The sequence below is a fragment of the Eulemur rufifrons genome, chromosome 7 (genome assembly GCF_041146395.1).
Source record: "Eulemur rufifrons isolate Redbay chromosome 7, OSU_ERuf_1, whole genome shotgun sequence".
Taxonomy (NCBI): domain Eukaryota; kingdom Metazoa; phylum Chordata; class Mammalia; order Primates; family Lemuridae; genus Eulemur; species Eulemur rufifrons.
The window spans coordinates 62,473,413-62,617,591 of NC_090989.1; the positions used below are offsets into that span (position 1 = coordinate 62,473,413).

Genomic DNA, 144,179 nt, shown 5'->3' on the forward strand with positions numbered 1-144,179 from the left:
CAACTTGTTCTCACCTCAAGGCACTGTCCTTGCTGCCACAGTAAGAGGGAATTCTCCCCAAAGCTATTTGTATGACTCTTGCTTTGTCTGATCTTTACTCAAAAATCATCTCCTCATAGATGACTTACAGCAGTGTCAATCCTACCTCTTTGTTTTCTTGTCATGATTTATTTTCTATTTACTGTACTTATCACTTCTACCAGGAAACTTTATATTATACATAAATTTATTTATTGCATGTTCTGCACCACCTGCGCGCCCCCACCCCCCCCCCACACTGTAAGCTGTGTGTGGGTAGGACCTTTGCATTTCTTAGTCACTGCTATATCCTCAGTGCCTAATATAGTGCCTGGTGGTCAATATATATTTGCTGAATGGTTGAATAGATTCAGACTGAATGCTGAATAATTTAACTTTTTAAAAAAATGTATACACATCAAAATATTTAAGAAAACAATGGTTAATATAAACTTAAAAGTGGTCGGTCACCTTATGTAGGTACATACACACCTACACCTCATAATGCTTCCTTTGCTGAAAACCTTTTGGGAGCTCTTCTGCAAGAACTGTTTTCAGAGCCAGTTTATAAACTACGTGACTGGTCTTTGAACTTCGTAACTCATATTTTGTCTCACCACAAGTTTCACAGCGTAAAAAACCAAACCCAGCATAAAAAACATATCACAATATATTTTAGGCTCTCCAAGACAAGGCCTTGGAAGTTTATATGATTAGTGACATCAATGGACCAAGTATATCATCTCCCAAGAATGATAACTTAAAGGAGTAATGCTCATAAACATGAAGATTCTGGAATATGAAATTTAAAACACACATTTTGGATATAGATTAAATTCTCTGAAGGAAGACAAGGTGATAAACTCTTACATTTTACTTCTCATAACTCCAAACATGATGCATTTGTAGGCAGGTTGCAGTTATACTACATCTAAGAATGTTTAGCTGAGGACTTGCCCATTCTCCCAGTTGCTCGGTATTATCAACCTGCCTATATTCTCCAGACCACATGGCATTTCCACTCAGCTTCTCCCACTAATCCAGCCACACACCATCTCCTTCATGAGTGTGGGCACGCCAAAGACTTTCTGTCTTACGAAGTATTACTTCAAATAACTAAGAGTAAAAGGAAAATCTCTGGAGATGAAAAAAGTGAAAGAAAAGGAAAACTGACAGCAAAACCCTGAGTCTGAGAATAGGAGCTTATGCAAGAGTATATTTACAGGTCACAGGGTAGAAGAGACCAGCTGAGTCCATATCTCAGAAATGCTTCCTCCTAGGCAATAAAGAGAACCTCATTCAGGACTTCAACCAACTCTTTTCTCTATGTATTTTAACACTACTAGCCTGCTGAATAAAAAGAGAATGGGTGCTAGCAGGCAACTCCACTGATCTGCCTTTCTGGAGCAATAATTACTGGCCAGCTGAGGCCTGCTAAGATCATGAGAAGAACTGGAAGGAAAGCAGATACACCAAAGGTACTGTGTCAAGTAATACATGAGATGTGTTCATAAAGGAATGAGTTATTCCAGAGCCATACAAACAAATTAATCTCTTTGCTGGAGAGGCATACCTCTCATATGTATATTATTCAAATATACTAACACATGAAAGATCACATCACTTTGTTTATGGATACATTTAATATCCCTTACCCTTCCCGACTTTCAAAACATAATAGTATACAAAATATAAAATATCTTAAATATTTATAAAAATCGCAAGAAAAAAATAGAACGTATGAAAATATTTTTATCTGAGTTCTCCCTCATTGTTGAGAGGCAGCTTAGTTTGCCTTCAGTTCGTAACTGTTGAGTGGGTAGGAGTATGCCCTGCCTAATACTATTCTGTCCCGGAGGAGCTTAAATAAAACATAGTAGTTGCAGAAGAGGATGAGAGCCATGGAAAGTGTGTGGTTCCACTTCTCCGACCGCAGCAGGGAATATAGCTGGTAGAAGACGACACTGCCCTCAATAAGGATAAGCAGATTTAACAGCCTTAATGGTCGATGAAATAGAAACTGTAAGGAAGTTAAAAAGCAAGACATTATTTTGTAGAAAAGACTGTAGTTATTCTTGCATTCATTTTCTTACAATAATTTCATATTTACAGGTTCCTACATGCAATAACAAGTAGATCTGCTCGTTGAGTATCAAGCAGGCTATTTCTTTCTGTAGAGATCCAAACTTTTTCCTTTTTGCTAAAGGAATGATGAAATAAATTTTATTTCAATGTCCCTGAGACATAAAAAGAGATTATGCCCAAAAGAACACTACCTAGAAAGATTTTTCTTAGATTATATCTTAGATATGTATTTTATTTAAGATAACCAAAAGCATATTTATCTAAGACAGAGGTTGGATAAAAGACCAAATGGGAAATATTTTAGCCTTTGCAAGAGGCAAAACTTGAGGATATTATGTAGGTACATACATAAGCACTTAAAATGTAACCATTTAAAACTGTAAAAACCATTCTTAGCTTGCGGGTTAAGACATAAACGCCAACATTGGACAAGTTTGGGGAAAAAGGGAAGTTACAAGGTGACTATCAATAAAATAGTTTCTTAATTTGTCCTTAAACTCTTTACCCACCATGGTCACTGACCGAAATCCTCTACACCACATACTTCTGCTGTTTATTTATTTATTTTTTTCTGGATATTGAGAAGTAGGGTGCACAAACACAGGATAAGGAGAAAGGAAGGAAAAATGAATCAGAATTAGACTTAGGCCAAAAACAGGGCTTACTATTTTCACTCCCACCAAATTCTTCATTCTAAGAGGCTAAATCCTAGTTTACTAATAAAAAGGTATTATGAATATAAGATATAGGCCATAGGTTGCAAAGGTACATTACCTAACAATTCAGCTTAACCAGTGTAGTACTAAATTTAGATGACGAGAGACTGCAATAGTGGTAGTGTTTCTAATCTAAAAGAATTAATTTAGATGGAATTTAGATCTCAGAGCTTACATCTGAGAATGAAGCCAAATTATCATGACAGCCCTGAAAGGTACCCCGGTTCAGGAGGAAGAAAATGTTTACCCCAGAGTCTAATAGCTATGGGTAACAGGCACATTTTAAATGAGTGTTCTCAAATTTCAGTGTGCCTAAGAATCATTTCAAATATGCAAATGCTGAAAATTCCTGGGATCATATAGAGATTCTGGTTCAGAAGGCTGGGATGGGAGCCCTAAATCATGGTTTTTAAACAGTGGACCAGGTGATTTATATGCAGGTGGCCCAAGGACCACCTTGAAAAGCACTTATTTAACTATCTATCTGGTCATACAAAATCACTAATAAGTTAATTGCCTAATCTTTCTTCTATAGTTTTCACCTGATTCTTTGGCTGTCCAAAGCTAGCAGGGAAAATACTTATTTTTCAAGCAGAAAATCCTAATGAAATATCTGGCTATGACAGGTTTCAAGGGACTGCAAGGACCAACAGAAGTTATTCATGATCTAGAGAATTCAGCTGGCTGAATTAAATATTCTATGTAGAAATAAAATGCTTGTGTAGTTGTGACTTAAGTCCACTCCCATCTTAAGGCAATTCCACTGGAGTCAAGGAGATGCTTGTAGCTTTCTCATTCAAGAGCCTTTCCCTCTCATGTTCTTCCCAACCCCCAACCTGCCCCCTCTTCCCCCACCATGGTATGTACAAGCATCAGCAAGTTCCAGTATTTAATTGAAAGGTCCCTTAGTAACAAACACCTGCAGAACCAGGACCCCTCACAAATGAACTGGGAGGGATAGAGAGAGAAAAGGATGCAAGTATCTCAAAAAAAAAAAAAAAAAAAAAGTCCAATTGTAAGAATATGATCTCCATTTAAAGGCAAGGTAATGCACTATGGGCATTTTTACTAAGAACAGGTCTCTAGATGCACCTTCTCTTCCCCTCTCCCATTGGTCTGCTGGCCTTTCCCTTTTTAAGTAAGTATTTCTGCCTCCTACAGCCAGAATTTCTGGAAAACTGAAAGACCAAATAGAATATAACACAAGGCATGAGTTCAAATGGGAAAGAAGCTGGATTTAGTAGGTATCTGTTGCTTTTTCCTTTTTTAACTTTCAAGCCTTTTTCCTTTTAATCCAGGTAAAAGTTAGGCCACAGATCATGGCATTTGACTGTCTTCCAAAGGGGAAGTTAAGATATTTTGAGGAGATAATTATATAACAAATACCAAAAAGTAAAGTCACACTATTACTACATCAAATATCACTTATGGACACACAGATACCATATACTTTAAAGATACCACTAAACCAAACCATTACAAAATAAAAATTGTAAGATAAAAAAGGAAGTGTTAGATAATTGCCTACTTGTTTCATGTAATACTAGATTCAACAAATTCCAATATAACTAAATAAATCAGCCAAGCTATTGTAACTGGAAATAATAATATATGACCTTCCCACAGCCTTTCTGAAGACACTTCCAAAGGACAAGGGCCACTGTTAACAGTAGTAGCAATAATGACCATGTATTAATTTCCTAATATGTGCTACGCACTGTGCTAGGTGCTTACACATAGAGTGGCCTCCTAACACTTACCCCTACGCTTATGTTTGAAAACAAATAAGCGGTACTTGCATAAAAGCGGGCATGGGATACATCTGAAGGCACTGCCACGTTGTAAGGCCCCATGGCTCTATATAAACATCTGCTGTGCCGCACCAGCACCCCTTGAGGCCATATTGTATTTTCTGACCAACTAAGGGAAAAAGAAATGCAATGTTAGCATATTGGCAATTACAGACAAGATAGTGTCTGGCAAGGCCAGCTATATTTCTATGGAAGGGATTAAGTATTCAAGGCTTCATCTGTCTGAATTCTGAAAATATAGTAATTCCATGGTCAAACTGGAAATAGTTAGAAAGGATTCGTTATTATAACTTTACTGCTATATAGTACAGAGTGATACAGTTAACTTAGTGTTGAAGACTTAAGAGACTTAGAAGAATGAGCGGATATAAATGCGTAAGTAAGGCACCTAAGGAGCCAGAAAACAGAGTATAAGCAGGTGGACTGTCATCGTCACCCCAAGTAAGCAGAGTCCACCGGCGGAAATGCAAGAGGGAACAAACAAGAAGAGAAAGCTAATGGCAATAAGAGTAACGGAGAAATTAACACACTGTCAAACTAGCAGAATTATACCCCCCAAAGCGACAGAAAATCAGTTTGCTTAATAATTCAAATACCTCACAAATGTGAGAAGGTATACAACAGAACACAGAGAAACACAACATATACACAGAGTTTTCTTTTTACCGCTTTCTTGGTTTATTTTTACAGAGGTTTCTCTAGGGAAAAGAAGTTAAGGAAGAAGCAGCTTCATTCTTTCCAGCATCAACGTAATGGAGTTGGGGTGGGGTTGGGGATCTTCAGGTTAAGCTTTTAAAAAAAATCTAAGTTAATTCATCTCTTCCTCATTTTGGAAAGGTTAGTTTCCTAGGGTAAGAACTGGGACAGCAGTTTAGACATGTTAAAAAAAAAAATTCTAGCACCCTGAAGCTTTCCCAGTTCAGAAAATGTTCCACCGGCCTTGCTCACACTTACCAGCATTAAAGTGATGATACACCTCATGGCCATGTGCCATCAGTAGCCTGAAGATGTACAGTACTAGTACTGTGGATTGTATTTTCAATTTTTATTGAAATCTGTCCTTTGCCCACAGTCGGGTTTCTTTTCAGCCTGGCCCAATCTCTTTCAGTTCCTGGGCTTGAAGGCCTGTGCTAATCTGTATCAGACATCAAGGCAGATAATTGAAGGGAGAACTCTGAGGGGGAGAGGGGAAGGGAAGGTCACCTCAATCTGTCCCACTTAATTAGGAAAGAATTTCTAGGGGATGAAATTTGTGAAATGTGCAAATTATAAAAGGGGGGAAGATGAAGATGGTCCAGGTCTGAGAGAAAGGTATGATGACAGGCTCAGAAGTGAGAGAACAAAAGGGTTCTAAAGTTAGCTCTTTCGGATAATGGGCCATGCAGAGAAATTACTGATAAGGGGGATATGAAAGGAATACTTAGAACTCACAGTCAGAGACAGTTTTCATTTAAATATGGGAGGAGCAGGGAAATATTCAGTAAAGAGTTTAGAAAGAAAAGGGAAAAAAACAGTAAAAAGTATAGGCAAGAAAAATTACTAAAATAAACCTGCATGTATTAGAAAAAAAAACGAGGGAAGCAAATTCCAGCTGTCTAAGTGTGAGATGAGTTGCTAGCAACTACGTAGCTGTGGAAAAGAAGATGAGAAAACAAATATTAAAGTGTTCTAAAAAGAATTAAAAATATATCATGACTCTTTGAATTTGGGCAAAGGGGTAAGACTTAAAGAGAATTCCAAGGGTACAGCCTGGGAGATAAATTACATTCGCTAAAGTGACTGGGCAGCTGAAAAGTAGAAGGCATTTAAGGAAGGGCTGGGGATGGTGGTGGAAATGAGTTAATATCCCCTGTGTTTGGTTTAGCATGATGACAAGCATCCACGTAGACAAAAACTAAAAATTAAATGTTCAAAGCCAAGAATGACATAAAGAGCAAATAAACATGATCAGCGGCATGTAGAAAAGTGTTACATGGTTTTACCCTCTATCCTACTCACATGTGCTGTGGAGCATTGCTGTAGGACCCATGTTCAAGCTTCTGCCACTTGCCCAGGTGAGCAGCTGATTTATGTAGCAAATCACAGTATTTGGATGGCAGCAGTTGCGTGGTGAGCATGACAAAAGCATTGATCCACACCATAATGAGGTGCTCACATGACCAGCGCATGTCATAGTACTGGGTACTCTGGAAGAGACCAGAAGAGAGAGAAATGATCCATGCACTGGCAAACAGAGGCAGGAATGGGTGCGTGTACATATGCCCTGCAGACAAATGCCACACTGAGTCACACATGCACTGGTTGTCCTGCTGTCCGTGCAGAAAGTTCAAGAGCAGAGTCCTCCAAAATCCTTCAACCTGACTCTCTGGCTGTATGAGTTAGGACTGGGAGGGAGAGGCAATTATATTTTAAGTGTTTCCTTTCTAGAAGAACTGAGTGCTCTCTGAAGGACCACTCCGGCTGCAGAAGTGCTTCTGAATGGGTGAAAGAAGGGCACTAAAATGTCCCAAAAGATTTTGGGCCCAAGTGACATCCAGATCATTTTTCTTTTCTATTGAAGTAAATTGAAGTTTAGATAAAGGTTAGTTTAAATTCAAGGAAACTCCTGATAACCATGTTAATGTCAAACACAGTAGGCTAAATTCTGTTGAAACCTTGGTCCTTTTAAGCTACTACATACTGATTCTATTACAAGGACATTTTAATTATCCCCAGAAACTAAAAAATACTTTTAAAAAAAAAGGAGAAAAGAAAAAGAAAGAAAAGAAAAAATGGAGGGACCACTACGGGTGCATCACATATATAGAAATACCTATCCGCCAACCAGGAGCGTATTAGTGCACTCCAGATGCAGCCGAACTCCACCATCCAGGCTGCCAAAGGGGAGACAGAGAAAAGGGGGATTAAACAAGAAATACCCAGTTTATATAATTCACACACAAATCCAGGAAGCACATAAAAGCAAGATAACCACTTACCTTCACAAAACACAGGGGGAGAAATGCAACATAGTAGGCACTGAAGAGGGAGTTGAAGAGAACTTCTTTGATTCTGTGGTTGAAATCAGCTTTTAGACATTCTACTTCATTGCGAATGAGGTCTGGAGATAAGGGGCAGCTGTGAGTGGGGATGGGCGTGGCATTATTAAATTGTTCTTTTAGAGACTCCAGCAATAAGGAGAGAAAGTCTTTGGATTTGGCCAAGCCACCCACAGTTGAGGCACTTTCCTCTACCACCTGGTGCTGAACCACATAGTTATAGTCTGTGAGAAGAAGATGAGCTCTGCTATCTTGATGAAAACAGCAGAGGGGAACATAAACACCAAACCTGTAAAACAAGTTGAATATGAAAATGAGTCCCTAGATACCACCTAAGATCAAATCTTACAACAATGTCAATAAAATAGTCCACTAGAATAAACATAACTCAAGAAGGATTTTGCTGATGGTAAATTCATTATTTGGGAAGCTCTTTTTTTCCACAAAAGCAGTATACACTCATTGTAGAATAATAGAAAACTACAGGAAACCATAATAACAAAATATAAATCACCTTAGAAATAATCATTTTTATAACCCCGGTGCACATTTTCTAACTTGTAAACTTTATATATATATATAGTTACCTATACTTTTTTCCTTTTATATGCTTGGCCTCATACAGTATAAACTGTTCTAACTTTGTGCGTGTGTATGTATGTGTGTGTGTGTAGTGAGTATTTTCTCATGTCTAAATATTTTTCTATAACAATTTTTAAAAACAGCATAGTGTTCTCATATAGATGTACCATAATTTACCCATTTGTCTCTTGTTGGAAACAGGCTGTTTCTTATTTTCCACTACCATAAGTAACAGCAGGATAAGGATTTTCCTAACACACACCTTTGTGAACATCTGGTAGTTTTCACATGCTTGCCCTTCACCTCAAATGTCCCCTTCTTCATGAGGGGCCCTCCTGTCTCCCTAATATACCACTCACCCCAATACCACAGGCACCCCTAGTTCTCCTTTCCTGGTTATTTTTCTCCACAAATCTTACCACTCCACATAGTTTACATGTTTATTAGGTTTTCAATTTGGGGTTGTTTTTTTTTTTCTTAGTCTTTCTTCCCCTCACTACAAGTTAAGTTCTATGAACCAGAGATTTCAGTGTGCTTAATTCACTGCTATATCCTTGGTACCTGAAATAGTGGCTGAAACATAGTAAGAACCCTATAAATATTTCATGAATTATTGAAAAAATTCTAGAAGTAAAAATAAATTCCTAGAAGTAAAATTATTGGTTAAAAGACTGAATATATTTGAGACTTTTGATAATTTCTTATAGTTATTCCACATGTTGGTTCACTAAATTTTTTTAAATACTTCCCCAAGTCCTCATTAAGTAACTTCCATATTATGATTAGGTATTGTAAATAAAATGGTCATATCACTGACATAAAGTCAGATACGAAAACCGCAAGTAAAAAGATATCTTATTTAGTTATAAATTTTATTTTAAAATGATATGATACTTGTTCACAGTTTTCTACAAAGGGAGAAAGGATGAGCTTGTTACTGATTAAGAAGATGGTTAGCAGCAGCTCTGAGATCCACCATGAATATTCCCTTGGGAGGATGAAAGGGGACAGAGGTAAAAGTACTAGGCAGAAAAACTCACACATGTACAAAATTGTGATAGCCACAGAAGGCTGTAAGAAGTTCAGTAGTGCTGAAGTAAGAAGTTCAGCGCTGCCAAAACACAAGCTGCACATGCAGGTTTAGGGCTGCAGGTAAGAGGCTGGAGTGTGTCATTAATGCAATGATGGCCCGGATTCTTTACCCTTCCTTCCTTCTTTGTAGTCTTGCTCTTTGCCATGTAACCACACAGCCCTCATTCTATGGGTAAGGTGACCTGCCCTACCCCCATACTAGGCTCAACAATGTTACTTGTTTTGCCAATGAGATGTCAACAGACATGCTGCAAAAGCTTGAAATGGATTTGTACACTGGGGCTTGCTCTCTTGATACTCTTGACAATTTCATGGGACCATAAGCAGGCTAGTATGCCAGAGGATGAGGGTGATATGGAGAAGAGCTGAGTTGTCCCTGTTTCAGGTATGTGGTTGAACCCAGCTAAGATCAGGAGAGCCTCCTGACTTCCAGCTGACCCCACCACTTGCACAATAAATACCTACTGAGGTATGCTACTATGATTTTGTGTGTTTTACAGCATTACTGTGGCAATAGATAACTGATACAGGGTAGAATGAAACTGGAAAGATAGTACCAAAAGCTCAGACCACGGAAGGTTTTGTAAGGTAAAGGAAATGATTCATTAAAGGATTTTAGACAGCGTTAATAACATGATCAAATTTCCCATTTTGAAAATCATTCTAGCTACAATGAAAAATAAAATGAGGGGAACAAGAATGGATTATCAGGCTGGGCACAGAGGCTTACGACTATAATCCTAGTACTCTGGGAAGCCAAAGTGGGAGGATTGCTTGAGGTCAAGAGTTCGAGACCAGCCTAAGGAACAGTGAGACCCCATCTCTACCAAAAACAGAAAAAATTAGTCAAGCGTGGTGGCACTGGTCTGTAGTCCCAGCTACTCAGGAGGCTGAGGCAGGAGGATCGCTTGAGCCCAGGAGTTTGAGGTTACAGTGCACTATGATGACACCACTGCACTGTAGCCGGGGTGACAGAGTGAGATTCTTGTCTCAAAAAGAAAAAAAAGAATGGATTATCAGAAGACCACATGGAGGTTTAGAATGTAATAGTAGAAACTATGGAGAACAGTGGATTGATTCAAAATATATTTAGGAACCACTAAACTCTAAACTGTTAGAGTTTAGACTAATTTACCCTAAACTGAGAAGCTATTTGAGAACTGAAGAAAAAAAAGAGGCAGAAAAGAGCCTCTTTCTTATTTTAACCTATGAATAAACAGGAAAAGATATAGTTATTGTCATATCTAGTATTTTAAATTTCTCACACTTTTAAATTGAGATAAAAGGTAGATTACACAACTTTTAAAAAAATAAAGAAGGCAAACATAGGCATACCTCATTTTATTGGACTGTTTTATTATGTTTTGAGATATTGCAGTTTTTTTTTTTTAAATCTTTACAAACTAAAGGTTTGTGGCAATCCTGTGTCAAGTACGTCTATCAGCGCCATTTTTCCAACAGTATGTGCCCACTTCATGTCTGTGTCACATTATGATAATTCTTATAATATTTCAAATATTTTCATTATTGTTATATCTGCTATGGTGATCTATGATGAGTGATCTTTGATGTTACTATTGAAATTATTTTGGGGCACCATGAACCATGTCCCAAAATAAATTAAGAGAGCAAACTTAATGGATATCGTATGTTCTGACTGCTCCACTAACCAGTCATTCCCCTGTCTCTCTCCCTCTCCTCGGGCCTCCCTATTCCCTGAGACACAACAATATTGAAATTAGGCCAATTAATAACCTTAAATGGCCTCTAAGTGTTCAAGAGAGAGTTGAACATCTCTCACTTTAAATCAAAAGCTAGACACGATTAAGTCTGGTGAGGAAGGCATGTCCAAAGCCCAGGCAAGCCAAAAGCTAGGCTTCTTGTGCCAAACAGTTAGCCAAGTTGTGAAGGCAAAGGAAATGTTCTTGAAGGAAATTAAAAGTGCTACTCCAGTGTACACATGAATGAAAAGAAAGGAAAACAGCCTTATTGCTGATATGCAGAAAGTTTGAGTGGTCTGGATAGAAGACCAAACCATCTACAACATTCCCTTAAGCCAAAGCCTAATCCAGAGCAGGACCCTAATTCTCTTCAATTCTGTGAGGGCTAAGAGAGGTAAGAAAACTGCAGAAGAAAAGTCTGAAGGTGGCAGAGGTTGGTTCATGAGATTTAAGGAATGAAGCTGTCCCAAAACATCAAAGTACAAGGTGAAGCAGCAAGTGCTGATGGAGAAACTGCAGCAAGTTACCCAGAAGATCTAGCTAAGATCATTGATTAAGGCACATACACTCAACAACAGATTTTCAATGGATACAAAACAACCTTATATTATACTGGAAGAAGATGCCATCTAGGACTTTCATAGCTAGAGAGGAAAAGTCAATGCCTAGCTTCAAAGATTCAAATCATTGGCTGACTCTCTTGTTAGGGGTTAATGAGGCTGATGACTTTCAGTGGAATCCACAGCTCATTTACCATTCTGAAACTCCTAGGCCCCTTAAGAATTATGCTAAATCTACTTTGCCTGTGCTCTATAAAAGGAACAACAAAGCCCTGGTGACAATACATCTGTTTACAGCATGGTTTACTGAACATGACCAACTGCTGACACCTACTGCTCAGGAAAAAAGATTCCTTTCAAAATATTACTCATTGACAATGCAACTAGTCACCCAAAGGCTCTGATGGGGATATACAAGATTAATGTTGTTTTCATGCCTGTTAACACAACATCCATTTTGCAGCCCATGGATCAAGGACTAATTTTGACTTTGAAGTCATATTATTTAAGAAATACATATTGTAAGGCTATCGCTGCCATAGATAGTAATTACTCTGTGGATCTGGAAAAAGTCAACTGAAAACCGTTTGGGAAGAATTCACCGCTCTAGATGCCATTAAGAACATTTGTGACTCATGAAAGGAGGTCAAAATATCAACATGAATAGGAATTTGGAAGAAGTTGATTCCAACTCTCATGGATGACTCTGATGGGTTCAAGACTTCAGTGGATCAGGTGCACACATACACTCACACAGCCTCACACACAATATGTCATACTGTGTAACTTGCATTTATACTTAAATTTATATGATTGACATCCTTTAATTTAAATAAATTCTCCTACTTAAAAAAAAAAAAAGACTTCAGTGGAGGCAGTAAGAGCAGCTGTGGTGGAAATTGCAAGAGAAATAGAAGTGGAACCTGAAGATGTGACTGAATTGCTGCAATCTCGTGATAAAACTTGAATGGATAAGGAGTTGCTTCTTATGAATGAGCAAAGAAAGTGGTTTATTGAGATGGAATCTACTCCAGGTGAAGATGCTGTGAATATTGTTGAAATGACAATAAGGGATTTAGAATATTATATAAACTTAACAGATAAAGCAACCACAGGGTTTTAGAGGACTGACTCCAATTTTGAAAGAAGTTCCACTGTGGGTAAAATGCTATCGAACAGCATCACATGCTACAGACAAATCCTTCATGAAAGGAAGAGTCAATCAATGTGGCAAACTTCACTGCTATCTTATTCTAAGAAATTGCCACAGCCATCCCAACCTTCAGCAACCGCCACCCTAATCAGTCAGCAGCCATCAACATCAAGGCAAGATCCACCATCAGCAAAACAATTACAACTCACTGAAGGCTCAGATGATCATTAGCATTTTTTATTTTAAAAAATAAAGTATTTTTAAATTAAGATACATATAATTTTCATATAATTTATATAATACTACTATTGCACACTGACCAGGCTGCAGTATAATGTAAACATAACTTTTATATGCACTAGGAAACAAAAAATTTGTGTGACTCACTTTACTGCAATATTCACTTTATTGCAGCAGTCTGGAACCAAACCCACATCTCTGAGGTATGCTTGTATACCGAAACCTAAAATTTGTTTAAATTGCATTCTTATTTCCTGTGAAAAGCCTTTAAGAATAGGCTTCTTTATATACCCAAATTGAAATAGAAAACTTTGCTAGTCACTTTGATGATGGTAATCCTCTTAAACCTGGCCAAAACATTCCTTGATATAGCCGTACGTAGCCTTTTAAATCAGATAGGTTAATCTTCTGGTTCAACCAGGTAAGGAGAATGACTAAATAATTTATTTTCAACCCAAACAGCTAAGATATTAATCTACAAATGCAGAAGCAATTGATATAAAGTGTACATACCTTATACAAAATCTAAGTCATGAAAAAATGTTTATAACATTTTGTAGGGAAAAGGGTAATATTAATGAATTCAGCTGATAAGTACCTTACATAATTGTTTAAACAATATAATTAGACCTACAAAGTACAACCAAATAGAAAGATTCTTCCTGCTATCCTTGTCGGCACAATCTCTGATTATGCCTTGATTTTATACTATGTGATCACCCATATAAATTCATGCTAACACTTCAACACCATAACTGGCATAAAGCAATAATTCTCAAACTTGACCAAGCATCAGAATCACCTGGAGGGCTTGTTAAAATAAAACTTGGTGGGCACTGTTTTCCAGTTTCTGTTTCAGTAGGTTTGGGACAGATTCTGAGATTTCTATTTCTAACACACTTCTAGATGATGCTCACACTGCTCTTCTGGGAACCACATTTTGAGAACTATTGATTACAGAGTAATGGTTAAGACAAGGGCTCTGGAATCAAAAAGATCTTAGTCTCTCACTATTTGTCTAACCATGAGAAAGTTTTACAATGTCTTAACTTGTCTTTGCCTATGGCAAAGACTGCTAATTTTCTGCCAACAGCCATTGTTCTCCTGTTTCTGTACAGCAACAGAATTTCTAGTTGTAATAGGGCTGCCCTACTAAAGATTTAATTGTTCAGCCTCTCGTGTACCTATCAATAATTAAGTTCTGGCCACTGGGAGGAGGGATGAAGTGATAAGTGGGTAACTGGATCATGCCCTCCCCCTCCCGATCTATCCTGCTAGGGAGGATGGAGCAAAAAGAGAACAGAAGCCTGGGTCCCAACACTATGGGGCTGCCACAGTTAACTAAGGTGACTTACACCCATACTATACATGAGAGAGGAATAAACTTGTAACTTTTTAAAGCCACTAGTATTTTGGATCTCTGTTACAGCAGATTAAACATACTACCTCCTGGATTATGGTGAAGATTTCCTCAGGTGATGTTTATAAGCACCAAGCACATAATGACAGCTCAGTAAATAGCAGCTATCTATTCATCTCCAATGAAGAAAGTATGTGCAATATGTCAATATGTACAGTACATTCCCACCAGATACCGTGTACTCCCACCAGAATGGCTAAAATTTTAAAGACAGAAAACCTCAAATGTTGACAAAGATGCAGAGCAACCAGAACTCTCACAGAATAGGTGGGAGGACAAAAACGATACAAACTCTTTGCAAAAAGGCCTGGTAGATTCTTATAAACATAGTCCTATCCAATGACACAGCAAAGCCATTCTAGATATTTCTCCCAAAAGAATGAAAACATCTTCATAAAAAAGACTTGTTTAAGTATGTTCTTAACAGTTTTATTTATAATGGCCAAAAACTAGAAACAGCCCAGGTATCCATAATAGAAGAATAAACAAACTATGGTATATTCATATAATAAAAGATTACTGATACATGCACCCATATGGATGAATCTCAAAAACATTATGCTGAGTAAAAGAAGCCTTACATAAAAGGTTGTACATACTGTATGATTCCATTTACAAGACATTTTAGAACAGGCAAACTAATCTGTGGTAGAAAATAATCAAAACGGTGGTCTTCTCTGGGGACATAAACGTGGGGGTTTGACCAAAAAGTGGCATGAAGAACCTTTTGAAGTAGTAGTAATGTTCTATATCTTGACAGGGGTTTGAGTTAAATAGATGCGTTTACATTTATCAAAATTCAATAAATATATACAAGATTTGTGAATTTTATTAAGAATTCAACATCAAAAGAAAAAACTGTAGACAAACAGCAAGCTCTAATTAATGATATGCATATGCTGAAGTATTTGGGGGAAGTAAACTGAGGTTTGAACTTTAACTTTGAAATGCACCAAAAATAAGATGGACTGATGGATAGATGGACAGGTATGTATTACACAATTATAGTAAAATATGAGTAGGAAGAATCTAGGTGGGGGTTACACTGATGTTTGCCATAAAATTCTTTCAACATTGTTGAGTGTTTACAAGTTTTCATAATTAAATGTTGATTAAAAAAATAATAATATATATATGTCTACAGGGCTTGAATAGGGCACACAGTAGCCCCCCTTTATCCTCAGGGGATATATTCCAAGACCCCCAGTAAATGCCTGAAACCATGGATAGTACCAAACCCTACATACACTATGCCTTTGCCTATATTGTATATACACACCTATGATAAAGTTTAATTTATAGATTAGTTACAGTAAGGGATTAACTAATAATAAAATACAATAGTTGTAACAATATACTTTTCACAATTTCATGGATAGAATTTGTTCTTACCATAAATCTTAGCCACATCAGCATGATTTTTTGTCTTTACTTATTAAGTTGAGGTCTTTTACCCTTTCATTTAAAGGTAGCACTTTACACCTCCTCTTTGGCATATGTGAATTACCAGCATCATTAATCTTGCACTTGGGGTGAGATTAAGTAAAATAACGGTCACTTCAACACAAGCACTGCTATATGGTGACAGATAATCTGATAACCAAGTTGGCTACTAAGTGACTAATGGGCAGGGAGCGTGTATAGCATGGATACGCTTGACAAAGAGATAATTCACATACTGGGTGGGACAAAGTGCGATGACAAGAGATTTCATCATGCTACTCAGAACAACATACAATTTAAAACATATAAATTGTATAATTTGGAATTTTCCATTTACTATTTTCAGACCTTGGCTGACTGTGGGTAACTGAAACCACGGAAAGCAAAACTATAGAAAGCAAAACAGTGGATAAGCGAGGGTTACTGTACTGTACTTCTGTTACATGATCTCAAAGATCAAAGTAATATGACCAATCAAATTACCATCCAAGGGTTAGGACTGATTAAGCCAGTTCATTCAACTAAAATTAACCACCATTTCCCTAGTACAGGTAGTACCACGGGTCTTTACTTGGTGAACAGAGATAATTAAAATATTCTCCCTGGTAAAACAGCCATATAAACACCTGGGACAGTCCTGGTTTACGCCTGTTGTCCCAACTGTACCCTAGTTTAGAAAACAAAATATATGGTCACTATACCCACAGATTTTCCAATTTTCTAAACTCTTGGCTTATATTTGAAGAATTTCATTTTCTCCTCTTTTACAGAATCATTTGCACAACCCAAATAACTTCTAAAGATTTACTAATAAAATGGTAAAACTCGAGTACTCACGGGTAGCCAAGGAAAAGGAGATTGAGGACTGAATGGCTTCGAAAGAGATTGACGAGGGTCCAACAAAGTACCCATCCACACAAAGTGAGTAGTACCAAGCGAGCTGATATCAGAACCATGTAGTGAATCAATGATGCTGCACCTGCCTTAGTAGCCTGAAAGTTTGGAAGCATCAAAAGGAACATTTTATAAATGATCTTATTCAAAAGTAATGCAACTCAAGGAAGGACTTAGTAGCTTTAGTGGAAGCTAAAATGTGTCTAAGAAAATGAAAAGAAAAACTGCCGATTGCATGTTATCTCCCTAATAATAACTTCTCTAGCCACGGCTCATCAATTCCTCCTTGTACCCCCACAGTCCCTTATACAGACCTCCTTTAAGTTCTTATGGTATCATCTCATTTATTTACGTGGGGGCATTGAGACATACTTTGAGAAGTATGGTCCATGGACCACATTCATCAGAATCACTTGGGCTGCTTATTGAACATGTAAATGCCTAATGACCTCCTTCTCCAGAGGTGGGGAACAAAATGAGTCAAGGAACTTGTATTTTAACAACCTATCAAGTGGTTTTTATGTACCTAAACATGGAGAGCCACTAATTTATTTGTCTTACTTCCCACTAGACTATAAGGGCCTCAATAGCAGCGATAATATTTCTATTTTTATTTGAATCCTCACCTCTAATCTGTTTGCTAAATTAGTGTTTAATAAGTTACTGAAGTTTCAAAAAATAATTGGATCTTCTTGGACACACACCTTATGTTTCTTCTTTAACTTCTGCAAACATGGAAATAATGCATAATCACTTCCAATTCTTTATATTACAGCTGTTCAAATATTCTTCTTTAATCTCAAATCTTTAAAACTGACTAAATATAGTAAGTACTTCTCAAAACATGAAGCTGAGCAATGTCATTTTCTTTCAAAATGTACTAGGAAGGATAGAATGACCAAAATGTAGGGGAAAATGGTAGATACCCATAACTTCTAAAACAGTAGTATTGGAACTCATAAAGGGGAAAAAAGTCATCTGGAATCAACAGTACATGGGAGGGGCTAAGTTGATTTTCAGGGCCCTCCTATATATCCACTTCTTAGTTTACAGATAATATTACACAACATATATAATATATTTGCAATGTATTGTACATACTACATATATAGTAATATACACAGTATAAATAGTTACTTAAAATGCAAAGAGGCAATTAAATTAATAACGAAATGAACTGCTTACGCCTCAAACTGTGGAGAAGGCTCAAACTGTTCTCAGCCATAGCAGGGCACATAGTTTCCTATCACTCCCCTGATCCATACTCACGCCAATATACCTCACATGTCAAAGCCTAAGGAAGTTATTTCAGTCACTGGAGTTACTCCATTGCCTCCCATCTCAAAACTTTAGGGTTAGAAATAAAAAAGACTGCTTCTGCCTAATGTCACCAGAGCAGCAGAGCTTGGATTTATTATTAATTTTGTCTTATTCCTGAACCCAAGCCTTATTCTTAACCACTGTGCTAACCACTCTTTCCCAGGTTCTGGGGTCACAGTGGTAACCAAGACAAACAAAACCCTTGACTTTATGAAGCTGCCCAACCATGAAAAGCAAATAATCTAAGCAAACTTAGATTTGGACAATTATCTTTATAATTATGATGAGAGCTAAGGAAAAGAGTAAGCTGCTATGGAAAGCAATAGCAACAGACCCTAACCTAGAGATGGCTTCCTTTAGGAAGTTATATGTAAGCTGAGATCTAAAGGATAAGCAAGAGTTAGCCAGGTATGGAAAAGAACAATATTCGTAACACTATGTTAAGTGAAAAGTATAGATATAAAACTATATACAGATAATGTCTCAAATATATTAAAATAAATATATATCTTTATATGCAAATAAAGATTAGAAGGGAATATATCAAAATGTGGTCCTCAATGAGACTGTAATTTTTAAATTTTCTCCTTTAAATTTTAGCATTTTCCATTTTTTTTTTTTTTTTAAGCAAAATGTACTACTTTTCTATTTAAAAAAATAATTGTAAAAAGAGTTGTTTCAGGGTAGTGAACAAACAGTTGCATTTATTTCTGGTCTCATGGAGCAAGTACAGAAGCAGAGCTAGCCTGGAGGTGAACAGAGTCTATGTAGGTAGAGAGGTAGTCCTCTCTGAATAGTATTTAGCTTTCTGAATTAAAAACCTCCACCCTTTCCTTAAATATGATAGGTCCTTCTTAGGGTAGGGATCCTTTCTGTGAAATAAGCAAAAAAAAGAAGGCAAATTTATTTAATGGAAGGAAGAAAAGATGATTTATAATGGATTTTACTCATCTACTTTAGATATTTTAGGGAGAGAATCACTACACAGCTTTTTAAAATTTTTCAGTAGGCAATATGTTCACATCACTCAAAATACAAAAGTGTTAACAGTGTTTGTAGTGAAAAGCTTCCCACCTGCTGTTCCCATCTCCTACCACCAACTAGGCAGCCTGTTATTACAATAGTTTGCATGTCCTTCTAGATACAATTTATTTATATAAAAGCAAATATATTTTGTTCCCTCCATCTGTCTTAAACACTGTTCTGCACCTTGTTTTTTCCACTTAACATCTTGGAGGTTAATACATAAACACTTTTTCATCTTTTTAAAGACTACATGCTATTCCATTATGTAGATGTACCATAATTATTTAAACATTCCCTTACTGATGCACATTAAGGTATAAGTTTAAGTCTTTGATTAAAAATATGTTTAAATTTAGCTTAAATATTTTGTTCCCAGTAAGAATTGCAAGCTTCTTTAGAAAATAGCTAATATACTCTCCAACTACGGCTGTGCAAAGGCTGCTAAACTATTTTTAGGCCTTTTTTCAGTTGCCTTTGCAGCAACAGGGTAGAAACCCCAGTTATGCAGGGTTTACACACTACCTGGACATATTAATTTGACATATGCAAGTAGCATTTCTAAGTAACTAAAGGGATGCAACAAAATCATTCCCTGCCTATTTTAAGAGATGTAAACATAAAACTCCACCGAGATCCTCTAAAGAAAGAACACACTTTCTCAATATATCCAAAAGTAAGCTTCTATTTTCTTCATCTAAATAAAGAACCTGAAAGAAGAGGTTATAAAAACAGCGTTTCCCCCTGTGAAAAATAATCCTACTACCAGTATTTTTCAGTTAACTTCAAATGGCTTTCAGATCATGACTTAACATTTCTAATTACTGTGCTCACAGAAATAAGATTCCTGAAAATCAGAGCTTATACACAAGAAGACTTTCCATGTATGTTATGCAAGAAATAAGTTGACTTTCAATAATCTGATTATAAAATTATACATAAGATATACGTGATTTTAAAAAAATCTGGCCAGGCGCGGTGGCTCACACCTGTAATCCTAGCACTCTGGGAGGCCAAGGCGGGTGGATGGTTTGAGCTCAGGAGTTTGAGACCAGCCTGAGCAAAAGCAAGAGCGAGACCTCGTCTCTACTAAAAAAATTGAAAGAAATTATCTGGACAACTAAAAATATATAGAAAAAATTAGCCAGGCATGGTGGCACATGCCTGTAGTCCCAGCTACTCAGGAGGCTGAGGCAGAAGGATTGCCTGAGCCCCGTAGTTTGAGGTTGCTGTGAGCTAGGCTGACGCCATGGCATTGTAGCCCTGGCAACAGAGTGAGACTCTGTCTCAAAAAGAAAAAAAAAAAAATCTAAGATATGACCATTTAAAATTTCACACTGAATCATAAATTCCAATATTAAAATTATTAGCCACTTTAGCTAAGTTAACATTTTTTGGTTTTGTAATCATTTATAGCCTACAAGATAATAAAATCTTAAGAAAGCACATTTTTCTTCCTCATTGGGGTTTACACATATATGAAAAATGATACCAGTGGCCAACTCCAACACCAACTTTTAATTTAATAAAGACCATTTTGAGCTGGGTGTGGTGCTATGCACCTGTAATCCCAGCTACTCTAAAGGCTGAGGTGGGAGGATTGCTTGAGCCTAGGAGTTTGAGACCAGCCTGGACAGCATAATGAAACCCTGTCTCTAAAATAAAAATAAACAAATAAATAAGTGATCGTTTTAATGTTCCAGTTCTTTCCTCTTCTGCCCACTAAACTTAGATGCTAATCTTCAGATTAATCCTGTGCAAATTTTGACATTGCCTTTTCTAAAATTCTAAGTTTTAAATAAACTCAAACAAATGTTTCTTGCTAGCTAACTCTACAAATAGTATATAAACAATATCAAAAGAAAGTTACCTGAAACTGGATGTTTTAGATGCAACTGTATATATACAGATGACTCTCATAGTAATAGTTAACTGACACTCATCCTATTTTTACTGAACTATTAAAATTTTGAAAACTGTACTGAAAAACTTGGAAGCTGACAATAAGCTCCTGCCTGACAAATGAGATTTCTAACAGTTCTCTTGAGTTATTTCAGACTTGAATTTTAAATATATTGCAGGAAAACCTTTTTTAAAGTAATGGCAGAACTCACATGGGAGTAAAGAAATTAATTTATAGTTTTATTAAAGTTATATTTGGACATTTCACATTTTCAACCTGAACCCAATCTAGTAACTAATTCTAGCTACAAGTGATAGAATATAGTGAATGAACTGTTACCTCTGAGATGAGGGCCCATACAAGCCTCCTTGCAAGCATCACTGTGATGAATGCTGCCAGGTGATAATCAATGAGATGAAAATTCTATAAGAGAAACAAATAACTACATCAGAAAGAAATATGATGTGTATCCAGCTGGGACTCCTACACCAAAAGAGGTTTACCCCTCAAAAGATCTTCCTTAGACCACCTTACCCTTACAGACTACGGGAATTTCACAGATCTTGAAGAGACCACCTACCTTCTCCTTCTCCTTTCATGACAAATTGCTTTAACTTTCCAAACACTATTTTAAACTATCTGGAATGTATTCTCCTTTTTTGAAAGTTTACTGTATTAAAAGGAAAATATTGTGGCTTTGGATTAATAAGCGGTAACCTGCAGAATTATGGCAAGAATAATTCATATAAAATGATATATTTATAATAGTCAAATTTAATAGATCAGTTGGGATTCTCAGACTTCAGAAGTTACTGTTGGTCTCTTTATGCAAGCTTATGTTAACCTAACTGGGCGTCTACTTAACTCTCTACACAGTTGGCACATCAATTATATTCATTTAGTCTTTCTTCCTAACTTGAATTAGAATTATGCCTTATATCTCATCTTTTCTTCTGTAAAATAATAGCATTACCTAAATGCTGTCTATGGTTTCTTCTAGTCCCAAAGCTGTCAATATAACTGTGATAATAAGCAAAATGAAAAGTCTTAAGCAACTATTTTGCAGGAACCAAGGAACTTAGTATGTATTTTCATTTTGATGGTCAAAAGGTCTGTAGGTTTCCACAATTCCTTCCAAAATGGAAAGTTGACTTTCTCAATAAATTAATTCAATAAATATGTATGTAGCACCCACAACATGCCAGGTACTATTCTTGACACTAAGGATATAGTGCTAAAGATGACAGCTAAGGTTCCTGCTCTTCTGGATCTTCCTTTCTACTGTGGCATGAGAGGGAAAGGGAATGGCAGAGATTACTAGCTGTTTCTTCTACCATTTAAAATTTAACTGGGCACTGACTCCCAGCCAACTAAAGGTTCATTTTCCAGCCTTCCTTGCAAAAACTACTTCTAGCCAAGGGATGTGTGGAAAAGTGATTTGCCTAACTTCCAAACCATGCCCTTAAAGAAGAACTGTATCTTTTTCCTTTCCTCCTCCTTCCTACTGGCCAGATGTGATGATAGAGGTTGCAGCAACTGCCTTGGACCACAGTTTGGAAAAAGCATATTGGGGATAGCAAAGCAATAAATAAAAAGAATTGCTACACTACCATTATATCATTCACCTAAACCTTTCATTCAATAGGGAAACAAGCTTTTGTTATGTTTTAGTCATCCTGTTACAACAGCAAGAAGGGTGAGATTAGGTAATGAGTGATAAATGAGTTCAGATTTTTTTCTAATGGGAAGTCACAGTAGTATTTTAGGAAAAGAGTGCCACAGTTCTATTTGTATTGTAAAATGATCATTCTGGCTGCTGCATGGAGCATATATCGTAGAGGGACAAGATTAGTTAAGAAATTATAGCTTTTAATTCAGGTGAGAAATGATGATGGATTGATCAGGGTTAGTAGCAATGGAGATGGAATGAAGTGGCCAAATTTTAAATACATTTTAGAGGTAGAACAGCCACAATATCAAGAGAGTAACTTACCACTCCTTAGATCATTTCCTTTTCTCTCTCTAAGTATTTTGCATTGTAACAATACTTATCCTCTTCAAGTTTTGGGACTCCTCCCTACTCATCCCACTCCTCCAAAGTAATACATGCAGATTCACCAACCCCCTAGCTAATGTCTGGGTCTTATTAATGCATCACCAGTCCATCTAAGACACTTTTTAAATCAAAAGATTTAAGTGCCTAATATCTCTTTTTGTTAGCAAATTTTTTTATATTTTAAATCAATGAAAACTGGTAGTTTATGATTAACTCCTTATATATTAGGATATTTGATTAATCAGAGCCCTCTACTCCTGACTATTCTGAATAATTTACTACTTATAGCTTTTATATTTCTTAAGGTTAAGACTCATTAGCTTATTATCTGAGAGCTAAAACGATACTTCACATATCCAGGTGTCTATATTTTCTTTTTGATAATTATTAAGATCTTGAAATGGAAAAAGGAAAAACCTAATGTATAAATCTTATAAATTTCCAGGTCAGACACTCATAATAGAAGAAAACTTAAAAGACAAACCATGTATTTGGGACATAAGTCCCTTCTACAGCATCCCAGTCAAGTAACCAACCACTGTCCAGGCTCAAACACCTTTAGTGATAGGAAATAACTAGGTCTCTGGCAGTCCATTCTATCTTGGAACAGCTCACTGATTCAGACTTCTTTCAGATTCATGGCCTAAAATCTTATTTACTATTTTACATATGTTACTCTTGGCTTCATAACTGAATTTTAAGCTTAGTGTTACCAAAGATCATCTACAGCAAATAAGTGAGCCAATCCACACTATATGCTCCTTTAAGTGTGTTTTCCTCTAAAAATGACATTTCCAGACTTTCTTGCAACTAAGGTTTGAGATATGATTTAGATTCTGCCAAGCACAGGGATTACATAAAACTTGAATTCAGAACTGAGTGAAGTGGGGAGGGGGGTTGTGGTAAAAGGCATCCATTTTTGATGGTGTGGGTCAGAGCAAAGGAAGCATAATTCTGGAGTCAGCAGCTGTAGCAGCAGGTGGACAGGTACATGGCTCCCTTTGTTTCAAGGAAACGTCTGTAGGTGATTTTTTTAAAGAACTCTAGTCAGAAATGGTATGCTGGGAGAAAGTTCTTTGATTAGTCTAAAAATTTAACAAATGAGAATTTTCCAGAGGGATGTCAAACAACTGAAAATTTTATAATGAACTACCCAACAAGCACTTATAGACTAAATACAGAACAAATACAGAAAGAAAGCATAGTAGGTTAGTCTGCAATTGAGTACTCATTTTGCTACTATGTGATTTTCGAGATAGTTTATAGGTCTCACATCCTTATTTATAAAATGGGAGTCAAACAGTAGTACCTATCTACTTTTATAAATAGTAAATGAGATAATACTTATAAAGAACATACTAAATGTTTTAATAAGTGTTTGCCATTGACACTGTTAAGGTAGTAAAGTACTTACAGAGCTACACAACTGGAAGTCTTAAAGATTATTTAATTTAACCCTTCCCTTTCACAACACATGGCCAAAGAAGGTTGAAGTATAGTTCCTATGCTCAATAAACTTATAATCCAGGTAAGAAAAAAGACTATTTAAAAGAAAAAAAAACAGAAAATTTGGCATTAAATTGTTACAATCCTTAAATAAAGAAACCGACATTCTCATTACATGATATTAAGTAGATGCATGGTCAATATAGTAAGAAAATTCTTACCAGTTAATTTCAGGAACAACCAAGTTATAGAAATATTTTTTAAAAATTTTTTATTCCCTTCCCATACTATCTTGAGGATTTTGGTCCACATTTCCTTTTTATGTTCACCAGGCCAGGGAAGTTTGCTAATCTTTTGTTAGCCTCAAACACATATATAAACTACCCAGGATAATAGTTGTCTTTCCCCTAGAACTTATCTCTCTCACCCATCCAAATCTGCCATGCCAATGACATATCTGTCAAGTCATCTGACTAGCCTTACTGATATTTTATATACCCATCTACAGTGAACCTTCTCTGCAACAAGATTAACATGGCCCTCTAAAAATACTGGGAAAAAAACCTCAATATATTTTTATGTACTTCAACAGAGACAGCTAGTTCCTGTTTCAATTTCATTTTTGTAACAGAACCCAATTTTATTCAGGTTACCAATGTACCCAGCTAAAGGACTATATTTTCTAGCCACCCCTGCAGTTAGGAGTGTACATGTGTAGAAATGATGTGACCCTAACCCATAAGAAATTCTCCTTTATATTTCCCTAAGCTCTTACCCCTTTCTGGCTGACCATGGACCATGTTGGAAGACAACAGTATCTCCCTCAGCCTGAATGCCAACCTGAAAGAATGCCTGCCAGCCAAGACAACCGCCTCAGACTGTTATGTGTTTGAAGCATTATATAATTTGGCGTTTATTTGTTACAGAAGCTACCATCATCCTAATCCGGCCATTAAAAGGATAGAGTTGCTAGAATTTAATCATACTGACACCTTATATTTACAACAAACTTAACATGGTACAGAGAAAGCTAAATATCAAAAACTTTCTGTGATACTATAATAAATTATTTAAATGTTTTCTAAATTTTCATTTATATTTTTACTTCCTCTGCTAGTATTTATACCTTAACAATCTTACCATGAAATTTTATTTCTGAAAGTAATCTGTGGTCTAGTGGAAAAACATTTTATTAGAAGAAAAACTATTAAGAAAAATAATTTCTACATATAGACTTTCCAGCTAGCTTCTTGGCTGACATGAAGATGTTAAAGGCCTAGTAAAACTTACCAGTGAAGTACAAGAAGCAGGATGATTGTAAGGATACCACCACACCGTTTTATAGATATTGATGTACTGGATGAACAGAGCAACCAATAGGTAGATGAAAAAAAGAAATTCAAAGAGTAGGCTCCCATCCACAGGCAAGTCAGGAATTTGGCAATGACGAACAGGACCCGGGGTAATTAAGGCTGTGATAGGTGGGACTGGAAGGCCAACAGCACTACCATTCCTGAAAGAGAAAACTATAGTTAACTCAATTGGTGATACCCTTCCGTGTCACAGAGCACAAAGGGCCCCTGCTGCCTCATCCACCTACCCCTTAACTGTCGGCTTTCCCCCAAGACTCCCATCCTGGCATCCTCTTCTCTTCTCCCTTTACACACTCTCTCAGTGATCTAAGATATAGCCATGGCTTCCATTATATCCTACATGCTGAAGACTACAATTTCTTTCTACAGAGCTCACTGTTGCGTTTTAGTCCCATGTTATCTAACTCCCTTCTGGACCTCTTTGTGTTCCTCCTCCTATAATCCTGACATAGTTCGTGGCCCACCCAACCAGCTGCCCAAATCAGAAACTTCGGAATCACACCAGAACTTTTCTTCTGCCTCTCCATATCCAATCACTCTAAATCTTATAGATTCCACTTTATAAAACTTTGTCCAAACTGTACCTTCCCCTTTAAATTCATTGCCTTAGTTCAAACATTCACCATTTTGCACCTAAACTATTACAGTAATTCTTCTAAATTCAACTTTATTTTCACCAAACCTCCAACGTGCCTTCAGGGGTCTAAGGGGAAACTCTGATAGTATTACTCTCTTACCTAAAACCCTTAAAAGCTCTCCACTGCCAATGGGATAATATTCAAAAATTTTTAGTATATCCTATGAGGCCTCACCTCTTTTCACTCTTCCACATGCACCCTATACAATACCCATGCTATTTGCTGTCTGGAATATACATGCTATTCTTTTGTGCACATTATTCCCTTTACATGTATAATAATACCCTTCCTTAACTTCTCACGTATTTACTGACAAGATATTTTAAGACTTTTAAAACTCATTCTTCAAGACTTTTAAGATGCTCAAACATATCGTCTGTAAAGCTTATTCTGACTCAATCAAAATTGATTCATCTCTTCTCTGTGCCACCATTATACCTAAATTATACCTTAATTACAGTACTTTTTATACTCTTACATAATTTTGTGTATACATCTATATCTTGTCTACCAGACCGTAATCTTAAGGACAGAGACTGTACTTTTCTTAGTTCACTGCAAATATTTATCTTTAAGTTGAAAGGGCAGCAGACTGATACAGTCAGGAGAGAGAGCTCTTAAAACACAAATATAAATAGAGATTTGAATCTCGATCTTATTCTTCTTTCTTCCAAGTTCTTTTATAGATCAGACATAGCTGGGCTATCTAAAATGATAAGAAAGAGATAGGGATAAAATTTCCTATTGTTTAACACCTAGGAATAGTCACAGAGATCTCAGGGCCTGCTACTGTTTACAGAACAAGGAAAGTTTGGATATCCAAGGCTTGGTTTGGATACTTCCAAAGAAAATTCAAGAGAAGGAATAATATTAGTATTACCATTCTACTCTAAAATTTCCAAATACAGAATACCAACATTGGTATGTGGCATTTACAGTACTTTAAGTGACTCATGGGAACATGAACTCTATTCATAGTTAAGAATATTATGGGAAAAACTCAGAAGAGCTAGAAGGTAAGAACAGGACTACAGGGGGTAGGGAGGATGGAAAAAAATTATAAAAGTCTTTTCCTCTCATTCTCAGAGTATACTCCAATAAAGAAGGCCTACCAAGTAATAAACTGTGACCTATCAGTAGGTCTCAGAACCATAGCTGCTCAATCATAAAGTAGTCTTTACATCCCACAGTTTCTGATCTGTTCTGGGAGGTGTGCCACAGCACTGTAAAACTCTAGGAGGCATCATTCCATAAAATACAACATGAATGGCAGCCTCTGGATTGTACAAGTCAACAGACCTGAATGGAGAGGATTAAGGCCAGCAGCCAATCTACTCTCTCACTCCAGTTAATCATAAGACATTGAAATAAAAAAATTCTGATGAGAAGTTACAAGGTTAGGAGCCTCTATTCTAGAACAAACTAAAAATTCTTATTCCTCTTCAGTAAAGAATACACTACAGTGGAAAACATGCTAAGCTATTTGTTATAACGTAAGGGTTACAAAGGTACTTAAAGGATTTTCCCAAGTACAGCAGACTAATATGCTTCTGCCATTAACAAAGTCAATAAAATGCTGGGCTTCAAAAAAGATGTACAAAAGATCTACACCTGTGATACTCTATACTGCCTTAGCTATTAAACTTCAAGACAGAAGACAAAGAGACAAAGGTCAAATAAAATGATCCACAGCATCAGTGGGGAAAAAAGAAAAGCATCTTTATATAAAAAGAATCTATGAGATTAAGTCTTTTTCATCAGAACTAAAAAGTTGAAAGCTTGAAAGCAGATATGACCGAAGTTCTTAAAACCAAAAAATTTATAATCAAATAAACAGACTTGGTCAATACACCTCAGAAAATTAGTTAAAGAGGTATTATTTAGGAAAAACAAGAGAATTATTCCCCTAACAGGATGTAAAAATAGATTTAAGAATTTATTCAGGACTCACTTATTTCCCACAGCAGCAAGTTATGAAAACACATATAAAGTGTTGTCTACCAGGAAAGTTCATTAGAAACTCAATGTGGGCCAGGGCGGTGGCTCACGCCTGTAATCCTAAGCATTCCGCCTGTAATCCTAAGCATTCTGGGAGGCCAAGGCGGGAGGATCGTTCGAGGTCAGGAGTTCGAGACCAGCCTGAGCAAGAGCGAGACCCTGTCTCTACTAAATAAAAAAAAAAAAAAGAAAGAAATTAACCGAACAACTAAAAATATATAGAAAAAATTAGCCAGGCATGGTGGTGCATGCCTGTAGTCACAGCTACTCGGGAGGCTGAGGCAGTAGGATTGCTCGAGCCCAGCAGTTTGAGGTTGCTCTGAGCTAGGCTGATGCCACAGCACTCTAGCCTGGGCAACAGAGAGAGACTCTGTCTCAAAAAAAAAAAAAAAAAAAATACAATGTGCAAGGTTTTTATCGGGGGCTAGCCACATAGGCACCCTCTTCCTAGCAGTACAAAATTCCAGACTCTCAAAAGGAAAGCAGGTATTCAGCATAGCTACCCTTAGAAAGACCTGCTTATAAGGCTTACATCTGGGAACTTGACTGGCAAACAGTCCCCTCCACTGATATAAAACTTTCCCTAAATAATAAGAATGGCTCCCTGTGCCTAGAACTGTTTGTATAAACAATGTGATTTATGCTGAATACCTGTGCTTTGCCCTTGCATATAAAGTTTGAGCGCAGAAAAGGATTAGCATAGCAAGCCTGATACTGGCTCTTATGGAGCCAGCAAACAGCACAACTTGGGTAAGCAAATGGATAAACCAAGAAAGAGTCAAAGGGAAGAAGAGGAATTAGAAGAGTTAGAGAAAACAGTAATCATCTGCACATGTTCAGGTGATATTATTAACAAAGTATATGCAAGAAATAAACAAAGGAAAAAAAACACACTTAGTTCTTCTCAAATAAGATTCTCCCTCAATCTGGAGCTAAGAAACTCAGAAATACACGGTATATCTTCCTTTTTTAAAGGGACAATCATCTAAATGCATTGTTGCAAGAACAAATCCCTGTTCCCCGAAGGTAGAAAGTGGGACAGAGAACTATGGATTTCAATCTTGACTGTGTCACCAAACTAGCTCTTTGACATTCTCAAATTTAACTTAACCAATCAGGCCACAAACACCTATCAAACAGGTGCAAATGCTCTCTTCTCCAGTCAACCTATGTCTTGCAGACATCCAAAATCATACCATACTTAAGCAATTATCTATTTCTCTCTTCAATACTCTACAGACATTCCAGAAGTAAGCTCTCCTCACTTGGACACTGTCTTTCTTCACATACATCCTTCTTAAAACCATATTCTAAGCCATCCACCATTGCTTTTATCTATATTTTTTATACCTCTTTCCCAGGCCTCATAAAACAAACTATTCCATCTGCTTCCTTCTCATCAAGAAGCAAATATAGAGCCTTTTTTTTCCCAAAATAACCTCTCTAGGTAAATATGTCACAAAAGAATCATTCAGTAATAGTCTCAGGGACTTTTCAAACCATGACCAATTATTTCTTTCACTTTATTCTAATCTGTTGGAAAACACATTCTTCTACCCACTCCCATAATCAATTATCAAAGAAATATATGTTAAAGGAGAGAGGGTAGAGAATGGTAAATCAAGGCAACCATAGTTGGAACCCTGAAAAGCCAGGACAGAAGAGCTACAATGAAGGGCAGAGAAAAGAATACAAGACTACAGCCAAATCCAGTAAAAAGCAGAGGTATTTCCCAAATGTTCCGATTTCTTCCCAGTATACTATCTACAGACTCCAAGTGCAGGCGGAAACATCTAGGAATGAGGCTTTCAGCTCTTCTTAACAGCAGAACACTTCATTATCCTTCCCCCAAGAGATATTTTACATGATATCTCAATATTTAAAACTCATAGGAAAGGGAGTTAATATGATTAAGAGGAACAGAAAACCTGAAGCCTAGACTACTAGAGCTGCCCATCCCCTTTTCCTTTTTTTTTCCTTAGGGTCTCACTCTGTCACTTCAGCTAGAGTGCAGTAGCATCATCCTAGCTCACTACAACCTCAAACTCCTGGGCTCAAATGATCCTCTGCCTCAGCCTCCTGAGTAGCTGTGACTACAGGCCATGCCACCATGCTTTGCTAATTTTTCTATTTTTTTTTTTTTTTTTTTGTAGAGACAGGGTCTTGTTCATGCTCAGGCTGGTCTTGAACTCTTGACCTCAAACAATCCTCCCTCCTCCACCTCCCAAAGTGCTGGGATTACAGATGTCAACCACCGCACCTGGCCCCCTTTTCCCTTCTGAGCCCTCCTACAGCAGCCCCTATGACTCTGAAGAGGGATTCGATGGGACAGTTTGAGAACATGATTATCTAGGGAAATTCTCAAAGCCAAAGTAGAAGGGAATGAACACAGAACTGCTGGAGTTAAGACAGAGGCAAAGCTAGAATTTTGTAGTTAGCTAGAACCCCAGCTAGGCATAGGTAGGATTTTCTATCACAATTTGAAAGTGCTGAATCAGTAAGTTTATAGTATATCTTAGTAAAATTAAGGCAAGTACTTCAAATTGCAAACAACTTTCATCTCTGTACCTTTCTTCTAAAGCATTTTCACATATTCTCATTCTTTTTATTTCTTTATTTTAACAAATATAAAACAATACATGTTATTTGTAGAAATTTTGAAAAAAATCAGTAGTTTTAAAAAATTTTTGCTACTACTTCATTTATTTTCAACATCTTGCTATGAGGCAAACAGTATCACTATTTTTAAAATGAAGAAATCCAAAGAGCAGCAGAGTAAAAAATAATACTGTTGAATAAACTACAGTTACCCTGTATAAATGTATAAACAAGAAATTTGGATTGAAAATTAGTATAATGAGAATCAAAGACTGGAAAAACATTTCTTCAAACTGGAATTTCAGGGAGAGCTCCACTGAAATGACAAGATCAGAACTAATTTTGAAGATTGGGTAGAACTTGAGTTGGAAAGTCAGAAAGAAAGAGGGAGGTCAGGCCAAGAAAGGAAAAGTGCATAAATACTATACAGGCCTGAAAAGACAAGAGTGGTACTGATTGCTAGCTTTGAAAATTAAAATCAAGGCAAGGGAAAAACTATATTCAGGGAAGAAGCAGAAATTAACTGGCAAAAATTATCTTGACCAAACAGTTGATTGGATAGAAGCATTTCTTTGCACTGTTACATGAGCAAACCTCTTGATGATGTTAGTTACTGTAGATTAGAAATAATTCATCGTAACTTTTGAAAATTAGAAACATAAATTTCCATTAAAAAAGATCAAATTCTTTATTCTCATACAACATGACACAAACTTAAGATGTCTACGCTATAGCTGACAGTTTATTATTATCGAACAATTTTTTGACAAAAAAATTTTTAAAACCTTTGATGGAATGTGACATAATTTTAGAACCACATGTGAGCTGTCAGTTTTAATTTGCTCTCCAAAAAAAAGAAAAAAGGAATGCCAGTAAGCAGATAAACAATTGCATTTGCCTTGTATTTTCATTCACTTCTTCCTTCTACTAATAGCTAAAAAGGGGATGACTAGAATTTGGATTATCAGCCTAAAGTAAGAGTTGGGCTATTTTCACTTTATAGGCCCCATATCACATCTTTCTACCTCCAAAATATTCTGAAATATTGAGCTTTCAGTCTTCAAGGACAGGATTTCTACCTCAGTATCAAGATAAGCAAATATCTGGATGGCATGATGACTTTTATGTTAGTCTTACTGATCACAGGACATTACAAATTATGCATACCCTTATTTCTTCTTTACCTGTTTCTCAAGCCTGTTCCATTGCCACAGCTCCCACCAACCAACGTCTGTAAAGAAGGTAAAGCTGAACGGCTTAGCTGTTGCCGACTGGGGCCCCTCCTTCCACCGGGCATGTCCAGGAACCAGTCTGCTTCCAGTGCCGCCTGTAGTTGCAACCCAGGTTAATGGCTGTCAACCTGTTTCAACTCTGAACAACAACAAAAGAAAACATTTAAATATCAGTGGACTATTTTTAAAGTAGGCAACATAATAAAACAACCAGAAAAACTGAGTGAGCAGGCCTTGCAAAACCAGATTTTCAAACAAATGCTTCCAGTGTCTCTGAGCTACTTTATTCTAATTAAAGGACAATTCAGACTCTAATGGGTCAGAAGCCTAAGTTCTGATCTAAGCTCTCTCTGTTCAGTTTAGGCAAGTCACAATTTTTGTCTTTTGTCAGTTGACTTGTCTCATATGAAAGATACTACAATCAGATGTTAGTTTACAAGAAACATCACAATTTATATATTTCCAATTCAAATCTCATGCTATACCACTTGAAATGCAGGAGCAAAAGCACTGTCCAAAATGTTAGGTTTTGTTATCAAGGGATCTGGGCTCTGAGATCAGATGTGTCATATTATCTAACCTTACCTGAGTCATTTAGCCTCTGAGTTTGTTTCTTCATGAGGGGAAAAACAAGTGTCCTCTGTTCTACAGAGGTCGACATCAGAACTGATGAAGATAAATGAAAGGGCACCAGTAGGCCTTTTAACTCTTTAAAAGTGAAACTGTTCAAATGGTATCTCCATATGTTAGGTGAAAATACAGAAAGGAACTCAAGTGGATTCCCACTCCAGAAAAACTGATGTAAAATCATTTAGAATTACTGAAACTGCAAGATTAAAAGGCAAGTAACAGAGATCCTCACTGAAAAGAAGCTGTGTTTTCATCAATTTAGGGCAAAAATCATAGTTCCGCCAATATGGATATCAAATGTTTCCTAACGAGACAACCAAAAACCAAAGGATGTCACGCTGGAAAAACCCTGTTTTTCAAAACGTTCCTGCAGACTGATCCGATGTTCCCTATTCCTAACAGCCTTACTGTTAGATTAGCAAACGCCAAGTGAGACAAAGCATTCAAACGGTTGGATGTAGGGGCTGCTGGTCCTTGCTCAATTAGTGAGCAAAGAGAAAGAAACGTCAGGGGCAAAAAACTGGGACGGAAGAGGCGAGAGTATGGGGTTGGGGGAGGTAGCCGGCTAAAGATCACAAACTTCAATAGACTGGTCCCTAAGAGAAGTGGACAAAGCGGTCCCCGCCACACACCCCGGAGGGCCAAAACAGGCCCAGGACAGTCGGACAGTGAGGCAGCTCAGTAATACTCACGCATGGAAGAGGCCCGGCCGGTGGGGCAGGATCCCTAGGAGGAGGCGGCGGCTTTACAGACTGGACCCCAGGCAACAGAACTCCCTCCCCGCGCTGAAGCACTCCAAACCAGCTGCCTTTACGCAGGCCGTCCCCGCCCGGAGAGTCGAGAAAAGGTATCCAGGCTTTGGGGTGCCACACCCGAGTCAGTGCCAGAGCCAGAGCTAAAACTAGAGCCAGAGCTCGGCCAGGTCAGCACTCATCCCCAACCTCCATTACCACGGAGCTGAGCAGACGTGGCAGCGCACGGTGATGACGTCAGTTCCGCGACGGCTGGCCGCCCCAACTGCGAGCTGGCCCCCGGAACCCTACAAGCAGCCACGGGAGTCCGCATGTCAACCCCTCCCGCGTGCACCTGCGCAGTGGAACTCGCCTTCTCCTTCGGGTTCGTGGTCCCGCCTTCCCCGCCAGCGCTGGCCAACGTGTTTCCTCCGTCAGCTAGCCCCTACGAGGTGCAGGGTACTTCTTGTCATCGCATGGACTCCAGGCCACAACGATGTACAAGTTGTCGCCCCCAGTTTACAGATGAGAGGAGATTGGGAGGCGTCACCTAGGGTCACGTCACTGCTAAGTGAAGGAACCCAAATCGTGAAGACTTCAGCATCCAACCCTGCACTTACTGTATTTTAAGTAAAGGACTAGATAGATGTTGGGGTTACAAAGTGAATGCCACAAAACCTTAGGGTCTAGTGGAAAAGACAAGACACCAGGAAAACGCAGTAATTACAATTTTATTACACTGCGTGCAACATTAAATGTATGTCCAAGGACCAGAGATAGCATGCAAGGCAGTGTAAGGAACTCTATGGGATGGGGGTGGTGCCGATACTAAGAAAAACTTCACAGAGAGCTTGGGGTTTAAGCCAAGACTTCACGAATGAGTAGGGAGTTCGTGGGAGAATGGCTCTTCTCTTGGAGAGGAAGTGGTAGATAAAAAGGTAAGGAGGCAGGCAACGTCATGATGAGTTCAGGAACTGCCAATAATTTAGTACCAGAAGAGTAAGAGTGTTGAAAGGAGCGGTTCTATGAGATCTTTCACTCCAGAGAGTTTAAGCCCCTTAATAGAAAGTTCTCTGTATTGATTATATGATTAGTTAACCGTTATTGAGAGTTTTGTTTTTGTTGTTGTGCCAGACACTGGACTACTACCTTTACACATTTCCTTTAAATCTCACAATGCTTTGATAGATACTACCATGGTTCCTGTTTGCAGAGGAAACTGAAGTTAATAGAAGTTAAGTAATAACCTAGCTAATAAGTGGCAGAGCAAAAATGACTTATACCAAAACTGCTAAAGTTAGTAATTTTCCCCAAAGTCCTAGTGTCCTGAGGTACCCAGAGACTTCATTCATGAATACAGATGGGCGTCAATTTAGGATGGTTTGACTTACAATTTTTTGACTTTACAATGGTGCAAAAATGATACCCATTCAGTAGAAATCATACTTCCAGTACTCATACAGCCATTCTGGGTTTTTATATTTTGAAGTATAGTCATACATCCCATAATGATCTTTCAGTCAACGTTGAACCACATATACAACAGTGGTCCCATAAGATTATAATGGACCTGGGAAATTCCTATTGCCTAGTAATGTCATAACTGTTGTTATGTGGCAGTGCAACACATTACTCATGTATTTGTGGTGATGCTGATGTAAATCTATTGCGCTGCCACTTATATAAAAGTATAACACATAAAATTATGTACAGTACATAACACTTGATAATGATAATAAATGACTAGTAATGGGTTATGTATTTACTATGCTTTTTTCATTATTTTAGAGTGTACTCCTTATACTTATTTTAAAAAAGAAAAAGTTAACTGTAAAACAGCCTCAGGCAGGTCTTTCAGGAGGAATTCCAAAAGAAGGCATTGTTGTCATAGGAGATGATAGCTCCATGCATGTTATTGCCCCTGAAGACCTTCAAATGGGACAAGATGTGGAGGTAGAAGACAGTGATATTGATAATCCTGACCTTGTGTAAGCCCAGGCTAATATGTGTGTTTGTGTATTTGTTTTTAACAAAAAAGTTGAAAAAGTAAAAAACAAATTAAAAATTTTACAAATAGAAAAAAGCTTTTAGAATAAGGATATAAAGAAAAAATATTTTTGTGCAGCTATACAATGTGTTTGTGTTTTAAGCTAAAGGTTATGAAAGAGTCAAAAAGTTAAAAAAATTTAAACATTTATAAAGTAAAAAAATCTATAGTAAGCTAAGATTAATTTATTATTGAAGAAAAAATTTTTTATAAGTTTTGTGTAGCCTAAGTTCACAGTGTTTATAAAATCTACAGTAGTGTACAGTAATGTCCTAGGCCTTCACATTCACTCACCACTCACTACCTGACTCACCTAGAGCAATTTCCAATTTTGCAAGCTCCATTTATGATAAGTGCCCTATAAAGATGTACTTTTAAAATCTTTTATAACATAGTTTTACTGTAGCTTTTCTATGTTTAGATAACCAAATACTTGCCATTGTGTTACAGTAGCCTCCAGTATTCCATACAGTAAAATGCTACACAAGTTTGTAGCCTAGGAGTAATAGGCTACATCATATAGCTTAGTTTTGTAGTGAGCTATACCATCTAGGTTTGTATACGTATGATGTTTGCACACCACTGAAATCACCTAATGAGTCATTTCTCAGGATGTATCGCCATTGTTAAATGACATATAACTATACTGCACACCTTCCTGGAAGTAGAGAAAATTCTGACTCAAGTTTTATTTAGATTCCTGAAGAAGTCTAGTATGGTACAGTGTTGGGAGTCTATTTTTGCCTCCTGCCTATTCACCTAAAGTAAGCATCACTCACACAAAAATTGGATGGTCCTACCCTCATGGAATGTTGTCCAAATGCCTCTTCTGACTGACATGGCCCATTCCTAGCTAATCAACATTATTTTATCTTCTACCATTCTTCAACATGCATCCAAAACCCACCACTACCATCAACCTAGATTCTACCCCCACCTTCTGCAAATTATGGCTCCCACATTTTCAGTGTTTCCAGCACAGTATTCCTTAACTGCAACATTTCCTTTTCTTCAGCCTGGAATATACTCCTCCCACCCCTTTCTCCAGATTTCTACTTCATATTGATTTTTTTCCTCCACTGAAACCAGTAACATTTAACTATTGCCTTAAAATTGTAAATTATCTCTGGGGAAGCACATATGTCTCCCCTACTAGTTCTGAACTTGGGAACACAGATTTGATCTTGTACTTCCGTGTAGTTCCACAAAGCCTAGGATGTTATTATGCACATTTTAGGCAATGGATAAATAATTGTACTTGTATGATTACCATATATACCTACACTTAACTATATACACCTATATATATTAATAGATATATACCTATACTATGATATGTACCTATACTGTCTAGTATTATGTTGCTCACTGTCAAAAAACAAAATTTCAACAAATTTAGTTTAAAGATCTAATTGGCTTTTATTAGTGATTCATATATCAGGTAGCATCCCATCTATGAAATAGAAAGGCAGACCAATGAGCTGAGCAGAGGGGGTTGGCTTTATAGGCAGAAAAGAGCTAAAGAAAGCAGAAATAAGGGACAAAAAGCAGACTTATCATTTTGAATTTACTTTCCTTAGAGGGTTAAAACAGAAGGGACTTATTTATTATGCCAGCTAAGGGAGACTGGGCACCTTCTGACTGATTGCTGTGAATCTCCTAGTTTTTTTTTTTTTTTTTAATGGCCCATTTTAAAGTTCAGTTTGATTATGTGGCACCCAGGATGAATGACTCCATTCTGGTTTGGTCTAGTCTTTTGGGACCTAGTGTAGGAGCTCAGTCCAAAACAATTGATCTTCCATAAATTTTATTTAACAACACTGACCTTTTTCCCCTCATGCCAAAGTCCCCTAAACTGTTGTAAATTCCTATCATAGAGGGACCTGTGCTATGCATTTACAACCCTTGGGGTGTAACAGTGCTGTACACATGCACATGTTCAACATATCTATGCTATTTAATAAGAGGCAGTTTGATGTTATGGAAAGAACTGTCTAGCCTCGGTTCTATGACAAGGCAGTTAGTGGTTGTGCCACTAACCGTGGAGCTGTTGGGCAAGAAACATATCCTCTCTGACGTACAGTTTTCTGGCTGCAGAGAAATAATATGTTTTCAATGTCATAGAATGTAAGGAATTATCATTAGTAGACTTATTTTCCCAGAGGATGACAGGGAAGGAGGATAGTCAGCTGGTCCATTTGTACATTCTCCCCAGCTTCCTGGCGCTGCACTCCGGGGAGACTCCTCTTCAGGCCTGGGGACTGGAGGAGGGGGTGCGGGGCAGCGCGGCCATCTTTGTGCGGGGCCCACCGCCCTTGTGCCGCGGTGGCCACCGCCATCTTTGTGCGGGGCAGCCCTTCCGCCGGCGTCGCGGCGGGGAATCCGTAGTGGGTCGGCTGGCGATGGAGTGGTGGGCGAGCTCGCCGCTTCGGCTCTGGCTGCTGTTGCTACTCCTGCCGCCAGCGCAGGGCCGCCAGAAGGAGTCGGGTGGGTTCCCGGCAGGGCCGAGCCTGCCGCTCGGGCTCGGGGTCTGGCCGGGCTACGGAGGCGCTCCCCGCCCCCTCGCTCCCCGGCGCCTGGAGGATGCTGTGGCCGCTGTAGCGCAAGCTGGGCAGAGGGCGCGGGGCGCCTTGGAGAGGACAGTGAGGGTGTCTGGGTCCCTGCTCTTGCGCAGGACCCTGGTCCTCCAGAATTCGCAGCGCTAGGGAGGAGTGGGAATTGCCCTGCTCACCCGCAGGCAGTATCGCCCGCGCTCGGCTACTTTGTACCTCCCTAAACACTCTGGGGGAGGACGGGCAACTACATGTGTGTGCGCGCGCGGTGTTTATATATATATGTTGTCAGAACAGATGAAGGGAGGATTTAGTGTTTCTAGCTTTTAATTGATCCATTATATGTGGCTCAATTTGAGTAGTAGAAGGCGAGAATCCATGTCACTATCCAGTTTATCCATAGTCTTCTGAGGGCTGGGCATTAAACTTGGGATGTTGATGGCCCAGGTAGAGGAGCAGACGACGTGAGCGCTGGAGAGTTACAGGAAAAAAATGTTTCCAGACGTTTCGTTTCTACCCGTGGGATAGGAAGGGGATTTCTGAAAGTTTTGGTCTCTGTTGGTTCTGTCTGCTGCTGCTAGCAAATACGAATGCTCAGGGGTACTTGATTAACTTTCATTTATTTAACTATTTGAAGGTTCAAAATGGAAAGTATTTATTGACCAAATTAACAGGTCTTTGGAGAATTATGAACCGTGTTCAAGTCAAAACTGCAGCTGCTACCATGGGTAAGTTCTCTTCTTTGATGTGTCTTTGAGAGTTTAGTTCTTGTAGCAGAAGTACCCTAATATCCAAGAAATACCTTGGTTGCAGTGGTAAGAGAGCCAACCTGTTTTGAGAGCAGAAAGGGCCTCATGTGGTTTTCTTACTTCTAGGGAATAAAAATGCTCTAGAATAGGAGAGGCTCAAGTGGTCTCAGCATTACTGATGACTACCTGTGGGATTTAGTGCATGTGTTTGTCTGTTTCTCCCACTGGACTGAAAGTTTCTTGAGATCAGGATCTATGTCTTATTTGCTGTTGTATCCCAGGTGCTGGCCCTCAGTAAGTGCTCAATAAATACTGTTGAAGGAGTAAACCTATTTATCAATTAATCTAATCCTAAATTTCCTGTTGGTTTTCTTTGAAGAATGCACATCAGGGCTGGGATATGGTATGTAGAAAGATAACTTTGAAAGCAGACTTGGGTTTTTGTCCCTGTACTCCACTAATTACCCCTGTGACAAACCACTTAACTTCTCAGTTCTCAGATTCCTCATCAGCTAAATAACAGGGTTCTTTTGGTTCCTTTGCTATGTTACTCTGACTCCTCAAAAATTCATCTGATGTTTATGATACTTGTTGAAAACTCACTATGTAGTCAACTTTAAAAGAGATGCAAAATAGTGTCCTTTTCTGATTACTGCTGTCAGGCTGCCAGAGTATGTGGGGGTGGGTATGGGCCAGAAAGACCAGAACAAGTGAGTCAAACAGTATTAGACTACAAGGCATAACCTGTACCTTCTCTGGGATTCGGAAAGGGGGATGTCAGTAGAACGGCAGTGACTGGGAGGACATGGGTAACAAAGGAGGAATTTGGAACTGGCAAGGGAGGGACAATCCAGATAGAGGGAGGAAAGAGAAACATTGACCTACTTTTTATTTTTTGTGGCTTTATTGCATTTGATGTTTCAAGTTATCTATGGTGTTTCTGGGAGAGAGTTGCTCATTCCTGCCCTCTATTCTTTCCCTCAGCTTACTGTGTTCTCTAATACTAAACCTAAATGCACTTAGGAATTAGGTGGAACTGTATCCCTCTCTTGGCCTGCTTTCCCTGACAGTTCCCATTCTTTCCCAGTGTCATAGAAGAGGATCTGACGCCTTTCCGAGGAGGTATCTCCAGGAAGATGATGGCAGAGGTAGTTAGACGGAAGCTAGGGACCCACTATCAGATCATTAAGAACAAATTATACAGAGAAAATGACTGCATGTTCCCCTCCAGGTAAGAGTTATGAGGTAGATACCTCTTCTGACTTTATTGCATACAAGCTTACTTGATACTGGTCTTAAAGAGAAGCTAATTCAGGGGACTGACAAGTGAATCCTTCCTCACCTTTCAGGGGAACTACAAAATAATGACCAGCTTTTCTCCTTGTCTGGGAATTTTTCTTGCCAGCTCCTCTCCCAAGCCTGTCTCCTCTCTCTTTTAGAGGCTTGGGCACATCACTGGTTGTAGTAGCTATAGCTCTGCCCCATCTTACTTCTCCAGATATCGTAGCTGCGGGACACAGACTGATGAGGCCTGGGAGGAGTGAGCTGGACTGAAGGAGGAGGAGAAGCATAGGTATTTACTGAGTGTCTGCCATGGGCCAAGACTGTTCTAGATAGTGAGTATTTGAGGAGAGATGACAGAGTCAAGAGCAGTAACTGGGGCTGCAGACTATACCAGCCAGGACTTCAGGTGTGAGAGTTGAGGTGACATCAGTGGGCTGAGGGCCGAGGGGAGCAGGCAGGGTCATGGACTGAGTCTGGCAGTTGGGTTTAGGCAGCATTACATATACCAAATGATAAACCTTCTTTTTGTAGTCTTTTTTTTTTTTCATTTTTGTTTTTGTTTTTGTTTTTTGAGACAAAGTCTCGCTCTGTCGCTCAGGTTAACCTGAGTACAATGGGTGTCATGATAGCTCACTGCAACCTCAAACCCCTGGGCTCAAGAGGTCCTCCTGCCTTAGCCTCCTGAGCAAGTGGGACTTTCTTTTTGAGAGACGGGGGTTTCACCCTTGCTCAGGCTGATCTCGCACTCTTGAGCTCAAGGGATCCTCCCACTTCGGCCTCCCTGGAGTCTTTTATTTTTTTAACTCAAATCTTTATGAAAATTAGAAGGTGTAAAACGCAGAGGGTATAATATTCCCTTAGCTACAATCCTCTTTCTAAATAATCCCTATTCTGTCATTAAATGTAAAATAAATGTACAGTGTTGCAAAAAAAAAAAAAATGCATCCATTTGGACATAAAAGTTTATAATACTTGTCTTTACAATTTTATTACAAATTAACATTATACCTGCTGTCAAAAATATGTAAAAACAATAAAAAAGAAAGATCACTTAATATCTCACAACCCTAAGGAAATCAGTTACATTTTGGTTGTCAGGTATTAGGGGGAAATAAGGTGGTAGTGGGTAAAGTCCTTGACGTATTTTAAACATTTGTTTCATTATTTGGGATAATAATAGAGACTTTAAGTACAAATTGTGAGCATAGGGGAATTTTTAATTTCCACACATAAGAAATAAAATACAAATGTAGACATTTTTGGACTTTGAAAGCTTACCCAATATTTAATAGTTTGCTGAACAATTTAATTCCCAGATGAAATGAAATGCTTTCAAAGTTTCTGAAAGGCACAATTCTCTTTTTCCTGACCTTAGCATTTTGATTAGAATTATGAGCTTAGAAATATTCTAAAGGGAACACAGGATCTTTAATTAGCAATAAAATAATTTCTATTTCCAATGACACTGCAAATTCCCTTTCTCGGCTACATACACAACTAAGGAAAACAAAGACAGACAAAATACAAGTAGAATGAAATATTCAAACCTACTGTCCTTAATGAAATAGACACAGTCGTACTATATCTCAAAGATTCCCATCTAGCTACAAATAATATCATTCTAGGCCTAGACACTTTTAACTCAGCCAGTTTCAGAAACCTATATGACATTTTAATAATTTAGTTTTGAACAAAATAAAATATAAACTCAGCATTTCAAGGATGAGTGGAGAGATTTTACTGAGGGACCAGAGGTCCATCTAATTAATGCTAGGGAGAAGTCGTTTGAAAGATGAGGAGTTATGATATTTTTTAACAACAGCTTTATTGAGGTGTGGTTGACATAAACTGCACATATTTAACATATACAATTTAAATGTTCTCATAAGAAAAAACAATAAGTGTATGAGGTAGTAGATATATTAGCTTGATTCATCATTCCACAGTATAAACATATATCAAAATGTCACATTATACCACATAAATATATAATTATTTATCAATTAAAAATAAACTGTATATTTTGATAAATTTAAATGTATGTTTATACCAAGATAATGAACATACCCATCACAACTAAAAGTTTCCTTGGGCTTCTTTGCATTTCCTCTCTCCTGCCCCTCCCTGTCATGCCTTTCCCCCCACCCCCACCCCTAAGCATCTACTGATCTGCTTTCTCTCGTTACGGATTATTTTCTAGAGTTTTATATAAATGGAATCATAAGATATATGAGAAAGTGCTCTTTTAAAAGCCAAATTGTGAAAGAAAATACAAGTGTTTTAGCTGTAATGTATAAATTATTCTGCACCAATTTTTTTGATAACTCAAAAAAATGTTCAGTGAAAAGGAAATTTCTCTTGCATCTTAGACACCTCTAGTCCCTGAGATTGCATCTCAAAAGACAGTCAGAATTACAAGTTTCTTATATGTCCCTCTAGAAATAGTCTATGCATACACAAGCATCTAAACTCATCAACAAATTAGAACATGCTTTATCTTCTGTTCTGCAGCTTACACTTCTTTTCAACATAATAGCAGATTTTGAGATTGTTCCATAAAGTACATAGAGAACACCTTACTCTTTTCATGGCTGCATGTTAATCCATTATATGGAATTCTTTATTCAATGCTCTATCAGTGGACACTGCAATTATTCCTCACCACGCCCCTTTAATTTCTGGCTAATGCAAACACTAATGCTGTAGTGAACATTCTTATACATATACCTTTGAACACTCACGTGAACATATATGTAGGCTAAATTTTTAGAAGTAAAATAACTAGGCCAATTAATGTCTTTTTAAAATGTTGACAAATAGAAGCAAATCGTCCTCCAAAGAGGTTGCGCCTATTTACACTGCCGCCACCCTTGTCTCACATACTCTGAATGGACCTCACCCCCTTACCAACACTGTGCATTATCAGACTTTTTGATCTTTGCCAATCTGATTGGCAAAATTGGCATCTAGTTTCATTGGCATCTAGTTTCATTGACATTTCTTTATAATACAGTTGAGCATCTTTTCCTATGTTTATGAACCATTGATATTTTTTGCAGTTATTTCCCCATATATAAAACAATATTTAAATCAGTCATTTCCGTGCTGCCAGAAAATTATGACCAAGCCTTGGAATGCTACCCCTACTATAGTGATGGTCACAACCTCAAAGAATAGGGCAGAAACAAGATAAACTGTCAGTGTATCTTCTCTTTCTTTCAAGAAATACTCTGAGGATTCCCAGGGAGTCTAGTCAGAAAGTTATGTTACAATATTCATCATCATGTACATAACACTTTTTCTGGCTTGCAGAACTGATTTTGATATTGTTCTGTATTCAGGTTGAAGGTAATGAAAGATTTTCTATCTTTTCTCGTAAACTATAAGACTTATAGTGGAAATAAAAATAGTGTCTTTGTAGAAGCAAGTCAAAGGCACACAGTTAGAAAATTAACTTTTCAAGCTCCTGTCAGAATTTGTATCTTACTTACTAATTAAACTATTCCATATAAGGGAAATAAAGAAAAAACTGGAATGAATAGAGGAGAAGTGATAGGAGTAGCAATAATACTTCCTTCAAAGCAATGATGATTTATTTGCAAAATTTTATTAAGTATTGTAAGCTAGAGCAACTTAGCTAGGAACAATAACTTGCACCATATAAAAAAGTGAATAGTTGCTTTAGCAGCACTGCTTTCAGGAAACTTTGTGGTAGACTGATGATCTGAACACTGGCTTGTCTTATTCTAAAGTGTGAATATGACCCTGTCTTATCCTAGAGCCTGCCGGAAATGCTCTGGTGAATTTTTGGTATTTCCATTTGACAGGTGTAGTGGTGTTGAGCACTTTATTTTGGAAGTTATTGGGCGCCTCCCTGACATGGAAATGGTGATCAATGTACGAGATTATCCTCAGGTTCCCAAATGGATGGAGCCTGCCATCCCAGTCTTCTCTTTCAGTAAGGTAAGTATGGGAAGAGCTAGATAGAGGAATGGAGGGTGGCCCTCTAGGGTATGAGCAGAAGGTCATTTTTTCTGTGACAGAGACTGATGGGTAACGGTGAGGATGAGGCCTGAGGTTGAGGAATGGGTCTGTGTCCCTGCTAGCTCCACAGTGGTTGAGTAGTAAGACTAAGGAGATAGAGTTGAGAACCTGTAAGTAATTTGAGTAAGATTGCGTAAGTGTCTACAGTGCTAGGGATGGAGGCTAGGGAGTGAGAGGCCTAAGGAACCTACAAGAAGTTGGAGGTGGGGTTCATAGATCCTACAGAGCATGGGAGAGAGGGGTCGAAGAAAGCTCATGGACTTGGAGTTAGGGAATACCTTCATTCAAATAATGTTTACTGAGCTTCTATAATGTATATATCAGCCATGGTGCTGGGTATCATCTGTCTTCTCTGTCACCAAATCCCAGGGGTGACAGAAAGTGAACATGAAGGTGCCAGATTACTCCACAGGATTTGTGTCCAAGCAGTGCATTGAGAGGATAGGCCACTTACTGTGTACTTACTATGTGCCAGACACTGTTCTAAGCTTTTTACATGTATTAACTCACTTGATATTCAAAATAAGCCTATTAGATAGATCATATTATTGATATTATTATTTCCTCCATTACAACGATAAGGAAACTGAGGCATAGAAAGATTAAGTAAACTTGCCTGGGGCTGTAAAGAGGTAAAGTAAGCATTCAGACTCATGATCTGTCTCAGGAGCCCACACTCTTAAGTATTGCACTGTACTTCCTGGTTCTTGCTCCCAAAAGACCCACTAGGAAGTAAACAAGAACTGATAAGACAGTGTAAATGCCAAGAGTAGTAACAGTTAAATGAGAGAGCTCCATGATTATTCAGAATTGGGTATATTATTTCCTTAAACTAAAAACCCTAACAATGTGTATCCTGTAGAAAAACAGAATTTGGGGAACTGAAGAGGGGTATGTGGGAGGATAATCTTTGGGTCTCACCACAGAGGGTAGGAGTAGCTAGGACGTACCTGTAGGCTTCGTGAACTTGGGACAGTGAATATCTTGTTAGTGCTCATGTTTCTGGACCACCAGTCCATGGCCTGTTAGGAACTGGGCTGCATCACTGCCTGAGCTCCCCCCTACCCCAACTCCAGTCCACAGAAAAATTGACTTCCATGAAACTTACGAGTGATGGTGTGGTGGAGGGAGTTGGGGGAGGGCCTGCACAGGAGGAGTTGAACAGCAGTGGGAGCTAACTAAGCTTCATCTGTATTTACAGCCACTCCCCATCACTCACATCACCACCGGAGCTCTACCTCCTCCCCCAACCACCCTGTGGAAAAATTGTTTACCATGAAACTGGTCCCTGGTGCCAAAAAGGTTGGGGACCATGGATGTAAATAGGGTATTGGCTGGGATGGGCCTTACTTCCCCAGAGACTAAGTATGAAAGCATTAGGAGGCAGGGGTGGGGAAGCTGGAAGAAAGTGGATGGAAGATTCTATGGGGTAAGAGTGAGTTTAGGAAAACTTTATGGACTTTGGGAAAAGGAGTACCATCTCTGATTTGGTTTCTCCAAAGCAGAAGGACCTTTTATCCACACTTTTTTCTTTATCAGTTTACTTTCTCTCTAGATTTGTTTATTTTCTATATTGTAAGTAGGCTGAGGCCACATTTGTTTTGCATTCCCATGGTTTACCTTCATTTCTCAAAAGTGCTTGGTCCCATTGTTTGTCACGAAACTCTCCTAGAACAGATAGAGGCTCCCATGTAAGTCAGTATGGACTTCATGTTTGTTATTTGTCTGTTGTTTCTGTGAACCATAAAGTATGACCATCAGTATGCTAACTTTCCTTTCATCTTTACTTCCCTCCTATTTTTTTTAAATCAGTGACTCCTAGCTTCCAAGGGAGGGATTTTAGTCTGTAAACTTTAGAGTTAATTGTGCAGCTGCTATTGAACAACTGTTAATGTGCTTGATGAATCACATACTTTTTTTTTTTTAAGTATTTGAGAGAAGGCAAACAGCGTACTATGCATGTAATTCCAATGGAAGAAACAGTAGAGTTAGAGGTTTATCAGTAGCCAGATTTTCAACAGAAGTAACCATAAAAAGGGAACAAATGGTTTCACACTTTCTTCAAACGATGTGTAATAACACTCCTCCCACATTCTGCCCACTGGCACTTCTGACTCCATCAATGAATAGGCAAGGATTTACTGACTGGCCAATGTAAGCTCCACAGTGCCACAGTATTAGGTAACACTAGCTAACACTTACTGAGTACTTACTATGTGCCAAATACTGTTCTAAGCTTTTTATATGTATTAACTCATTAAATATTCAAAATAAGCCTATTAGATCATATTATTCATATTATTGTTTTCCCCATTATAATGATAAGGACACTGAGAAATAGAAAGATAAAGTAAACTTGCCTGGAGTCATAAAGAGGTAGAGTAAGCATTCGGACTCACATGATCTGTCTCAAGAGACCATACTAGAGGGCCAGAGTGCAGTAGTGGCATCATTGTAGCTCATTGCGACATCAAACTCCTGGGCTCAAGTGATCCTCCTGCCCTGGCCTCCCAAGTAGCTAGGACTACAGGTGTGCACCACCACACCCGCTAATTTTTTTTATTTCTAGTAGAGATGAGATCTCGCTTTTGCTCAGGCTGGGCTCCAACTCCTTAGCTCAAGTGATCCTCCCGCCTTGGTCTCCCAGAGTGCTAGGATTACAGGCGTGAGCCACCGCGCCCAGCCAGGAGCCCACACTCTTAACCATTGCACTGTATTTCCTGGTTCTTGCTCTCAAAAGACCCACTAGGAAATAACCAAGAACTGCTAAGACAGTGTAAACGCCAGGAGTAATAACAGTTAAACAATGAGAGAGCTCCATGATTATTCAGAATTGGGTATATTATTTCCTTAAATTGAAAATCTTAACAGTGTTTATCTTCTAGAAAGTGGAATTTTGGGGAACTGAAAAAGTTGACCTTTAATGTGATTCTAAATTCTGGAATTTAGTGAGTCCAAGAATTTTAACCCATTGTCACTTTTGCCTTTTAATGTCTAGAATCTAGACTTTGTAAACTTGGTAAAATAGATCTTTTGGCAGTGTGACACAAGACCAGGTCCTTGTCCACATCTTGTGGCATGAATGCAGTTTGCCTCTTCTAACTCTGTTCCAAGACTGATTTAGAATGACTTTTATGTTTTTGTCGAAGACATCAGAGTACCATGATATCATGTATCCTGCTTGGACATTTTGGGAAGGGGGCCCCGCTGTTTGGCCAATTTATCCTACAGGTCTTGGACGGTGGGACCTCTTCAGAGAAGATCTGGTAAGGTAGGTCCTTTAAAGAGGTTTTATTTTTTTTCCTCTTTTTGGGTTTTCTTGAAATGAGCGGTAGAATATAACCAATTATTTACTTTAAAATGACTAACTTAAGTTAAAAATAAAAGAATACTCGTTATAGCATAAGAAATTTTGTACATGTATAAAACTACATATCCATAGGAAAGGGCAGAAAAATCTATCCTAAACTAGCAACAATGCCTGTGTGGGAGGGAGTATAGGAGCCTTTTTTTTTCTTTAAATTTTTCTGTATTGTTAAGATTCTTTAAGAGTGAATTTATAGTGTTCTGTTTCTTTATTGCAAAAAAACAAAGAGTGAATTACTTTTATAATAAGAAAAAGTAAATGATCGTGTTGTAGGGGAGGATAGAAAATTACTTGGAAGAACATAAATGTATTTGATAATTGACAGCCTAGTACTTTAGGCAGGTATGAGGGAGCATAAATGTTCCATCTCTACCTCAAGTACAAGCTGATTCCAGATCCTGTCTGATTCATGACTGAGACATGCCTTGGCCTGCTGACTCCCTCCTGCTATCATTTCAGAATTTAGATTGTGTAGGTCATCCAAACTGTAGGTATTTCTTACCTAGCTACATTTTACATTAAAGATTCAAACAACTTTGGTTACTTAGGGAACTTCTAGAAACACAGTCTTTATAGGTCTTCTCTCAGGTATAAGGAAAACTATAATTTAATTCAACCTTATTTTCACAAATATATATCACCTTTACTAATTGTGGCTGAAGATTCAAAGGGGATTAAGAGAATCTTCCCTTTCTGAGGAAACATAGGACTGCAGTCCTCTGTGGTGGTTAGAGTCCTTTGGTTAAAAAAAAATTCTCTTCTACAGCAGGTGTAATTTGGAAATTTAAAAAACAAAAACAAAGAAAAACTTAGTCTCAGACTTCACAGAACTGGAATTGGAAATTACCTTTATCCAGTCAGTCCTTTATTTCAGGGACAAGGGAATGAATGCCCTGAGAGGTTAAGTGACTTGGTCGAGGTCAGAGGCAAATCCGGGCCTGAAGTCCAGGTTTCCAAGTGCATTACCCTCTCTACTTTACTAGTTAATATTACCTATGTTCTCCCAACACTGAGATCATCATTTCTTGTTTACTTTTTGGTTTTGAACATGAGTTTGTAGGGACGGGACGGAAAGGGCCTGTCTTTAAGCTTTTTTCTTTAAGTTATTCTTGGCTTATCCTTAGTTTTCTAATCCTTTTTTTTTTTTCCAGATACTTGCAAATACCCTTTTCACATTGTTCCTTCTTTTTGTAGCTCTTTTACCACTTGCTATACAACTACTTTGTTTTCAAAATCTTTAAAACCATGTAAGTATATACTCATAAAAATTTACAAATGTGTATAACTCAGGCAAATTTTTCCCTCACTAATTAATATTTCTAAGTAATTTTTCCATATCAGTACCTAAGAATTGACCTCATTATTTTTTACTTTTTTTTTTTTTTTGGAGACAAAGTCTCACTCTTCACAGCAGCCTCAAACTCCTGGGCTGAAGGGATCCTCCTGCCTCAGCCTCCCGAGTAGCTGGGACTACAGGCATGTGCCACCGTGCCCAGATAATTTTCTCTGTATATTTTTAGTTGTCCAGCTAATTTCTTTCTATTTTTAGTAGAGATGGGGTCTCGCTCTTGCTAGATTTGAACTCCTGACCTCAAGCAATCCTTCTGCCTCGGCCTCCCGAAGTGCTAGGATTACAGACGTGAGCCACTGTGCCCAGCCAAACTTCATTATTTTTAACAGTGGCATAGTATTCCATTGCATGGATAATAATTTACTTCATTATTTCCTTTATGGACAGTTAGGCTGAATATGTAATATATATAATTTGTTGTTTTCTGGACTATTCGAGAGTATGTTGCATCCCTTATGACCTTTTATCCCTTAATACTTTAATGTGGATTTTCTAAAAACAAGGATATTGTCTTTCATAACTACACTACAAATAGAAAATTCAGGAAACAATATTGATATAATACTTAATTGTCCCAATAATATCTTAGATAGCATTTCCTCCCTCCAGTACAGGACACATCCAAGATCACAGATTGCATTTAATTGTCATGTCTTTTTTGTTTTCTTTAATCCAGAACAGCTCTTCAGTCTTTCTCTTTGATGGCTTTTTAAAGATGTTCTTTAGTTTTGCTTTGTCTATTCCCTCATGATTGGATTCAGTTTATGTATTGCTGGCCCAATTGCCTAGATAAGTGATTTTGCGTCCATGAACCCCTCATTAGTGATGTTATTCAGTTCCTCCACTGTGTAGTTATTATTTTCTCCCTTGTAAACTCATAAGCAATCTTTAGGGAGATAGAGTATGTCTTAAAATCTAATCTTACACGAACATTTTTTTCCATTTGATACCTTCCCCTTTTGTTCAACTGAATTGATTCACAGGTATAGAATTGCAATTTTTTTAGGCCCTCCATTCAGAATCTCCAGCAATGTGAATTCATTTTGTACTTTGAAACTTTAATAATCTGCTTGTTCATTTATCTGCATTGATTGATGTCTGCCTGCCATTTTTCCGTCTACTTATAATCTTTTGGGGCTTTGTCCCCAATGACTTACATTTACTCTATAGAAGAATTCAGTGTTCTTACAGATTTAAAGATTTCAGTTTTTTATTGTCAGAGAGGGTTTTAAAAAGAGAGAGTGTCAGGTTGTGGTGGTGGCCACTGTTAGCACTCACCTGGAGAAAAAAAGTCCTAACATAGGTCTCTTGAGGAGTGGGTAGGCCACAGAGAGAATGAAGGAAAGAGAAAACAGTTAAAGTCTGTGTATATTAAACACAGCTTTCCCAGGGTCCAGGGAAATGAAGAGAAGTAACTTTGAGTATAAACTGATACATTTTTTTGTTAGGTAGTTTGGCAATAGATATCAAAATTGAAAATGTATACTGTATATTCTTTGACCCAGCCATTCTACATCTAGAATGTATCCTGAGGTTTTAGACAAGTATACAAAGATGTATGTACAGGATGTTCACTGCTCTGTTGTTTCTTAGAGCAAAAAGTTGGAAAGTACCTAAAGGCCCATCAATAAGGGGTGAAGTAAATTATGACATGAGTATAAAATGAAATACTGTGCATAAATGGAAAGGCAAGGTAGAATGGGGCTTAAAAACTGGAATCTGGGTTCAAATCCTGGCTCTTACTATTATAGCTGCATGACTCTGGGCAAGTTGCTTAACCTCTCAAGGACCTCTTCTGTATAAAATAGGTGTAATAAAACTTACTGCATGAGGTTGTGAAAATGATTTGATATATATAAAGCACTTAGAACAGTATCTGGAACATAGTAAGGTACTACATAGGTGTTGGCTATTATTATTATTTGTAATATATTTCCTAAAAAGAATGTTACTTAATAGCATGTATGGCATGATTTCTGTTAAGTAGAGCAAGGTTTCTCCGTTTTGGTACTATTGACATTTTGGGCTAGATAATTCTTCGTTGTGGGGGCTGTCCTATGCATTGTACAATGTTTAGCAGTATCTCTGGCCTCTACTTCCTAAATGCCAGTAGCAATTCCCCAGTAGTGACAATAAAAAAATGTCTACGGATATGGCCAGATGTCACCTGGGTCAGGGGGAAGGGCAAAATTACCCCCATTTGAAAGCCACTAATATAGAAAAATGATTGGAAGGAATTCTTCACTAAAATGTTCCATTGTTACCTGTGGATAGGGAGATTCCATATGATTTTTTACTTTTATCTTTATACTTTTCCATTAGAATTTTATATAATGAGCATGTAACATTTTTTCCACCAGTAACAAAAAAAACCCCAAGAAATGCAGTGCAATAGTGTTTATATTTTGGTAGGAGGAAGTATGGGGGAAAACAAGAGATAGTGCTAGCCTTGGAGTGGAGAATCAGGTAAAGGTGATCCAGCAAGAAAGGGCTAGAGGATGAACCAGGTTAGCTGAGGGTAGAGACTGAGGGCCTGGAAAACATTAAGCAATGCTCTCAGCTGGGTGAAGATGAATAACATGGCACTGTGTGTATCTGAAAAGGACACATACCTCAAGAGTTTATATCCTAAATTCCTCCATTACTGTAATACAGTCCACCAATCCCTCATTAACTCCAGTTCAGCCTTCCCGTCTTTTTTCAGAAGAAGATGCTGCGCAGACTTCTTTGCAGGGAGGGTTCCTATGAAGAAAGTTAAGAATAATGCATCTGTGAGCTAGCAGTTTCAGTAAGGCTGGTCATGGTTATGTGTACTAAGACCTGAGTTTCAGGGGTATAATCTTTATAGAACACTTAGTACAGTTTTAAGAACACTACGGTGCTTTGCAAATATCAGACTAAATCTAATGACACCTACCCATCGAAAACATGAAATTAGACAGTGATTGCCCTTTTATTCAATTTCTGATATTTCTTGTAGTTGTCTTCACATATTAATTTTATCATTAGCACTCTACTTAAAGTAGAGAGGAAATCCTTACTGTACCGAATTAAATAGCCCTATACATGTCATTCAGGGTTTGTGGGCTTTTCTTTCAATGCTGTTAACTTACCAGTGGGGCAACAGATGTATAGATATAACTGGCTAGCACCTCCAGAGCAATGAAACAATAACAACAGGGACCACAGTAGCTTTTAGGACTCTTTCCTTTGAGTAGCCTTCATCAGACTTACTTAAAAATATAAAGCTCTGAACTAATCTTCAGAAATGGTTAAAACACATCCTTATATAGTTGAGAAAAAAACTAATCAAAATCTGTACTTGTAGGTCAGCAGCACAGTGGCCATGGAAAATGAAAAATTCTACAGCATATTTCCGAGGATCAAGGTGAGTCTATTTTCTGATATTTGACAAAGATATTTTTCCAAGTAATGTACAGTGTAAGTAATCTTGAGGGTATGATGAACTCTCTAGGTCAAAGGGAAAGCCAATATAACTAAGAAATAAATGTGGAATCACAATTTTAAACTAGAGAAGAATTCAGATTATTTGCACAAATCACTCTTAATTGAACTGAAATTCAAAGAAGTACAGTTCATCCATCTAGTCATTGAACAGATATTTACATGTTGCCACAAGTGTATTGGGCATTGACTGGATAATTAATGTTTAACAGAACAAGTTGTAGCACCAGCGAATGACTTAAATTCACATACGTGAAATAACAAAAGAATACAGTATAAAAAATAATAATGTTGAACAGAACAGATGGGTGTCTTCTTGTTTATAGCTTCCTGGGAGTAGCTTATGATCATGCCATGGTCACTCTGCTAGTTAATGCAGAGCAGGACTCATCATCAGGTCTCCTCACTGCCTTTCTCATCAGAACAGACCATGTGGCTGCCAAAATGGTTAAGAGCAGAGACTGAGACAGGTGAAAATGGAGAGGGAAGTGGGCAGGAAAGAGAGGAGGGGAATGGAAAGATAGTTATATGGAGCTGTGTCATTCAGCTCAATATTCCCAATGCCAAGAACAGTACATGTTATATATGTAGATATACAATAATTATCTGGGGAACAGATGGATAGAAAAGATTATCAAGGGAGAAGCGTTTTGTGGCTTTTGCAGTGAGTCCTTGCCAGAGATTACACCCTCTATTTGCCCTCCTTTTTGCTTGGGCGGTGAACTTCAGGATGCAGATGGGCCAACCACCCAGCCACTGCTTCCTGTTCCTTACCAACTTCTTTGATTCTTAGACCTTGAGATTACAGATTCTTAACTTGGAGCCCATGTCTGGGCTTCCAGAGTTTTAGAGCCTCCTTGAAATTATATGGGGATGTGTGCATTTTTCTGGGGTGGGTGATTAGTCCATAGTTCTTACCGGATTCTCAAGGGATCCACGACCCCTCACATATCAAAACCCTCTGCTACTTAGACTGTAGCTAGGACTTTTTTCCACATACATTCTTCAGGTTTTTAAGTCCTTTAGTTTTTGAGGTTTGTTTTTAAAGTTAAATATTGTACTAGACTTTACAAAGCATATACATCACAGGTCATGTAGCTGTTTTGGTGAGTGGTGATTACCTACTCACACAGCCGTGAGTACTGGTGATTATAGAAGCTACATGAACTTTCCTAAAAGGGAAATCATTCCCTGGGATACAGCTATAGTGACCAGAACAACATACCCTGCAAGACCAGATGCAAGCATCCCCATCTCTGAGGGTACAGTGGGACCAGCCCTGGACTACCTAGATGCTGCAGTACCCGGTATCCCACTCCTGCGCTATCACAGAACCAGTGAATTGTCCGCCTGGGCGCAGTAATTGCATTGGACCCCAGTACTGCTCACCTTTCAGAGACTGGGAACAGTATTATGGTATAGGCCATACAGTTTTATGTCATGTGTTTCTTTTATAGGACAAGTCCAGAACGAGATCCTCTCATTCTTCTATCTCGGAAAAATCCAAAACTTGTTGATGCAGAATACACCAAAAACCAGGCCTGGAAGTCTATGAAAGTAATTACTAATCATCTGACTAGAACTACAGCAGTGAACATTCTCATTCAAAGAACATTGCCACCTGGGTAGAATTTGAGATTAAGTTTCCACTCAGTGGTGAGATGCATATGGAGAAACTTCCATGAACGAGAATTAGCACACATGTAAATTCTTCTTATTCAAACTCAGATTGCTTTTCTGGCCATATTATGATTAGTATATTATATTACTTTGAAGGTTTAAACCAGAGGTCACAAACCTTTTCTGTAAAGGGCCAGAATGGTAAATATTTTAGGCTTTGCAGGTCATATGGTCTCTGTTGTAGTTTGTAGTTTTTTCCTTTTTTTTTTTTTTTTTTGGAGACACAGTGTCTATCACCCTGGCTAGAGTGCAGTGGCATGATGATAGCTCACTGCAGCCTCAAACTCCTGGGCTCAAGCGATCCTCCTGCCTCAGCCTCCCAAGTAGCTGGGACTACAGGCACATGCCACCACACCCAGCTAATTTTATCTATTTTTAGTAGGGATGGGGTCTCACTCTTGTTCAGGCTGGTCTCAAACTCCTGACCTCAAGCAATCCTCCTGCCTTGGCCTCTCAGAATGCTAGGATTATAGGCGTGAGCTACCACACCCAGCCGTAGTTGTTATTAAACTATGTTATCACAGCACAAAACCAGCCATGAGCAACATGTAAACATTTTGAGCATGGCTGTGTTCTATTAAAAGCTTTATTTATGGGCACTGAAATTGGAATTTCTTGTGGTTTTCACGTGTCATAAAATATTCTTTTGTTTTTTTCCCAGCCATTTGAAAATGTACAAATATTCTTAGTCCATGGATTATACAAAAACAGGCAGTGGGTCATGTTTGGCTTGCGGGCTATCGTTTTCCAACCCCTGGTTTAAACCAGTAGTTTTCAACCCTAGCTATACAATACAACCAGAGAGCTTAAAAAATGAATCACATAAACCAGAATCTCTGGGAATGGGGTCCAGGCATCTTCATTTGTTTAAAACTCCCCAAGTGATTCTAAGGTAAAGTCAGAAATTGGGACCTTTGGTAGAGAGTCCATTTCTGTCCTCTTAACTCTGTGACTTCTTGCCTTAATCCAAGAATTTAAAGCCCTAAATTTCCTCATCTGAAATTTCTATATGCCATATGCGGATGCTATGAGAAAAAGCTTTCAACGTCTTGGAGGAAAACTGAGTAAATCTGAGATGCGTGTATTATTTGATACAGTTTCAATCAAATAGGAGCAAATGAGTTTAAGACACTTTGTTAAATAATAAAAATATTTTAAAGAGTGTATTCATTCAGCACACAAGTAGTTGTCAGCATCTACTGTAGAAAGTTGCAAAAGCAAAGAAGACTTGTTCCCCTCCTCAAGTTGAGTATCTGCTAAGGTGGATAGGATGTACATGGGGGTCTCAAACTCAAATGCCCCCGGGAGCCAGCACATGATGCAAAGGAGTGAGCAAGAGAGAACATTCACAGTTCCTGTTGATTGCTGCCAAATGGGAAGAGGAGCCCAGTTTACCAGATCTTCCTTTTTTGTTTTTCTCCAAGAAAAGTTGGAAATTTGGAGTTTTGCAAGATATATCCTACCACCTATAATGCTTATTGAATACTTATTTTTAAATACTTTGCATGCCCAGCAAAATTTGTGGGCATGGGGGCTACACCTCTAAGCCCACCAGCCAGCACTTGTGACTTTGTGTGTGTGTAATTTACACAGTGAAATGTGCTGCAGGCTGTGACCTCTGAGTTCAAAGGAGGGCAACATGGCTTCAGGTGAGCTTAAACTCTAAAATCAGACAGACCGGGGTTAAAACCCTCGCTCTTCTATTTAGGATCACGTGACCCTGAGCAAGTCTCTCAAATTCTTGAAGCCTTGCCTTGTGCATTTGTATAATGGGGACAATAATGTCTCCTGAGTATGTTTATTATGAGGCTTAAATGTGATAATGTTGATGAAATGTTTAACGAAGCTTGCTGCACAGTGGTCACCAATAAATGCTATTACTACTAATACTAATAACTTTCATTTCACATAAAGGATACCTTGGGAAAGCCAGCTGCTAAGGATGTCCATCTCGTGGATCACTGCAAATACAAGTAAGATTTCTAGGACTCCTGACTCTCTTAGTTTGCATATTGCTTTTGAAGTATAATAGCTTCACTTTGGGTGAGAACTTTAATACAAAGGCCCAGCTAGGGTGTATGAAAGTCACATTAATTCATTTAGCTGGCTTTTCCTGAGGGCCTACTGTGCACTGACCTGAGTTCTATGGGGACTGTAGAGACAAATGGAATATGGTCCCTGCTAAGGGGCTAAGGGTAAAAGCAACTCTGGCTGGAGACGGTATGTGCATGAGAAATGCTGATAAGAAAATGTTGTTCTTTTCTAAGATAGCCTTTTTCTGGGGGCATTTCTGTGAAAATTGATTAGGTTTGCCTTGTTTTCCTCTCCAGACTTCAGGATGATGTCCTGGAAACAGGGGATGCCTTTGACAAGATGGGGCACACTAGAGGAAAAACAAAGGCTTTGGAGAGCCATAGCTAGTTAGAGACATTAGGCCTACATAAGCTTGTGAAGTTTTTTTTTCACTTCTGATTTTTGACATATGTCATTGAACATTCCTGTATTTTCTCAAGTATGTCCCAAATCTACAACGGACCATCATTTCCTTCTGAGCCTTGTATCCTTCCTACCCAGCACCCCACTCCTGACCCTATCTAGCCCTGTCTGGGGAAAGTATCCCCTCTTTCTCTCACCTTGACATTCCTAGAACCTGTAGCCCCAACTCTGGAAAAGCGTAGAGTTTATAGAAACCTCACAGGGACAATGATATGTCCTTAAAAACTGAAATTGGAAGATGGGAGAGGAATCATAAAAGGAGAGAAGGGGAGGAGGGAATAAGCAAAAAAGAGTCATCTTTGTGGCAGCAGGTGTATAGTAGCAAATGTATTTTGCTCTTTTTTCCCTAGGTATCTGTTCAATTTTCGGGGTGTAGCTGCAAGTTTCCGATTCAAACACCTCTTCCTGTGTGGTTCGCTTGTTTTCCATGTTGGGGATGAGTGGCTAGAATTCTTCTATCCACAACTGAAGCCATGGGTTCACTATATCCCAGTCAAAACGGATCTCTCCAATGTCCAGTAAGCAGCTGTCTCCAAATGCAGAGTTTCTAATGACCCTTGTAATCTGCCTTTTACATCCAGCCATTTAGGGCATTTACTCCTGATGATTTTTTCCATTGAAAGCATTTTATTTCTTTTATTTGGTTTGCATATATAATATTGCATTATTATCCAAGTAGGTTATAAATGGTATTTAATTTGAAAAAGTGCTTTAATCCTGGTTTCAAATGAAACATTCAGACACCATGAAGTAAGAAAGCTCTAATCTTTCAAAGACTAAAGATAGGGATATTTGATCTTGTTTTGTCAAAGGGATTTTCAGATATAGCATGAGAATTGATCCCAGTGAAATTTAGGCAGGTTTTCTCTCATGATGAGAGAAGCTAGGAATAGGTATAGAGAAGGGCCAGAAGTGTGAACCCAGTTCCCTTTTCTGGGGGGCCAGAGCAAGAATTTGGAGACAAGATGAAATAGTCTATTCTACAATGGGCTGCCTATAGCCTTTGTGTGGGCTTTTTTGTTTGTTTGTTTTGGTTACTATTTTCTTCTTGCGAGGACCCTGATATCTTTGCTTTAAGGAAATAATCCATCATCCATGTATCTATTAAGATTATCTATTAATCTATTATTATCTATTGTCTATTAAGATTAATCATACACCTTAATCTGTGGTCTTTCTGATTTAGTACCAATGAGCTTGGTCTATTATTTCAGAGTCTAATAATTCTTTTCATTTTAGAGAACTGTTGCAATTTGTAAAAGCAAATGATGATGTAGCTCAAGAAATTGCTGAAAGGTAAGTTATGTTCATTTTCCCTTTTTCACTTTACTTTATCATCCCCATTTTGCCCTAGCTAAAGTTATCTGAGTATTGTTATCATGGTGATATCTATATTTCATCCTCATTATACAGAGATAACTCAGAATTAAATCTGTGCTAGGGGAAAAAATACACAAACATTCACATATGCTCCAAGCTTTATAGAAGTAGACTGAAATTTGTGAGGTAATTAAGTACTTTTTATGATCATTGGCTGTTTATATGTTTGTTTTTAAGGAAAATAATGTTAAGTTCTATTGCTATATGCATGTGTGTAGATATGATGGCTATAGGGTTAGTTCTGAGGTTCAAATTGAATTAATTCATATAAAGTACACCAAATATTACTTGGCACAAGTAAGCACTCAAATGTAGGATATTATTATTATTCAGTTCTGTGCTTTAAAATATTCTTGTTAATCTTGTCTCCAGGGGAAGTCAGTTTATTATGAACCACCTGCAGATGGATGACATCACCTGTTACTGGGACAGCCTCTTAACTGAATACTCCAAGTTCCTGTCCTATAATGTAACAAGAAGGAAAGGCTATGATCAGATTATTCCCAAAATTTTGAAAACTGAACTCTAGTAGTCATCATAGGACCATAGTTCTCTCTGTGGCAGCAGACCGCAGATATCCTATGGTAAGAAGCTTACCATGAGCATGGCACCTGAACCTTGAATACCTTTATGGAGCCAAATATCTGGTTTTCTTTATCGTGCTGCACCCAGAAAAACTCTTGAGAAAGATCCAAAATGTGTATAACACACAGATATGAAGCCACTCAACTCTGACTGAATAAGGACCAGAAATCATGAGATGTGAATTTTGGACCCAATTCTACCTTTCATTTTTTTAGGACCAGTCACAGCCTGTGCCTCAGATCATCTGCTGTGTATGTCCATCACTGTGAAATTGACTTGTGTCCATGTGATGATACCCTTTGTCCCAGTATTTGGAGCAGAAAATTCATCACTTGGAACTAGTACAACTCATTGCTGCAGCACTGAAGTTATTCCAGGCTTGAACTCTGTTGCTTTATTTTTACTGTAGGAAACCCTATGGGATTTGTGAAAAATACTTGGGGATCATTTTGTGAAAGGTCTAAGGAAGCAGTCGTTGTGCCACACAATGATATAGTAGTTCTTTTGTAAAAGCATAAACTGTTCTTACTGAGGAGGTTTCTATAATGCTACATAGAAAGGAGCCAATTCCATGAGTAATTATTGCAGTTGGATTTCAAGTTCCCTTTTTGTGCCTTCATGCCCTTTTTATTGTATCTCTAAAGGAAAAAAAACGACAAAGACTTCTTAATAAACTTAGGAAGTGGTCCTTACTCTTTAAAGGAACAGTACATAAAATGGCAACTCTTCCTTACCCTTTGCACACCCTTAACATTGTTCTTTTTTAAATTGGCCATAGCTGGGTTTGTCCACACTCTGAATGTTTTGCAGGGACTACAGGGAGTCTTCATATGTGAACATGGAATTCAGTTGGTAGCTTAGAACATTCAACTTCAACTTCAAAACAAATAGAGAAGGTATTTGTTTTTGTGCAGATCCATGTTGGAGTGTCTCCTTTGTCCTTTTTTCCCTTTTTGAAAAAGACATTTGGGTAGTTTAATCGCTCAGGGTACTCTCCCTTAGTCAAAATGAAGAAAAATATTTATATTAAAACTCTGTAGTCTGATGACTTAGAACCATCCTTGACCCTTATGCCCAACATTTCCAGAAAGAAATCAGCACTTTTCCTTTACCTTTTAAGAACTGTTCAGTATTAACTGGTTTTAAAATTAGTAAATGTGAGATTCAGACACATAAAATCGGAGATTTTATTCCGTTTGTCACAAATGTATTTGGCCTTTATAACTCCCTTCCACAAAATTTTAAGTCTAAGGACCTTAGAAAAGTTGAACATCCCTTGTAAGGAATAAGGCAGATGTTTAATGTGGGATTGTTTTTGGAGTACTAACAAATCACAGGGACTGTGTCCTTAGGTGCTATAAGTCTAGCCATCCAGATTTCTGAGTTGTACTACAGTTTTTGCCTTGTCACTATGAGGCCCTACTGGGTGTAATCATTCTCTCTGTATTTTAATTTTCCTCTCACCAAAATAGGATCAAAATTTGTTCTCCTTTGGATTGGCAGCTGAAGCTTCATATCCCTGGGAATGTTTCCCATTTAGCTTCAAGTGGCAGCTCAAACATGACCTTCTCTCTGAATCCTTTCTTTCATTTCTCTAGACAGTTAGGGGCTATCATAATACTTTGCTCAGAACTATATTATATGACCTTGCATTGCACTGTAGTTACTTGACTGTTTCTCCTACTGTTCTGTGAGCTTATTGACGGGTGGGGATCATGTTTTGCTCATCTTGATGTCTCCATTATCCAGCACAGTGCCTCACACAGAGTGTATACTAAAGAACTGGTGGTTGGGTGGATGGATAGACGGACACAGTTGGTTTAACTAGATCCTATTTACAGTTTTCCCAGCCACTGGCTCCAAGGGGGATTGGATAAGACCTTAAGAATTGGATCAGTGCATATCCTCACCTGCCCTTTGAAGAGTCAATAAGGGCGTCTTTGTCTTTAAATACAGCAAATGTTATTCAGATTTTATACTTGTTTTTCTGTTTACCTCAGTATAGATGATCTGAGGTTGGTGTATAACAATATGTAAAATGTATGTTTTTGAAAATAATTTGTTTCCCCACAACTTTTAAAGATTTTTCTTATCATAAATATTAGCTTGGTCCCAAACTCATCAAAGAGCTAAGGTCACATTTCTCTTGAAGGAAAGGTAGTGATTTAGTTTATTTGAAAAGTGGTATACTTGGATAACACGAATAATGCTTTTCCTTTCTTTATAGTCTAACTCTTTTAGGTCAGATTCTCTTAGTTGTTAAGACAGACTGCCTCTAGCTAGTTTAAGCAAAAGAATTTATTGAAAGTATATGATGGCATCTCATGGAATCTAAAGAAGTTCCATAGGTTGGAGGAGTAGAAACAAGGGTAACGCCAGGGATCTCAGCAAAAATTTTAACTGTTTCTAGAGTGCTGCTGTACTGCAGTTCCATAGACTGCTAGGCTCTGTCTCTCAGCCCAAAATTCTCAAGAGAAAAAGATTTAATGGGCTCATTTGTCAGTTCCAAAGAGTTCCCTACATTTAACCCTTAGACTAACTACAAACAAGGGCACACACAGATACACAAAAACCTATCTTTACATGCAGGATCATCTTACTGCATCTGGAGGTAAAGGGTTGTGGATGGAACAGAGGGTTAGAATTACAAATCACTCATTTAATATTTATCAGATAATTCTTGAGCCTCTACTCTGCACAAACAGTGGGAGTTAAAAAGTTTACAAAAGGCTCATTAACCTGAAGGAGCCCTGCTGTTGAGTTGATAAAGCAAGTAATATGAGAGGCATCATAGGTAGAAGGTGATTAAGACAGCATGAATGCCAATTATTCGTAAAGACCATGTGGATTTGGAGTTAAGAGAAAGAAGAAATTTTCAACCAGGGCAAATGGGAAATTTTGTGGAGGTAAAAACTGATTTACACTTTAAAGGATGAGGAAATGAAGTGGTCTTTGGAGTTCTCAAACTTCATTCTCCCTACCTGTGGAAATGGTTTATGTCATATATAACAAAATGTGATATATGTAGCAAAGGTAGTACTTGCTGAACCTGGCAGGGAAAGGGCTCACCCAGTACTGTGCTATTGGATTCTATGAGCAGACCTCAGCAACAAAGGCTAAGTGGAAGAATGGTGCTTCCAGATACAGGGTGGTGACTGTACTGAAGACCTTCCCTGATGCAGTTTCTCTGCTGGCAAATACACATCCTGGGGACAGGAGAGCTGTTTGTGAAACACTGGTCCAACTAAACCCCATAACTCCTTTGGCTTAGAGTTGCTCTGAGGCCTTTCAGAAAGAGCAGACCACAAGAGTATTTCCCTAGTGGTAAAAGAAGGTAAACCCTGAGGGCTTAGGGAAGTAGGAAACGCAGTTGCGTGACAGAGTGAGTCTGTGAGGGCTGAGATGGAACAACAGCAACAGTGTGAGCAGTAGCCAAGGCACTGAGGACTTAGGGAAACTTACAGATGAATTTTTAGTTACCCAAAGGAGAAAGCAGTTATGGAGTTAGGGAAATTTGCCTGTTAAAATGATCTCATGTATCTACAGGCTAGTGAATCCTGGGGGCATTAGAGTTGTATATAAATGAGTTCATCAGTATCTGCAGAACACCCACCCAATCCCTCTTCCCCATTCCAAGTCCTCCCTCATGCCAGAATGATTCTGGGGTCATTTTACGCATTTAGCTGTTTCTACAGGTAGGCTAGACAGGCTGTATAGCCATTTTCTTGGGACCTTATCTTGGTGCCCACCTCTACCTAATAAGCAGCAACCTAGAGCCACAAGTCAGGGGATCTGAATTCTTCATTCGACAAGTATTTACTGAACACCTACTACATGCCGGATATGGTGCTAAGTCCTGGAGATACAGAGATGAATACATGTGATCTCTGAACGCAAGGTTAACCTATGGAGACAGATCAACAAACAGGAAATTATGATGTAAATGTAGTAAGTTCTATGATGGGTGCTGAATCTAATCTTGCCTCCCAGAAATCTTCGTGGCACTGTCAGTGCTTCAGCTACTCACTCTAACCAGTCACTTCTCTGGGCCTTATCTATAGAATTTCCAGCTATCAAATTCCAGAAGTCTATTTACTGTATTCTACTAAAGAGTGCCGCAATTTTGAATTACAACTAGAAAGGAATAAAGGGGATAAAAATTTTGGCAAAGAGAATAAGGGAGTATGTTTGGTAACTAACAAGGATTAAATTAAATTACACATACCAGTTTGAGAATATTTTAAATGTGTGCATTTTAATGAAAAGTGTACTGCGAATCATATATTATTAATAGCAGTGGCTGTAGTGATGGGAAACTATTGCAGAAAAAACAGGATAGAAATTCCAGAAATTCTACCTTTCGAGAAGCAGTAGGCATATGAACTAAGGGCAATGCCAAAAGCCAATTCTTCAAAAAAAGTGTTCTGGAAATCTTGGTGTAACTGGCACCAAGACCACCTCCAATGCCTCGGACCTTCCGGAAACCATAACTGACAGGCTATGAAAGGACCCCGCCCAGCCTGGGAGGCGTCTCCAGCTGTGCCAGGGAGGGTTGGGCTTGTTTCTGAGCAATTGCCTTTCCCTGTTTACCTACTCCACTTGCATTGAACATTGCACTTTATGTGAGATTTCTGGCATTTTAGATACGCTAAATCAAGCTGAGTGTAACTGGACCCAAACCCCGTTCGCAGGCGCCCAAGAAGCCGCGAGAAACCTGGCAAAGGCGCGGCCGCACGGCACAGAGCGTAACTACTCGCTGCCAACTCACTTCCGGGGGGCGGGCCTAGCGCGGCTGCGGCCCGGCCCGCTCCAAAGCGGAAATTTTTTCAGCTCCCGCTCCGCCGTCGTTTCGCCCGCTGACCTTTGCTCTGGTGGGGCGGGACTTCCTGTCTCGTGTTTTCAAAGATTCCGTCCGGAGACCTAGGACTGAGAGTAGTGATGTCTAGCATTGTGGTTGCAGAGCTTGCTGGCCGCACATTAGCTTGGGCCTAGTGCACGGGTACTCACTCGTTCGTGCAGCTACCTCACTGTCTCCGACGGCACCTCCCGGCGGCCTTGGGGTCCTAAGCGCCAAGTGTCCCTCAGGTCGGGAGAGGGCCATGGAGGTGCCGCCGCCGGCGCCACGGGGCTTTCTCTACAGGGCACTGTGTCCTTTCCCCCGAGTGTTTGCTGCCGAAACTGTGGCTGCTGACTCGGAGGCCCTTGCGAAGGATCAGAAGCTGCCTTCCTACGTCCCAGAACCCTATTACCCGGAATCCGGATGGGACCGCCTCCGGGAGCTGTTTGTCAAAGAGTAAAAGTGCACAGGGTCAAGAGGTGGGGGTGGCGGGCCGCGAAAGACGGGTCCTGCAGCCTGAGTCAGCCTGGGGCGAAAAACCCCAGGGGTGGTGTGGTTTAAAATGAGATTTGAGGTTCTAATTGTACCCCGAGCTTGTATCCTGACATTGCCATTGGATGGTTCTGTTGGTTGACAGGAAAGTTTTTAAATGGTAAAGGTGGTCAGACTCTCTGAAAGTCTGAGATAATTTAGCGATTATAGTCTTAAGTGTGATCAGCCCTCTGATTTTACAGATTGGAAAAGTTGGGCCAATTTAGTATTAAAATTGGCCCAGAACCCATGTCTACAGAAATCCACTCCAGTGTTCTTTTCATATTTCAGTTGATCCCAAACTTTGGTATTTCATGACTACTAGCGTGATTACCCCGTATACCCTCCCACAGTGGGGACCGGGGAAAGAGTTCATTTTTTATTTTGCCAAATAAAGAATTAAAAATGGTAGCAACTATTGCCTTTATAAAATAAATTAGCTGCATTTTAAAATAAAGATATTATTTTAGAATAAAGGATAACTTTGAATTGATTTGATTTTATCTCATAAAACCTCAGGATATTGAATTCATTAATTTATTTCTTCATTTATTCATTCATTAATTACTGGTGAGAAGTTTGCCCTTACGTTAATTAATCTACACTGTGTTACCAAGTAATTAAATTAAAAGTTTAAGCTTCACTATGTTGCTGAGATAGTTGGAGCTGGCAGACTTGTATTTAATTACTCTAGGTTTCATTATTTTAAATGATGAGACATTTTAAAGATAATGAGACATCTTTACTCAGTGGTCCCTCCACTATTTGAGATATTTGTGAAAGATCCTATGTAGTATATAACTAAGGGGGTTATTTTGATTAACTTTATAAACCACAAAATGTTAGAGCTGAAAGAAACTTGAAAAATAATGTAATTTTCGTGCTCCTCTCCCGGTCATGGATCAGGTCAGGGTTTGGAGAGATTGTGATCTGTGCAGATCAGTTAGCAGTGAGTGATAGAACCGAGACCATAACCTCATTGTTACTTATAGACTAGGTCCATTCCACCAGTGTTTCTCTCTTCTCCACCATTCATTAACTGTTTGGACCAACCATATAACTTCTTAGAGCCTCTATTTTCTTACTGATAAAATGGAGATAAATATCAACTATATCATAAAATTATTCAGAGGATAAAAAGGCAAAACATGTTCATCTCCTGCCTTGTTAAATCTTAAGCTGTTACATTTTATCTTTTCCGAGTTCTACCATAAATCAGTTTTTATGTAGATACTGTTTTTAATCTTGTTCACTATAAAAGATAAAATATAAAGTTCAAATTATAGCAGTTTACTTTTTGACATAAGTATAAGAATTACAGTTTTCTAAGAGATTTTATTGAAATTTCTCTCTTGTAGGAACTATAAAGACTCAGAGATTCTGATTTCAGAAATGTCATGGTTATTGACAATTAGGATTAAACACTTGCGCAGTCTCTGAAGAAAGCAAGTTAGTGATAACATTTCCTAGTTTACTTAGGAGGGTTGTTATTTATAGTAACTTAATACTTACAAACAGCTATTTGTTAGAGCAGTTTCAGGAGGATGTCTTGGAAGCTCCATTAGCAGTTGTAGTTTCTTATGCATTTGAGAGTAATAAATTAAATAGTTTTTCCTTGTTATTTTTGATTGGCATGTGCTGCCCCCTGCCTAGTGAGATTTCACAATACTGTTTATAGTACAGGCCTATCTGAGCATGTCATAAAAATTAAGTAAAGTAGTAAGATAGGGTTTTGATTTATTTATTTTTTGTACATCCAACGTGTGTATGAATGTTTTCATTCATACACTGCCATAAAATCTCCAGGCAGTTTGTGTGGTTTCTAAAAGTTAGCTTAGGCTGGGCGTATGGCTCTCGCCTGTAATCCTAGCACTCTGGGAGGCCGAGGCGGGAGGATTGCTCGAGGTCAGGAGTTCGAGACCAGCCTGAGCAAGAGTGAGACCCCATCTCTACTAAAAATAGAAATTATATGGACGGCTAAAAATATATATAGAAAAAATTAGCCGGGCATGGTGGCGCATGCCTATAGTCCCAGCTACTAGGGAGGCTGAGGCAGGAGGATCACTTGAGCCCAGGAGTTTGAGGTTGCTGTGAGCCAAGCTGACTCCACGGCACTCTAGCCTGGGCAAGAGTGAGACTCTGTCTCAAAAAAAAAAAAAAAACACAAAACATAAAAGTTAGCTTAAAAATCAAAAGGGGAAATAACTGATATCTACATTCAACTCTCAAGTTCTTCTTATTTCCAGGGGTAGGGTATAGGTGTAATAGTCATCAAATAAAAGTACTTTTAAAAAAACTTTTGTTGGAGCATGATATGCATTTAGAAAAATGTACATAAGTATACTGATCAGTGAATTTTCACAAACTGAGCATAGCTGGTTACCTTGTACCTTTCTAGTCACTGCCTTCCCAAGAGTAACCACTATTCTAATTTCTCTCTCTCTCTTTTTTTTTTTTGCTGGAGTGCGGTAGTGCAATCACAGTCCACTGTAACCTCAAACTCCTGGGCTCAAGTGATCCTCCTGCCTCAGCCTCCCTAGTAGCTGGGACTGTAGACACACGCCACCATGCCTGGCTAATTTTTAAATTTTCTGTAGAGGCAGCGTCTCACTGTGTTGCCCAGGCTGGATTCAAACCCCTGGCCTCAAGTGATCCTCCTGCCTTGGCTTCACTATTCTAATTTCTAGCAGCATAGCTTAGTTCTGTCTGAGATTTGTGTTACTTTAAATATAACTACACTGTTTAATTCATTAGAGGATTCTACCCATGATGAAAAATGTTGTGGTATTAAGATTAGGGATAATTCTGATCATAGAGTCTTCTGGAGAGCAATATCCATAAGCTAATCCCAAATAACATTGTCTTTTTGATGTTTTAGTAAACAGCAGAGAATTTCAAAGGAACTTCAGGATATCTATAAGGCGGCAGTTTCAGCAGGCGTCATTGGCTGGGCATATGGGGGAATACCAGCTTTTATTCATGCTAAACAACGCTACATTGAGCAGAGCCAAGCAGAGATTTACCATAACCGGTTTGATGCTGTGGTATGTACTGGTGGTCTGAAGGTATTTGAGGGCACACTGACTTAGCAATTCACTGAATACTTAATCATTCAGTTGTGGGGTTTGGGGGAGAGTTGTAGGATATCAGAGTAAAGAAATGATGTGTATACTTAATAACAGTGGAAGCACTAATGCTAAAGTGCCTACACGTGGCTTGTCAGCCACTGTGGCTCTTCTTTCTGAAATACATTTCTAATCCCCTGCAAAATCATCAAGGCTCAGCTGTAACATAGTTACCTCACTCACAAAGCCTCCACAAATATACTAGCTCACACTAGAAAAGTAATTAACATTTATAACTTTACAGAGTGCTAACTCATTTGTTATATTATTAAATTTATATGTCAATTTTGTTGTATAGATGACAAGATTAAAGCTCAGAGTTTTTTGTTTCTTTTTGTTTTTTGAGACAGAGTCTCACTCTGTTACCCGGGCTAGAGTACCGTGGCGTCAGCCTAGCTCACAGCAACCTGAAGCTCCTGGGCTCAAGCAATCCTCCTACCTCAGCCTCCCGAGTAGCTGGGACTACAGGCTGGTGCCACCATGCCCGGCTAATTTTTTATATATATATATATATATTTTTAGTTGTCCAGCTAATTTCTATTTTTTTAGTAGAGATGGGGTCTCACTCTTGCTCAGGCTGGTCTCAGACTCCTGAGCTCAAAGGATCCACCCACCTCGGCCTCCCAGAGTGCTAGGATTACAGGCGTGAGCCACCGTGCCCGGCCTCAGAGAGTTTTTTTTAACTTTTTATTTTGAAAGTATGTCAGTCTTAAAAGTTGCAAAAATAGTACAAAGGTTTCTTATATACCTTTCACCCAGATTCTCCACATGTTAACAATTTACCATGTTTGCTTTATCACTCTCTCTTTGTGTAATATGAACTATTTTTTTCTGAAGTACTTGAGAGTAAGTTATAGACATGAATACTTAAGTGTGTATTTTCTAAAAACAAGGACATTCTTTTATGTAACCACAATTATTATTATCAAGATCAAGAAATTAACACTGACATAGTACTATTATCTTATCTACAGACCTTATGTAACTTTTGTTAGTTGTCCCACTAATATCACTAATTTAAAAAATAAATAACAAATAGGGCTGGGCACGGTGGTTCATACCTGTAATCCTAGCATTTTGGGAGGCTGAGGCCAGAGGATCACTAGAGCCCAGGAGTTTGAGGTTGTAGTGAGCTGTCATGATGCCACTGCACTCTAGCCCAGGCAATAAAGTAAGACTCTGTCTCAAAAAAAAAAAAAAAAGAGGTATAAGAAATAAATTTTTTTTTTCTGGTCCAGAATCTGATACTGGATCACATAATGAATTTGCCAGTCATGCCTCTTTAGTATCCTTTGGTCTGTCTTTGTCTTTCATGACTTTAATTGTAGGCCATTTATTTTGTAGAATATCCCTCAATTTGGGTTTGTCTGTTAGTTTCTCATGGTTAGATTCAGGCTATGTTTTTTTGGCAGGAATACCCTAGAATTTATGTTGTTTCCTTCCTAGTACATTATATCAGAAGCACATAATATCTCTTTGTCCCTTTATTGGTTATGTTTAGTGACTTGGTTAAGATGGCCTCGTCCAAGTTTATCCACTGTAAAATTACTATTTTTCCCTCTGTAGTTTTTCCCTTTGTATTAATTGCTAAGTATTTTATGAACACTTGTTACATACTTTGACACTATGTACATTTCCTATTTTTCATCAAATTTCCACCCTCTAGTTTTAGCATTTAATGATGATTCTTTCCTGAAACAATTATTACTGCGATGGTTGCCAAATGGCCAGTTTATAAAGTCTGTCATTCTTTCTACATTTTTTTGTCCAGTATTCTGCTCTAAGGAAGTGTTTTCCCTTCCCCCCTATTTATTTATTTATCTATTTATCTGTTTATAATTTTTTATATCAGTATGGACTCACGGATTCTTATTTTATTCTATAGTTTATAATCCATTACAGGTTGAGCATCCCAAAAATCTGAAATGTGAAATGCTCCAAAATTCAAAACTTTTTGAGTACCAATGTGACACTCAAAGGAAATGCTCATTAGAGCATTTTGGATTTGGGGTTTTTGGATTTGGGATGCTCAACCAGTAACTATAATGCCAATATTCCAAAATCCAAAAATATTCTAAATCTAAAACACTTCAGGTCCCAAGCATTTAAGATAAAGGATACTCAACATGTGCAATCATTATTTATTTTGATACTCAAAAATGCCTAAATTTGGACAGTTGGAGCCCTTCAAGCTAGCTCCCACATCCTTTCAATATGTCCCCGTCATTCCTTAAGTGGGCCTTTACTCTTTGGCACAGCAAAATATTTCTGGGTCATCTTTTGCTTTTCAACCACCAGCCCTGGAATTGGCCATTTCTCCAAGGAGCTTCTTTTGGTTAAGAATGGTATTTGGAAACCAAGATCTGTGTGCTAGGTGTGCTCATTGCTACTGGGGTGTCATTGCTTTTAGGCCCTACACAGACAGTGCTAGGCAATGTGTGTTTGTATGTGTGTGTGAGAGAGAGATGTATATGCATATTCGTGTGTATATCTATATCAATGTCTGTCTCCCTATTTATTGAAAGCCATGAGTTCATACTGATACCTCTCAGAGAAGTTTTTGCTTTCCCAAGATTATGTAATAGTTAAGGATCTGCTCAAAGATTCTCTGATTCTTAAAAAATCCACTTTACCCCACGATATTATACCAAACTTGTTCCATGGTGGTCTAGCGAAAATGAGCTGTGGAAACAGACAAAATGTCTTCTAATTCTGACTTTATTCCTTACTGGCTGGGTGATGTTGATTATAAACTTCCTCCTAAGTTTTAGTTAAAACTAAAACACCCTCCTGAAGAGAATGCTACAAAGATTAAATGAAGTAATGAGAGGGTGGTCAGCAAAGTTTAGTTTTTTCTTCCTCTGTTCTTTTCCTGTACATCTGTATTCCTTTATCTAAATATAGCATTTACTCAGTTCCTTATGATTTTCTTTTCCCCAAGTTTTCTTGAATATAAAAGGCATGTCTAATACTGGTTTTATATCCTTCATGGTGGTTGATGCATAGATTCTCAGTAGATACTTAGTCGATAGATTACTTGGTTGACATTAGCAATTCTTCGTTCCTTTCCTCCCTCCTGATGAAATACAGAATCTATGTAAGACTTTTGCTTAAGCCTCATTACTTAAAGAGTGATATTTCTAGAGATTTTCTGTTGTTCCTGTTCAGTATACCTGACTAATCCGTAGCTGAAATTCCTCCACCATAGTTCTACAATAAGGAAAGTATCAAGGTGTCTTGGAACCTCACACCTTTTTTATTAACTTTAGCAATGCGCACACCGTGCTGCCACACGAGGTTTCATTCGGTATGGCTGGCGCTGGAGTTGGAGAACTGCAGTGTTTGTGACTATATTCAAGTAAGTTCTCTCTGAATTATGAGATACTGAATTGTCTTGCTATTCTTTTAGGAGTGTATCTTTTGAGCAAGTAGAATTATAAAAACTGAACACCCACATGAAAATGATTCATAGTGCCTTCTTCTCAAGAACTTTTGTCTGTCTTTGTAAAAGACTGGTCCAGTTGTTCCTCCTCTATGATGGAGATCTGGAACACATTGAAGGGGCCTAGACTAGGACCAGGGATTGATATAGTAGGCTCTTCTAGATATCACTTGAGTGAAAATAGCACTCAAAAAGGTAAATGGGATATGCTTTAAATCTTACATTCCTTTTTCTCCCTTCTTCCCAGCACAGTGAACACTAGTCTAAATGTGTACCGAAATAAAAATGCCCTAAGCCATTTTGTCATTGCAGGAGGTAAGACATTTTTGTTCTTGTTTATATTTTTCAATCTTCTCAAATATGGTTTTGATTTAAATGTACAAGGACTTACAAATCAGAACTACTGAACTCTTTGGTTGGCCTCGCATCACACCTCATTCAACATTAATGCAAAATATATTTATGGAGAGTATTATGCTTGGCCCTTGGTGTAATTAATGAACAAGACAGCAAGGTCCTTACTGTCATTGTAGGTTAAAGTCTAGTATGGATGGGAAAAAACAAGTTGCTGTGATAGAAAGTAACAAATAGATGGGGCAATGGGATCTAATATGGACAAGGTGGTCAGAGAAGGCTTTTTTGAGGAAGTGACATTTAAGCTGATACCTAAAGAATGGGAAGGAGCATCTTTGCAAAGAGGAGTGTCCTAAGCAGAGGAAACATCAAGGGGGAAGGCTCAAAGGCAAGAAAATTTCCTTCAAAGCAGGTTAATATGACTCGAACAGAGTGAGAGGAAGAGTAACTTGAAATGAGACTGCTGAGTTGAGGTAGGAAGTGACCAGAGTTTTCATGGTATGAGCTTGGATTTTATTTTACAGCTCTCTGCTTCTAGTAGATACATCCTCTTTTAAATGAGCATTAAAAATAGAAGGTAGAATGGTGATTACCAGGGGCTGGGGTAGGGAGGGTTGAGGAGATGTTGCTCAAAGGATACAAAATTTCAGTTAGGAAGAATAAGTTCAACAGATGGATTGTACATGGTAACTATGGTTAATAACAATGTATTATATACCTGAAAATTGCTGAAAGAGTAGATTTTAAGTGTGCTCACCAAAAAAAAAAAAAAGATAAGTATGTGAGGTAATGATATGTTAATTAGCTTGATTAGCCATTTCACAATATATACATATTTTAAAACATCATGTTGTATACCATAAATATATATAAATTTTATTTGTCAATTTAAAAAATAAATAATTTTTTTAAATGAGCATTAAAAAAAGAAAAAGCATTTTAGAAAGGTAAATGAAATTAACTGCCATATATATTTAATCACTCACTAACTCATGTACATTCTCTTACATACAGAAACACACACAGATATGCTGAGTATAACATTCTTAAAATGTTTTATTTGGAAATAATCTCAAGCATACAAAAGGTTGCAAAATAAAAAATATTAGAAACAGTCTATACCGTTTACATGGAGATTTAGCCATTGTTACCAGTTACCCCATTTGCTGTATCTTCTTGCTCCTAAGTTTGCTCTCTCTCTTTCTCTACATATGTGTATACACATGTAGGAAAACATATACATATAAATAATTTTAACTTAAAATTTTAATGAAAACGTTTAAAAATATAAATCTAGAAATAGCCGGGCATGGTGGCACCTTCCTGTAGTGTCAGCTACTCGAGAGGCTGAGGCAGGAGAATCACTTGAGCCCAGGAGTTAGAGGCTGTGATGACCTGCACTTTGGCCTGGGTGACACAGCAAGACCTTCTCTCTTGCGGAGGGGTGGGGAGCTGGGAAACTACAAATAGACATTAATAGCATTGGAGCAGCTAGAATTTTGCTGTTTTTAAGTTGCAAACACTTTTGCTCGGTTTTATTTTCCTCCTCCCACTTTCTTACTTGCTCTTGCTATGTTTTCTGGCATATATTCTGTTAAATGCCAAAACCAGAAACCAAGGAATGATATGGTCTTGCTCTTTATTCTATTCTTTCCAAACTTCTAGTCCCATTAACTACACTCCTTAAATATATAGAGAATCCTTCATCTCTTCTTTATTCCCATTGCAATCTCACGTCTTCCCTGTTTCTAATCTTGGTGTGCTCCACTACCTCCACTTCTTACCTAGTTACTTTTTTGAAATATGAATATAGTTTTAACACTTTTATGTTTGAAATTTTTCTGTAGTTTCCCGTCACTTTGATGTCAATTCTTGATCCTCCATGCACCAATCTTTTGCTTCAGCCTTATCATCTTGGATTTCCCAAACCCAGCGTGTTCTTGTTTTACACGAATTGGTCCCTCTTCTTGAATGCAATTTTCCACTCACACAATTAATTTTGTTCAGCTTCTACTCAACATACAGATCATTTGTCAGCCTCAACTTCCCTAGGGAGTCCTCCCTAGCCCCCATTTCCCTATCTTTAGTTCTGCTTAGGTGTCTCTGGCCTGTGTTCTCATAACTCACTATAAATAGTTTTACCAAAGTATTTATAACACTATATTGGAGCTGTTTACTTGTTTTGCTTTCCATTAGACTGACTGACTTGAATTCGGAAAAAGTGTTTACCTTTCATAACACGATTACTTGACACATAGTAGTAGATAGTATAAATGTTTCTTGATTGAATGTAAAAATTATTAGTAAAATAAGAAGTGAAAAATATATCTGATACAATATAAATTTTTATTTCAAACCAGCAACTAACGTCATACTTAGTGGTGTAACACTAATTTCTCCCGAAGTCAGAATAAATGTCGAGGATGTCTCTCCTTACCATGATTATTTGGCATTGGTCTGGACATTCATAAAATATATTCATCAAATATATTCAAAATATATTCTGGAATGGCTGAGTGCAGAGCTTAGCAAATCCTTTCCCCAAAGAGCAGCAATAAAACTGGAAAAAATTCTCAAAAACAACCAATTAAAGATGTTAGAAATTGACCAAAAGCACACAACAAATTGAAAAGCATTTATTCAAGAATATCTGTTGAATCTCGGTAGAACAGTGGGAGTCTGTGGTATTGCAGCCTGAAGGTGCACCCGTCACTTACCTCCCAACTCTGTAGTCCAGATGTTTCACAAAGGCAGGACAGGCTGAGAGGACTGGCAGTTCTGCTGCTTGCGGGGCTGATGTTATTTGGAGCAGAGCACAGAAAATTTCATGCCTAGGAATTTGCTAAAAACAATTGCAAACAATCAGGGAATGATAACATCACAAAGCTAACCTGAGCTTTTCATACTGTTTGGGGCAAGCAATAGACTGGCAGACCAGGCAGAGTTTTAATGGGGCTATCTAGGGAACTAAGATGGTCAAAGAAGGCCTTAATAAGATCCTACTTATCCCTGGTACTCCGGAAGATTGCACACATATATAAAGATTCGCACACACTCAGGAGAGACTGGTGAGGGCCCTAGGAAGCCAGTGCCAATCATATTTCAGAAAGTCACAATCCCAAATGCCATAATCTTGAATGTTGAAATCCTGAAAGATAAAAATTCTCAAAGACTGAAATCCATAAAGTCTAAAATCCCTAACATCTAAAATCCCCCAAATCACAATTCTGAAAGATTAAAATCCCAGATGTTGAAATCCTAAAAGCCAAATACTGAGGAACGGATTAGTACATTTTTGGTTGTATACAGGATACTTGCATCATAGTAGTTTGCATAGTGTTAATTACCTTGTTATTGCCTTTTGGGGAATTAAGTATGGTTTAAGGAGATGCATACAGGTGCCAAATTGACACATTTTTGGAATCAAATTGGTACTAATCTGAGGTAAATTATGATGAATTAAGATGCATATTGTAACCCCTAGAGTGACTAACAAGAAAGCAACTTATTAAAGTATTAGAAAGATCAAAAAGGCATTAAACATGTTATGTAGAAAACAAATAGCAAAATGGCAGATCTAAATCCAGCCATATTAATATTAAATATGAATGAATTAAACATTGTTGGTGTTTTTTTCTCTTACCAATTTAAATATTTCACTCCACTCTCTTTTTGCTTGCATGGTTTCTGAGAAGTCTAATGTGATTGTTATCTTTGCTTCTCTATGAGTAAAGTTTTTTTTGTCCTTTGGCTTCAAGATTTTTTTTCTTTATCTTTGATTTTTGCGCTTTGAAAATGATATGCCTGGGTATAATTTTGGGGGGCATTTATCCTTAATGTTTTCTGAGCTTTGATCTATGGTGGGTTGTCTGACTTTAATTTGGGAGAAATTCTTGGTCATTGTTGTTTCAAGTAATCTGTTCCTTTCTCTTCTCTTTCTGGTATCCAATTACACTTACATTTATACCTTTTTAGTTGTCCTACAGTTCTTGGATATTTTGTTGCTGTTTTTATTTTTTGTCCATCTTTTTTCTCTTTGTTTTTGTGTTTTGCAAGTTTCTATTCACATGTCTCCAAGCGCAGAGATTCTTTCCTCAGCTGTGTCCAATCTACTAATGAATGCATCAAAGGCATTCTTCATTTCTGATCCAGTATTTTTCATCTCCAACATTTTTTTTGGTTCTTTCTTAAAATTTCCATCTTTCTGCTTACATTGTCCATCCCTCTACTTTATCCATTAGAGCCCTTAGCATATTAATCATAGTTGTTTTAAATTCTTTGATAATTCCAGTATTCCCGCTATATCTGAGTCTGATTTTGGTGCTTGTTCTCTCTTTTCAAACTTGTTGTTGCCTTTTAGTATGACATGGTGTACTGGGTAAAAGGAACCGTGGTAAATAGGTCTTTAGTAATGTGGTATTAAGGTGTGAGAGAGGGAAAGTATATTATACTCCTGCGAGTAGATCTTAGTCTTAGTGAGCCCGTGCATCTGAACTATTAACTTCATAAGTGTTTTTCAGGTTTTTTCCTCCCCAGAGGTGGGACAGGATAGCTAGAGTGGGTGGGAATTGGGTATTTCCCTTCTCCCACATGAAGGCTAGCGCAGGTTGCAGTTGGATATTCTCCACATTGGTTAGTCTCTGATAAAACCCCCCAGTAGGTTAGGCCGTGTAAAATTGTTTATCTTGAGGGCAGGCCTTTTAAAAATACATTAACACAGAGGAAGAAAAGACAGATAGGAGGGAACAAAATTTAGTATGGACAGCATGGCCCCAATTTGTTTTTAAAAATATTTTGTTTGGAAGACCAGAAGAATAGACTAACTCATTACTGACTCTGGGTAATGGTATTAAAGGTGATTTTTGTTCTTGTTAATTTAGAAAATTTACAAAATGATTATATAATACTTAAATAAAAAATACAAACCTCTGGTCAGCCAAAATAGCTGAGTTGGGAGAGCATTAGACTGAAAAAAATATCAACCTCAAATGTTATTCTTTAAAAAGTGTTACCACCTCAAATGGCATTAGTTGCATTATGCATATGGTGGAAGAGGAAAATGAGCATCATTATGTACAATTCCCAGTAGGAAAAAAAGAGGTCCCTCCATGCACTGACCACCAGGTGGCATTGTAGGCCAAATGCTGCCTGCCATCCTACCTGAGAGGTGCAGGGTAGCAGTATAGAAGGGGTGAGTTTCGGGAAGGGGTGAGTTGCGGGAAGGGGTGAGCTGCAGGGGCTAGTCAAGGTTTTTCTGTTTTTTATTTTGAGAAAGCTTTCCTTGAAGAAGGAAGAAATGAAATAGGTAGAAGGGAAAAGATTTCAGATTTTTAGGGGAGATGGGCAAAAATGAAACAGAAAGAAAAGAAATTGGCTCATACCAGTAATCCTAGCACTCTGGGAGGCCAAGGAGGGAGGACTGCTTGAGGTCAGGAGTTGGAGACCAGCCTGAGCAAGAGCGAGACCTCATCTCTACAAAAAGTAGAAAACTTAGCCGGACGTGGTGGCAAGTGCCTGTAGTCCCAGCTACCTGGGAGGCTGAGGCAGGAGTATCATTTGAGCCCAGGAGTTTGAGGTTACAGTGAACTATCATGATGCCACTGCACTCTAGCCAGGGTAACAGAGCAAGACTCAGAAAAAAAAAAAAAAGAAAGAAAGAAAGAAAAGAAAGAAAAGAAATTAGATTCATGGAACACATCAAGGATTTAATTTTGTAAAAAGAATTTGCAGAGTAGATGGGTAGCTACCTGTATTGGCATTTTAGATTCAGGAAATCTAGACCATAGTGGTATTTTAATTGTGAGTTCAGAAAGCTCACTCAGGTGTTTGTGTCCTTCTTATAGAAGGAAAATTTTAAAATGGAATTTTAGTATTTAATTATGATTTAATGTTGCCTTTTTTTTTTTTTTAAACAGCTGTTACAGGAAGTCTTTTCAGAATAAACTTAGGCCTACGTGGTCTGGTGGCAGGTGGTATAATTGGAGCCTTGCTGGGGTAAGCATTAACAAGATTTGATTCTAAATTGGCACAACTTTCATTAATGGATTGACTATTAAAAAATCTTATTTTCTAAAGAGCAAATTTAATCCTTAGAGCCTATAAAAGATCTCCAGTCTTGTATTGTCAGTAGTTTTGACTGTCCAGTTCTAATTCTGCCCCAGTTGTTTATCTTACAGTTTTTACTTAAAGTTTATTTTATTTACAGTTGTCACACTAAGTAATTTAACATTGATTCGATACAACTGTCTAAGATAGGGTCCTTATTCAAAATTCCTCTTCACTGGGTAAAAATGGTTTAAATATCACTAACACCTGAAACTATTTGTAGTTTGAACAAAGGTATTTATAAGGAACAGGAAAAAGGAATAAGAAACACTTAACAAGCATATTCTATAAAAATTTTGGGTTAGGTTTTGTTTGTTTAGCTTAATAAATTTTTTTAAAGTTTTCTTCCTCAACTTTTTATTTTCAACAATTTCCAACCTGTAGAAAAGTTGAATGAATTAGTACTTTGAAACCCCTTATACCCTTCACCTAGATGCACCAGTTTCTAATAGTTTGGCTATTTTTCTGTCCCTCTCTGTATGTGTGGGATGTGTATATATTTCTTTCTCTTTTTTCTTTGACTAAAACATGCCTTCATGACACTTCACCCCTAAATATATCAGTATGTGTCTCCCAGGATGAGGCACATTCTCCAATGAAATCATAATACAGTTATCACATAAATAGTGTTTCAATACAACTATTTGAGTTAGAGTTGATATTCAAGACTCCTCAATTATAATAATGTTCAAAATCTGTCAGTTCTTCAATTTTAATTAGTTGGCATTTGTCTAAACAGAAGAGTTTTCCCTTCCCTTCCACCTGTTCACCCCTCTTTGCACCTCCTTTTCAGGAAGAGGTAACACTATAGATTTAATGATGTTTTTTTATTTTAAGTTTTTCTAAAAAATTCAGCATGTTGTAATCCACTGCTGACATTATTTTTGTTGTATTAGTAAACCAGCGTGCTTTGAAGGGAAAAATTATAGAAGTTAGCAGCAAAAATAATTTTTTCTATTGAGGTATAGAACACGTGGCATAACATTTATCATCTTAACCTTTTTTAAGTATATAGTTTGATAATATATATTCATATTGTGTGATTATAGAACTTCTTGGTCTTGCAAAATGAAACTGTATACCCATTAAAGACTAATTTTCTCTCCCATTCCCCCTATCCCTCAGCAACCATCTTCCTGTTTTTATGATTTTGACTACTTTAGATACTTCATATGAGTAGAATCATAATTGTCCTTTTGTGACTGGCTTATTTCACTTAGCATAATAATATCCTCCAGGTTTATCCCTGTTGTAGCACAGAATGGGATTTTCTTTTTTAAGGCTGCATAATATTCTATTGTATTTGTGTATCACATTTTCTTTATCCATCATCTGTTGATGGACCTGTAGGTTACTTCCACTGAGCAAAAATAGTTTTTAAAATGAGGTTACTTAAATTGTAGCCAAAGGGAATTTAAGCTATATCAATGTCAAAAACTCTTTCTCTTTGAGAACCTACAAACCAAATTTTCTTCATCACTGTAATAATTATCTAAATTATTTTCACAGTGGGTAACTATTAGCATTGTGGATGAGATGATTGTGACAGATTCTTGAATTTTAGGATGTCTTGGTCCTACCCCCAAAAGCCATTAGCATTCCTCCCCAACCAAAAATGCCTTCCATAGTTCCTGTACCCCAGGGGGCTGGTGCCATTCTGAACTAGAAATTTTATTTCTGAGAAATCTTTGGTATGGAGCTACTTACTAGAACTTATAATAAATATATATATTTTACCTTTTTGTTTTGGTTTCTCATTCCTGATTTAAAAAAAATAGAGCCAATTTCTAGATCTGTTGTTTTTTATACCAATTAACTTTAGGCAGTTTGAGTGATTGTTTTTTTCTGTTATTCAGACAAGGAAGGAAACTGCCTCAATATATTTTTCTTTGTCTGGCAAGGATGCTTTAATTGTCAAATGTTTCTATGCCAAATGGTGAAAAAGTGGCTCTGGTATTGCTCATGCCTTGGTAGAGAGGCTCACCTGTAGTGTGGTCTAATGAGTCTTTAAGCTTTCTCTCTGCTTTCGCCTCAGCACTCCTGTAGGAAGCTTCATGATGGCACTTCAAAAGTACTATGGTGAGACTGTCCAGGAGAGAAAACAGAAAGATCGAAAGGCACTCCATGATCTGAAACTGGAAGAGTGGTAAGGAGCATGTTAAGACTAGGGAATCTGACTTTCCTAACTCTTGGTCTTACGTAGTGGTGCTGTTAGTCACGTACTCTAAACGACCACTCAATTCTAATGAGGATCTTTCTTTAGATACTTTTCTTTTCAGGTAAAAATGTTGTAAATCTCTTTTGGTTGCATGTTTTTTCTTTTCCTGTGTTCTTGACTGCATGGGAAATTACCTAAAGGGAATGCACATTAAGGAGTGAGCTTACATGGCTAATTATTTAAAAGGTCATATGCCCTTTTATGTATATATCTATAAGTAATACAAAGCATGTTAAGTCTGCACATTCAAAGATTCTACTTCTTGCTGTAGATGCAGAAGAATTAGGCAGACACAGTGGCTGCTCATGGACTAAATGCCACTGAGGAGCATGGAAACTTTTGCCTGTTCCATCCAGTCATTTCCTGGGATCCAGTTATCTGGGGTAGGGTAATCAGACTGATAGCAGACTTTGTGCAGATTCTATGTAAAATCAGTATAACAGGCTGCCATCTAGTGTTCCTGAGTACAAATGATTCTCACAGTTCCGCTTCCTAGGTACCTAAGATGGCATCTGCTGCAGCTGCTGTTTATGTTTTGATAGTTAGATAGATGAGAATCATTTTTTTCCAGTGTTTTTATTTGAAACCTTCATTTCTGCTGAACACACACACAAACACACATAGAAATTCTTAACAGCTATAAGTCTGTTGTCCAAGAACTTGGGTGCTGTAGGAGAAAAAGCATTGATTTTGGAGCCCCAGTGAAAAACTGGTCCTAAATCTCAGCTAGACTATGAGTTAGTTATATGACCTTAGATATTTTTCTTAATATGAAGTCTTCAGTTTTTTCACCTATTCTAGGGGTAGAAGCATACCACTTTGCTCATTATATGTTTGTTTCATTCCTTCCTATTTGTGGTAAGAGGGCGGGTGGGACTTGCAGTTATCTAGCTTCTAGGATGAAGCACTTAAAATTCTGAATGGCACCATAAAATCTGACATCATGGAAAATTAAAAGGATGAAAGCATTAGATTATTTCTAGTTCTCTAGGTGTCATAAGAGATTTCTTTTTTGAAAAGAAGCTTTGAGAAAAAGGTTAGAAAGGTAAGGAAAGTATATTGGCTATTTGACTCTGATATCAGATTTTAGGGAATAATTAATACTTGGAGAAATATGAACAAATAATAACTATTTCCACAAAAAAAGAGAATGAGAGGGAAAAAGCCACAAAAGTTTATCAGTGATTTAGAGATAGAAAAATTTAAGAATGGATAAGGCTCACCGGGGACCTGCCACTACTGGTGACCCCACCTCCCTGACCAGCAGACCTACTACACACCCACAGGCACCCCTCCAGGACCTGAGAATGGCCCTCTTGGTGACCCTTGACCCCAGTAAAGCTGTGCTGCAGCCTCCAGAAACTCACAGACAAGGCCACCGAGGCATTTGCAGACATTGCTGACATTGATTACTGCTGAAGAAATCACATAAAGCCTATACTACTGTATCCACCAGAATCAAAGCCAAAGCACCCTACCCAACTTGCACTGTAGGACCCACTTGCCACAGGAAAAACTCTTTCCCTATGAAAGCTACTCCATAAACTTATAAGTAGTGACTCTTCCACCAGATGTGCAGATATCAATATAGGGACTTGAGAAACATGAAAAAGTAAGGAAACATGAAGTCTCTAAAGGAACACAATAATTCTCCAGTAACAGTCCCCCAAGAAAAGGAAATCTATGAAATACCTGAAAAGGAATTCCAAATAATTATACTATTAGGAAAACTGAGCAAGATACAAGAGAATACACATGGGCAATTCAAGTAAATCAGGAATATAATTCATGATCTGAATGAAAAATTCAACAAAGAGGTAGATATCATAAAAAAAGAACCAAACAAATCTTGGAACTGAAGACTCCAATGAATGAAGTAAAAAATACAATTGAGAGCTTCAACAATAGATCAAGAAGAATTTCTGACTGTGACAGCAGGTCTTTTGAAATATCCCAGTGAGACAAGAAAAAGAAAAAAAAAAAAGAATAAAAAATAATGAAGGAAGCCTACCAGACTTATGAGATATTATGTAAACAAATATTTGAGCACTATGGCATTTCCAGGAGGAGAGGAGATGGGAAAAGGCATAGAAAACCTACTTAATAAAATAATAGTCAAAAACTTCCCAAGTCTTGGGAGAGATGTGGACATCCAGTTTAAGGAAAGCTCAATGATCCCCAAATAGATTCAACCCCAAAACGTCTTCTCCAAAGCACATTATAGTCAAACTGTCAAAAGGCAAAGGGAGAATTCTAAAAACAGCAAGAAGAAAGTGGCAAGTCACATATCATGGAATCTTCATCAGACTAACATCAGATTTGTCAGCAGAAACCTTATGGGCCAGGAGAGAATGGGATGATATATTCAAAATTCTGAAAGAGAAAAACCTTGCAGCCAAGAATACTATACTTAACAAAGGTATTCTTCAGAAATGAAGGAGAAATAGTCTTTTCCAGACAAGCAAATACTAAAGGAATTCATCACCACTAGACTGCCCTACAAGAAATGCTTTAGGGAATCATACATCTGGATATGAAAGTATGATAACTACCATTATGAAAGCACATAGAAGAATAAAACTCACTGGTAGAGCAGATACACAAATGAGAGAGAAAGAAATCAAATATCATCACTAAAGAAAACCACCAAAACACAAAGATAAACAGAGAGGAAGAAAGGAACAAAGGATATATAAAACAAACAGGAAACAATTAACAGAATGACAGGAGAAAGTCCACACCTATCAATAACAGCACTGAATGTAAATGGTTTAAATTCCCCTATTAAAGGCTGGGCTTGGTGGCTCACATCTGTAATCCTAGCACTCTGGAAGGCCGAGGCAGGAGGATTGCTTGAACTGAGGAGTTTGAGACCAGCCTGAGCAAGAGCGAGACCCTGTCTCTACTAAAAATAGAAGAAGAGCTGAGCATTGTGGTACACACTTGTAATCCAAGCTACATGGGAGGCGGAGGCAGGAGGATCACTTGAGCCCAAGAGTTTGAGGTTGCTGTGAGCTAGGCTGTTGCCACAGCACCCTAGCCCAGGCAACAGAGCAAGAATCTGTCTCAAGTAAATAAATAAATAAACTCCCGTATGAAAAGATACAGACTGGCTGAATGGGTAACAAAGGAAAAAAAAAACCCAAATACATGCTGTCTACCAGAAATTCACTTCACTTGTAAAGACACAGATAGACTAAAAGTGAAGAGATAGAAAAAGATATTCCATACAAGTGGAAACCAAAAACGAACAGGAGTAGCTATACTTATACCAGATAAAATAGGCTTTAAGTAAAAAAAAAAAAATAAAAAGAGACAAAGAAGGTCATTATATAATGATAAAGAGATCAATTTAGCAAGAGGATATAGCATTTATAAATATATATGCACCCAACACTGGAACACCCAGATATATAAAGCAAATATTATTGGAGCCAAAGGGAGAGAGAAACCTTAATATAATAATAGTTGAGGGACTCCAGCACCCCACTCTCAGCATTGGACAGATCGTCTTGACAGAAAATCAACAAAGAAACATAAGATTTAAACTACTACAGATTAAATGGACCTAATGGACATTTAGAGAACATTTCATCCAAGAGCTGCAGAATATACATTTTTCTCTTCAACACATGGAACATTCTCCAGATAAACCATATGTTGGGGTATAAAACAAGTCTCAACAAATTTTTTAAAATCAAAATCATGTTAAGTGTCTTTTCAGACCACAGCAGAATGAAACTAGAAATCAATAACAAGAAGGACTTTGGAAACTATACAAATACATGGAAATTAACTAAAATGCCCCAGAATGACCAGTGGGCCAATGAAGAAATTAACAATGTAATTTAAAAATTTCTAGAAACAAAAATGGAAATACAACATTCCAAAACCTATGGGTTGCAGCAAAAGCAGCACTAAGAGGGAAGTTTATAGCAATAAATGCCTACATTGAAAAGTAGAAAGATTTCAAGTGAACAACCTAATGTTGCACCTCAAGGAGCTAGAAAAGCAAGAACAAACCAAACCCCAAGTCAATAGAAGGAAGTAAATAATATGGATCAGAACAGAGCTAAGTGAAATAGAGATTTTAAAAAAATACAAAAGATAAATGAAATGAAAAGTTGATTTTTTGAAAAGATAAACAAAATTAACAAACCATTAGCCAAACTGAGAAAAAAGAGAAGACCCAAATAAAATCAGAAACAAAAAAGGAGACATTACAGCTGATACCACAGAAATGCAATGGATCATTAGAGACTATTATGAACAGCTATATGCCAACAGATTGGAAAACTCAGAGGAAATGGATGCATTCCTGAACACATATACCCTACCAAGATTGAACCAAGCAGAAATAGAAAACCTGGACAGACCAATAATAAGTAACAAAATTGATTAATAAAGTCTCCCAACAAAGAAAAGTCCAACACCAGATGACTTCATTGCTTAATTCTGACAAACATTTAAAGAACTAATACCAGTTCTTCTCAAATTATAAGGAAATTCCCCCTAACTCATTTTACAAGGCCATGATTACCCTGATACCAAAATCAGACAAGGATACATCAGAAAAAGAAAACTACAGGCTAATTTCCCTGAGAACATAGATGCTAAAATCCTCAACAAAATACTAGCAAACCGAATCCAAGAGCACATCAAAAAGATTATACACAATGATCAAGTGGGATTTATCCCATGGATGTAAGGATAGTTCAGTATATACAAATCACTAAATGTGATACATCACATCAACAGAATGAAGGATAAAAACCATATGATCATCTCAGTAGACACAGAAAAAGCATGGGATAAAATTCGACATTGCTTTATGATAAAATCTCTCAATAAATTAGGTACAGAAGGAAGGAATACTTCTCAACACAATCAAGGCCATATATGACAAACCCATAACTAACATCATACTGAATAGGGAAAAGTTGAAAGCTTTTTCCTCTAAGAACTGAAACAAGGCAGGGATGCCAACTCCTACCATTCCTATTCAACATAATGCCAGAAGTCCTAGCCAGAGCAGTTAGGCAAGAGAAAGAAATAAAGGGCATCCAAATTGGAAAAGAGGAAGTCACATCGCCCTGTTTGCAGACAACATGATCTTATATCTAGAAAAACCTAAAGACTCCACCAAAAAACTCTTAGAACAGGTAAAAATAATTTAGTAAAGTTGCAGGATATAAAGCCAACATACAAAAGTCAGTAGTATGTCTATACACCAATACTCAAGTAGCTAAAAAAAAAAATCAAGAAAGCAATCCCATTTATAACATCTACAAAAAAAGTAGGAATAAATTTAACCAAGAAGGTGAAATGTCTCTACAATGACAGCTACAAAACACTGATGAAAGAAATTGAAGAGTACACACACAAAAAAAAATGGAAAGACATCCTGTGTTCATGGATTGGAAGAATTCAGACTGTCAACATGACCATATTACCCAACGTGATCTACAGACTCATTGCAATCCCTGTCAGAATTCTGATGATGTTCTTCATAGAAATAGAAAAAGCAATCTTAAAATATGTGTGGAACCACAGAAGACCCCAAATAGCCGAAGTAATCCTGAGCAAAAAGAACAAAGCTGGATCATCACATTACTTGACTTCAAAGTATACTGCAAAAAGCTATACTAATCAAAACAGCATGGCAGTGGCATAAAAACAGACACATAGACCATTGGAACAGAGTAGAGAACCCAGGAATAAATCCACATTTGTACAGCCAACTGATTTTTGACAAAGGCACCAAGAACATACATTGGCAAAAGGATAGCCTCTTCAATAAATGGTACTGGGAACAGTGGATACATACTCAGAGGAATGAAACTAGAGCTCTATTTCTTGCTGTATATAAAAATTAACTCAAAATGGACAAAAGACTTAAATGTAAGACCCAAAGTTATAAAACTACTAGAAGAAAACATAAGGGAAACACTTCAGGATGTTGGTCTGGGCAAAGATTTTATGGACGAGACACTAAAATCACAGGCAACAAAAGCAAAAATAGACAAATGGGATTATATCAAACTAAAAAGCTTCTGCACAGCAAAGGAAATAATCAACAGAGTAAAGAGACAACCTGCAGAACGGGAGAAACTATTTACTAACTGTTCATTCAATAGGGGATTAATATCTAGAATATACAAGGAACTAACTCAACAATGCAAAAACAAATAATCCAATTAGAAAATGGGTAAATGATCTGAATAGACATTTCTCAAAAAATACATACAAATGGCCAAAAAGTATATGAAAAAATACTCAACATCACTAATCATTAGGGAAATGTAAATCAAAACCACAATGTGAACCCATCTTACCTCACACCTAGAATGTCTGTTATCAAAAAGACAAAAAATAATTCTGGCAAGGATATAGAAAAAAGGGAACTCTCACAAACCGTTGGTGGGAATGTAAATTAGTTCAGCCATTATGGAAAACGGTGTGGAGGTTCTTCAAAAAAATAAATAAATAAAAAAATAGAACTACCCTGTGATCCAGCAATCTCATTCCTGGGTAGTCAGATCAGTATATCAAAGAGATATCTGTACTCCCATGCGTTTTGCAATACTGTTCACAATAGCCAAGATAAAGAATCAACATAAGTGTCCATCGACAGATGAATGGGTAAAGAAAATGTGGGATATATACACAATGGAACACTATTCAGCCATAAAAAAGAATGAAATCTTGTCATTCACGGCAACATTGATGAGCCTGGAGGACATTATTTTAAATGAAATAAGTCAGGCATAGAAAGACAAGTTCTCACTCATATGTGGGAGCTAAAAAAGTTGACCTCATCAAAGTAGAGAGTGCAATCATGTTTACTAGAGGCTGAGGGAGGGGGACATAGAGAAGGAGGTATAGGAGAGGTTGATTAACAGATACAAAATTATAGCTAGATAGAAAATATAAATTCTAGTGTTCTGTGGCACTATAGGGTGATTATAGTTAATAATTTATTGTATTTTTCAAATAGCTAGAAGAGAGGATTTTTTGATACATTATATTTGTATATATTTATGGAGATACATGTGAAATTTTGTTACATTCATAGTGTGTATAATGATTAAGTCAGGGTATTTAGGGTAGCCATCAAGTGGAGAGGATTTTGAATGTTCCCAATACTAAGAAGTGATAAATGTTTGAGGTGATGAATATGCTAATTACCCGGATTTGATCATTACACATTGTGTACATGTATTGAATTATCATTTTGTACCCCATAAATATTTACAATTATGTGTCAGTTTAAAACAAGAATGGGTAAAAATAACTTGAATTATATTAATGAAAGTATACTTTGGCAGAATGAAATAATGTCAAAAATATATAGTTTATATATGTGTATGTGTGTGATACTTCTAAGAAGAGTTAATTCAATAAGTGTTTAAGTATATTATCACCTATGTGTCTGCTTCTTTGCTTGAAAAGAATATAGGGAAATCAAACAAACTGAGAATCTGAAAAATCACCTTAGCAAAAAATGTATAAAACTGACTTTAGAGAAATGGAAGAAGAAATGGTCAAATCTGTGAAGAGTTGAGAAGAAAGTTATTGATGACCCTGATAATCACTTAAAGAAAGGAAGATACTAATACTTGATTTAGAAGAACAGCTGATCTGTTATTTGGAAATCAGGTTTTAATTCTTTGTAAATATACATATATAGTATTGTCCTATCTGACTCCTCCTACCTAGATTATCATTGTTACAGCCTTTGTCTAGTTCCTACAAGGTCTAGTGACAGAGAGTTTAACAGAGTGGCAGGGTGCTCACATTTCTGTAGTCCTTGAACCTCATAGCTTAGCACAGGGTGTGTCAGCTTCCACACATCTCCCTGTGAGAAATCTAGGCCCCAGCATACTGGAATATTTTATGGATGAGAGCTGCTGCCATGACAGTATCCATTTTGGGGATATGGGAATCATAGTTGCCTTGTGAGTAGAACAGGTTGGGAGAAAAGAAAGTTACTACATTTCAAGTGCAAGGAGCAGTGTTTGCTCCTACATTGTCTTACCAAAGCAGGGAGAGTAAGACAAATACTGTCATTTTTGTTTCAAATCTCTGTAAGAACTAAAGAAATGATGCAGTACTTGATATATCCATTTTATTGTTTGGTTACAGGAAAGCCAGACTACAAATTACTGAGCTCCTCCCTGGGGAAATTGAAAGTAGCTTACAAAAAAATCAATCTGAGGAGGATGTTAAGAAAATTGAAGAACTGTTAAACCTTCCTAGAAACCCTTCAACAACAGATAAACAAGAGAAGGACTGAAAATGCTCTGAACTTGAAACTCAGCTGGAGAGTTGAAGGGAGATATGTTGCTATGCCCATTGAATGCCAACAGTCGGGCCACTCTTTGGTCAGCCTGGTGACAAATGTAAGTGCTGGCACCTGTGATAACAATGACTTGCTCTTATCTTTTTTTAACCATGATTGGAGCTATTATACTTTCACTTTATCCTTCAATTTAAATACAAACTTTAATGACCTATCAATCAGTCTATACACATATATTTCTTTTCCCTGGATTTTATGACAGTAAATAAAACATTTCCTGAAAGGTGAATTCTACTGGTTATATACTTATTCATGTGGTCCTTTAAAACGGTACTGTAGGAATCACTGAGAGGAGAAAAAAGAACCAGGTAAGGCAAATGGTCTGTGAAACCTGTGTGCCCCTGGGTCCCGGAGGCTGTATGGGCCTGAATATGTGTTTGGTTTTGATTTTAATAAAAATCAAAGATGATTCCTGTGCCATTTGGAATAAAATACGAATTTAACAAAAAGGAAGTAGATCAGCATTATTAAAGAAATAGTCCAACTTTGTTTCTTCTCTTAGTACTGCTGACAAAAGTATCTGTGGAATTGTATGCAGCAGTTACTTAGACTACACTTGACCTTAGCCAAAAGGCAGAGAAGGGATGCAGGAGTTACTTAGAATGGACCCATAGTCCTTCCACTCCAGGAGCTTGCTGCCTATGAAGGAAGCTGTCCTGCAGATTGTAACTGTTACTAAATGAGAAGGAAGAAAATTACTGAGTCAAGTGTATGAAGGGGAAAAAACTGCTAGTATTTTATGTTGTTCTTAGACCTCTCTCTTCCTACTCTGAGAATACTTTTATTCCACAAGAGCAATGTTTGTGAAGCAGCATGATGTAGTCGCTAAAACCCTGGGCTCTAGAGGCAGACCACTGGCTTTGATCCCAGCCATGTGGATTAGCAGCTATGTGACATATAGCAAAGCCATTTTACTTAACGTATCAGTTTTCTCATCTGCCAAAGGAAATAATGTCCATCTCAAAATGGATATTAAATGAAATGGTGTATATAAAACATTTAGCACAATGTTCTGGCACACAGGGTATTATATAATAAATATTAGTAGTTATAAGAATATAAGAACCTTTGCAGCAGTATATTGGCACCATGATTTACATGTTACCACCACACTCCATAAGGCATGTTTTTCTTTATTATCTCATTCATAAATTGCTGACAGATTGGCAATTAGTCTCTTCATTGTTTTATTCACATCCACATATAGGTTAAATATTTTAACTAGAAATAAAACTAGACAGTTTCTTTTAAAAATAATTTTATGTATACCACAGAAATAGTTATTAGAATAATAAAATACTCTTTGATAGTATTAACATATTTACCAATTGTAACAATAATTATAAACACTTTAATATAATAATAGTGTTGTCTGACCAGGTGCAGTGGTTCATGCCTGTAATCCTAGCATTCTGGGAGGCCAAGGTGGGAGGATCACTTGAGGTCAGGAGTTCAATACCAGCCTGAGCAAGAGCAAGACCCCTTCTCTACAAAAAATAGAAAAATTATTTTTTTCCAGGTGTGATGGTGTATGCCTGTAGTCTCAGCTACTTGGGAGGCTGAGGCAGAAGGATTGCTTCAGCCCAGGAGTATGAGGTTGCTGTGAGCTAGGCTGATGCCATGGCACTCTAGCCCAGGCAACAGAATGAGACTCTGTCTCAAAAATAAAATAAAATAAAATAAAATAATAGTGTTATCTGTTGAGTTTTATAGCTAATTATCTTTTGAGGTCTTTTTCTGTTCTAAATTCTTAAAAACTCACTACCTGTGTGTGATTTAGTTCTGAAAATAAACCTAAGGTGGTATGTAATATGTTATATAAAAGTTTCTTAGACTGTATAGTAGAATCTTTTTCCCTTATAAATACCAAAATTAAATATTTTAAATCCATCCATATTTGAGAAACTTGGTCATCTCTTGCTGTCCCACTCCCAATTTTCAGATGAGAATGTCTGAATGTCCCAGCTTAAGTTGGGTTCCCTCCTGGTCCAGTAAACTGTGGAAGGCAGTTTCAGAGATGGAGAAGTCATGAGTGACATACAAACAACACTTGGCTATTTCTGCCTTTTCATTTCTCTGCTGTCAGAAAAATCCAGAAATACCAAAGAGGAAAAGCAGTGTTAGGGGTCTAAGGAGGCCCTCTGGAATGCTCTTATTACCTCAGACATTAGAAAGTAGCCTACTGCATATTATGTACCCATGAAAAAACTCTCATTTTAAACGAGAAACTTTCTCATAAATACTTTATTATGAAATCAAACTAGCATAAAGCCATTTAAAGAGATTATTAGTCCAATATGAACCAGTTGATTGTATCTTTAGACTATCCCTTTCCAACCTGACTTGTTTTGAGGTATGTAAATCGCTCATCTTACATGTCAGAGGAAATTGGTTTTGGATACGTCTACTTTCTCCTGCACCTGATGGGAAAGTGGGAGAACAACAAAGGAGAACACACTCAAAAATGGAATACTGGCTAAACACCAGTAATATTTTCATTATCTTCATGCAGATATATGTATTATATTTCCCACACATTACATTGGGCTTTTAAAAATAGCAACATATTTTTCTTCAGTAATTGCATTAGGAAATCAGATCAAGTCTCTGAAGTTGACTTGATGCTGGACAAATTCTGTCTCCAGAAGCAGTTTGACAGATGTCACACAAACACACAACCAGTTAACAGGCCAGAATCAAACTGATGAAGGGAGAGCGCACCAGAAATCTGGGTTCTGGCTCTGGCCTTTATAATTCAAGCCACCTCCTTGGGCCTCAGTGCCTTTGTCATCAATGAGACTAAAGTCCCTTCCAGACCTCGAGAGTTCTGTGTTTCAAAACTCCTTGATCAAGGTCACTGGAGCTACTTCTGTGCCCACCATATTCCTCTAGACACTTCCAGAAAAGCAACTGAAGTGAAGAAACTCCTAGAGAACAGGATACGTGAGGGGCAAGGCTCAGTAATCCTGGCCATCAGAAGAAGTTCCCAGAAGTCAAATGCAAATGGAGGTGTGACCTGAGAAAACAAAATAAATAAATAAGTACCCTAAATTAGCAAGGGAGGAAAACATTTTAAATCTTTATATTTTTTATCTCAAGGCCAGGGGCATTCCCAACTTCAGGTAACATTGTACATATTAATCTTGATAGCTAAAGAACATGAAGGGAGAGCTAAAGTATGAGAGAACTAGTCTGACAATTTTTACTACATTTATGAGGCAAATGTTTCTTAAGCATCAGCCATCACCAAACAACCAAGGCACTTTTCTATGTGTGGGGCAAAGATGTTTCAGGCATGGTTGCCCTTCTCAATAAGCCTGCAATCTGGTAAGGCATGTAAGTCAGATGTGTCATCTGAAAGTAAACCCAAGGTGCCTCGACTTTCACAAGTCAAAGCTGAACTGTTGAGGGCAGCCGTAACTACCCTGACCTCATACCATATCAAGAGACCTCATATCAGTCTCTTGGATTCCACTGTTCCAAACTTTCTCTTACATGAGAAGACCTGAGGATTTTAGGAGAACATAAAGTCAATCAAGTTAACAATGTGGCTGTCACAAAAGTTAATGCTGTGTTAGGCTCTCTTAACAGGAAGAAGATTCCAGACCCCAGACAGTAATTATCCCATTATATGTAGACTCATTAAGACCAAATCCAAAGTCTTGGGCTCCATTTACTGATATCTAGCATGTGCATGTGAAAAGCAATCGAAAGAACTGAGGATGTTTAGACTGGTCAGCCGGAATGTGGAAAGTTAAAAGTTTTGAAGCTTGTCCTGTACTGTAGGCACTGGGATGTCTTCTGAGTTTCTGAGTGGGAAAATGACATGGCAGAGTAATTCTTTATGACATATGGCTCTGTGATTGCTCAGTAGGATGAGTCTGTCAATAAGAGGCAGAGAAACCAATGAGGATGTTACTGTGTTAGTACAAAGTGACCACAATCTGTGTCCATAAGTACTGAGGGAAAAGGGATGATCAGATCAAGAAGTTAGCCCAGGAATATTACTTCAAAATGAACACAAAGTAGTGTTTTATAGCTAATGAAAGTCATTGAATTGGTTGACAAGAGGGGACATTTCAAGGTGGCAGACTGGCACAGTGAGGGAAAAGGCACGTTAAGTAAATTCCAGGTGGGAAGAAAGAGAGAGATGCAAATCCTGTGTCTATTTAGAGTAATCTGAATGAGGTTTTTGAGAAGGTGGGGTAGGAGGTAAAAGAGCTTAGATTTGGTACTGAGAGGCAAAGGCGTCTGTGCCTCTTGGTCCACATGCTCCCATGCACCCCACATTGGCAGAGAAGAGCTAACGGAGGCAACCTTCAGACGATGTGGTCAGCCGATGCTTCTGCAGATCCTATAAAGATAGGCGACATCCTTTCCATTTCCAATCCCTCCTCATTCCTTCTCTTTCTCCTTCTTTGGGCAAATCCTTGGAGACAAGCATAAATGACAAAGATGATGGGTGAGTTTCCCTTAATTTATGCCCGTATATTTCAGCAAGAGTAGTTCTCAAACCAGGGGTGATTTACAGCTCTCTCCATCCCAGGGACTTTTGGCAATGCTTGGAGGCATATTTGGTTGTCACAACTGGGGCATAGAGTGAGTAAAGATTAGGGAAGCTGCTGAACATCGTACAATGCATAGAACACTCCAAAGAATTATCTGCCCCAAATGCCAATAATGCTGAGGAGGAGAAACCCTGAACTAGAGAGGTGAGGCTGGAGAGTTTGTATCAGAAACATCCAGACCTCTCTATCCTACCCATGAGATGAGTTGTTCACAGCAGAGTCTCTAGTGACTTCATGGAGCTTTGGCATTTTGTGTGTGTGTGTGCGCAGAAGCCTGAGAAAATCAAATGTTGGTCTTCCAGTTTTCTTTGCTCAGTATACATGATTTCTACTGCAGAAAAGGGCTGGTACCCCTTCATGGTGATTATGGCTATAGCTCTGACCTAGCAGTTCCTTTTCATTTACTCGAAGAGATTGAGGTCAACATATATATAAGGCCAAAAATGTAATTCATAGGGTTAAATATCTTAGCCATCTTTCATCAACCATTTCTGATCTTTCATCCAAAAATGTATTGTGAAGAACTGAAAATTGTTAAAATCACACATGGCCATGTAGTTTCTCAACATTATTAGTGCATCTCGCCCTCCTTAAAGAAAATTATTCTTGACCCCTCCCCCCCAATCTTGTCATTCTACCTTTCTTCCAACTCCAAATCAAAAATTAGAATGTCATTTAGCATCAGAAATGTTTTCAAATTAGTTAGTAAACCTCAGAGTCTCAAAAAAATGTCAAGTTAGGGAAAAATAAAAGGACTAAACTGGAATGTGTCTTGAGGGCAGTGACCTCTTGTCACGGCACCTCAGAGAGATGCTGATAGAGTTTGGCTTCCATGAATTGAGATTAGGATGAGAGTACTATAGTACTTACTGTACTTATGGTAGCATATTCCTGCAATGATTACTGCAATGATTACTGCGAAGATTACTACAGTGGAAATCCCTGTTGCTAGCAGGATTGTAGAGGTCTGGAATGAGGGCGGATTATCAGGAAAATCCTCTTGCTTAGCTGTGGAGGGAAAAGAATAATGTCAGCTGTAATGTGTTTCCCACTGCCCGATAACCCATTCTATGCCTTTTCTATTCATGCAACTGTGGAGTATTCTTTATGTCTTTGCCTGGTCAGCTCTCCAATATGCAGCTGCTAGCATTTTTCTTGCCTAATTCTTTAATAAGACATACACTGTGGGCAACTAATATTCAGAAGTCAGATATTAAATGTGAAAAAGACAATCTGAACTTTTGCATTTTACTGTGTTAAGTTGCCATAAAAACGATTCTAAGGAGATACTTTTTAAAAAATTTTTTATTTCAGCATATTACAGGGGTACAGATGTTTAGGTTATTGCCTTTGGCCCACCTGAGTCAGAGCTTCAAGCATGTCCATCCCCCAGACGGTGCGCACAGCACCCATTAGGTGTGAATATCCCCATCTCCTCCTCCCCCCTCTCATCTGCCCAACACCTGATCAATGTTATTACTATATGTACACTTAAGTGTTGATCAGTTAATACCAATATGATAATGAGTACATGTGGTACTTGTTTTTCCATTCTTATGATACTTCACTTAGTAGAATGGGCTCCAGCTCTATCCAGGATAATACAAGAGGTGCTAGATCGCCATTGTTTTTTGTGACTGAGTAGAACTCCAGGGTATACATATACCACATTTTATTAATCCACTCATGTATTGATGGACGTTTGGGTTGTTTCCACATCTTTGCAATTGTGAATTGTGCTGCTATAAACATTCTAGTGCAGATGTCTTTTTTATAGAATGTCTTTTGTTCTTTTGGGTAGATGCCCAGTAATGGGATTGCTGGATCAAATGGTAGTTCTACTTGTAGCTCTTTGAGGTATCTCCATATTACTTTCCACAGAGGATGTACTAGTTTGCAGTCCCACCAGCAGTGTATGAATGTTCCAATCTCTCTGCATCCATGCCAACATTTATTGTTTTGGGACTTTTCAATAAAGGCCATTCTCACTGGAAATAAGTGATATCTCATTGTGGTTTTGATTTGCATGTCCTTGATGATTAGAGATGTTGAGCATTTTTTCATACGTTTCTTGGCCATTAGTCTATCTTCTTTTGAAAAGTTTCTGTTCATGTCTTTTGCCCACTTTTTGATAGGGTTGTTTGATTTTTTCTTACTGATTTTCCTGAGTTCTGTATAGATTCTAGTTATCAGCCCTTTATCGGATGTGTAACATGGGAATATTTTCTCCCATTCTGCAGGTTGTCTGTTTGCTCTCGTGATAGTTCTAAGGAGATACTTTAAAACACATCTTGTTTTCATATCTAATTTTTATAGCTGCTTTTACTATGTATTACTAATAATTAGTTGATGTTGTGTTCCAGATATACCATATGTTTTTTTCTAACTCTGTCGTGCCTTCTCCTTTTCTCTTAACGTGTTCTCTTCACATGCACACACCCTCCTACCTCACGGTAGCTGCCTAAAGCTGCAAGAACCACTTTGCATTCACTTTCAGATGCACATTTTTCAACTTACAGCCTAGAGCTTCTGGAAGGACAGAAGAGGCCCAGCAAAGAACTCAGAGCAAACGTGGCTTGGTCTTAGGTGGAGCCATCCTGGAAGAGAGCCCTGCAGTCTAGCAATCAGCTGCAGTCTCAATCCCACAGAGAACACAAGGGGGACATAAGGAACCATGTGGGTGGGGAGGAGAAAGGTGGTGTATGTGACACTGCCATCCATCCCTCCTGATCAGGAGCAACAGCTACACCATTTATTCTTCAACCTCTTTGAGGAATAGTTAGCAGCAACATCTGGAGAAAGGGCAGGGACACAAACTGAAAGAATATTAGCAGTCCATCCTCTTCTGGCTTCTCTGAAATAGCTTACAAATAAATATTAAACATTTACTAACTTATTTATGTTTATTTTTCTGATTATCAAGCCTAGTGGGTAAATTTCGTTCTTTAGCTTATTAGACTTCTCATCAGCATCTGGCCTCTTGGAAGCTTCTCCTCCTTGGACTTTTATGATACCACATCCTGCTGTTTCTGTTTGTTGCACTCAGTTTTCCTTACAGATCTTTCTTGCTCTTCTGGTCCTTTAAATGTTGTTGTCCGCATGATTCTATCTGTGGTTCCATTCTCTTCTTACTGGTCCGTCTGCCCGGGTGATATCCTATCAAGCCACAGCCAAGGCTTGAAATGCCATCTGATTTTTAAATCTGTATATTGTATTTCTGATCTCATTCTGAGCTGCAGATTTGTAGTTCCAGCTGCTGACTAGATGGTGGGACGCCAGCATCTCCACCTCTTTACAATTGAACTCACTATATTCTTTCCAGAGCCTACCTACCACCCATATTCTCCCATTTCAGTGAATGGCAACACCATTTAGTTACCTAAACAAGAGTGAGGTGTTTTCTTTGGGCTCACTTCCCAGTAGGCTCCCATGTACTTTGTAGTCTATATTCAGCATACCTCTGGAATTTACTGCTTTTTCCCAAATCTCTTGCAGCAACTACCTTAGTTGAGTTTTTCCCATCTTCCACTTAGTAGTCTGCAAATTGGTCTCTTTGCCTCAGGTTTCGTAGGCCCTAATAACTCCTCCACATTTCTGTCACGGTAATCATTCTAAAATGCATATTTGATCACAGTGCACCCACCACTTAAAGACAAGGCACAGTTGCCTTTTCCTTTCTCTCTAAAACACCTGATTGCATTGAGACATCCGGTGATCACCAGGGTTGTCCTCTACATCAGAATGACACACAGAATAACAAAGAAGCCTTTGCTGTTATCCTGGGAGTCTAGAAGTCATAGGCTTTGGCTCACTCATTAGTTCCTCTCAGAGGCCACTCCACACCCATCTGCAAACCTCATTCAGTCTAGAGATCGTGTTAATGTAAGTGAGGGAAAAGATGCGCCAGTAGCGGCAAGCCGGCTCTGCCATGATGCCTGCTAGAAACCTGGTGGGATGCAGACGCAGAATCCAGAGTGCGCAGTTGAGTGAGGGCATCTCACAGGTAGCTTATTAGATACCAAGAGTTCCACTCCCCATTTACCTCCTTCCAGTTTATCAGGGGTTAACAAATTTGGCAGGCCTAACCTAAAAGAATGATATACCCAATCTGTTTAATTAATAAATTTGAAGTTTTTTTTCCAACTCAAGTATTTATACAGCAAAGCTTTACTCACAGTGACCGGTAACATTTCTTTTTTTTTTTTTTTTTTTTTTTACTTTACTTTTTTTTTGTTTACTTTTTTTTTTTACTTTTTTTTTGTTTGTTTTTGTTTTGTTTTGTTTTGTTTTTGAGACAGAGTCTCACTCTGTTGCCCAGGCTAGAGTGAGTGCCGTGGCGTCAGCCTAGCTCACAGCAACCTCAGACTCGTGGGCTCAAGAAATCCTACTGCCTCAGCCTTCCGAGTAACTGGGACTACAGGCATGCACCACCATGCCCAGCTAATTTTTTCTATATATATATATTTTATTTGGCCAGATAATTTCTTTCTATTTTTAGTAGAGACGGAGTCTCGCTCTTGCTCAGGCTGGTCTCGAACTCCTGACCTCAAGCGATCCACCCGCCTTGGCCTCCCAGAGTGCTAGGATTACAGGCGTGAGCCACCGCGCCCGGCCAACATTTCTATAAACTATACACCTAATGGGTATTTGTTTGTGCAAACAGCCCTTAACTACCCATAAATCCATTATTTGCTTTTGAATCCTACTCTAAATAATGCCTGCATTCCGACTGAGGAGATTTGAAGTATTTATACACTAAAGCTCTCCTGCCACAAAAACAAAACCTATAAATTGGCAAACCACAGCACATGGGCCAAACCTGGCCTACCACCTGTTTTAAAACTAAAATTTTGTTGGGACATAGCAATGTTACTCATTTATGTCTTGACTAGGGCTGCTTTTGTGTGCTACAACAGCAGAAATGAGTTGTTGCAACAGAGACCGTATGAGTATAAAGCCTAAAATTATTTACTGTCTGGTTCTTCTCAGAAAATTTTGCCAACCCCAGTCATAGAAAGTCACATATATCCACATTCCAAGTCTAAATAATGTCGAAAGTAAAACATGATTCAAGCTACTATTACTGATTTATCTCTGTACTACTCCCCACCTTTAGTCGAAATAATCTAAAATTGGTTAAATAGTGATATATCAATAAAGTAAAAATAAAGCCTGAATTAATAAACTATCCTTACTATATGATTCAAGCCTCATTTAAATAATTTTTTTACAATACATAAAAGATAATTGAGAGTTATGAGTTTGGAGTGAGTGTAAAAAAAATCATGTCAAAATTTGGTTTATATTTATATTTTCCCAGGAAATTTTATCTCATTACCCATTGAGAAAAAAAAAATGAAAGAATCTACCTTAAAATTAAAAGATCTAGAGTAAATCATATACTAGAATGAACTACTAGACCATCTAAAATACCTTCTCAACTACACGAGGAAGATATAAGACATATACAACATATAATATATAATAACATCATATTATATACTTATGCACCACTGTATAACAAACCCAGTGTATTGTTTCTTCTTATGCAGTCACAAAACCTATCTTTGGGAGTGGAACTGGGGTTTGGGGGAGAGGCCTGGTGGTCTTCCATGCAAGTTAGGCAAGTATTTCAAGTATCTGAGTTCTCCTATAATAACCCATTATGGGCTTAACGTCCATATATTTATGTAAACCTAACTTTTTTTTTTTTTAGACAGAGTCTCACTCTGTTCCCCGGGCTAGAGTGCCGTGGCATCAGCCTAGCTCACAGCAACCTCCAACTCTTGGGTTCAAACAATCCTTCTGCCTCAGCCTCCCAAGTAGCTGGGACTACAAGCACGCGCCACCATGCCCGGCTAATTTTTTCTATTTTTAGTTGTTTGGCTAATTTCTTTCTATTTTCAGTAGAGACGGGGTCTCGCTCTTGCTCAGGCTGGTCTCGAACTCCTGACCTCGAGCGATCCTCCCGCCTCGGCCTCCCAGAGTGCTAGGATTACAGGCGTGAGCCACCGCGCCCAGCCATGAGTAGTTTTTAAAAAGCACATCTACCCACAAAAGATAATGATTTGACACCCTGGGACCATGGGAAAGGTGTCCTAAAACAAAGTACCAAAGCCCTGAGGACAATTCCAAAGAAGGGACAAATTTTAGTGTTTTCAATAACAACAATATTGTTACAGTAACTTTCTAAGATGGCTAGTTGATGGATAGCAGTTGTTAGGATGTATAAAATTTAGAATGTTTATTAAAAGGAAATAAAATTAGTCTAGTAATAGTATCACCACACCTTTTATATAGTGACTTTAATAAGTCACTATAGCACTTATCGTGTCTAAAAATACTATATCAATACTATCAAAGTCAATATGACAATTCCAAAATGCATCTGCCTGAGTTATAGTCATTCACAGCATAATGACATTTTGATCAATGACGCACCACATATATGATGGTGTTCCCATAAGATTATAATACCATATTTTTACTGTACCCTTTCTGTGTTTAGGTATGTTTAGATACACAATGGTAAAATTGAGTTAAAACTGTTACCATTGCCTCCAGTATTCAGTACAGTAACATGCTGTCCAGGTTGGTAGCCTAGGAACAATAGGTTCTACCATACAGCCTAGGTGTGTAGTGGGCTGTGCTATCTAGGTTTCCATAAGTGCACTCCATTAGGTTCCCAGGACAAAATCGCCTCATGATACATTTCCCAGAACATAACCCCATCCTTAAACAGCACATGACTGTATTTTCTTTACAGATTCTATACAGTAGAAACCCCCAGAACAATATCGCTTACCTGTTTGCCAGCTGTAGGTCTGTGACACTGTTAAATCCCCATACTTGATGAGACACACGAAGCTGTGGTTGCTTGTCACATTGAAATCCAGCTCACTGCTAACAGTGTAGAGTTTAGTTTCAGGATCTTGGGAAACTGTTGTGTTGATGGCATTTAATTCCTTTTCATTTTCCAACCAGGAGAGATGAGGCTCTGGAAAACCTCCAGAGGTTGAGCAAGTTATTCTTCTAATGTTAGAAGATGGAGTTTCAGAGGCAGTTATACTAGGTTTAGGGAAGTAAGCTAAAGAAAGAATAAGGATATAATTACATATATTTACATATCTGTGGGGGGGTTATATTCTTAATAAATTATCCAGCTTTAATGAGAATAATAAAATGAGATGTAATTTGCAACTTCCCATAAATCACTAATAATTATGTATATAATCCAAAGAATAACTTTGATTTGAGTTGGCTACATCAATTCTTTACCACTTTTGGTAGAGATAGGAGGGTACTTCTTAGAGAAAGGAGAAGTAGGTTATTGTGAATAAATGTTGCCATAAGTACTTGCAATTGTAGGAGATGAAGAGAAAAATAATAGACATTTATTGAGCTTTTGTTTCTTAGGTCTGGACAGTACCTCATTTTGTATTCACAACAACCCTAAGAGGTGGGCTGTAGGTCAAAAAAGGTAATTTAATATGATTTAACCTAATATAATTTTCATTTTATAAATAATCAAACTGAGGTTTAGAGAAATCATAACCAGCAATGGCAGAACTCCAGTCCTTGGCTGACACCAGAGCCTGTCTTTTCATGGCCTTTCCTTTCCTTCCTTTCCTTTCTTCCCCAAACTTGAGGTAAACAAGTGGCTCTCTTCCCTTTTATCTATTTATTTATTAAACTATAATGAACACCTGTGAGCCCACTGTCCAACTTGAGGCTCAGAACACTGACAGTAACTTAGGTCAGTCTACCTGGATGGTCTCACCTGTCCTGTCCCTCTCTTTCCCCTCACCTGCAGTAACCATTACCCTAAATTTGTGTTTTTTTTTTTTTTTTTTGAGACAGAGTCTCACTCTGTTGCCCGGGCTAGAGTGAGTGCCGTGGCGTCAGTCTAGCTCACAGCAACCTCAAACTCCTGGGCTTAAGCGATCCTACTGCCTCAGCCTCCCGAGTAGCTGGGACTACAGGCATGTGCCACCATGCCCGGCTAATTTTTTGTATATATATATTTTAGTTGTCCATATAATTTCTTTCTATTTTTAGTAGAGACGGGGTCTCACTCTTGCTCAGGCTGGTCTCGAACTCCTGACCTCGAGCGATCCACCCGCCTCGGCCTCCCAGAGTGCTAGGATTACAGGCGTGAGCCACCGCGCCCGGCCCTAAATTTGTGTTTAATATTCCCTTGCTTGTTAGAAAGTACCCTTATACTCAGAAAAACCCATGTCCAAACTGTACAACATTGAGCTATAATTTCAGGCACCACACTTTACTGGTTCCCTTGCTGTTTTGATATGCTTAAAAGGGCAGAGAGGCTTCCTAGCATTCCTCCAAGGTACTTGAGGCACCTTTTCATTTGTAGATTTGAATCCCCATCAGATACTAAAGTACACACCAAGCAAAGTATAGGGAAATGACTGCAGAGAACTAGGAGAAGGCTCCCCTACCTTCTTGCTAACTTATTCTTAAAGGATTCAACTTCTCAGCATGAATGTGAGGATTCAATCCCCCCATACCTCATTCCAGAGAGACCCACAGAGATGTTGTACAGCATAGTGGCCATCAAGAGCAGGTTTTAGAACCAGTTCTGCCTTGTGACCCTGGGACAGTGACTTAACCACTAGTCTTAGTTTGTTCATCTACAAGATGGGATATTAATACCTGCCTTCCAGGGTTGTAAGAATGAACTGACGTCATTAATGTAAATCACTTAGCACAGAGCCTGACACACAGGAAGTCAGGTGATAGATTTAGGTAGGTCCTAAATTTGTCCTCTCTTAGATGAGTCCCCTCATTTAAATCAGGTTGCCAGGTGAAGGCTTCCAGGAATGCCTGGTGGCACCAGGAATAATGAGGAAAGGGGGAAGTCATGACAAATGATTGTAATTGCCAGGAAAGGGAAAAACCTGGATTTGGTTGGTGTTTTCTTAAAGAACCTTGTCCCTAAATGAAGTTTGACATGTTCTTGAGCCATTTTTAGTTGGCATTATCTCCTACTTGTTAATCTATCCTGTAAGACCCAAACCATTACACCAGCGGCTGACATCAATAATACTCCCATTGTTTCTTAGAACACCAATGTCATGTGTTATAACCAGGAAGAACAAATCTAAATAACTCATAACCTAAATTATGATTCGTGTTCATTTCTGTGCTCTGCTTTTCTAAGAAATAAATTACAAGAATGTCACACATACCAGGAATTATATTAAAAATCATCTTGTCAAGGTCTCACTGGGCTGAGAACAGCCTCAGGCCTGTCTCCTGTCCTTTCTATAAAGTGATCTGTTTAGGGTAACCACTCCCAGGGGCTTGCAAGACTCTGTCTTTTGTATTTCATTTTAGTCAGTTAACCCATGATGTTTTCACCACTCTTAATGGGGAAGGGTAAGAATGATTTATGAGAGGAAGAGGTGCACATGTTTTAAAAAGTTAAAAATTCATTAACCTGGTTAATTTGTTATGGTTAAAGCTAGTTTGTTATGGTTATAGCTAGTTCTCAAATGTGCAGGTTAAAGGAGGTTTTCATATACTGCTATGCTGATAATATATTATCATTTTACAATCTTAGACAAATGTAAGGTAACCAACTCGTCCTATTTGCCTGAGACTTCCCCAGTTTTAGCACTGAAAATTTTGTGTCCCACGGAAACCCCTCAGTTCTGGGCAAAAGAGGACAGTTGGTCACTCTGGCCAAATGAGAGCTTGTTTAATTCCTTGCTTCTCAAACTGTGGTTCTCAGCAGTAGCACAGGCATCATGGGGGAGCTTCTTAGAAGTGCAGAATCTCAGATCCAAAGCCCAGACTTGCTGAATTTAAATCTGCATTTTAACAAGATCCCCAAGGGATCCACAGGCACATTAGCATTTGAGAAGCACTGCTTTTAATTGACTCAGTTTCCAACAGGGGAAAATTAAGCAGGTGAGTTTCCCTTACTTAACTTTTGTGCCCCCACCCCTTTGAGGACCCCAGCAATCTCATGTTGCCCCTTAATTGTCCTTGGTCTCCTACAGTAATCTGCTATGAGGGCCTGCCCTCCCTGAAACATTTCCTTTTCTCTCTCTTGGATTTTCTTCTTTTTACCTGACCTGAGTCTATTTCTCACAGCGGTCCCCAACCTTTTTTGCTCCAGGGACCAGTTTCGTAGAAGACTATTTTTCCATGGACTCGGGTGAGGGGGGGGTGGGGCGGGTGCTGGGCAGGAATGGTGAGGGATGGAGAGCAGCTATAAATAAAGATAAAGCTTCCCTCTGCCCACCTCTTGCTGTGCAGGCCAGTTCCTAACAGGCCATTGACCAATACCGGTCTATGGCCCAGAGGTTGGGGACTGCAGTGTTAGAGGAATATGTACCTAATGTAATTAACTAATACAGGCTAATATGCTTGTGGTGCCACCTCCCCCAGGTAATACATTTTCTTTCTTTTTTTTTTTTTTGCAGCAAAATGTTTGTTTAGTTTGAACATTTGGGTGCAGATGGGTGGAGGCTGAAAAATGCGCCCACACATTTTCATTTTAAACAGGGATCTTGTATGGGAAAAATGCTGAAACTAACAGAAATAGCTATAATGATGAGAATTTCAGAAATTAATGCAGGTGAAAATTTTGGAAGAGGTAGGCTTCTTAGTAGTATCCCTCAAATCACATCACCATATAAGCATTTGTTGTATCCTTGAGTAAGAGAAAACACAGAGTGGAGTTTAAGATAGTTCCATGTAACTTTTGCATACCCCCTAAGTTTTAGGTGTGTCTGGGCGCTACAGGTAAAGATTCATAGCTAATGACCAAAGCAGGGACAGTGAGGGATTCACTAAGGATCTGCTGAAGTTATCAGTTATCAAGGTTAATCATGTTTTATTAAGTAAAAGGTTTGTTTTTCACTAAAGGCTCAATGCCCAGGAAGAAAAAGAAATGTGTTTGAATTTCAGGTGTGAGAGAATGGCCCAGGGCTGTACCTGCACAAGGGCTGGGCTCCTTCAGTGTCCTCTGGTACTACCACCTGTGACTAAAGCTCCTTCCCTCCCAAGATGAGAAATGCTTGCCCTTTACGGTAGGTGTATAAACAGAGCTTTGGTTTGTGAATTAGTTTCCTTCAAAGTTATGCATCCAATTCTCTAAAATCTAACTTTGCAGAAGTGACTGTTAGATGAGAGCTCCAAATATGCAATAAGTAAATTGTCACTTTGAAAACAGGACAGTAAAATAGCCATAGTAACAGACATTCAAATACTGCTTGAAAAGATTTATGCCAGCATCGCTCTTTCACCTTTTCAACATACTTTCACTGGCATACATTGCTGGATCAAGTGCAGTGGATAGTACGGCTACATCACACCAAAGATGTCACCTGGTGATTCTGAGGCTCTTTAGGTCATTACAGTGCCCCAGGATGATTGTCATAGGGGGGTTGTCAAAGTACAAGAAATACACATTAATAGATATTTCTAGGACCTCTTGAGAAATCAATTAGGGTTTATTGTAAAACTAGAGATTGAACCCTAAGAAATGAAAAGAAGTACATCCCCCTTTGGTAAAATTTCCACCTAAATCAATAGGCATGCTCTTTAGGGCATTAAGAACCTGCTGGCCTAGAGTAAATCAGAAAATCCCACCAACCTCTGATTGATAACGTCACCGAAGTCAGGTGTTCCCGTTTGTAAGACCCTTTTTCAAGCTTCTGAACAACGCAAGTATATTTGCCCATGTCGGACAGGCGCAGATCCAGGATCATGATGGAGAGGTTATTAGTGATGTCAATCACGGTCCGGTTCTTGTACTTGGGCCACACTTCCGTTGACCCAGGTGTGACACTCAGCACCATATCATTCTCCTTTTGCCAGTAGATGCGAACCCTTGCCAGTTCTTTGGCAGAAATGTTGTAGTCACAGGACATTATTGCCATTTCTTTCACTGCCTTGATCACCTGGCTAACACCTAAGGAGAGGCAAACAGAAGATTTTATATTTATTAAACACGATTCCTGCATGAGCAGGAATCCAGACTTGGCAGTAACAGAACTCAGGGGGTTGTATCTAGTGACGAAGTATGATCAGAGAATCCAGCTTGATTTTTTTTGGTCCCCAGTGCTTTTTATCCTCCCTTCATTTTTTCCATTGTGGCAAAAAAAAAAAAAAAAAAACCCACAACATAAAATTTACCACCTTAACCATTTTTAAGTGTAGAGTTCAGTAGTGTTAAATATTCACGTTGTTGTGAAACAGATCTCCAGAACTTTTCATTTAACAAATCTGAAAGTCTATGCCCATCAAACAACTGCCCCTTGATCCTCCCCTCAGCCTCTGGTAATTGCCATTCTGCTGTTTTTTTCCATGAATTTGACTTTATTTATTTTTCTGAGATAGGGTCTCACTCTGTTGCCTAAGCTGGAGTACTGTAGCACAATCATAGCTCATGACAGCCTCAAATTCCTAGGCTCAAGCAATCTTCCTGCCTCAGCCTCCCAAATAGCTAGGACTACAGGAGTATGCCACCACACCTGGATAATTTTTTTTTTTTTTTTTTGTAGAGACAGGTCTTGCTGTGTTGCCCAGGCTGGTCTCAAACTCCTGGCCTCAAGTGATCCTCCTGCCTCGGCGTCCCAAACTGTGAGGATTACAGGTGTCAGCCACCACACCTGGCCTGAATTTGACTTTAGATACCTCAAACAGTATAATCATACAGTATTTGCCTTTTTATGGTGGGCTTATTTGACTGAGCATAATGCACTCAATGTATGTTGTAGTATATGAAAAGACTTCCTTCCTTTTTAAGGAATAGTAACGATATATTAAGGATAATGAGTGTGCAAATATCTCTTCAAAACCCTGCTTTCAATTCTTTTGGATATATATACCCAAAGTGGAATTTTGGGGTTACATGGTAGTTCTATTTTTAACTTTTTGAGGAACTTGTAGCAGTTTCACCTCCAATGCTTTTTAAAGGTTTTAGAAGTCATTGTTTAGAAAAACTAAATATGATTGCATAAAAAAATAAATTTGGCTTTCAAAACAATTAAGACATATCACTAAAATCAGATTCATGGACAAATCACCATAATATAACCACCCCCCACCTTCATTTTTCTTGAGGATTTTCCAATGGCATGCAGGATTTGGAATCAATATGAGCCTTTTCTCAAACCAGGCAATTTTTAGTCCTCTTATTTCTTATTTGCTTTATCTAGCATAATGCCATCCCCAAGAGAAGCCAGCCTTGACCAGTACACTGGGGAGAGTGATGGTGGAGGCTGAGGTGTTGCTGCCCCCCTCTGTCTACATGCCCTGTGTTGAATCATCTTCATACCATCTGTCACCTTCTTCTATTTGCTTCCTCTATGGCTGCTCTATGGAGGGGAACAAGTGCTATTTCACTTAATCCCCCTAACAACCCCATGAGATATGTATTAATATCCCCATTTTACAGATGAGGCAACTGAGACTTTGAGAAGTTCAGGAAGCCAAGGGCAGGGCAGGTAGACCTAAGATTCCAAGTGCCTATGGCTGAATTTCTTTTTCCTTTTTTTTGAGACAGAGTCTCGCTCTGTCGGCCAGGCTAGAGTGCCGTGGCATCAGCCCAGCTCACAACAACCTCAAACTCCTGGGCTCAAGTGATCCTCCTGCCTCAGCCTCCTGAGTAGCTGAGACTACTGGCGTGCACCACCACAGCCGGCTATTTTTTTTTTTTTTTTTTTTTACTGTTTTTAGTAGAGACGGGGTCTCACTCTTGCTCAGGATGGTCTTGAACTCCTGAGCTCAAGTGATCCTCCTGCCTTCGCCTCCCAGAATGCTAGAATTACAAGCGGAAGCCACCGCCCCGGCCCCAAGTGCCTATGATTCTGCAGTCGAGAGGAAGAATAAGGGAGGGAGTGTTTACTCATCAACAGCACCAAAATTCCTTATCAGACTATGTTTTTGATTTTTGGTTCAGAAGGCTTAGTCACTTTTCCCATGCTGCACAGAACCTAAAAGCACACTCTCTTAGGCCCCAGCGCCTCCCCACGAAGTGCTCTCCCGCTGTGTGTTCCTTGCCCAGTACCCCCTTGAGCCACAGAAATCCCTGCGGGGAGGCCCATGTCCACGGACCTCATTTCCACGCCCTCTCTCATCTTGCGCAGCAGGATCGTGGGGCACTAGCACCTTTCCATCTCACCAGCTGTTCTCAGGCCTCTGTCAGACTGGTTATGGCCCAACCACAGCACTGAGGAAGAGGGTTTTGTGCTGGTGGGTATTTGCATCACAAGGCGAGGTACTCAGAATGTGGCCAGTCGCTGCTTTAAGAAATATAAATGAAACTGAGGGGGGCAGAAATGAAAGGATATATCTGAAGGGAGCATATTTCAAAGTGAAGCTATTATAGCCAAAGATCAAGCTACAACCCAGACCAGACACTCTTAGGGATACAAGGAAAGCAAAATGATACGTAAAAGGAGCATGGAATATGCATTCCTGATGACTTGGCATCTAGCCCCAGCTCAGCCACTTGCTGATTAATCTGTTTCCTTATCTGTAAAATGAGTATGATATCTACCCCCCAAGATCACTGGAAAATAAAGTTCAATTAAATGACATGAATAGAAAAGTCCCAAGGACATAGAAGGTCTTCTGTGAGAGTTTCCTTTTTTCTCTCTCCCTCCTCCTGCCACCAACTCCTGCCCTCTGATTCCTTTCATCTCAATCAGGGACTATGTCAAATACATAGGAGTCTGGGTTTGCTCTGGGCCAGACGGACAAAGCAAGAATGGGGCCCATTCCTCTGGGGCCCCAAATAATAGAGGTTTTCCCCGCTGAACTGTTTGTTCCTGCCCCCAAATAACCCAATGTTTCGAACAGATTTTGACATGTGGTGACGTTTGCAAAGGAGAAATCGTAACTGAAAGAGAAGCTAACTAATTTCAATGACTGTTCCTAAGGAGTTTTTGTCCAGCCATGTGAGGAAAAGTGTGGGTGTCTCTCTAAAGGCCACAGCACACCATCAATGGGCTGCTTGATGTTCCTCTCTGAAGTCCGCTTCTCACCAGACACTGCTGCTGAGGAAGAACCAGACTAAGAAGAGGAACCTAAAATCTTCCCGGTGATTTGGGAATTCCCACAGGGACCCGGCTTCCATACGCGGGGGCTCCACTACACAGGGACAGAAAACAGCTGAAACATCTCTGAAGGGTGTTGTCTGCCTCAGTGACTGCGGAGGGGATAGTCATTTCCCAGAAATCTCAGCATTACCGTCTAAAACCCGGTTAAATTTCTGAGCTTGCTTTGCCATTTTACAAATGGTCACGGTAACACCTACCCAACACAGGGGGTGTGAGGAGCCAAACAAAATACTGCATGTGAAACTCCTCCATAGTACCCGGGACATTAGCAAGGACATCGTCCTTCCCAGAAACCCACACAGCCCAGGTCTCGCTTTGCTCCCATCTGCTCTCGTGACCCCTTGTCAGAGAGGCCTTCTCTGACTCTCCCTAAACACACCGCTCTCCCTGAGCCCATCCATCCTGCTACTCCTTAGTCTCTTGCCCTGATTTATTTCTCTTCAAGCTTGTCTCCAGCTGACATATACTTTTACAAGTGTGATTTCTATTTACATGAAATATATATGATATATAATTACTTACGGGGCCATGAGAGCAGAGGCTTTGTTCAATTTGTTCATTGCCATATCCGCAGTGTCTAGAACAGGGTCTGGCCCATAGTAGGTGCTCAATAAATACTTGCTGACTGCGTGCCTAGACATTAGGAGATGAGGTCTGGCTCATCTGCTACATATGAGAATCATAACCTTGAACAAGTTGGTTAAGCTCTTTGGGCCTCAGGTGCCATTTCTATAAAACGGGCATAATCCTATTGCTATAATTCAACTGCGTTCCCCCAAGTTCACGTGTTAGAAACTTAATCCCCAAGGAAACAGTGTTGAGAGGTGGAGGAACATTTAAGAGGTGATTAGGACAGGAGGGCTCTGCCCTCAGGAATGGATTAATGCTGTTATCTTGGGAGTGAGTTTGTTATGGCGGAAGGAGCTTCCTTACAAAGGATGAGTTCCACCCCCTTCCTACTCTGTCTCTTGCACACGTTCCCTTGCCCTTCCGCCTTCTGCCATGGGTTGATGCAGCAAGAAGGCCCTCACCAGATGCAAACCCCTCGACCTTGGACTTCCCAGCCTCTAGAACCTTATAGTAAATAAATCTCCGTTCTTTATAAATTACCTAATCTTAGATATTCTGTGATAGCAGCACTAAACAGACTCAGGCAACTATCTTCCCTTCTACACATAATTATCACAGGGATCATACGAACCCAGATGGGAAGTGCTTGTTAACCATAGAATGCTATACAGATTTTTGATGGGGTCATTCTCATGCACAGCAGCCTACTTTGTTGCACCACACCCAGGATGGGACCAGCACCACCACGGTAACTGGCTGATGCTTGGACTGAGTTGAGTGCCCATAAGTGGCAAGGGTGCCCATCCTGCATTCACGCCAGCAGCAGTAGAAAGGGGCAGAGGCGTGAGAGGAGAGGGGGAGAGAAGACAGAGATAAAAGGTGATGCTGCTCACCTCTCCTGATGAATGTGTGTACACTGCCCACCTGTGTGGCACATTGGGGACACTCACAGTGCTGTCCCCAGCCCTGCCTCTCCTGACCCCTCGGCCACCCCCTTGCCCTGACCACTTTGACTCCCAAGTGCTAAATCTGCGAGAGGATTTACCAACAAGTATAGAAACCACAAGTTTTAGAGAAATAATGCACCTCTCAAGAACTCAATCTACAAGAGAATATTATCTGGCCATAAAAATGAAGGAAGTACAATACATACTACAACATGGGTGAAACTTGAAGACATAATACACAGAGAAAAAAGGGCACAAAACATCACATATTATAAGAAATGTCCAGAGACAAATTCCTAGAGACAGAAAGTAGCTTAGTGATTACCAAGAGATGAGGGTAGGAGAAAATGGGAGTGCCTGCTAATGGGCATGGTGTTTCTTTTTGGGATGATGGAAATGTTCTGGAATTAAATAGTACTGGTGGTTTTACAACATTGTGAATACACTAAAAACCACTGAATTGTACACTTTAAAATTGTGAGTTTTATGTCATTGCAAATAAAACATGCAGGGAAAAAGAACCCAGTCTAGGAAGACACGAATCTTCCCTAACCTCTCCATATAGGATGGAGGCAGTGTGGATGCAGCGGCCTCCCCAGGGCACTTCCGCTGAGTTCAACCCCAGCAGCAGTCAGAGGGGCTGCCGGGTGGGGGGTCTGAGCGCTGTTCACCACTTCTCCTGGTGGACAACAGAAAGAAGCAGCCGGCACAGCATCTGAAAACTCACCCAGCGACCTGACATACGTGACATCACTGAGGACTTAAGTATGCTTTAAATAAACATTTTCCCTGGCTATAAAAGAAACATACATTAAATTTTGAAAGGCTAGAAAAATATAGAAAAATATAAAATTCACCTATTGTCTCATCACCTGAAGATTTTACAGTTGATGGTTTGTGTACACCCTTCCCATGGAAATGACCTTTTTGGACAATTCTTCTAAGCATGTGATTAAGTGAACCAGCAATGACAGGGCTGATGTTGGCCCTAGGCCGGGTGCTAATCACACAAGGAAGATAAGGTGTATCTGCTCTCTAGCAGCCAGCAGATTTGAGACTTGTCACCTGATTGTTATGTCGCTCCTGACTTTGTCTTCTTTTAAGACTCAGCTCTCATACTCTGTATAAATACGATCCTTACTTTTTTTCTCTCTCTGAGTAGTATTTATATCCTTAAAATGCTCAGGGGTCCAGGCATAGTGGCTCATGCCTGTAGTCCCAGCAATTTGGGGGGCCGAAGCCGGAGATCGCTTGAGGCCAGGAGTTCAAGACCAGCCTGGGCAGCATAGTGAGACCTCTATCTCTACAAAAAGTAAAAAAAAAAAAAAATTAGCTGGGTATGGTGTTGCATGCCTGTAGTTCCAGCTACTTGGGAGGCTGTGGCAGGAGGATCTCTTGAGCCCAGAAGTTCAAGGTTACAGTGAGGTATGATCATACCACTGCACTCCAGCCTGGGCATAGAGCAAGACCCTGTTTCTAACCAAAAATGCTTAGGGACTTGAACAGCTCTTATCAGGGTAATGATGGCAAAAATTGTCACTTATGGGACCCCTTTACTGGTAGCATTCTGACAACAGTGGTACACTTGTAACAATCGATGAACCTACGTTGATGCATCATTATCACCCAAAGTCCATAGTTTATGCTAGTGTTCATCACTCTTGGTGTTGTACATTCTGTGGGTTTGCACAAATTTATAATGACTTATATCCATCATTACAGTATTACATGAAATAGTTTCACATCACTAAAAAAAAAAAATCCCCTGGGCTAGAAACTGCAATTTAGCAAAACCCCGAGGTGAGTGGCATGTACAATTAAAGCATGAGCAGCACTGGGGCAGACCATGCCCCTCCCCTGCAGAGCCCTTCTGGCTCCCCAGCGCTCTCCACACAGCCTGCAGATTCCTGACCTAGGCGCCCAAGCCCTGTGGGGTCTGGCCCCTGCTCCTGCCCGGTCTGGACCTATCCTTCCGTCTTCCTCCAGCTCACTTCCCTCCTCGCTGGCAGGGGAAGAGGGCACTTCCTCTGACAGGCCTGTTCCTTGCCTTCAAAGCATTTCTCTCTGTTTGTTGGTCACACATTCATTTGAGTGACTACTGGGTTGCTTTTCTTCTTCCTCTCAATGACTATAAATTCCATGAAGGCAAAGGCCATGTCCATTTTGCTCACAATTTGTCCCTAGGACCAAGAAAAATCTCTTGTATATAGGAGATGCTCAATATTTGTTGAGTTAATGATTAAACAGAAGAATGAACACCTGTGCCAGACTCATCCTCACCTTTGTGCCTTTGCCCAGGCCATTGCCCCCCCCCCCCCAGTCTCTGTCCATTACCCATCCACGTCCATAAAGCCCCCACTGCTCCAGCCCAACCTGGTCCCTCTTTTCCCAGATCTTCGGCTCTTTCAGTCAGAACAAAGCACTTCATTGCTCGTTGCTTATTTTATGTGGGTTAGTTTTGCCTTCCCCAACTAACATATGCAAACCTCTTTAAGGGCGGGAATCCTAGGCCCACCGGGCACACAGTAGGTGTTCAGACATAAGGAGCTCATGGATTGGTTCCTTGACTCTGTCACAGCAGCGATAAAATCTGCATGTAGCAGTAGCACAAGGTGCTTTCCTAAACATCTTTCTTTAGCTCAAAGATTATCTCCTTCTATTTACCTCTGACCCTAATTTTCCTGGTACAAGTGCTAAAGCCTGGGTTTTAATTTTCCTTTTTTCTTTCTCTTTTTTATCATCCTTTCTCTCAGTTCTGGAAAGCCTGTACAAATTTCCTTCTAAATATTTTCAATTCATTCAGACTCTCCAGAAGACTAATTTGGGAGCATTTCCTCAGCTTCTCAAAAGAAAATTGTAAGTGCTGGGAACATAATATAACCTTCAAATATATACAAAATCTGATGTATAAGTTGTGAAACTTAAGCCACGGTTCTCTTGGTTCTGCAACAGGGGATAATAGAAAACTATACAACTCTGGACAGAAAAATTAAAACGACCATCATGGCAGACAAGTAATCTGTGTGCTTCCAGCTCCTCTTCCCTTCCCTCTGCCCGCTCTCCACACCTCAGACATCCCAGGCAAGGCTCCAGTGAGCAGCTTTTAAGACAAAGACTTTGGATAGTAGGGTCTTTACAGACTGGGAAACCACGCTGGAGCCCAAGCCTCCTCTTCATTTTGGGGAAACCCGGAGGTATGCTACTCCACAGGAGGCACATCTTTTGTTTTATGACTTTAAAAAAAAAACAGAACCATCCTGCCAGCAGGAGGAGCCCCACCCTTCTTGGCAGTCCTGCAAGTTCAGCACCCTTAAGACCACCAGAGCTGGAACAAAAGCCTCTAGAAGTAAAAATATTATTTGCAGGACACATATGAAATACTATGCATCAAATTAAAAATAACTAAAAATACAATTTTGTGCTAAATCTGATACCACTTAATGTCAGATGTCAGTGTTGAAAAAGGATATCAAGCACCCAAAGGGTAAGAATAAATATCAAGAGAAAAGTTTGACATCCAGAAGATTATATTCCTAACCCCTTCCTCCTTCCTCCGCCTCAAACCAGAAAGCTCATCATCATTCAACTTTAGAAGCAGAGCACTCTGGCTGAGTGGTGTCAAGGAAATGGAGTTTGGGAACTGGACCCTGAGGCCAATGTTCTTCTCCCTTCTGGCATCACAAAATGTAAAGGAGCATCTAGTTGTTTCCTTCAGAATCGGCTTTATACTTTTGTTAAAGTGACATTGTCCCACCCTTCTTTTAAGGCCTGGATTCTTGAGTTAACTTGGCCTCTAACTTGCTATGTGACCATAAGCAAGTTCTTTAACCTCTTTGGACACAGTTTTCTCATCCTTAAAATGTACTGGAAACACCCTGAAGGTCCCCTCCTGCTTACAGGGTGATGGAAGGAAACAGCACAAAGAACACTGAACCCTGTAGCAGTGGACTCAGTTAAGTTCCTGAAAGTTGCTTACCTGAACAGGAGTAGCAAATACCAGACAGCACCAAGAAATTGAGGTATAAACACTTGCATACTTGTGTGTAATCCATTGGCTTAGGTGAGAGATGGAAGCCAACAATTTAGACCCGGGCACCTCCCAAGTATGAAGCAGGCAGGGCTGAAGACAATCCAACTGCCCTGGCGTAGAGGATTCTCCACTGATGTTTACAAAACACGCTGATGAGAGATTGGATAGTGTTCCTGGCTCTCCAAAGGTTGTGGATTTATTTTCACAACCTGAAAAAGAAAAAAATACAAGTCATCCAGGAAGGAAGGCCTGCCTACTGTGGGTTGTAAACTCCCGAGTTGCCTGCCTAAAATAAGCTGGGGACCTTAACCTGAGCGACTTGTCAGCCAGGGTGTGACCCTGAGGAAAAGCAAGTCAGGGACCCCTGTGAGGAGGTGGTGACCCTGCCTTGTGCTGTTCTGAGAACCAACCATAGCGCTTCCATGAAACGACTCTCTGCTAAATAGGTGTGGTTATGACTTTGTTAGAAACACACAGAACTAGAAGAACCCTCAATATCACTAGCCCACCCATGAAAGTCCAGATTCTCTTCTGAACATACCGAGAAATGCAGAGGAACCCGCAAGGGTGTCCTTCGTCTGAGGCAGTACTTAAGTTATGAAACAACTTCTTTCCTAACATAGTAACACAGGAAAAAAAGTATCTCAATTATTAAACACCACTACTCAACATGTCATAAAGGAGTAGAAGTTCTCAATCAACACAAAAATCTGTCGGTAAAAAGGGAGGAAAACCAAAGACACACTGTAAATGTTACTTATGTAAATCATTTACTGTAAAATGAAGAGGCTGGGGGTTTTTTCCCAGTAAATATATCAAAATTGGGAAATGAAAATGATTGCTGTGCCCCACTGTCACCCTCTCGGGCTGAAGCCATAGACAGAGTTCAATGCTGCCCAGAAGATGCTTGGATCTATCTCCTCTTTGGGGACCACCCTGAAGCTAGTGTTCCAGCCACCCCAGATTTTCTTACTAGCCACAGTCTGTTTTTATCAAGATTAAGTTGAAGAGACTTATTAACCAGAATTTCACTGACTAGAGAAACTCAGATTTGGCCCACAAAAATAATATTTGCTACCATCTAGGAAATTTAAAAATAATGGGCCATCTCATGGTGATTCTCCAAATGTGTTGGGAAGCCAGAGCCTCCCATGGAAATGAAACCCCAGAGCCTCCTTGGAGGGCAAGGATTCGTCCTGGAGGTAGTGGTGATGCTATGTTTGTTTAAAAATCAGTCAGGCTGCTGGTACCTAGTTCTCCCAAGCTGCCCCATAGTAAGATAATAGTAAATGTACTTACCAATGAAGAAAAATTCCACTCTTTCTTTTGTATTAAAAATCAGGGGCCCCACTTCTGAGATGTTCTCTTCGTGCTGTCTTCAAAATAATAGCAAATCACTCGGTTCTTTGGGTGAGCTATCAAAGAGGTGCTGTTGCTACCTTCCAACTTCCTGTTACTTGCCGGAGGATTTGACCTCACGCAGCAGCAGAAACAGTCAACTGGGGGCCGGGCAGGGTGTGGTCTAGGGTTTGAGGAAGCTCCCTTGCGGCTCCTTTCTACCCCTGCCTCCCTAGAGGGTGTGGCGGGGCCAATCACTGGGCCTCACACACACTGAACACCGAGGGCCCCAGGCAGCCTGGGCGGAGGCAAGAAAGATGCCCCAGGAGAGGCTGGGGCAGCCGCTGGCCTTGCTGGGTGGTGGGGTGAGCTTCAGGGGCTGGCTGTTTCTGTGCTGGTCCCAAGTTCTGTTTTAGCACCCGGAGTTACTCCTCCTGAGTCACTGTCAGGCCACTGCAGGAGTGGGCCATTGACCCCCTATGTAGGGGAGACTTTCTGGAGAGTGCTCGTCTCACAAGACCACCCTCAACTGCACTGTCACCCTTCCACCCCACCATGTTCACAGGATGGGCGCCACATAGCCACGTTGGACAGTGAATTCCAGTCACCCAGCTGTGGTTGAGTGCACTTCAAGTGAGCACGATGAAAGCACCGAGGGGTGGGATGGGGAAGACTGTAGTACCTCCCAGCACCCATTTCCAAGCAGCCTTCCCCCCATGCAGCCCTATGTAGAATCCTGGAGCACCCATGGGCAAGCAGCTGACCCACGCTGACCCAGGCTATGCAGGCGGAAACTCAGAGCACCCTGTGCGGGCCTGCACTTTTCACAGGCTGCCTCTGGCCCTGCCCAGGGCTTCTCTGTTGTCTTGGCATGGGACACCTTGGAAAGTTCCGCACTCAAGCATGCTCAACCCCGGCATGTGGGGAAGTCAGGGCCCACGGGGCTACTTTTGACCACTGGGCGCCAGAGGCTGATGCATAACTGCTTCTCCCTGCGTCTCCCCAGTGGAGAGTTCTGAGAGACATTTTCTCAGGCTCCCCAGAAGGTCTTAGTGGGATTGAGCACCAGTGGCCTTTAGCAGCCGTCACCCCATAGGGCTTCCTTGTTCTGGCTTGCTCCTTCCCTGTCTCCCTTTCCCTGTCCTGTCCCACTGGACTCATGTTTCCAGATAAACTTGCTCAAGCCTTTGTCTCTAGCTTTGCTTTCCGGAGAACCCAGGCTAAGATAGCAGGGCTACTTGGTATAGTAGAGATACAACAGTTGTTCTTCTAAAATAAATGTGTAGAAGTAGAAAGGTGAATCAACTTAGAGAAAAACAATGACAGTAGACATGGTATATGAATGTGGCAAACATTGTGAATATGGTACAGAAATGTCTGAAATATTCATCTGAGCCTATTAGAAAATAAACTTTCCTAGCAAAAATCACAGTGTAAGCTGCTATCCATCCTTTAGTTTTCAGTGTTATCGAAGGCATCGAGAGCCTTTAAATAAAAAGCTGACCGGGAAGGATGAAAGCATGAGGCCCCCAAGTGTCCATCTGATGGGGAGAGTAAAATCACCCTAAAAGAAGAGAAGGAAAGAATAAAGGCTTTTTCCACTTCGTGGTTGTGCTTAGGCTCTGATCATGCCTGTGGTGTGGCAAACAGTTCCTCTCTAGAGGGAATATGTCCCAAGGCTCAGCTAATGCTGCCACTGAAAAATCGCTGGTTGTGCTTGGGACAAATGTTATGCACGGAGTGAGTGGCGGCTCAGACCATGAGATCTGATAGCTACAGCGCTAAAGCATCGGTCCTCCTAGCACCCAGCGCGCATGCGCAACCATGCGGGGCAAGACAGGCTCTTCAAACTGAGGTACTTGTATCCCCGAGGAGACTTTCAAAGGGTACGTGGGCAACTGGTAGATTTAAGAGAATCAATTTCTAGATTTTCACTTTATTCTTTCTTAAAACTTGCATGGGAAGGACCTTGACCTTCACCGTATTTAAAAAGAAAGGCATACCCCTCACCCACCCTGAATCTGACTGTGGTGCAATGCTCCAGAAAGTAAAAATCTCAAATAAATAAATAAATAAATAAAATAAAAAAGGAGGACAGTTTGAAATACTGGTGCCTCAATTAACATTGCCTCCTTAAACTGAGACAGTGTAAGCCCAAGGTATGGCCCGTGTCCCTCCTGTCTTGTTCGTGTTTCTATTCGGTAGAAACGTGGCATTAGAGACAGGTGTACGGCAGTGGGGTGGCAGGACTGGCAGCAGCTTTTATTCAGTGAACTTGCTTTTCTACTTCCTGTGTGTTGTTAAAGATGCCATCCTTCCCATGGCAGCCAGAAAGAGAGCACAGAGCTTGGGTGAGTAAGACTGACTGCAGTGACAGCTTGCTTCATCCCAGCAACAAGTTAGGCAGGGCTTGGTGGGTGACTGCTGTGTCCACCTGAGATCTGCAATACCCCAGCTTTGGAAATCATGCAGGCAAGACTTGCAAGGACAGGACCCCACTGCATCATTTCACCCTCTCCATTCGGAGAAGGGGCTTTGTGAGCACCCTCCTGCCCCTGTGTCAGGTTCTGGGTCTCAGACGCATATTTTGAATAATTACAGGGAGGAAGGAGGTGAGGACGTCCACCTTACCTCTAATAGATCAACATTACATTTTCAAGTAAAAGGCATATACATCAGTGGTAAGTTTGTGCTTTACATTTTCTCGAACATTTATTCAGATCTTAGATTTTACTCAGTACATCTAAGAATGATATAATTTTTTTTAAATGATAATTTTACAATATGTTGGAAATTATGTCCTGTGCAGGTATTTAAAGTAATATAAAATTACAGATGTCACTTTAAAAATGAGCAAAGAAATACATAGTTTTATAAATTTCATGTGGGGATATATGAGTAAAAATTTTGAAAGCCACAAGACACCCTCACATTTTAAGAGTCCCAGTAAAATCCTAACCTGCCTCGGAGAAAAAACATATTAAACGACCTTTTGCCATTAGCACCTTGATGTGACTTAATCAGAGAGACTGGGAGGAAAGGGACCAGATAGGTACTTTTTACTAGTTTCCCCCTTCCTGACTGCAAAATACAGAAGGCTTCTCTTCCAAGGTTATGCATTAATGGGATGTGTTTAATCTCTCTTCCTCCTTAAAATAATAGTTAAAAAAAAAAATTTTTAAAGGTATATCCACAATTAAAATGAGACTAGGAACGTGATCTGCGGACCAAAGATTTCTGGAGTAAATATCTAGAGACTGACTGGAAGGTGGACGGAGGTGATGGCTGAGGCAGAGAATCCATATTACTAGAAGGAAAACCCAGTCAGGGGTTACAGGAGTTTGCTCTGAGGAGCAAGCCTGGGATTGGAGAGGAACAGAGCAGGGATGACTGCTTCTCAGTGTAAGTTCTTCGGCACCACTTGATTTTTAAATCCATCTATAGTTTTACTTTATTAAAAACAAAAGGAATTCTTTTTAATGTTTTTATGTGAAAAATTAAAATTATAAATTTATGAGAGAATATTTTTATAACTCTACGGTGAGAGAGAAAGACACAAACCCTGGAAGCCACACACACAGAAAAAAGATACACAGGCCGGGCGCGGTGGCTCACGCCTGTAATCCTAGCACTCTGGGAGGCCGAGGTGGGCGGATCGTTTGAGCTCAGGAGTTCGAGACCAGCCTGAGCAAGAGCGAGACCTCATCTCTACTAAAAATAGAAAGAAATTATATGGACAGCTAAAAATATATATAGAAAAAATTAGCCGGGCATGGTGGTGCATGCCTGTAGTCCCAGCTACTCGGGAGGCTGAGACAGGAGGATCGCTTGAGCCCAGGAGTTTGAGGTTGCTGTGAGCTAGGCTGACGCCACGGCACTCACTCTAGTCTGGGCAACAGAGTGAGACTCTGTCTCAAAAAAAAAAAAAAAAAAGATATACAGATTTGACTTTATAAAAATTAAAAATATTTACACGATGAAAGACACCATAAATGAAATTAAGACAGTCATAGACTGTCTGTAGTGGGCCCTACAGGAAGGGGTGTCTGGGACCCAAGGGACAGGCAGCTTTGCTACTCAGGAAGCTCGGGGTAGGGGTGGAGGAGCTGGTGAGAACCCCACAGGGAAGGCCTCACTCTCTGCTTTGCCTCTGAATAGGATGATGTCTGTGGAAATGATGGTTCAATTTCTTCTCTTTTGACCTTGAAGCTGTTTTACTTCCCCATGCCAATAAAGCCAAGCTGAGCTCAAACTTTCTAACCTCCCTTCTGATGTCCATAGGGAGGGTTGGGCTGGATCCTGGCAGTGGCCTTGGAATCCCTGTAAGTTTTGCTGTTTGCACAGTGAGTTCCCAGGGTCCAAGGTGCCGGACAGCCTCGCTGCTGGGAAAACCCCTTTCCCACAGTAGGCTCCCTGTTGCCGAGGAAACAAAACCCATTATTGCATTGACAAAAATTTTGGGGGAAATTTTGTTTTTCCTTTCCTTTTCTTTCTTTCTTTTCTCTTTTCTGCTTTTCATTTCTTTCTTTCTTTTTTTTTTTTTTTCTTTTTTATTTCAGACAGGATCTTGCCCTGTCACCTGGGCCAGAGTGAAGTGGCATCATCATAGCTCACTGCAACCTTAAATGCCTGGGCTCAGGCAATCCTCCTGCCTTAGCCTCCCTAGTAGCTGGGACTACAGGTGTACACCACTGCGACCAACTAATTTCTCTATTTTTTGTGGATTTGCTCAGGCTGGTCTCGAACTCCTAGCTCAATTGATCCTCCTGCCTCAGCCTCCCAAAGTGCTAGGATTACAGCCATGAGCCACTGCACAGGGCCTGTTTTTCCTTTTCTAATAATATGCCTCTCCCATGGGGTCTGGAAGTTCATTTTTGGACATGGCTGCAGTCTCAGCAGGGAAGTGTCACAGAAAGCTCTCTGATCACTGTTTCAAGACAATTTACCAACATGCCCACCCAGCGATCAGCACTCTGGTTTCTGCCATGGACTGTGGAGGGTTGAAATGCTGCCCTGGCTTCTTTCCCTGCTTTACTCTGCCCCGTCTATAAGGCCTGCACCCTACATCGGGTGGCCAGACCTAGGCTGAAGGCCACAGTGCTCCCTAGTAGTGAAACTGTCTGCTAATGGGGGCGTAAAACGTCATCAGAATGAGAACGGTCACCTCTTCCTCTTAACAGGCTGTCACACTCTTTCTGGTTCTTTGAGATGGAAATTACCGAAGTGCTTGCAATGAAAGGAGAAGTGGCCATTGAGCACTAAGCCTTGTTCAGACTGAGGGCCCTCTTCATGTTGCCCACTGCCCGTTCTCCCTCCCATGCTCGGCACTGTGCCCTCCCTGCCTGCGACTCCTGACACACCAACCCTCAACTTCCTGCACTTCCTTTCCCCACTCTGTCTGCCCATCCAAACATCTTTCTTCCTTAAAGGACCAGACCTAATGCTACTTCCTCAAGAAGCTTTCCTGACTCTTCTGATCTCCATCTGCTCTTTCTCTTCTCTCAGCTCCTAGCGTCTGTGCCACTCATTTGACACATCAGTCCAAGTCCCCCAAAATTTACTGAATGTCTACCATGGAGCTATGTCGAGCACAGGGGAGGCAAATATGACTTGAGCGGGAGAGATAAGAACAAGGTGGACAGATCCTAAGAAAACAAGCAAGCAATAGCAGAAAAAGACCAAGGCAACCAGCTGAATATAGGTCTTCAGCACGGCAAAAATGCCAACAAAATATTGTGAGATATGAGTTGAAATATAACATACCATGGCCAGGAATTATCTTCGTGGATTCTTTCTACATGCGCCCAGATTCTCACTGAAATAATACATTCAATTTTAAACTACATGTAGAAAATGGAGAGGATCCTGAAAAAAGTGACAAGGAGTAATAAAAAAAAGATGCTAAACTGGGCAACTCAGAGAATAGAGAAATGGAGAGCTGAGATTTTTGTAGACTGGCCAAGTGGTTTTGAGGTGTTTGGTAATGATGCTTCATTGCTTTGAGGTGTTTCTGTTTCTTTGTTTCAGCTAGTAATGGACGTAAATGCTCTCCATGCCTGTGGATGACCAAACTGGAGAAAATAATCTACATTAAAGCACGAGAAATTTGTGTTGTGTTTAAGAAAGAATTTTTTTTGTGCTGAAACCAGAAAGGGCAACTTTCAAACAAGGTTGCAGAGTTTCACTGTCTGATGCTTTTGAGAAAAGAAGAGACAAACCCTGTGTCCAGGAGAGTTGAGACTTCTCTGCCTGAGAATGAGGGACCACAGTGGAATCCTGGCTCATCCTCAATTTCCATGATTCTGGGATCCGTGCTGTTCAGAGTCACTGCCATTGGCAACTGCCCCCAACCCTGCCATGTTGCCCACCAAAACCACTCACAAAGTTACAAAAGTCACTCTTTTCAGTTTCCTGTTTCATTTTCCCTGTCCCTTGAGAAACGGAGAAAGGAGCCAATGATCAGGCAGCAGGAGAAGCCAGAGCTGATCTTGGTACTTTCTAAATGGGACAGTATGGCTTGAATGAACTAAAGCTGGAGGGTCACTCCTACCTCCTTCCTCCCCCTGCCCTGCCCTTCCCCCTTTTCCTTCTTCTTTTTGCAAATTTTTCTGAAAAGTGAACCAGACATTTCCCATGTGTTTCTTATTAACAATGTAATATAAAAATGATCTTTTAACAAAAGGTCATAGTTTCTAGGTTTCAGAAGAGGAATTCTGTTCTGTTCATAAAATTAAAGACAAATCTCATGGCTTGATGGAAAGGGGAAGTTCCCCTTCACTAACTTTCCAGAAAGGCAACACTTAATGCTTACCTTGCAGGGGCACATCTAGGACTGTTTGAATACGAGAAGGAATTTGGCCACTTGAAGGCTCTGCAAAAGGGCCTGATATTTACAAGAACCACATCTCAAAGAAGAGAATTTGATAGCATGAAGCAGCACTCTGAGACTGATCTCTCCGGAGCCTTGAACTGACTTCTCCAGGGCCACCAGAGGAGGTTGAGTGACTTGGCCAATGGCCCCAGACACAGGTAGGAAACCTGCCTAACCTGCCTGCCATTTTGGAAGCATTGGTTGTCCTTTATTTAGATACCCCACCCTACGCTTCGGGAGTTCTCTCCGAATAGCAGTTTCAGGAATGAATGCCAGAGACCAAGGGAGAAGGGACAGATACCACATCAGAGGGAGAAGGGGTGGGCTGGAAAGGCAAAAGCGACTCAATGTTCCCTGATTAAATTTTTCTTTACCCCTGTGTCAAGGACTCTTATCGTGATGGAAAAGAGAGCAGATTCAAGTAGGTTAGCCCAGGCTGACTCCAATGGCAGGACTATGGGGCAGAGTCTGTGTGAAAGAAAAATCGCTTCAGTAAGGCTCCCCAAGTGTTTGGTTTAGGGAGTAGTTAGGTTCACTTCCTGGAAATTGTATTTCCACCCACCGAGAGTCCAGCGGGCAGTGGAGTCCCTTAGGGTGGGGCTGTGGGCAGGAGCATGGAAGGTCCGTTGCAAACCCTGGGAGCTGGCCAGCTGAGCTTCCCTTCCTGCTGGAAATTCCAACAAAACCAGGAGAAAGGGAGCAGTAGAGGTCACCGACTAGGAAGTATACCGAAGAAGATTTGACAGTGGCTCTCCAGATCAAAGGTTGGGAAGCCCTGACCTCTAGCACCAAGCTACCACATGGCGGGAGGGGAGGCAGCAACATGGACTTCCCTCGAGTCTCTTTCTGTTCCACTGAGAAGGGCAGAAGTCACTCCTGGGTTTTTAAAGACAAATCTGTATCCGCTTATCTCTTCACCTCTCCACATCCCCACCTCCTGCTATATTTGATTACTGCCTGCTTACTAGAATTACAGTACCTATCTTAGATTTTTCTTTAAATACTACTTTTAGACTGTCATCAAGTTGAGGCTTAAGCCTCTTTCAGGGAGGGTAAGGAATATTTTAAAAATGAGACTCTTTATGAGTTCATATCTTCAATGAAATCAATGTTTAGTCAATCATGCCATTTTGAGTTTTTGCTAAGTGGCAGTAGAGGGAATGGAAGTCCTGGCTGGACCTCAGAGAGTCTGTGTTCCAGGCCTGCTTCCCTCTATTTGTGTAACTGAGTGTCACACTCTCAGTAACTGTCTTCACAGACCTTGGCTTCCTCACTGGAAAATGATGGGTTATGCAAATGGCATTAACATTTTGTGATTTAAACTTTCTTTCTTTCTTTTTTTTTTGAGACAGAGTCTTGCTGTCTCCCCCTGGCTAGAGTGCAGTGGTGTCATCATAGCTCACTGCAACTTTAAACTCCTGAACTAAGCAATTCTCCTGCCTTGGCTTCCTGAGTAGCTGGGACTATATATAGATGTGCCACGACGCCCCCGGCTAGTTTTTCTATTTTTAGTAGAGAAGGGGGTCTTGCTCTTGCTCAGGCTGGTCTCAAACTCCTGACCTCAAGCCATCCTCTGGCCTCAGCCTCCCAGAGTGCTAGGATTACAGGCCTGAGCCACCACACCAGGCCTGTAATTTAAACTTTGATCTATGTATATATGTATTCTATTATTTTAAAAAATGAACTTAGAACTAGTGTCCAGAAAGCTTATTTTCCTTGATCAGCTGATCTTCTGGATGCCTTCTCTGAACACCCTGACTGAGCTGATAGTGTCTCTTTCATATTTGCCATCCCTGTACCTTGAACACTCAGCCTTTTCATGCTTCTCGTGTCATCATACTCTACAAAGTCTCCTCCATTAGTGTGCTCTTTGCCATACCTCTCTAGATGCACACAGCACCCAGCAAGGCTCCTGGCACATTTTAGATGCTATATTAGTCAGGGTTCTCCAGAGAAACAGAACCCACACACACACACACACATACACACACACACAAAACACACACAACACACAACACACACACACACATCCGGAGAGAAAGAGAAATTTACTTTCAGGAATTGGCTTACACGGTGGTGGAAGCTGGCAAGTTCGAAATCTACAGGGTAGGCCAGCAGGCTGGAGACCCACAGAAGAGCTGCTGTTGTAGCTCGAGTCCAAAGGCAGAGTCTGCTGGCTGAATTCCTCTTCCTCAGGGGAGTTGAGTTGTTTTTTCTATTAAGGCCTTCAACTGATTGAATGAGGCCCACCCACATTAGGGAGAGTAATCTGCTTTACTCAAAATCTACTGATTTAAGTGTTAATCCCAGCTAAAAAAAAAAACACCTTCATAGAAACATCTGGAATAATGTTTGAGCAGCTATCTGGGTACTGTGGCCTAGCTAAGTTGACACAAAATTAAGCATCACAGATGCTAAGTGTTCTTGAATTGAACTGACAATACAGGATATGCGGGTGGTTGCTTTGCTTTCCTATTGTCCTGTACTAGCTTTCTTCTGTTTTCTTCGTTTTTTCCCCCCATTATAATAAGTGTATATAAAGGTCCAAAACATCCTGTGGTATGTTTTTCTTTAAATCTTTTTGTTTTTTATCTGCCAGAGAGTCTAAGGGGCCCTATCTATTAACCATTTCCTGTTAACTCCTTTTATTTTTTCAGACTTTTTTTTTAGCTCTCATTATTTAACTAGGCAGTCATGATTACATGTATGTGTCACAATCCATTTAGGCCCACAAAGTGGCAAAGAGATGTTTAATCTCTGCTCTTTTGGTTATCTGTGCTTCTGTTTTTCTTTGTTGAAACAGTCTGGCCATGGTGTGGTGGGAGAGCAATTGAGCACCAGGACCCAAGACTTTTTTGTATCAAACTGGAAGGGAATTTATTCTAGAAGTATTATCTTATCTGAGCATTTGGAATCCATTGTACTAATACTATTACTACAAATGACACAGAGAAATGCTTACAATGTGAAACTAAGTGGTTTTTTAAAAGGACCTAAAATTGTATATACGAAATGATCCATTTTTTTTTCAAAAAGCATGTGCATAAAATGGACCGTAAGTATATACAACCTGAGTGGTGGATTGTGGATGGTTTCTATTTTTTCTATGCTTTCTAAAATTTCTTTATACACATAATATATAAAAATTCTTATTGTAAAAGTTAAAAATTTCCTTTCATCTCTCCCTGAAAACTCACCCATTTCCTTCCTGAGAGATAATTGTAATCATTATTAACAATTTGACATGTATCTTTCCAGTCATTTACACACACATATGTGCATATGTGCACACATGTACAGCTTTTTCATGAGCATAAATAAGACCATACATATTCATCATTTTAAAATTTGATATTTTAACTTAAGTGTCTCTAAGCTCTTTCCATTTGAGCACCTCTTTGTCTACATCATGGTTTTAAACAGCTCCATAGTTTTTCCATAGATAGTTCCACCATAACTTAGGGAGAGGAGACTAATATTCCAATTCTCTGCCATTAGAAACAGTTCTGTGAAGAACGTCCAGAAACCTTTATTTTCATGAACATGTGTGCATATTCCTTCAGGAGAAACTTCTAGAAGTTTTCTCAACATTTCAACTGGAAAGCATGCATTACTTTTATCATCAAAAAGACATGTTACTGTACTTGTCTCCAAACGCTTCAAGTCTTATATATTAAATATGTACAGCTTTTATATACAAATCACACTTCAATAAATATTTTTAACATATCAGTAACCTAAAATCAGATCACTTGGTTGAGTCTACTCTGTGAGAGCAGGGACTGTCATGTCAGACCCTAGCATATATTTAGTATACAGTAGGTGTCTAATGTCTGCAGAATATATATATATATATTTATATATATCATTCCTGTACATCATAAAACTCTTAAGAACAGTACCATTTTTCCTGCTTTGCAGATGAAGTGGCTGAACCATCTCAGAGATCAGGCCTGAGTCCTACAAGTTTGTTTCTCAGCAAGAGTTTCAACATAGCAATTGATTCTGTATCAGTGAGTAGTGAAGATGCCTATGATGTGTCTTCCTTAATAAAACAGGGGACAAGGAGCTAAGTCTTCAACATATTTGCCATCCCAACATCTATACTAATGGCTAGCACCTAGTAAAATGCCAAATACTTATTTGTTCTTGGCAGAACAACATTCACTATTTCCTTTGCAAACAAAACCCTGATTTTTGTGTAAGTATCTACCTCTTAGGGAAGATGTTCTATCCTTGATCAAAGGGAAACTCATCATAATCCAATTTGCCTGCCAGTGACTGGTTTAGTCCTCTGGGGCATCTTTGAGAACAGTTTCTTCATCCTTGAAAGAAGACACTTGCTTTTTCCACTAGACATTGTCTATAACCGTAACTGTGATTTGGTAGTAGTTTAAAAAGTCAGCCTCAGGATAAAAGTAACACTATCCCTACTGAGGAGAGTGGAGCCAAAAGATGGGAGGAACCGGGTATTTTAAAAAAATTTTTTTCGTAGAGACAGGGTCTTGCTATGTTGCCCAGGCTGGTCTTGGACTTCTGGTCTCAAGCAGTCTTCCCAGTTTAGCCTCCCAAAGTGTTCAGATTACAGGACCTAGAACCTGGTCTGTGATGATTGTATTGAGCTGCCGAGTTAACCCTGAGGACTTCTTACCTCTAGAGATTTTGTTACATAAGATAATGTGTCATTATTTAAGCCTGGTGAGTATGTAGGTATTTTTGGGGTAGGGGAAAGTGATGATTATTTGCAGTTTCTTGGAGCTGGAAGCATGCTAATTTATAAATTATCCTTTTGGTATGCAAGACCATCTCTTTGATGCCCAAAAAATAATTTTCAATTTTAATTAAGGAAAAAGGATGTCAGTAGGTGTTAACTACTGTGGAAAGATGTTAACATGGCTCATGTTGTGTGATGGAGATGAGAACTGGGGATATAGAGAGACAACTGGGCTGGTAGTAATTTTTTATTGCATAATTACTACATTGATAAGCACTGTGCTTAAATTTTTACATTAATTGTTTCGTGTAATCCTCAAACCACCTCTATGAAGTAGGTACTATTATTTTCCCTACTTTACAACAGTAGAAAGTGAAGCTTAGCAAGATGAAAGGACTTGTCCAAAGTCTCTCACTTACCCAAGTGTTGTTGCTTAGGATTGAAACCAGGTAGCATGGATGTGTCATGAGTCTATGCTACGGTGGCAAGGTTCATAGGCACCATAAAGTAAAAAGCAAACTAATTGCTAACAACCTCAGTTATTCTTTATATTTAAGCCAAAGAAAAACTTTCCCCATGGATTCTTACAGAAAAAGCACTGTATAATGAAAGGGAGAATGACCCAAAGGACAGATTTCACACAGAGGCTATGTGGGAGCAATAAGGCTGGTTTATTCACCCGGGTGCTGGTGGGCCGAGTCAGAAAAGAGAGTCAGCACAGAATGGAGTTTTTATAAAAGGGGACAGCTGACCCCTTCCTACCTGCCCTGTTCAGTTCTTTGTTTCTGGGCCAAAGTGGCAGGTGAAGAGTGGCAGAGGATGGTGGGCAGAACAGCTCTTTGTAGTAAATTCTTCTTCAAACAACCAACTCCTACAACCTGTTACCCCAGTCACATCCATCCTCTGCTCTGGTGTCGTCCTTATCCAGGGAGCTAGGGAGGGATAGCCTTCGTCTCTATCTGGGAGGGAGGGGGGAGGAATGCTGGCTGCAGCCGTCTGCCAGATCTACAAAGTCCAGGGACTCCCCAGACTCCTGCGGCTATTGTTTTACAAGCCTAAGTTTTGCATTAACCACATTCTGTCCTATACATACTTTGCAGGTTCCCACTCGGAACAAACCTAACATGTAATACGAACAATATCCTCAACAGACCTGTTAAGCTGAAACAGTGTAGAGTTTTACAGGGAGGCTTATTACTTGAAATGTCCCTCATTAGGGAACTTTCTTTGACTATATCCTCAAAGGTTGAAAACCTTTGATGATGAACTTGATTTTTGTAAACACTCAAAAATCACTTAGGCTAGGGTTGGAGATGGAGGTGGGGATTCCCTGGGAAAGGACACGGGAACGTTTTGAAGTAACGAAAATATTCTGTTTGTTGATTATGGTTACCCAGGTGTGTGTGTGTGTGAAACTTACTGAACAGCAAACCAAATGAGTATAATTTCATTACATGGAAATTATGTATCAATCTTTTAAGAAAAGCTCTCAGGCCAAGTCTAGTCATTACAGCAAGAACGATAGGCATAGAAAATTAAAATTTTTGAAGAAGTATATAGAATCCTTGCATATGGTAATTCTAATTCGCTTTAAAAGTGGCATTATGAATGTATGTAGACAAAAATACTCTTAGATTTTCTTTGCTTTTATTTATAATCAGGACGAAAAAAATCTATACTTCTGCCAAACAAGTGACATAAGTGTAAGTTAACTAATTTAATCCTCACAATCACTCTAAGAGGTAGACACCATTATCCCATTTTATGGATGAGGGGCCCAGAACCCGGGCCAGGGCGGCGCCCTCAGTACCCTCTTCAAGCTTTCGGGCGCGCCGCGTTCACCATAGCCCTGGGAAAGTCGGCATGAAGAAAGGCCAAGGCGTCAGCCCCGGACCCCACGCAAGTCACTGACCACAGCCAGACGAGAGCCGAGTTCCCGGAACTGCCGCACTGCGCGACGTCAGGCTTTTCCCAGGGCCCTCCAGCTCCCTGGTGGCGGCGACGCAGGTTCCGTCCGCCCCCAGTGGGTCGCAGAAGGGCGCGACGGTGCCAGGAAGCCGCTTGCAAAGCCCCGAGACTCGCTCAAACTCAGCTCGGCCAAGCTCAAGGTGAGGGGGCGCTCACCCGCGGTCCAGCCAACCTGGCGCGGTCCCGGAAGGCGGCGACACCGCTCTGTCCTCGCTCGCGCGCGCTCCGCTCCCGGAGGCCACCAAGTCCGCCCGCCGCCGCCCGCTCCTCCCCGGGGGTGACCGGCCCCCCAGCTTTCCCAGGCCCCAGCGCGTGCGGGGCGGTCAGGATTTCCCGGAGAGGCGGGGCGCTGTGCAAACCCAGTGTGTGTGCAGGTTAACATCTCCCCCAGCCCCCAGAGCAGGGGACTGTCCGGAAGCAGCTGACTAAACTTCACTTTTGAATGTAGAGTTCGGGTAGGGGGATGTGACCTGTGCAAGTTCACAGGAGTTCAAGGAATGACAGCGTCCAGAAAGCCCGAGGCCAGCGCACTACGTGCGGAAGTTAAAAGGAATTTGCAACAGGAAAAGATGCTGGTCTTCTTCCCCCACCCTCGCTTGCAACTCACAAACACACCCAGTGGGGTGGAGCCATCAGGAGTTACAGACAGGACGCCCAGGACGTTGGGAGGGGGGTTCAAAGTTAGTCCTCAGAGGCCAACTCTGCTTAGTCTCTAAAAATCTCAGCGCAGGAGCGGACCTCAGGTAGCATCTTCATCTCCTTCCCCGCCCTCCAGTATAGCTCCTGGATGTCTGCAGTCACCCGACTCATTGTCCACAGAGTCAGGTCTAGTAGCCCAGAACTCCAGTGCCTCCCTAGACCTCGTGTATAAGTAATAAAATATGTAAATAACGTTTTACAAATAGCCTTTGTGAGCTCAGAAGCTCAGCATGATCAGCAGCTGGGTGTTGGCAAGCTCAATCCATCTTTGTCGCTCCCCCCTTCTCCAGGTGCTTGCCAGCCTGCACCGCCTGGCCCACAGCAGAGCCGCTGCAGGACTCCAGGGAGCCTCGGACTTTAAACAGGGCTTGGGTAAGTGGACGGGAGGAAGGGCGACGGGGTGGGCAAAGAGCTTGAGCTGAGGGGAGAATGAACTAGTCCACCGGCCCTTATAAACGTGTTGGCCTGGCTGGCCTTGAACCTGAAATCCACAGGGAAGGGACACCCCAGGGAATTGGCTGAGGGAGGGCGCCTACAGCACTTCACCTGGGATTTAATTCATGGTGGGTATGTTAGCAGAGATCTTGATACTCTAGAAGCCCACCATTTAGGAGAAAAACGAAATGTGAATATTGCTGTTGAAGGGAAAGTTGTGGGGAGAAAGTATTCTAGTACAGTAATAGAAAACCCTTTTCCCCTAGTTGTGTATGACTAATAGCAACAATAACAAAAATAGTGCTTACTATGTGCCAAGCACTGTTCTAAGTGCTTTATGAAAATTAATTCACTTCCTCCTCTCAACAAATCCAGTGGTTGTTACTTTTTTTTTTTTATCAGTACTATTTTACACCTGTGGAGGCTGAGGCACCAAGAGGTTGCCCACGGTAAGCAGGTGCAGCTGAGGCAGAGTGGTGTAACACCAAGCACCCTGGTCTGGCTGCAATCAGGGGATTTGGGTGCCAGGATTTCCACTTTCTGGTTGTGGAAACTTAGCTTCTCTGAGCCTCAGTTTTCTTATCTGGGAAATGCACAGTGTACTCCCTCCTTGGAGAGGCAATGAATGTGCAGGCACTTTATGAACTGTGCATTGTGATACTAACAGAAAGTGTTATTATTTAAGTAAAACCTTGCACTTCCAAGGCCAAATCTCAACTAAAAAGAGAAAATGATGAGCTGGGTTGGACATGCAGAATTTAATGCGGTTACCCCTCACCAAGGGGCAAACATACAGTCTTAGCTAAAATCACAGGGTTTGGAGTCACATTCCTGTATTGGAATCCCAGGCCTGCCACTCATTAGCTCTGTGACCTGAGACAAGTCACTAAACATTTTTGAAACTGTTTTATCGCTATGATCCTCCATTTACTCATACGTAAGACAGGCCTAAGAATACATTCCTCATAGAGCACTTATGAGGATTAGATGACATGCACCTAATACAATGCCTACAAGTAGTAAGTGCTCAATAAAATGTAGATGGGGCTTTGGGTTTTTTTTCTGATTCTTCTTCCTCCTCATGCCCCTTCATGTGTCTTAATTGCCCCCCAAAGACAGCCTCTCTGGAACCCAGCATGTGTGGGGGACTGATGGAGAGGTATGTGGCTGCCATGGTGCTGAGTGCGGCTGGAGATGCCTTGGGGTACTATAATGAGAAGTGGGAGTTCCTCCGGGATGGGGAGAAGATACACCAGCAGTTGGCCCAGCTGGGCGGCTTGGACGCCCTGGACGTGAGAAGGTGGAGAGTGAGCGATGACACGGTGATGCACCTGGCCACAGCGGAAGCCCTCCTGGAAGCCGGGGAAGCCCCAGACTTGGCTCGACTGTATTCTCTCCTTGCTAAGCATTACCAAGACTGCATGGAAGACATGGATGGCAGGGCACCAGGTGAGCCAGCCAGAGGGAGGGCAGGGAGGGTGGAGAATAAAACTGGCCCAAAGAAATCATTAAGAATGTCAGTGGAGATTTAAATATCAGGGAGACAGTAGTGTTTGTAATTGTGATAAAAATGGAAACAACCTAAATGTCTCATAATTTACTTAATTATGGTGACACATTTGCAATCATTTAAAATTATGCAGGGTGACTGTAGTAAGTAATAATGTATATTTGAAAATAAGTAAATTTCAAATGTCTCAGCACAAAAAATGATAAGTGGGGTGACAGATGTGTTAATTAACGTGATTTAATCATTCTATATATATACATATATCAAATCCTCTCATTGTATGCCATAAATGTACCCCATACAATTATGATTTGTCAATGACAATAAAATTAAAGTAAATGAAATTATGCAGATGAATACTGATATAGAAAGGTATTATATATTTAGTGAAAAAAATAGGACACAAAACAGTATATATAGTATGAACCCACTGTTCTTTAAAAGAATAGATGTGCATCTCTGTATTGGGAGAGATCTGGAAGAATATACACAAAGATAATAATTATGTCTGGGTGATGGGTTCTTATTTAAATGTTATTTATTTGTATTTTCTATGTTTTCTGTAATGAACAAATATAAAAAAGATATTTTGTTTTCTTTTTAAATAACAATGGAAAAGATCTTGTAGAAACTCCTCTTCTGATCCCAGGGCTGTCCACAAGTGGTTCTTGCCCACTTTGGGAACTTGTAGCCACTTGGGCCAACAGGTGATTTTCCTCTTTCTCTGGCCCCCCTGACGTGCCTGTCCTCCTGTTTTAGTCTTCTAGGGCTAACAACAAAATACCATCAGGTGGCTTAAACAAGAGGGATTTATTTCTCATAGTTCTGGAAGACCATGCAAGTCAAGCTGTTGGGGTTTGGTTTCTTCTTAGGCCCCTCTTCTTGGCTTGCAGATGGCCACCTTCTCTCTGGGTCCTCACATGGCCTTTCCTCTGTGCGCATGCATCCCTGGTATCTCTCTCTGTGTCCACATTCCTCTTCTTGTAAGGTCACCAGTCAGATTGGCTTAGGGCCCACCCTAAAGGCCACATTTTAGCTTAATCACCCTTTAAAGGCCCTATCTCCAAATCGATGTGTTAAGGTGGGTGTGAAGGCTACAGCATATGAATTTAGGAGACAGAATTCAGCCCATAGTACTACCTTATGAAAAGCTCTTCACCAGCATACCCAGTATCCTCTGGTGACCCCAAGAACGGGCCTTAGAAGCCAATCTCTGTTCACTCTAAGTATCTGATAGCTCATCAGTTTGGCAAGCAGAAAGTTTTCTTTGCCTGTGCCATCCATGAACGTTGTTGTGAATGAACTGACCAATAAGGGAACTATAATACCACACTCCACAGTATGTTGCTGCCATTGTTTGGCACCTGTACAGATTCACAGCTGCCTGGTAAGATAGGTCAATGGGACAAACCTGCTTACACACTGTCAGGTAGGGGACAGCCAAGGCCCAGTAGTTCAGTGGCTCATCCAAGGGCACATTGCTCCCCCGAATCCACTGCTCCTCATCTGAGCCCAGGGCTTCACTCTAGAATTTGTGGCCTCTTTGTGATGATACTCAGGAGCTCCGCTTGTCAGGTTCTTGTTGGACTCCTTAAGGCAGGGGTCCCCAACCTAGGGTGAATTGTATAATTATTTAGTTATATATTATAATGTAATAATAGTAGAAATAAAGTACACAATAAATGTAATGCACTTGAACCATCCCCAAACCATTTGCTACCTCCTCAGTCTATGGAAAAATTGTCTTCCATGAAAACAGTCCCCAGTGCCAAAAAGGCTGGGGACCTCTGCCTTAAGGGCTTGGGCTTTGGAGTGTGATGAATTTTACCTGGCCGCTGACTAGCTGCTTATGTGATTTTGAGCAAATTTCCTAAACTCTGAGCCTTACTTTATTTATTTATTTTAAAAAAGAGAATAATATGTTATACCTACTTTTTTGACATGTTGTGATATCTCAGTAATAACTGGTAATGATTCCAGGGGTCCTACATGAGTCTGCTGCTTTCGCTAGCGCTGTCATGCTTAGGGTGGTATATAAGGTAAGGCACGTTGCTGAGTCTGGCGACATTCGTCATCATATTTTTCTGGCTTTCCCTTTCCATCAAAGAAGCTTGGAGACAGTTTAGTTCTTTCTTCCCCCTGGGGCCTTTGCTTTGGTTACACTGACCTTGGTGCCCTGCCCGACTCTTCCCCAGGCGGCGCCTCCGTGCAGAATGCCATGCTGCTGAAGCCAGATGAGGCCGATGGCTGGAGGATTCCCTTCAACGGCCATGAGGGTGGCTGCGGAGCTGCCATGCGGGCCATGTGCATCGGTCTCAGGTTCCCTCACCCCAGGCAGCTGGACATGCTGATCCAAGTGAGCATTGAGAGCGGGCGAATGACCCACCACCACCCCACGGGCTACCTGGGGGCCCTTGCATCTGCCCTTTTTACAGCCTATGCCGTGACTGGCAAACCACCTAGGCAGTGGGGAAAAGGGCTGATGGAGGTGCTACCAGAGGCTAAGAAGTACATTGTCCAATCGGGCTACTTTGTGGAGGAAAATCTTCAACACTGGTGAGTCTGTAGGAGCATGCACCTGCCAGAACATGGTTAAATCTGTGTGTGCACACACCCCTGCACATGTATGTCTAGGATTCAGAGATTGTGGTTCTCGCCACCCAGTCCCCTCCCTGCCCACCTGCCAAAGATTTCAAGTTCCTTTCCAGCAATGGTTGTCACAAAGTAGTCAAGTATAATAAATACCTCAATGAGCAGCGCAGCTACATTGCCTTCCTCTTACGTAGGAATCCTGTCCTGTGTTCCAGCTCTCTGTAGTTTTTGTGGCTGTTCTATGCTGAGATGAACTTTCATGCTTATTTCCTATTTTCCTAGAACTTGCTTTTTCTGTGTCGTTTTGACGCATAAATACTATTTTCAAATCCTCGATTAAAATGCCAGAGAGAGGTTTTTCCACTAACTAATTAATAAGTGGTAAGGCCATGCCTTCCCCTTTTTGTGAGTTCACTTCACATTCTCTTTCTTAGAATAAAGAAGGCTTTCTGCTGAAGTCACCCATGGTCATGCTGTCCTGAAGTTCCCCCTCGAAAGGTGACATGACATTATTGTCAACGCAGGACAAACAAACCTTTATTTCCTACTCTTTAACTTCATATTTGTCTTCTTTGTTCAGCGACAAGGTCTCTGCCTTGTTTATGTAGATCCTTAGTAAAAATTTATTGAATGAATCATACTTAGAGATAATCTTGATTTTTATATAGTTTATATATTAGCACAAAAAGTTGACGTTATCTTGGAATTTCCTCTGTTTGCACATCTATCTGGTGCTTTTCTTTATGGCTTTTTACTTTATTTTTTCCTTCCTACAGGTCCTACTTCCAAAACCAATGGGAAAAGTACCTAAAACTTAGAGGGATTTTGGATGGCAAATCAGCCCCTACCTTCCCCAAGCCCTTCGATGTGAAGGAGAGGGATCAGTTCTACCTGTCCGTGAGCTACTCTGGCTGGGGTGGCAGCAGTGGGCACGATGCCCCCATGATTGCCTATGACGCCGTCCTTGCTGCAGGAGACTCCTGGAAGGAGCTTGCCCACCGAGCCTTCTTCCACGGTGGAGACAGCGATTCGACAGCCGCCATTGCTGGCTGCTGGTGGGGAGTTATGTATGGTTTTAAAGGAGTGAGTCCCCCCAACTATGAGAAACTGGAATACAGAAACCGGCTGGAAGAGACAGCTAGGGCTTTATATTCTCTTGGTCAAGGGAAGACACTGTAATTACCCTTTAGGGAGATGTGATGTTCATTTCTAGTGGTTTCTTCTTTTGAGTATTCCCATTTATGCTCTGTTTCTTTTCACTTTTTCCACCAAAGAGTCTTAGCCTTGTACTCAGGAAATTTTGAGATAACAAGTCCCTGGGGCACCTTAATCTCAATCTTTTCATATTTATCCCATTCTCCCTGAATCTGTCCCTCTTCTTATATTGAAGAGTCTTTTATCTCAGTTGATGGGGTCAGTAACTCCCAAGACAGAAATCCCAAAACCTCATATTTGAGTCTTCATTTTCATCATGTAATTGTTCTAAAGGTTTTTTTCTGTTTGTCTTAGGTTTTAGGGACAGGAAACCAGCAGCCTTAAGGCCACATGTGGCCTTCTAGGTCCTTAAGTGTGGCCTTCGGACTGAATCTAAATTTTATAGAACAAATCCTTTTATTAAAAGGGGTGCAGCAGAGAACAGTGAAGCTTTGCTTGCCTCCTTTGGTGCATAGAAAAAGAACAATCTGGAAATCCTAGGGCTTCAGATTCTCTGGTGGGTTCTCTGACAATGTGGACTCTGAGACAAGGATTTGAGTGCAAGTAGTTTGTCTGGGACATGATTCCAGGGACTACTGGTAGGAGAAAGGGGAAGTGAGACCAATCAGGGAAGGGAGCTTTAGTGAGGGTTTCCACTGTGGGCATTTGGGACTCGGTCCATCTGGATCCCCTGCTTAAGGCAATTCTCAGAGTAGTCCCATCCGAAGGGCAAGCAAACCAGCTTCCATCTGTCATTGGTTGAGGACCACTCCCAGGGATGCTACCTCCCTGGTACTTCTTGGTTTGCCTTTTGTGCAAGCCAAACCTGAATGTCTTCAGGTAAAGAGTCAGAGATGCTTGCAGTAGCAAGCTGCAAGGTGCATGGGAACAGTGAGGGGTATATGTGGGGTCCTAACAGCATCTACTAGACTATTCTACCTCCCAAATATATTTGAAAACTATCGCCTCTTTTATCTTCACGCACTGAGTATTTTCAACTGGATTTTTGCAAGCCACACTGCCCTTGTCTGGCGAGGTGCTACTCCTAGCTGCCCCCAGTACTTTCCTCGTCAGGGCACCTGACACGTTACCAATTTTGTTATTGTTTATTTTCTTGTCTGTAATCGCCTCTGGACAGAATCTGGCATGGTGCCTGGGCACGCAATAGGCACTTCATCAGTATGTATGCAATAGTTGTCATTAACTCGCCTCCTGTCTGGTGACTCCCTCATTACTCTCCAGAGTTATCTTTACAAATGACAAATCAACCATGCTGGACTTTGAATCATGTTCCCATGAATACATCATCCCCTTTCTTCATTTCTTAATGCTCTTCCCTCTCCTTTTCCCCTTTTCCACCTGGTAAATTCATCCTCATCCTTCAAGACCCAGCTCAGGTAGAACTTCCTGGGTGAAACCTGCTTTGACTGTTCAGGCACTTGGCCATCTTCTAACTGTACCCATGGCCTTCTGCCCCAGCCCTGTCACCACCCTGATCCTATTGTGTGGTGATCGTTTGTCTTCTGGGTCAATCTGAGGTGCACTCTGCCCAGCAGACATCCAACTCAGAAATGAGATGCCATCGTCACCTTCATGTGGTCACTCTAGTCTCAGCCATAGGCCTGCTCTCATTTGGCTTATCGTCAGGCAGTAAGGAAGAACACTCCCTTCCTTCCCCTTTCCAGAAAACCCAGAACTATGACTCGCACAATTTTTCCTTCAGATCCCTGGTTTTCAGCAAGGGGAAGTGGGGAAGGGAGGTCTGATTACAGCTGCCTCCTAGTTAGTCCTACAGGGATTTACTTTTCCAAGTCCTTCAGTCTCTTTAGGACATGGCGTGTGTGGGGGGTGAGGGAGGCTCTGGTGTAAGGCTTTAGCTACAGTTGTACAGAAGAGGAAAAGCTCTTTAGAGACCCCATTATACTTGCTTTGTCAATTCTCACTCTTCATCACAGGCACACTTCAAAAACAGTTTAGATTTTCACACTCCTTTTTATCAAACCTCAAAACCTCCTCCTCAGACTTCACTCTCAACTGGTGGCCTTGCTTCCTTGTCTGTGTGTTTGTGTGTGTGAGAGAGAGGAGGGAGGATGACAGTGATGGGGAAAGGAGACAAGCTTAATTATGTGCATAATGTTAGAGTAAATCAATAAAGATGGTGTGATACACAGTATGAGTTTGTCATGCTTATCAGGTTAATATATGTGTACGGAAAAGCGGAATAGGTCATATGTGACATTTCAGGAATTGCTGGTACTTTTTTGAGCTGCTTTGTGATGGGGTTTCATTTGCTTTCTTTCTTATCCAAGATTGCTAGATGTCTAGAAGTCTTGGCAATATTTATTTATTTATTTCTCTATCTATCTATTTATTTATGAGACAGAGTCTCATTCTGTCACCCTGGTTAGAATGGTTAAGGACACGGGGTCATTCAGATAAGGATGGGGGCAGCCTGCCATCATTTTTTTTTCATCTTTCAAGTTTGGGGTTGGGAAGAGTGACACCCAGGGAGTAGGGGAGGCTATTTCCATTTGGGGAAGGAGAAAGAAAAGGAAGAAGAGAGTGTTGCCATGTATCAGACATTTCACGACAACCCATTAATAGATGAAGAAATTGGGCTCAGAGAGATTGCTGTCTATCTAAAGTCACACAGCTAGAATGAGATGGAGCTGGGGTTTAAACTAGGTCTGTTTGTCCTATAAAAGGAGAAAATCAAACCAAAGTGCTTTTCCAGCTCTCACACACCATTCAACACAATGCTTCTGACACCCAGGTGTGAGAGTTGTTTCCCCCCACACCAGGCAAGTCTCTAGCAGACACCAGCTGGTTGTCCTCTAATTTAATTCAATTCTGACGCTATCAGATCCCACAAGTTAAAGTCTCAGTCCTGCAAGACTTTCCCCCATTTCAGGTGCCATTCATATGTCACAGATTGTGACCTGTGCTTCTGACCAGCTGGCTGTAAATCAGGGTTCCTACGACCCCCTCCTCAGTTGCTATTAATTTGCTAGAGCAGCTCACAGAACTAAGGGAAATATTTCTTTTTACTGATTTATTATAAAGGATGTCACAAAGGATGCAGATGAACAGCCAGATGGAAGAGATGCATGGGGCAAGCCATGTGGAAAGCGGCGCAGAGTTTCCACATTCTCCAAGCCTGCCACCCTCCAGGCACCTCCATGTGTTCAGTTCTCCAAACCAGGTCCTTTTGGGTTTTTATGGAGGCTTATTATATAGGCATGATTAATCGATTACATCATTGGGCATTGGTGATCAACTAAGCCTTTAGCCCCTTTTCCTTCCCTGGAGGTCAGGGGGCGGGGGTAGGAAGAAAGTTCCAAACTTCAAATTACGTGGCCGGTTCCCCTGGTAACCAGCTCCATCCTGAGGCTGTCCAGGGACCCATCACTAGAAGAAGAGATGCCCCTATCACCCAGGAAATTCCAAGGGTTTCAGGAGCTCTGTGTCAGACACTCCTATCACTCAGGAAACTACAAAAATCTTACAAGCTCTGTGTCAGGAACTGGGGGCAAAGACCAAATATTGGAACAAAAGATCCTCCCAGCAACCCTATCTACTAGGATTTTAGGAGCTCTGTGCCAGGAACTGGGACAGAGACCAAATATATATTTCTTATTATATCACAATACCACAGTCTCCCAAACCTTTTTCTTTGCAGACACTCTACCACACTCTGTTAGCTCCAAGTGTTAGAAAATCATTTCTTAGAGAGAGTCCCAGTGGGGTAAGATCGTGATAGCGGTAAGCCTGTGCTCTCTTCTTCACCTTCCCACAACTAAGGGGTGAAGTCAGGAGGAACTAGTTGTGAGTCTGAGATCCACATTTGGCAGCAAAGGTAGGGAAGAGGCCGAGCGGAGCCCAGGTAAAGCTGTGAAATGGGCAGAGAATCTTCACTCTCCTCTCAGCCCCTGTCCCTCTTCAGACAGCCTCCTCTTCCTCTGTCCTCATCCTGCCCCTTTGTCCCCATGGAGACCCACCCAATCCTTGGGCCATGATCTGGACCTCTCCACACTGTGCTTGGTCACACGTGTCCCCATTTGCCAAGGTTCTTACTTCACCTTTGTGGGCCTGTGTATCATCTGTACCAGCTGGTGGTCTCAGGCAAGTGCCCCTCTCTCGGGGTCTCTGGGCTTGGATCCATGGACTTTCAACACTTTTCACATCCAAAGAATATGAGTCTACAATGGGGCTGTCTGTAGTTGGGGACAGGATCAAAGAAAGAATCCTTTGGTCTCTCCCAATCCACAGAGCTGCAGATAGAAGTCTGTATTTATTAATAGAAGACTGTGCTTCAAACCAGTGTTTCCCATCATTTGGGCTGGTATGTGGACAACACTCCCCATTGTCAAAGCCAGCAGATGGAGGTGACACAGTGAACCTGTCAGCCCACTTAAGCAGCTGGCTGTGTCTTCTTAAGAGGAATCTTCCTTCTAAAATACACTTAGTAAAGCTCATTTAAATAAAAACTTTACATTCATATTAGTATAGGGGCTATGGCAGGAATAGGGAAGGTAGGACCCGGATGAACGAAATCAAGAAACATGCCCTTGAGCAAACAAATGGATCTCCTTCCAGCAGGGTGATTTCCAAGAGAAACCGTTCTACAGGAGGTGATGTTTTTGGGGTGAGGTGGGCTTTCTGGCATCCCCTTAGCCACCAAGCATCAAATCCAGGAGACCTGGAAGGAGGCCATTCTCTGAAGGTGTGCATTTTTTCCCTGTTGCAGGAAGATGGTAATTGCCACGTAGTTAGGCCTAAGAAAAGGCATGCTCTGTGGTCTTTTGTGGACAGCTGCCATTGAAACCCAGCTCTCAGGTTACAGAGGACTAATGTAAGATGAGGCTAATAGTGCCTACCTTGAGGGATGTGGTGGGCATGAGACTAGGGAACCTATATTTCGTGTAGCAGATAAGGATGTGTTTATTGGTGGCAGTTTTTCAGATTCAAATCCATGCTGTGCCACTTTGTGTAGCCTTGGGAAGTTATTTAGCCTTGCTCTGCCTCTGTTTCCACATGTATAAAATAGGGCTAAGAACAGTACCTACTTTCTGGGATTGTTGTACATTCTACATAGAATAGCATCTGGCACATGATAAGCCCTCAAACAAAAAGTAGAAGGAGACATGTCAACATATACTATCTATATATTAACTAATAGCTTTTAAAAAAAATATATCTAGGGTCTTCTTTCCACCAGCCTGTCATCAAATACTAATAGCAGACCTAGCAGACCAGGGGAAATCCCCAGATGATCACTTACAGCCAGTGCTTTCAGCTCTTGGGAAACTTTTGACATGACCCAGGGGCTCACAGGGTTTTCTCTCCCTTCAGCTTTCTCCTGGTACCACCTTGCACTGCACACGCAATGAGAAGCACTTAAGGATTTAAAGGCTACTACAATTTTCAGTCTCTCTCAACACTTGCAAGCTTGGTGTCACCTGGAAGGCACACAACTTCTCTGTTCTGTCAAAGCCACAAGGGGTCCTTTATCTGAGCAAATGTAAAGCTGGCGTCTACTGTGGGGGCGAAGGCAAAACTTCCCCCTTGCCGTGGGAAGCTTCTCTGAAAACTCAACTCACAACAAACCAGATAAATAAGAATTAATAAGAATTATCAAATTTATTTCAGGTATATGCATGGGGATCGCCTAAAAATGAAGATTCAACTCCCCAGAGGGTTCAGAAGCTTATATGTCTTTCTGGTAAAATGGGTTATGGGAGGCGAAAAGAGGAATTCTGTTAAGGAGCAACAAAGGACCACCAGGGAGGATGAATGGATGGAGACGGAAGACTTACTAGTAAACAGTTCCCTTTTGGAATTGAAATGAGTCTGAGAGGTGGGACACTATATTCTTAAAGAGTCTGTTTAGGTGTGATCACACCCTTGGTCTTACAGGAAGGGAATGAAAAGCACAATTGTAATCCTAGGTGGGTCCTAATCTCAAGCAGATAAAGAAATGTCAACGATTTGGGGGGAGTCCCTGGTGGTGGCGGGTGTGAGGGAAGGTCAGAGAGACCTTGAGGCTTCTTCGGTCAGTCAGGTTTCAATCTGAAATGTCGGTTCTTGGTGCACTCATGGCTGAAGAATGACCAGACACACACCAAAGTAAGGCAAGCACGAAAATGAGATTTATTGAGGAAAGAAGGATAGGATTGTAGAGAAAGAGGAAGACATAGGTTTACAGAGCGTGATATGTACACCACAGATGACGACCAGATCCACTGTGGTAGCAAAGGGAGAGCAAATGGAAGAGGCCAAAAGGGGCCTGGTTATGGTTTGCGTCTTATTTTACAGTGCCTGGATTGGGACCTCCCTCGTGGTTCAGAGGTCACAACCATGGAACCACTTTGATCAGACAGTTGGGAGTTGCATGACCTGAGTCTTAGACTACACATGCCAGGTGTTCTAGGTCACTTCCAGACTCTATGGTACCTATGCTGACTGGCCCATGGGCTAGAGAGTCCTCTGCATTCTTTTGCAACTGGCTCGCTAAGTTATGATTGGCTGATTCATAAGGTATTCCCTCCTCCCCAGGTATGGCAGTTGCTCAGGAGAGGATTAGGATGGGGCAGGGTCAAGATGGGGGCTGGGGCCCATCCATGTCCTTCTTCCCAGGTGGGGCAATTACACCAAGGCAACAGCACCCACTTCCATCCCTAGGGGACCTGGAATCCCTCTCTATCTACCTAACAAATCCAGAATATCAAAATGTCATATTTCGGGGTAAATTTCTAATTTCCTTTGCCACCTATTTTTCTGAGAAAATAGAGACAAAATATAGATGTCTTAAAATGAAACTAAAATTACATGGTTTGGGGTAAAAGGGGCACGAAATGTTCTCTTTTCCCATAAGAATCTGGATTGTCCTAAGCAGGAGGCAGGTTCACCATAAACTGGTTACCAGCTCGCCTGACATAACACACACACACACACACACACACACACGTTACCTGAAGTGGTCTTGTCACTTACAGCTGGGCAGCAGGGACAGCAGAAGCCTAGGATTCATGGGGAGATGGCCCCCCAAGGCTCAGGAGAGTGTGAGGCAGGGACCAAATCTGCAGGTGGCAGGTACAGCCAGGAGCGCGGTTCCCAGGCGTGAAGCCAGAGACCAATGAGGGGAAGGGACTGCAGAAAAACACAGAACACCTGTTAGTCATGTATATCAATTGTGCGGTAACATCCCACACCCCTGTAAGCCCTCTCCCAGACCATGCCAATAAAAGGGAACCACCTGGGAGTCCTTAACCTCTTTCTCCACTCATGGAGACTGACATTCCTCTCTCTGGAACTTCTTTTCACCTTGTATAGTTTCCATCTTTTCTGCAATAAAAGCTCTTTTTGTGGAATTGCTTCCTGTCTGTGGTCACTCTGTCACACCAGCCTGCTGGTGATTCCTCCAAGCAAGGAGCCAAAGAACCAGGACAACAGTCCACCAAGAGGCCAGACCTGACAAGAGCAGCCCTGGGCAAATGGAGACTCATCTGCACACATTGCACCTGCACCACTGCAGAGGGCCAAGGAAGCAGCCTACCTGGGTTTTCTACTCCAGGACAACAGGACACACTTGACTAAAGCTATGAAGGACATCCCGTTTCAGGAGTTGGGCCTGGGAGACTGGAACAGAGCCTAGGCTGTTCTGGCCAGTTCCCACTATCTCAGGATGTTGTATTCCCAGCATATCCTACAGTTATTCTTGAGAACTACAAGCAAGAAAGGGGGGAAAACTGGGTCAGTGCACGGCCACCTGAAAACTGTGCTATGCTATGCTCATACATTATGACTTGTCCTGAGAAGGTGCCTATATGTGCGTGTGCGTGTGTGTTTGTGTGTGTGTGTATGCACATATCACATGCAGTATACACTGTACATCAGGAGTGGAGACTCCAAAATCATGCTCTTCACCTCATATTGGAGAGGAACCTGGCAAAAATTTGGACTTTCTGAAAATCGAGTAGGATAAGGGCTTGAGCCATTCTGGGTTGGGCGCTACAATTTCATGACACATTCTATCTAATGGGGTTATATGCAATCTTAAAGAAAGAATGAGACAGCCTAAAGTATTTTTTTTTAGTGTGAAAAGCAAAGATCAAAAACGTGTATGTAGTAAGTCAATAAGTGTGTAAAAATCTAAAAAGAGTGAGCTAGAATATCTCTAAAAGGATATGCAAGAAAATGGTGACAATGACTGGCTTCTATGGGATCTGGGGAACCTCGGGGAGGAGGATGGAGATTTATTTTTCAACCGCATGCTCTTGTAGTTTTATTTTTTTTCTGAGACAGGATCTCACTGTGTTGGCTGGGCCAGAGTGCAGTGGTGTCATCATAGCTCACAGCAACCTCAAACTCCTGGGCTCCAGCGATCGTCCTTCCTCAGCCTCCCAAGTAGCTGGGACTACAGGCATGCACCACCACACCTAGCTAATTTTTCTATTTTTTGTAGAGACAGGGTTTTGCTCTTGCTCAGGCTGGTCTCAAACTCCTGGCCTCAAGTGATCCTCCCGACTTGGCTTTCCAAAGTGCTAGGATTACAGGCATGAGCCACTGTGCCTGGCCTGAACATCTGTTCTTAGAGGCTGGGCTTTACTTCTAGCCCCCAGATTCTATGAACGTATAGTACTCTCCAGAGCAAACTCCATCTTCCTCCATTCTGTGCATTAAACGTACACTTACCGTGTATTATTGGCTCAGCTCGGCGGTAGACACTGGGGCTTCAAAAATGTAGAGAAGGTCTTTGCTCTCAAGTCGCTCAGATTCTTCCTAGGAAGACAAACAAGTTCACAGATAGTAACTCCAGTACAATGAGGGCTTTGTGGCCACCTGGAGATGAAAGACTTCTGCCTTGGTTATTACTGACATTTTATAAGGGGAAATGGGAGAGGTACAGAAAAGTTTCCTGATCATGTTTGGCTCTGAGAGGAAGGACAGTGTGTTTCAATGTCCCCTGGTTAAAAAAAAAAAAAAAAAGAAAAAGAAAAAGGAAAGTGTATTTGTTTTCATTGAGAAGAAACTGAAAACTCTGGAGTTTGAATAAACAGGAAGACTTTATTTTTCTTTTACCGGTCATGAGGTCAGTTAATGATTAGTGAGACCCGAGTGGACGTCTGGTGAGAGGTCCGGCTGTGGGTCTCCTTGGCCTTAGGCGTTAGGACTTCCCGCTCAGCAATGCCCCCAGGCCTCTGGGGGAGACGCTTCTGCTTGTGGGGGCTTTTTTTGTGGCTCTGTGGCAGCGTTGGACGCTCAGGTAAGCCGGGGGCTCAGGCCTGGGGTGGGACTTATTTCAGTCAACGATCGTATATCTCAAACTACTTATGTAGGACTAACTGCCTGAACGTCCCCTAAAAGTCCTTTGCCTCTCCTGAGGTGAATTTAAAACAGGGGAAAAAACCCTACTATCATAAGAGGAATGATGGTAAACAGGACACTTTCTCAGGTCACAGAAATTGAACTTCCCCTGGTTGTTTGACTCATTTTTCTCAAAGCCATATTACAATCATTTTTTGCCTTACACAAGCCAGGATGATTCTAAGAAAATAAAATTTAATTACAAAATATTCCTTTTCATTCTATAAATAGCCACTGTTCCAAGATATGTTTAATGTTAAAATTTGAATTTTCCAAACTAATAATGATTTTGTTTGTCATTGAGAGTGTTAGATGTCCCTTTTTTTTTTTTCTCATTTCTTTTTCTTTCCTTTTTTCTTTTATTTAAGGCTGGTCAAGTGAAGCAGTAGGAGTGGAGAGGGTACAAAGAAATCTGTAACTGGTTGTGATCAGTTAGTTGTAAACACTACTGCCACTGGACTCAGACCAACCTAGATGTCCTTCTTAATCCTGTCACCCAACTCAAGTTTAGGCTTGCCCTCCGTCTTGGCTGATAGCTAGTCCCTGCTAACCACAGATGCCTGTTAGCACGACTTCCCTCAGAT

General features: G+C 40.0%; 6 protein-coding genes across 8 annotated transcripts in view; 4 read left to right on the plus strand and 2 right to left on the minus strand.

Annotated features, from left to right (window-relative positions):
* Window positions 1–1,722: 1,722 nt before the first annotated feature.
* On the minus strand, window positions 1,723–33,982 carry TMEM39A (transmembrane protein 39A). The gene is made up of 9 exons (XM_069472664.1): window positions 33,683–33,982; window positions 32,313–32,499; window positions 25,812–26,034; window positions 21,359–21,442; window positions 16,717–16,871; window positions 7,609–7,957; window positions 6,629–6,816; window positions 4,619–4,739; window positions 1,723–2,038 (listed from the first exon to the last, which is right to left on the minus strand). Exons 2-9 carry the CDS (start codon window positions 32,423–32,425, stop codon window positions 1,805–1,807), a joined length of 1,467 nt encoding a protein of 488 aa, XP_069328765.1. The 5' UTR covers window positions 32,426–32,499; window positions 33,683–33,982; the 3' UTR covers window positions 1,723–1,804.
* Window positions 33,983–38,170: 4,188 nt separating this feature from the next.
* On the plus strand, window positions 38,171–59,504 carry POGLUT1 (protein O-glucosyltransferase 1). Its single transcript, XM_069472665.1, has 11 exons — window positions 38,171–38,255; window positions 38,958–39,048; window positions 40,157–40,300; window positions 44,181–44,316; window positions 47,547–47,668; window positions 52,444–52,503; window positions 54,038–54,137; window positions 56,175–56,233; window positions 57,107–57,274; window positions 57,996–58,052; window positions 58,509–59,504. Exons 1-11 carry the CDS (start codon window positions 38,171–38,173, stop codon window positions 58,663–58,665), a joined length of 1,179 nt encoding a protein of 392 aa, XP_069328766.1. The 3' UTR covers window positions 58,666–59,504.
* Window positions 59,505–63,589: 4,085 nt separating this feature from the next.
* Window positions 63,590–87,881, plus strand: TIMMDC1 (translocase of inner mitochondrial membrane domain containing 1). Its single transcript, XM_069472666.1, has 7 exons — window positions 63,590–64,014; window positions 66,968–67,133; window positions 70,484–70,572; window positions 70,904–70,971; window positions 76,926–77,004; window positions 79,151–79,261; window positions 87,479–87,881. The coding sequence occupies exons 1-7, from the start codon at window positions 63,821–63,823 to the stop codon at window positions 87,627–87,629; spliced, it is 858 nt and encodes a 285-aa protein (XP_069328767.1). The 5' UTR covers window positions 63,590–63,820; the 3' UTR covers window positions 87,630–87,881.
* An 11,116-nt stretch (window positions 87,882–98,997) lies between these two features.
* Window positions 98,998–129,725, minus strand: CD80 (CD80 molecule). Its single transcript, XM_069471973.1, has 5 exons — window positions 129,712–129,725; window positions 127,956–128,148; window positions 112,855–112,933; window positions 103,890–104,207; window positions 98,998–99,350 (listed from the first exon to the last, which is right to left on the minus strand). Exons 1-5 carry the CDS (start codon window positions 129,723–129,725, stop codon window positions 98,998–99,000), a joined length of 957 nt encoding a protein of 318 aa, XP_069328074.1.
* ADPRH (ADP-ribosylarginine hydrolase) lies at window positions 128,857–136,370 on the plus strand. Its single transcript, XM_069472668.1, has 4 exons — window positions 128,857–128,870; window positions 130,049–130,382; window positions 132,639–132,999; window positions 133,812–136,370. Exons 2-4 carry the CDS (start codon window positions 130,070–130,072, stop codon window positions 134,212–134,214), a joined length of 1,077 nt encoding a protein of 358 aa, XP_069328769.1. The 5' UTR covers window positions 128,857–128,870; window positions 130,049–130,069; the 3' UTR covers window positions 134,215–136,370.
* Window positions 136,371–143,352: 6,982 nt separating this feature from the next.
* The window catches only part of PLA1A (phospholipase A1 member A), a 29,348-nt gene continuing 28,521 nt past the window's right edge, over window positions 143,353–144,179 (plus strand). For all 3 annotated transcript variants that reach the window (XR_011234009.1, XM_069475096.1, XM_069475097.1), the window contains exon 1: window positions 143,353–143,494. Coding sequence is in view for 2 of the 3 variants with exons in the window: in XM_069475096.1 (XP_069331197.1) it covers window positions 143,416–143,494 (79 nt within the window). In the remaining variant the exon portion in view is untranslated. The remainder of the gene's footprint in view (window positions 143,495–144,179) is intronic.

Excerpts from the sequence above, each read along its gene's own strand:
- TIMMDC1 (XM_069472666.1), top strand. The coding sequence starts at position 63,821 with ATGGAGGTGCCGCCGCCGGCGCCACGGGGCTTTCTCTACAGGGCACTG. Across the intron at positions 70,972-76,925 it reads CCATTTTGTCATTGCAGGAG|CTGTTACAGGAAGTCTTTTC; the intron begins GTAAGACATTTT and ends TTTTTTAAACAG. Across the intron at positions 77,005-79,150 it reads ATAATTGGAGCCTTGCTGGG|CACTCCTGTAGGAAGCTTCA; the intron begins GTAAGCATTAAC and ends CTTTCGCCTCAG.
- POGLUT1 (XM_069472665.1), top strand. The coding sequence starts at position 38,171 with ATGGAGTGGTGGGCGAGCTCGCCGCTTCGGCTCTGGCTGCTGTTGCTA. Across the intron at positions 44,317-47,546 it reads CAGTCTTCTCTTTCAGTAAG|ACATCAGAGTACCATGATAT; the intron begins GTAAGTATGGGA and ends TTTTTGTCGAAG. Across the intron at positions 47,669-52,443 it reads TTCAGAGAAGATCTGGTAAG|GTCAGCAGCACAGTGGCCAT; the intron begins GTAGGTCCTTTA and ends CTGTACTTGTAG.
- CD80 (XM_069471973.1), bottom strand. Across the intron at positions 112,934-127,955 it reads CCAGGTTGGCTGGACCGCGG|CCAATGGATTACACACAAGT; the intron begins GTGAGCGCCCCC and ends CTCTCACCTAAG. Across the intron at positions 99,351-103,889 it reads GGTGACGTTATCAATCAGAG|CTTACTTCCCTAAACCTAGT; the intron begins GTTGGTGGGATT and ends TTCTTTCTTTAG.
- TMEM39A (XM_069472664.1), bottom strand. The coding sequence starts at position 32,425 with ATGCCCGGTGGAAGGAGGGGCCCCAGTCGGCAACAGCTAAGCCGTTCA. Across the intron at positions 16,872-21,358 it reads TATGGGCCCTCATCTCAGAG|GCTACTAAGGCAGGTGCAGC; the intron begins GTAACAGTTCAT and ends CCAAACTTTCAG. Across the intron at positions 6,817-7,608 it reads TCCCCCTGTGTTTTGTGAAG|AGTACCCAGTACTATGACAT; the intron begins GTAAGTGGTTAT and ends GGTCTCTTCCAG.
- ADPRH (XM_069472668.1), top strand. The coding sequence starts at position 130,070 with ATGTGTGGGGGACTGATGGAGAGGTATGTGGCTGCCATGGTGCTGAGT. Across the intron at positions 130,383-132,638 it reads CATGGATGGCAGGGCACCAG|GCGGCGCCTCCGTGCAGAAT; the intron begins GTGAGCCAGCCA and ends ACTCTTCCCCAG. Across the intron at positions 133,000-133,811 it reads GAGGAAAATCTTCAACACTG|GTCCTACTTCCAAAACCAAT; the intron begins GTGAGTCTGTAG and ends TCCTTCCTACAG.